General features: G+C 46.1%; 2 protein-coding genes and 1 pseudogene across 9 annotated transcripts; 2 read left to right on the forward strand and 1 right to left on the reverse strand.

Moving 5' to 3' along the window:
* Positions 1-270: 270 nt before the first annotated feature.
* Positions 271-28,393, forward strand: RNF141 (ring finger protein 141). Of its 3 annotated transcripts, none has more exons than XM_037050080.1 (6): positions 271-364; positions 9,287-9,480; positions 12,507-12,615; positions 14,607-14,788; positions 19,375-19,482; positions 25,150-28,393. In XM_037050080.1, exons 2-6 carry the CDS (start codon positions 9,338-9,340, stop codon positions 25,298-25,300), a joined length of 693 nt encoding a protein of 230 aa, XP_036905975.1. In that variant the 5' UTR covers positions 271-364; positions 9,287-9,337; the 3' UTR covers positions 25,301-28,393. The 3 variants fall into 3 exon arrangements, with proteins under 3 accessions (XP_036905975.1, XP_036905976.1, XP_036905977.1); XM_037050081.1 differs by having other exon boundaries at positions 274-369; XM_037050082.1 differs by lacking the exon at positions 271-364 and adding an exon at positions 1,174-1,198.
* Positions 28,394-29,148: 755 nt separating this feature from the next.
* On the reverse strand, positions 29,149-74,820 carry AMPD3 (adenosine monophosphate deaminase 3). 6 transcript variants are annotated; one of them, XM_037050075.1, is made up of 15 exons: positions 74,739-74,820; positions 65,308-65,533; positions 56,474-56,678; positions 52,940-53,102; positions 50,573-50,792; positions 48,653-48,782; positions 44,171-44,365; positions 42,711-42,842; positions 42,007-42,170; positions 41,149-41,275; positions 36,973-37,136; positions 35,754-35,874; positions 34,381-34,554; positions 32,699-32,809; positions 29,149-31,690 (listed from the first exon to the last, which is right to left on the reverse strand). In XM_037050075.1, exons 2-15 carry the CDS (start codon positions 65,526-65,528, stop codon positions 31,514-31,516), a joined length of 2,304 nt encoding a protein of 767 aa, XP_036905970.1. In that variant the 5' UTR covers positions 65,529-65,533; positions 74,739-74,820; the 3' UTR covers positions 29,149-31,513. The 6 variants fall into 6 exon arrangements, with proteins under 6 accessions (XP_036905970.1, XP_036905972.1, XP_036905969.1 ...); XM_037050077.1 differs by lacking the exon at positions 74,739-74,820 and adding an exon at positions 74,483-74,564; XM_037050074.1 differs by lacking the exon at positions 74,739-74,820 and adding an exon at positions 74,066-74,223.
* Positions 74,821-107,669: 32,849 nt separating this feature from the next.
* On the forward strand, positions 107,670-108,708 carry LOC118989815 (26S proteasome non-ATPase regulatory subunit 8-like; annotated as a pseudogene).
* The last annotated feature ends 35,471 nt before the right edge of the window (positions 108,709-144,179 follow it).

Raw genomic sequence — 144,179 nt, forward strand, 5'->3', positions numbered from 1 at the left:
GGCCAGGCCAAACCCACAGCCACACCACGAAAACCCCTACCTCCAAAAGCCTCCTAGGTGGAGCCTCCCCTACCGCCCCTTGGCCATGACCCCCCTCCTTGGCCTTCGCTACCACTTCCTCTCCCAGTTCCCCTGGAGAAGAGTAAGCGCTGAGCTAGAGCACAGCTCTAGGGAACTGACTTCGAACTCAGAGTCCAGGCAAAATGCTGGCGGGAGGGTGGAGGCGGAGTGGGGAGGCAGGGCTTTTGCGTCACTGTGGTGCGACCCGGTCTCCCGCAGAGCCGCCGCCACCGCAGCCTGTGGGCCTGAGTGGCGGGCTTGGGCGGCACCTGTACCGCCGGAAGCGTGATGCCTTGAACCTTGGGTGAGGTCTCCAGCGCAGTCCTTTCTTCGTTTCCCTACCTACCTGCTCCACGACCCTCGGGCTGGAAGTAGGAGCCGGCCGGGCCTCGACAGCCGAGCCGGGGTTCAGTGGGGAGACAGGCCCCGCCCTGCCGCCCTTTCTAGGCCCCGGCTTAGGGTGCGGAGCTGGCTTGGAAGGCCCTGCGGTGGACGCGTCGTCCCCAACCTGGGGGGTTTCAGTGGTCCAGGGTGGGGAGGTGGCTTGTCCTGCTTGGGGGGCGGGGACGGAGCTGGGGGAGCTGGACAGAGTTCTTCCTTCTGGAGTCCGGAACCGCTTTTGAATATTGCCGCCTGCGCAGTCTGTCGGCTAGCTGTTGGTTAGAACTCCAAGTTCAAGTGCGTTTCAGGAGGGGCTGGTGCGGCGAGGGTGGCTGGTGTGTTTAGTAAACACACGAGTGCTGTTAAAAACCCTAGGCGCCCCCGCCACGCTCAGATCAGAAACCCTCTGCCTTGTGACGGTAACTCAGACTCAGAAAAGGTCAAGTCGATCTACTGAGCTTAGCTGGCTCTCCATTTCTAAATTAGTTCGGGGTGCCCTTCTCAAAGGGCTTGCCTTGTTGAACCGAATCTTGTTGAACCGGGTCTTGAGACCCGGCTGAGACGATACGTTACCTTTCTAATCATTGTAATGATTCCTGGAGTGGAAGTCTTCTGTGTTAGCTTTGGGTGATTTCTTGTGTTACTTGTACCGAGTTAGAAAATGCGGACTTACTATTACTCAAATTCATCCCCAGATGTTTCATTTTAGTTGCAGTGTACGGCCGTATTCTGACCCTGTCAAGCTTCTTAGTGCCAAGTCAGTCAGTTCTTTCCTCTGGCATCTTTATAAAGTTGCCTGTGGTTATTAATTCTGAGATTTTCTGCGTAAAGTCACTCTTTTCCACTCCCTCGCCCTCGCGCCCATTAGTCTTGAGCTCCATCCATTCAAAATTTCATCTGGGACCAAGGATCGTGGATTATTCACTGCTATATTGAAGTCACCTCCCTACAAGTGATGCTTTCTGAATTTGTAACTCAAAAACAGTGTGGGTTTTTCTCCTTTTAATGCCACCTGGCTGCCATTTCTAAGTAATTTCCTCTAGCATATGATTGCAGATTTCCAAAATATGTACTTTGTCATTTTGTGTGAGGGAACTGTGTATTTGATGTGTGTAGCCTGCTACGTCTTAGTTCACATCCAAACACCTAACACAGGTACCTTACCCTTCTCTTCTCCAAAAGGCAGGGGAGATTCAGAGAGGGTTCTTACAAGTTTAGTTAATGTATTTTTCCAAATATGTAATGTATTTAGTAAACACACTGGTGCTGCCAGAATTCTGTGTTCTTCATCTCCAGTACTGTCCTTCCTTTTAGTTTTTCTTTCCATAAAAATTGTCTTCTGATTAAGATCTTTGGGCCCAGAACAGGCATTCCAGGCTCCGTAAGTGACTGACTAGTTGGACTTGTTTCACCATGTGTCTAACTGCTGTCTAACTTGCAGAACAGCCTACAGATCTAGAGTTTAAGTAAGCAGTGAGTAATAAAAGTGTATCCTTAGGGACCTAGTTTTTAGTACTTGGTTTTTATCACTGATTTTTTTTTTAAGATTTTAGTTATTTATTTATTTATTTTTAGAGGGGAAGGAGAGAGGGAGAGAAACATCAATGTATGGTTGCCTTTTGTGCGTCCCCTGCTGGTAGTTAGCCTGCAAGGAACCGGCCTGCAACCCAGGTATGTGCCCTGACTGGGAATCGAACCGCGATCGTCTGGTTCGCAGGCCCCCGCTCAATCCACTGAGCTACGCCAGCCAGGGCTATCACTGATTTTTTAAATCACTTACTTCACCATGAAAATAATTGATTATTTCAATTGTAAATGTCTTTTTGTAAGTAAAGCGGGTGAGACAAAATTTCATGGAGAGCAGCTTTTGGAGGGGTGTTCACTACAATACTTGTGAACTAGCCACCTGCTTGCCCTTTCAGACTTAGGGATGGATATGGTTTAAATTTTCATGGAGTTTTTTGGGGGGCGGGGGGAGGTGGTTGATTGGTTTTTGCCAGTTGTCTGTGATGTGATTTTATACATTTAAAGAATATTTGAACCACAACAATTCATTTGTCAGAAAAAGAAATGATCGAGTGAATGTTACCTCCCACTAGACTAGAGAATGTGGCATTTTTAGAATCCTTGATATTCTCATGTTTCAAAATAGTTCTTTATTTTTAAAATCTTTCAAATGTTTTTTGAAAGCACACTATTATTTCGCTAGAAAGGACTAAGTTATAGGTGGCACAATAGTATGAGAGCTGCTAGTTCTTTGAGAAACCTTGACCAGAGATTTGTCTTTTGCTGAATTCTATGCCAGTGGTTTGCAAATTACGTTCCTATGAAATACGGCTCCATGATCTAGAGGGGAGCATTTTGCTGATATCAAATAATGAATACCTCTCAATTTACATAAGCATTAATTGACTGATAAATTTTTACAATTTTATATTTTTCCAAATATATGTTATTGATTGTGCTATTACAGTTGTCCATTTTTCCCCCCTTCACTCCCCTCCGCCTTGCACTCCCCCCCACCCACATTCCCCCCCTTTAGTTCATGTCCATGTGTCATACATATAAGTTCTTTGGCATCTACATTTCCTATACTATTCTTACCCTCCCCCTGTCTATTTTGTACCTACCTTCTATGCTACTTATTCTCTGTACCTTTTCCCCCTCTCTCCCCCTCCTACTCCCCTGTTGATAATCCTCCATGTGATCTCCATTTCTGTGGTTCTGTTCCTGTTCTAGTTGTTGCTTAGTTTGTTTTTCTTTTTTGTTTTAGATGTGGTTGTTAATGATTGTGAGTTTGCTGTCATTTTACTGCTCATATTTTTATCTTTTTCTTAGATAAATCCCTTTAACATTTCATATAATAAGAGCTTGGTGATGATAAACTCCTTTCACTCAACCTTATTGAGAAGTACTTTTTCTGCCCTTCCATTCTAAATGAAAGCTTTGCTAGATAGAGTAATCTTGGATGTAGGTCCTTGCCTTTCATGACTGGGAATACTTCTTTCCAGCTTCTTCTTGCCTGTAAGGTCTCTTTTGAGAAATCAGCTGACAGTCTGATGGGAACTCCTTTGTAGGTAACTGTCTTCTTATCTCTTGCTGCTTCTAAAATTCTCTTCTTCATTTTCATCTTGGGTAATGTAATTATGATGTGCCTTGGTGTGTTCCTCCTTGGGTCCAAATTCTTTGGGACTCTCTGAGCTTCCTGGATTTCCTGGAAGTCTATTTCCTTTGCCAGATTGGGGAAGTTCTCCTTCATTGTTTGTTCAAATAAATTTTCCACTTGTTGCTCTTCCTCTTCCCCTTCTGGTACCCCTATAATTCGGATGTTGGAATGTTTAAAGATGTCCTGGAGGTTCCTAAACCTCTCCTCATTTTTTTGAATTCTTGTTTCTTCATTCTTTTCTGATTGGATGTTTCCTTTTTCCTTCTGGTCTACACTGTTAATTTGAGTCCCAGTTTCCTTCCCATCAGTTTTGGTTCCCTGTATGTATATTTTTCTTTATTTCATTTCGCATGGCGTTCATTTTTTTATCTAATTTGCAACCAAATCCAACCAATTCTGTGAGCATCCTGATCACCAGTGCTTTGAACTGTGCATCCAATAGGCTGGCTATCTCTTCATCACTTAGTTGTATTTTTTCTGGAGCTTTGATCTGTTCTTTCATTTGGGCCATTTTTTTTTGTCTTGATGTACCTGTTATGTAGTGAGGGGCGGAGCCTTAGGTGTTCACCAGGGTGGGGCAACCCATGTTGCTGGGTTGTGACGCAGTATGTGGGGCAGGGGTCCAAGAGGGAACAATGGCACTTGCTCCACTCTCTGCCAGACTTAGTCACTTCCCACAAGCAAATTGGACTCTTCTGGTGCTGATTCCCATGTGGGTGAATCTGTGTATGTTCTAGGACCCTACAGCTCTGGGTCTCTCCATTGAACTCTCCTGTGAGGCTAGGAGTCTCTCCCAGCACCTCAACCCCCACAGGTGTTTTCAATCAGAGCTTTGAGGCTTTATTTCCCTGCTCTGGGGCCCTGGGTTGTGCAGCTCATCTCGCTCCCTAGTTGTCCCTCCTGGTTTATCTGCACACCAGTGTGGGACACCCCAGTCCACAATCCGCAATCTACCACCTCACTGGTCCTCCTGCTGCTGCCTTGCTGGCCAGCTGCAGCCTTGCACACCCCTCTCCACTATCTGCCACCTCACTAAGTCTGCCAGCCACTGCCTTGCCACAAGTCCTCTCTGCCCAGCTGCCTGTCTCCATCCCTCCTACCAGTCTGGATGGATATGTCTTCTTTAACTCCTTGGTTGTTGGATTTCCATACAGTTCGATTTTTCTGTCAGTTCTGGTGGCTTTTTGTTTCTAAAATTTTGTTGTCCTTTTGGTTGTGCGAGGAGGCACAGTGTGTCTACCTACACCTCCATCTTGGCCAGAAGTCTCCATTTATTTTTTTTTAAACTTTGGCTTCTCTCCAAGTTAGTCTTGGTAGATGTCTGAACAGGTGAACAAGAGTCAAAAGAATACTGAGTGAATAATTTTTAAAAGCTGTCAACAATATTTATTGTATCCATTCATAAACATGTATTGTATGCTTATTTATGTGCTGAAAGAGAGAACATAGCTGTTATCCTCAAGAAGCTCACAGAGGGGCGTGGTCAAGTTACCTAGCTGATATGTGCTGTGATAGAAGAATGTGCAGAGCCATTAAAGGGGGACACTGGACAACTCACGTCTGGTGACTAGAGAGAGGATGGCCTCAACAGATGGTTTTTGTGCACATGCACCCTTGAGTGTGGTTTTATATTGCATATGGATCACAGAGTCATGTTTTATGTTAGTGATAGACATTAATACTTTCATTATTTTATAGTGTTCAAAGTGAACCATAAATTCCAGGCTCTCTCCACTGAACCAGGTCAAGAACCATTGTTCCAGGCTCTTGTCTAGGTAGTGTTTCCTTTTAACCAGGGGTTTGCAATAATCAGGGGTTTGCAATAATCAGGTTTGCCAGATACCAGAGCAATTACCAGATAACAAATTAATATGTTGCCTCAAGTTATAAACCTGTCACTCAAAGTTAGGGCACCAAATCAAAACAATGCAGAAACAGAAAGGACCACTTTCTAATTCAACATGTAGCTAAAGCATCTCTGAAGTAAATGTTGGGCACGTTGATTAAATTATCATTGCATGTTTTTACACTGTTCAGGCTGTATTTCAAAAGTTTTATTTTTATTTTTTTGTTAAGTAATGTAAGTGTAATTTAAAGTTTTCAGTCTGGTTGATTAAATCCTTTATTGCTTTTAGATTGGATTGATACAGGAAAAGGTAGAGGGAATTTAAGTCTCACTTTGGGAGTAAACTATTAGGTTACAGGTCACCTACTTCACTTCTCACCAAAGCAGGTTTTCCCTAAAACTCTCATTAGCTGGGGATTTACTAATCTGTATTTAAACACGTTTGCCCTGGCTGGTGTGGCTCAGTGGATTGAGCACTGGACTACAAAGCAAAGGGTTCCTTTGCCTGTTCAATTCCCAGTCAGGTCACGTGCCTGGGTTGCAGGCCAGGTCCCCAGGGGGGGGTGTGCAAGAGGCAACCACACATTGATGTTTCACTGTCTCCCTCCTTTCCCCTCTCTCTAAAAATAAATAAATAAAATCTTTAAAAAAATAAAAAAATAAACACCTCCACACTTTTAATGAAAGAAAGATCACATACATAAATTACACTTCTGGATAATTATGGATGATAAGAAATTTCTTACATTGACCTGAAACCTGCCTAACTCACTCTTACTTGGCTATTATGTCCTCTGTAACTATATAAATAAATCTGACTTTCTCTTCCTCATGAAGCCTCTTCAGATATTTGAACAAACCTATCATGTTGCTCCACGTCATTACGGAACTGTGATTAGCTGGAATAAATTCCTTTGTTTCCTTTTCTAGATCTATAGCATCTTGTGTACTTTACCAAGTATGTTCAAATGATTAGGTGCCCTTTAAAGGTGTGACTGCTAAGAGCTGATCGCAAACTTCACTGTGGTTCAAGCAATACAGAGCACAGTGGGACTGGCTCTTGCCCTCGACATCTGCTTCTGACAAGAGTTTAGGGTTATTTAACATCTTCCTTGCCCCTATTTATTGTTGCCTTGTTTTGACTGGCACCCTCAGACATTTATATTTTAACTGCTTTTAGCACATCTTCCTTATGTGTTTCTGTGCAGTTGGCTTTTCAAGACATGTTCAGGATTAATTTTTAGTCATATTTGATGTGATTTATTTCATTTCAGAAAATCAGTAGCTATTTCGGTCTTGATTCTGGTATTCAGTGTACATTCTTTACTCCAGTTTTAGTCATCCACAGACTGGGCAGGCATGCAGTCTTGTCTCTGGGCCGTCAGTGAAAAATGGCGCACAGCCCCTCTCTTGGCGCCGGTCTTTCGCTCCTGCCTCTCTGCTTTAGTGACTGGCCTTTTCTGTTGCCTCAAAGCCGCCGTGCTCCTTCCTGTGCTGGGCACCCGCTGTGACCTCTGCCTGCAGTGCCTGCCCCTCACCACACCTCTCACCCTGTTCTCTGGCTCACTCTGACTGATCTCAAATCAGATGTTGGCCCAAGGACTTAGTCCTGGACAGAATACTAGGTCAGGTCTCCTGTTTATAGGCTTTTGTAGCACCTGGTCCTTGTTTGGCTTAGCTCTTTCATTTTGTAGTTGCATGTGTATTGGCATAATTGGCTGTCTCTTGCCCATTTTAGCTCTTTCATTTTGTAGTTGCATGTGTATTGGCATAATTGGCTGTCTCTTGTCCATCAAGTCCAATGCTCCATGGTGGCAAGAGCTGTCTTTCTTCCACTCACTCTTGTATCCCCAGAACCCAGCACAGCGCCAAGCACGTGGTGCATGTTGAATTTAACTTTTAAAAAGGCCATTTAACACAGTGGCTCCCAAACACTGGTCTACAAGCATTGGCTCCTGATGACGTTCTCACAAGTTTGGGTTAGAACAAGAAAAATACAGGCAATAGTGTATGTGTATATATGTAGTACATATCAGTGTGAGCTTACTGCCTTCATGGCAAGGACTTTTATTCTAATACATCCTTCCATTTTTCGGGTTATAAATTGTTCATTTAAAATTTTTTTTTAAGTTTTGGGGATTTTTTTATTTTTGAAAACTCTCTTTACATAGAATAAAAATAAATGTGCATCCAGGGTGCTCTGAAATTTTACTAGTCTTTAAAATTCAGAAATCACTAACATTGAGTACCCATTGAATACCCTAAGATTTTTGTCTCTCTTTGGATACAGTTGCTGTCAATCCACTTGGCTATATCTGAAAATATAATTTTTGCATTCAGAGATTTTTTTTTAGTGACTTGGATCTTTCTCAACAACTTCCTGTTATTTATCTCTCTATATAATATTTATTGTTGCCAAGTAGTAGGCTCAGATTCAAAACAGTAACTGTTGAGTCTCTTTTTTTATTACAATTGTGCTTTTCCTGTGTTTAATGTAACTAAAGAAGTAAGTCTCAAATACAGTACCTAAATTTTAATACCCAAAGCAAAATTTGCATATTTATGGCTACTGAGAATTCTTTTTGTAGATGTTTTTGTATTTTAAAGTTACATATTTTATGTTTACAGTTATAATTTAATTTTTTCCTTAAGTAATAAAGCAGGTTTTCTGGCAAAATTTTTTCTATGAAATTGTTACTTTGGGGTTGGCCAAAAAGCCCATATTTTTTTTCCATAAAATAAAAGACACTTTTTATTTTCACCAATAATTTTATTGATTTGGATATTTTTAGTATTGTGGCTGTCTTCCCTGGTGATAACACTGATTGTTCTCAATTAACATCTCAATTTGATTACTAACAGCTTCAACTGGTCTACCTGACTATGGTTATTAAATAAATGTTTTGAGGTTAAATTTTTAAGTCATTTCAATAACTTACGGATCTGTATTGATAGGTTATTCAAGTGTGATCCAGCCTTTTAACTAAAATATCACCTTTATATTTAGAAAACAAGTTTCGTAAATTCTAAGTTAAAAACATCTAGAGTTGAGAGCAAAAGAACTATCTTTTTTTAAGCAGCAAGTGTGAGGTGGTTAAATTATCTAACGTTTTAATTTTCTTAGGCTTTTCAAACCAAACAATGTTTAATTTACATATATTTTACAATTAAAAAGAAGTTGCACATTTATGAAGTCATTGAACAACAAGTGCTTTTAGCTGATATGTTTTGACTGTAGTATATCTTAGTGGTTAAGAATATGAGCACTAAAGTCTGAAAAACCTGAGTTCAAAGTTCACTTCAACCACTTATCAACTGTTTAACTTTAGATAAGTCACTTAGCTCCAGTTCTTTGTCTGTGAAATAGAAATATAACAGTGCCCATCTCTTAGGGCCATTGTAAGAAATAAATGAGATAATATGTGGAAGGCCCTTAGTTTTGAGTCTGACACATTGTAAGCAGTCAGGAAGTGTTCTGAGAAAAATTTCATAAGGTAAACCCACTTCCTGTTAAGTGCAGTCACTTAAATGCCTCTGCGTGTCTGTATCATGGTTTCTACTTGGCAGAATTATAGGAGTTAGAGGTTCATCACCCTCCCAATCATGTGAGTCCTATTTTCTCATTTAGCTGTGTGATTTTAAAAAATAGGAATATATATCTTTACTTCTAAAATATATTTTTAATAAATTCCACCTTAGGCTTTATAAGTTTACTGAACTCTCTCACTTAAATGTATTCCTAGTTGTTGGGTTTTTTTTTTCTTGAAGGGGTGGATATGTTGCTGTTTTTATATTATATATAAAAGTAACATACATATATATATATTTGACAGAAACTATGTGAAGCGACACTCTTTCTGGATTTGAAAAGACATCATTTCATCATGGGACAGCAAATTTCGGATCAGACGCAGTTGGTTCTTAACAAGTTACCAGAAAAAGTAGCAAAACACGTCATATTGGTTCGAGAAAGTGGCTCCTTAACTTACGAAGAATTTCTCGGGAGAGTAGCTGAACTTAACGATGTGTAAGGCTTGCTGGTTTTCATTGTATTTTCCCCCTGACTGTGTGCCCTGCATGTCACAACAGATGTCACCAGGAGAATTGATTGCTAAGATTGAACATTTCGGCAGCAGTGAGCAAATATTTATTGAGTACCTACTATAAGACTTTTTATGTGGCTATTTTAAAATATGTAATAGGAACAAAAGAGATTGAAGGACCGTAAAATTAAATTTTAAACCCAGGCGGATAAATTGGTCCTAGCTGGAAAGCACCAAGGGGTTCTGTAATGAGAACACGCCCATTAGCACCCTGGGAGAAAGGCTCCCAGGGCTGCCCGGGGCACACATAGGTTAGTAAGCAAATAAGTCCTCTGTGGCTGTTCACTGAGCCCTTCTTTTGAGCCCAGAGAAATACACATACAGTATAACTCATTTATCGTTGAAGAACAAGACATTTTAGTTATTAATACTTTCTCATCAGCTAACATCTTTAAGTCTCTACTTAACTCCTGAATAGACTGATGTTTAAAATGGAATATAAATTTCTCTCTTCTTAAGGAGCACATTTAATAGAACTTAGTCTTTTGGGTTTGTGAGTTTATTCTCTATTATGTCAATTTTTATACTGATCTATTCCAGAAGCTGTTAAAATACACTGGGCTCTTTGTCCCTGAATGGCCTCAGATTGTTATGCTTTTAAAATAAGACTTTTCCTATGTGTGTTTTCTCCCCTAGTGACGGGTGAGCAGATGTCATGTCTCTCTATTATCTTTCTCTAGCAGCACCCACACCCCTGCATCCCTGCGTGTGTGTGTATGAAATCTTCTGTCTCCCTTGGGGTGCACAGTACTGGTAATTAGGCCATTGCCTTTTAAATGAGATCTTAAAGGAGATTCTCTCTTCGGTCTATTCAATTTAGCTCACATTCACCGAGCACATGCTATATGCAAGGCCTTGCTGAGGGTTGCGCATTTTAACTGAGGCCTAACATGATTGCTCAGGTATTAATGGCAGATCTAGCTCTCCCTAGGACCGAAGTGTTTTTTACTCTCCTGCCTTAACTATCCCACTTTAACCTCTCTTTAAACCCCAAGAAAAGCCAATCAAAATCACCAGGCAGTCTGGACCCACTTAATATAAATATAAACCTATATTAAAGTTTCTATTAGTAGCTTAGGGTAAGATGCATGAACTTGCTCCATAAGCTTCATGATAGCTATATTGGTTGATAAGAAGCATACTTGGCCATATGGAACACATTAGATAGAGGGAAATATAGTTTTTTATAGACATGACTAGAGCTTATTGTTTTTACCCAGTCATGAAGATTAAAGAATGTCTTAAAAGTTAAAGTTATCCTGGAATATCATTTCTTTTAAGAACACTGAACATAGCCTCTCACAACAATGCCAGCTGGTGCACTGATACAGATGGGTTCCTGGACACTCACCTAGCGGGGGAAGCCTGTACTGCAAGCGGCCTGCCCTCTGGAAGATAATCTTGGGAGGTTATTTTTAGGGTCCCCTCCTGTATAAGTAAGTATATAGAAAATGAACGAGGAGGCTGCATACTGGGTCTCTGGGGAGTTGGTGGAAAGGAGGGCAGCGAGGAAGACTTTACATTTTACTGTATGTGTCTTGTTTAATCTTTTATAATAAAAATGTAGTTACTGATTTTTAAAACTTTAGCATTTTACTCTTTTTTTAAAGATGATCCAAATGGTAGTATTTGAGGCTTTACTTCTGGGACCCTAACATTGGAATGAGGAGTAAAACTGGGTTGAGAATTTAATAGAATCGTAGCAGTGGAATGATTTATGTCTATTGTTTCAACTCACAAAGAGTAGTCAGTGCCATTTGCCATCCCTTTTGAGTCTTAGAACTTACACAAACCTAGTCTATTATACAAAATTTTGCCTTTTTGCCTGAAAATACTGAATAAAATGTGCCCTGTGAAAGCATCCATAAGCTAAGTTCACTGTATAACAGAGCAAGTGGTCAAGAATATCTTCTTCTTATTTACCCAGCCCAGGGATTTTCCGTGTGGATCTGGTTCTTGCCACCACTTTTCATGGTCAGAGTTGGGCATTCCGTAAGTGCAGTGCTATCCGAGAAACAAAGTTAAACCTGTGCAGAAGGCAGCTTGATAGCTAGAGAACAGCTGGGGACGGGCACAGCTGAATTACATTCGATGGCGGGTTTTGTTACCTAGGGCTAGTTGCTTAATTTTCAATGGCCTCAATTCATTTGGTTGCAAGTCCCTTAGTTCTGAGTGTGATATCCCCACTGGTGCTCAGGGAGAAATGTGAGCAATGACAGAAGGGAGCAGGAATATTGAAGTGTGTCTTTGAACTGACTTAAATTGGCGTTGATAGCATGATAATTATCCTCTAAGAGTCATATTTGTATGTAAGAACCCTATGACTCTCTGGATTAAAATTACTCTGCTGGGTGAAGACAGTAAAGCTATATTTAAAGTGTCTCTAAATCATTTTCTTGATACAGTCCAAATTATAAACTTTTTCCAAAGTGATGTGTTAGTGTTGTTGCTTAAATAAGGAGTCAAACAAAAGCAAGATTTTTTCCACAACTTATGTACATCTAAGGCAATAGTTAAAATGTGGGTAACTGAAACCAGCTAAAGCTTTTCTCTTATTAAATTCCTAATTCCTTGGACATGTTTTTCATTGATGTCTATTAAAAATTCAGGCTGGGAATACAAGAAGGAAAACTGTACTTGAACAAGAGTTAAATTTAAAAAAAAATTCAAAGACCATTGAGATTATTAGACATAGCAAAAATATTTAAAAATATCATTCTACTATAAAGCTGTTGACTTTAAAGACCTTGGAAATTAAATAGTATGTTTAATCAAAACTCTGTCCCTGTGTTTTAAAGAATCTAATTATTACAATTATTATTACTAGTCTTTGTGTGTTTTCTTCAACTTACCTTCTCTGTTTTAAAGTGTTTCTTGAATCTGATTTCATGGCTCCATTATTTTATGTGAGTTTTCATAAAATTTTTGAAATGTGCTTGTCTCTTTTCAGAACTGCTAAAGTGGCTTCTGGCCAGCAAAAACATCTTCTCTTTGAGGTACAACCCGGCTCTGACACCTCTGCCTTTTGGAAAGTGGTTGTACGGGTGATCTGCACCAAGGTGAGGGTGATGGAGACTTCCCGTGCAGAGTGTAAACTGTTATGGTGATCAGCCCACACTTAATAGTGTAGTGTAATAGGGTAAAAATAAATGTTTATCATTTGGTTATTACTGACATTTATTCATAAAGCTGTATAAAAGTTTTGATACTGTTATTGCCTTCCAGGTTAACTGTTTGAATCTCACTGGATAGATAATTACCATATAGCGGAAATTTTTATAATCAAGAAAGGCAGTAGTAAGCTCTCATCCTTATACCTTCTCCCTGTCTTTTTGGATTTAGCTGGTTGTGGAATCCTAAGGTAACACCCTACTAACTCTAAGATAACTCCATAAAAATTAAAGTTACCTAAGAGATCATTTCTTTTAAGAACACTGGGATTTATTTATTAAATAATAAAATCTGTTAGAAGGTTTGGTATTTTTGTTTTAATAATTTTTATTTATGGAATGAATTTTTCACCATCAATATGCTGTCTCTTCGTTCATTTTTAAATTTTAGGTCATTGAATATATCAACTGTGCTAAAAGATAGAAGGGCAGCTGTCATAGAGCATTTGGAAGCCTTATCCATCCATGGGTTGATTACAGTAGATGGTTTTTAACCTCTCTGAGCCCGTGGTGAAAATGAAGGAACAAACTTGATTAGGCCTTCTCTTATCCCAACTCCTTCTCTAAAACCAACAGTAGAATCAGCCCAGTAGAATGGACAGTAAACTGGGCATTCATGAGTGCCCTGAGGTCCATTCCTCATAACCCTACCTGGGTAAGGAGACTTTTTTCTTTCCTGTCGTGGTCAGTAGAGTGTCCTATATATCCTGTCCCCACCTCACCCCGTAACCTTATCTTCTCCCACTCCTCCCTCTCGTTCCGTTCCAGCCGCCTGGGCTCCTTGCCTGCCTCCTTGTGCTCCTTGCCAGGTACCCTTCTGCCTACAGCCTGTGCACTTCCTGTTCACTCAGCTTCGAGTGGTCTTTCCCCCAAACATCCATATGCTCATTCTTACACCCTTTTCAGTTCCTTAATGTCACCTTGTCTGTGAGGCCTTCCCTGCAACCCTTTAGCATTTCAACTCTGTACATCTTCTCCATAACACTCATTTCTGTCCAGTGTGTATTTATTGTATGTCTTTTCTACTTACAGTGTAACCTCCATGAGGGCAGGGTCTTTTCCTGTTACACACGCTACATCACCAGTGCCCCAAACAGTGTACCTATTACCTATAGCATTGTAGGCAGTCAGTAAATACTTGTTGCATGAATCCTCTGATTATAATAGTTGCCATTTGATAAACTTTGCCATTAAATACTGTGTCTATATGAATTACTCCCTAATTTCTTCTGAACTGTGCAGTACCAAAGGAAGACTGGCCCAGTTTCTTCAGCTCTGAAAATCTATTTTGTAATCCATAAATTCCTATTACCTTTAATTCTATTTATTCTCAACCCCATGTATAATCTTCTACTACAAAGAATATTACATATTTCATGTCCATATGGGTCTTACCACCCCAAAATTTAATCAGCTGTGATTATTAGCAATGGTTCTGCCATTTTCACAACATGGAATCTTATGGCATTGAACTTGATTTCTGATGGTTCAAATGATGGTTCTGTAGTTTCATTGTAATTTGATATGGTTGTGTGAAGAGGCAAGCCATGTTTGCCTATGCCTCCATCTTGACCAGAAGTAAAAATTAATTTAAGTCTGGGGAAATTGCCTGATCTCATCAACTACAAACAAGATGATGCCTAATCCACTCTACAGGGGTGAGTAACAAACGACAAATTTGTCTACTACTTTAAACCCCATAAATGTAGGGGACATGACATTTATTTGCTCAGATTCTTGCTCTCTTGTTGGGTATTTTTCAGACCTGGAAAACTTGCATTTCCTTAGAGGCTTTACTAAGTCTTTGTTCCTCATCTTGGGGAAAAACTGATCAGAGAAATTATTGAGGTTGGTTTTTTTCTTTTTCTTCTTATATTTAGATTAATAAGGGCAGTGGCATTGTGGAAGCATCACGGATCATGAATTTGTACCAGTTTCTTCAGCTTTATAAAGATATCACAAGTCAGGCAGCAGGAGTATTGGCACAGAGCTCCACCTCTGAGGACCCTGGTGAAAACTCATCATCTGTGACATCGTGTCAGGCTAGTCTTTGGATGGGAAGGTATATAACACACAAGTACCATGTTTCTCGTATTTTCTTACATGCAAGCTACTAAAACCTCATACATATTTTTGCTGGTGCTCTTTGTCACATCTTAAATCACATTACTTTTTGTCTCATTCGATATAATATCCCAGATCAGCTTTTGGCTTAGTCCGTGCATCAGGGCAGTTAGAGCGCCACATTAGAGGGAAGCTAGAGGGGTCCCCATCGGGTGATACTTCCGTCAACCCCGCTCCCATGAACCCGCTGTCCTCCACAGGCTTACACTTGATGACAAGAGATGTGTTGTTAATATGCCTCTTGTAATAGGTACTTAGGTTCTTGGACAATCAAGCCCTGCAGGAAATTAGGTCCAAGAATGGCAAAATCATTCCAGTTTCCTTCAAAGTATGTCATTAGAGCATTCAAGTTGTAAATATTGGCCCCAGCATTTGGCAGCACACCCAGGAACGAACGAGTGGTTGATGTGCATATTGCAGATACCAGAAGGAAGTGAAGTCAGCCAGAGGTTCCTGGTGTGGTGCTTGTTTACCCAGCCCTAGTACATTATTGTTCTCTCTAAACTTGCTTTTCCTTCTCTGGACTGCTTTTGGCATGTGAAAGCTCCCACCTGTTGCCATCTGAGAACCATGACCATAATTTAAATTGGTAAATGCCTCATTGGAAAGCCTTACATGGGCCCAGACATGTTGACATCCTGTCTTATTGTCATATAGGGTAGACAGCAGAAACCTGTATTGCTAGTGTCTTTTACCTTAAAGTTAAAGATATGTTTAATAAGAATTTCTCTTTTATTGCTCCAGTTGCATTTTCTGGTCTATTCTCAACCAATTGGTTTCCAACTACTATGTTTTAGTAAAACTGTATTTTCCATTTACCATTTTCTTTTATCTGTAATAGGAGTGTTTTGTTTTCTGGGTATAGGCTGTACAAATGTTACTGAAATGCCGAATGAATTTCAGAACATTATAGGCAGCATTAAGGCTTATCTTTCCTATATTTTTTAAGGTAATCTTTCAAAGACAAACGTCTGATTTTTCTGCTTTTTTTCTCTCCCTCTTCAAACTGATGATTATTTACACAGTGTTTTGAAAGCCAAGAATAGTATTCACCAGTATATTTAAGCTCTGTGTTAGCAAATGAAATGAAAATAATAATTTTCCCTTGTTGCAATCATCTTAATGAAGGAGATAAGATTTTTCTTCCTTTTATAGTGCCTTCAAGACTAGAAAATTCAGTGTTGGATCAGGGTAGGGCTACTTCTTGACTTTATGTGTTCTTTTAGTTTGGGGTTTTTTTTAAATACCCTGATAATAGAAAACTAGATTTTTCAAGTTGAAGGGCATCTTAAGAGATATTTTTTTTTGGTTCAGCCTTACATTTGGTGCATATTTCTATTAGTGGTTTATATTTATCCAGTACTTATGGGATATTAGGCATTCCGGTGAGCACTTTACATGTATAAACTCATTGAATCACATAGAAATTGGCGTGAGATTCACATTCTGGCCTGTCTGGCAATACAGCCAGGCTGCCATTATTACTCTGGTGCATAAGGATCCTGTACCTCAACGCCTCCTCAACTTTGATAGTGGTTTGGAGGAGGAGCTTGAGATTTACCAAGCCTCCAGGTAGTGTTGCTGCTGCTGTTTCATGAGTAACACTTTGAATAGTGAGACTCTGCTGATGGTAGTCCAACTTGTACTTGAAACGCGCAGTTATGTGGGACTCATAGCCTCAGAGAAGCAAGCCTGTTCTTGTACAGACGGTTCTGATTACTCGGACACCTTCCCTCCGTGCTGTGTTCTTGGGACGGCCAAAACCAGGCTCTCTTGAGGCAGCACAGCACAGACTCTAGAGTCAGGCTGCCTGCGTTCAAATTTTGGCTGTGCTCCTATCTGTGTGACTTTGAACAAGTTACTAAACTCTCTTCCCTTGGTTTTCTCATCTTTTAAAAGAGGGTGATAACAACAGTATCTGCTTCATAGGACCCTTGAGAGAGTTAAGTGAGTTGTATATGCAAAATGCTTAGAACAGTACCTGGCCTATACTAATATGTCTGTAGGAGTTCTCTATCACGATTAGTAAATTTCTACCATAGGCCCTGGCTGGCGTAGCTCAGTGGATTGAGCACAGGCTTTGAACCAAAGGATCAAAGGTTCGATTCCCAGTCAAGGCACATGCCTGGGTTGCAGGCCAGGTCCCCATTGCGGGGCCACACGAGAGGCAACCACACATTGATGTTTCTCTCTCTTTCTCTTTCTCCCTCCTTTTCCCTCTCTAAAAATAAATAAATAAAAATCTTTAAAAATAAAAAAATTTCTACTGTAGTCTACTTATTTCAGTGACAGTGCCTTTTGGAATTCCACTGAAACAATCTTTTCTCTTTTCCAGCCCTTCATATATTTGAAAAGAGTAATCAAATTTCCACTCAGTCTCTGTTCTCCAGGACAAACATCCCTAGCTCCTTCGGCCATTGTTTATATGAGTCTTTTCTGGGTCCGGGAGGCTTTCCTGGATGGTCCCTCAATATGTCTTTCAGGTTAGGGAAAGACTCTTCTACCTCTGTCCAGAGTGCTGTTCTTCCTAGCTCTTTGCTCCTCACTTTTAAACTCAGTCCTTCCGAGAACTCTGTCACTTTTTAGAGATTCAGTTAATTCTCCACTGCCGACACCCAAGTCCGCAGCCTTAGATATAAACGGTAAGCACCTCAAAAGCAGAGACCCCAGTTCATCTGGGTCAGGCACAGTATGTAGCACCTAAATACCTCCTGAGTGGATCCCTGAGATAAGGATGTCATGGGTTTTCCTCCCTCCTCCACATCTTGCCTTGTGCTCACAGCTTTTATCAGAAGTGCATTGATAAATGGTAAGTTATCTGCTATCTTCATGTGTATGCACTTAGACATTGAAATGACTATTATGTAGAAAAAAATGAAATACATTAGATCCACATCTCTCTAGGTTTTCTTTCAGTTTCCCCATTTCAGTTCAGTGGCTACCCAATTTTGCCCTATTAGTGAAGCGTAACATTTAGTCTCTTACCACGTCCTGGTGATTGTCTTTGGTAATGCCCCTTACCAGGCCCCAGATACCTCCTGAGTGGATCCCTGAGGTAAGGATGTCATGGGTTTTCCTCCCTCTAGATTGTCCCTCGTGCTGCACTTCCAGTCAGTCCTCCTCGAGGCTTATTTCAGTGGGGTTTACTTTCCTCTTCATCAGACTCTGATTGTAGTTAGCCTATCGGAACAGTCTTAACCTTTTCAATGTGATATTCAAGGATCACATTATCTCTGCCATATTTAAGCAACCTTTTCTCTCCAATGTCTTCCCGGAGCATCACACCAGGCTCCTTGCTGTGCGCGCACACACACACACACACAGTGTTTTTCCTGCCTCTGTGGCGTTTGTTTATTCACCTGGCATGTTCTTTGTCAAAATGCTGTCGTTTCTCTACCTCATCTTTCCAACAAGTTTGAAATACACTCATTTCCTTCTTTACTTCATGCTTACTACCTGTAATGCATATTTGCTTATATTCTGTTTTATGTTCAAATTGATGTATTTTAACGTGATATCACAGTGTCTTACATACAGTACTATAAACACAGCAGGGAATTAAAAACATGTTAGAGATAGCTTTTACCCTTAAGCTTATAGTCTAGTTGCTATACATTGAAACATTCAATTTTTGTATAATTAAAAGCGTAATACATGCTTGATGAGGAAAACCTAAAAATAACAACAGTGCAAAGGATAAAAGCAGATTAAAATCACTTCAAGAAATATTTATTGAGAACCAAAGACAGACTCCCTTTATTCAAAGAGCTTACACTTTATGTTTTGTGGACCCACCAACAAACAGCCAACTGAAATACAGTATTTTAGTTCTTTAACTGTGGCAGGTGTTGGTGTTTGAGAATAGCAAAATAACCTTTGAGCAGAGTTGCTGAGGTTGGAGGTCCCTAAACTCGCAGAGGTGTCCCAAGAAAGGAGAGCAGCACATGCAAAGGCACTGGGCTCACTTGGAGCGCTCGCAACTGTGGTGGGGGTGGAGGAGTCAACGGCGCTTTTCAAGAACTCTGAGGACAGAGACTTTGCTCTCTTTCTCCTTTGTATTTCCTGTAGCACCCAGTAGTTGAGACGAAGCCGTTTTTTCATGTGTATGCTCGTTACCAGCATCAGCACAGGAAGGCCCTGGTGGCAAGGTCCATATACTAGAGAGCTTTGTGTCCTGCATGGTGAATAAATCGTGTGTTGGTTGAACTCATTTATATAAGTTTAATATGATTTAAATGGGCTAATTTGTTTACAGAAAGACCTGCATATTTCCAGTTTTTGTCCATAGTTTCTTTTAGCCATTGCAGAGTGTATCTTTCATCCAAATTTCTATATGAAATTTGCCCCTTACTACTTCTTCCCTAATATAATTGCCTTCCCTGAAAGGTATGTTTAGTCTGATATTGCATGTCATTTGCTTTATCCAAGGGCACGTAGATATTCGATAATGCTTTTTAAGTCAATGGAAATAAAGTTTAAATTATAATGACAGCAAAGGTTGTTCCAGCTGCATTCTCATTGCAGGGTGAAGCAGCTGACTGATGAGGAGGAGTGCTGTATCTGTATGGATGGTCGAGCCGACCACATCCTGCCTTGTGCTCACAGCTTTTGTCAGAAGTGCATTGATAAATGGTAAGTTACCTGCTATCTTCATGGGATAGACAAAGGTCAAATGGGAGCGTATAAATGAATAAACTCCAAAAAAATACAAAAATATTGTGTTAAATATAAGAGATTTTGTTCTTTAGTCCTTTGAAATTTTTTATTTATTTATTTTGAGAGAGAGGGAGAGAGACATCAATGTGCTGTTTCTTCTTGCAAGCCCCCTACAGGGGAGTCAGGAGAACCTGGCCCACACCCCAGGCATGTGCCCTGACTGGGAATAGAACCAGCAACCCTTTGGTTTGCAGGCCCGTGCTCAATCCCTTGAGCCACACCAGCCAGGACAGTACTTTGAATTTTATCGCATACCTCCAAATGGTTAAAAGTGTAAATGTGAGGATGTATTTTAGTTTTGGCAGTTTACTTTTGCTTAAGGAGATTTGTGCCTGACTTGAGTCTAGAATCGCATGCTTCCATTTTTCCTTTCTGTATGATTAGTGGAAATAATATGAACCCCTGCATAATTGGACCTGGAGGGAACTTGAGAGATCAGCTAGTCAAGCTCATTAATTCACAAAATAAGAATCACGTCTAGGAGAATTTATCATTGGTGTCCAGTAAACTACGTATATTTAAAGTACAGCTGGATACATTTTGACATGTGGACAAAAGCTGTCATGACAGTACAGACCGTGGTCAAGTCCAGCAGGGAACCTCTGCTATGCTCTCAGCCACTCTAAAATAGTTTGGGTTTTCTAGAATTTTTGTAACTGAAATCATACAATATTTACTCTATTTTTGTCTGGCTTTTTCTTTCAATATAATTATTTCGATATTTACCCATGTTGTATCAGTAGTTCCTTCTTATTACAAAATAGTATTCATTGTATGGCTGTATCACAGCTTATTAATCCATTCACCTGTTGATGAATGTTGGGTTGTTTCCAATTTTTGGCTATTACAAATAAAGCCTTTTTTTAACTTTTTATTTTTTTTCAATTTTGGCAATGTTTCTTTTGCCAAAATAAATGGAAATTCAGTCTCCAAATTTAGAAGTTAAAAACACTATTTTTTTCAGAACCTGCCCATCTATCCAAAAGTATAAAATCTAGATCTCTTCAAATATCAAGTGAAAGACAGTTATCCTTATAATGACATAAATAAAAATAAAACAGTATTACAAAAACCACTTTCACTTATAAGAAGGACGAGGTTTTAGCACATATAGTATTGGTAAGCCTGTGGAGAAACTGGCACTTTTATACATTGTAGGTCAGTATATAAATTGGTATAGCTGCTTTGGAGTACATTTTGGCAATATCTATTAAATTTATTTTTATTTTAAAAGCAACATAACAAAGCATAACCTACATGCAATAGATTGCACCCATTTTATGCATATATTTCAATACATTTTGACATTTTTTTACAACCATGTAACCAGCATGACAATCAAGATATAGAACATTTCCCTGTCCCCAAAAAGCTTAGTACCTGGGACGAAGTCAGTAATAGGAATCGGAATTTTTTGTGTATATTATACTTGATAGGAAAGTTGTAGATACTTTTTTATCACATTATGTAGAATAAATGCCATTTATTATCATCATTACTTTGAAATCATGGCAGTTTTCAAACTCACCAGAATACATTTACAAGTAAACCTTTTATGTACATTTGTGGGAAAGTCACTTTATGGACATACATTTTGGGTGGTTTTCTTGGGTAAATACCTAGAAGTGGAATGGCTAGGTCACATGGTAGGTATACTTGTCATACATTTAACTTTTTAAGAAACTGCCAACTGTTTTCCAAAGTAGCTACACCATTTTATACTTCCACCAACCACGAAGAAGAGTTGCAGTTGCTCCACAACCTTGTCAGCACTTGGTTTTGTCAGTCCTTTCAGTTTTAGCCATTCTTTACATGTGTAGTAGTATCTCATTATGATTTTAATTTGCATTTCCCTACTGACTTGTGATGTTGAGTATCTTTTCATGAACTAATTTACCATCTATTTGTCTTTGGTGAAGTGTCATTCAGAGTTTGCAAGTTCTTTGTGTATTATTGATATATATCCTTTATTAGATAAATGATTTGCAGATACTTTCTCCTACTCTGTGATTTGCCTTTTCATTCTCTCAAGAATGCCTTTCAAAGAGTAGAAGTTTTTAATTTTGACAAGGTTCAGTGTATCAGTTTGTGATTTATGGAGAGTGATCTTAGTGTCATATCTAAGAAATCTTTGTCTATCTTCTGAGAGCTTTCTTGTTTTCAGATTTTACATTTGGGCCTATGACTCACTTTGAGTTAATTATTTAATGTAGTGTGAGGTATCGATCAAAATTCTTTTTTTGCATATGGCTCCAATTTCTCCAGCACATTTTGTTGAAAAGACTATCTATCTTCAGCAAATTGCCTCTGCACCTTTGTTGAAAAGCATTTGTTCAAATACATGTGGGTATATTTCTGGGTTCTGTTCTCTTCCATGGATCTATTTGTCTATTTCACACCAACACCTCAGTATCTTGATTACTATCTAGCTTTTAAAATCAGGAAGTATTTATCCTCAAACTTTGTTCTTCTTTTTCAAAGTTGTTTTGGCTATTCCCAGGTCTTTCAAACTTTGATACGAGCTTTAAAATCAACTTGTCAGTTCCTACAAAAAAGCTGTTAGGATTTTGATTGGGATTGGAGATCGTTTGGAGAGTGTTACCTTATTAACAATACCCAGTCTTCCAATCCACAAACACAGTGTATTTCCTCCATTTATTTAAGTCTTGTTTAATTTCTCTTACCAACTTTTGTGGTCTTCAGTGTTGCACTGTCTCTGACAGATTTATCCCTACATACTTCATATTTCTTATGCTATTTTAAATGGTATTTTTAAATTTCAGTGTATGATTATTTGTTGCTAGTATATAAAAATATAATAGGTTTTTGTGTTTCAGTTCTTAGATTCTGCAACCTTATTAAACTCATTTATTAGTTTGATAGCTTTTTTTGTAGGTTGCTTAGGATTTTTTTGAACGTCTGAATGTCATTTTTAAAAAAATATTTATTCTGGATATAGAATTCTGGACTGATAGTATTTTTTTCAGTACTTAAAGATGTTGCTTCGTTCTCATTTTTCGCCCCTTGTCTCCTATCAGAAATTTCTCATCCTATCTTTTTTCCTGTGTGGTTGGTTATTGTACCTTTTTTCCCTCTGGTTGCTTCTAAGATGTTTGTTTGTTGTTGCTTTGATTTTGACTGGCTTTGATCAATTTGATCAGGATGTGCCTCGGAGTAGTTCTCGTCACATTCCTTGGTCTTAGGGTTCATCAGGCTCTTCGGATTTGTAGGTTTATGGTATCATCGGTTTTGGAAGCATTTTCACCATTATTTCTCAAATATTGTTTTCCATTCTCTCCCCTTCCTCCTGGGACTGCAGCTACACGTGTTGGACCGCTCGAAGTTGTCCCGTGGTTCACTGGTGCCGTTGTCCTCTTTTACATTTTTTTAGTCATTTCTCTGTGTTTTATTTTGAATAGTTAATAGTGCTGTGTCTTTTCAAATCACTGATCTTTTTTCTACAATGTCTAACTTGCCATTAATTCCCAGCCAGTGTGTTTTTTACTTCAGATATGGTGTTTTTATCTCTAAAACTTTGATTTGAAATTTTAAATATCTTCTCTGTCTCTACTTATGCATTTGATCTTTCCTCTAGTATTATATTTTTTAATAGAAAATTTATATAAGATTTTATTTGAACCAAATTGATGACAATGCCAGGAAGCAAGGTCTCATGCTCCAGAGAATGAAAGTTTCTCTCCTTTTTTTTATTGTTATTCAGGTACTCCTCTAGTATTTTTAATATGTGGAATATGCGTATCATAACCTTTCATTTTCTTCTCTGCTAATTCTAACATTTGTGTCAGTTTTGGATTGGTTTTCCCTGGTTTCTCTCTTCCTTTTGGGTTGTATTCTTCTGCTTCTTTTTATGGCTGGTAGATCTTGATTGGGTGCCAGGCATTGTGATTTTTACCTTTTTGGGTACTGGGTATTTTTGTATTACTATAAATATCCTTGAGCTTTGTTCTGAAATATAGTTACTTGGAAACGGTTTGATCTTTTTGCGTCTTGCTTTTACGATTTGTTAGGCAGGACCAGAGCAGTGTTTAGTTTGGAGCGAATTATGTCCTACTAATGGGGCGAGGCCCTTCAGAGTACTCCATGCTCTGAGGTACAAGGTTGTCCAGTCTGGCTGGTGGGAACAGGCAGTGTCCCAGCCCCTTCGCAAGCTTTGGGTACTGTCCCCTCAAACCCTTTTGGGTGATTCCTCAGCATCAAGTAACTTCCTCACATGCACACACTGCTGAATATATGAGGGGGACCTTCGGCAGATTCGGGAATTTTCCCTTTGTGCAGCTTTCTCCACACCAGTTCTCCGCCCTGTAAACTTGAATCTCAGCCTCCTGAGATTCTCAGCTCTGTCCCTTCAATGAGGGGAGCCTACCAAGCTCCACCTACGATCCCCCTGCTTCCTCTGGCCAAGAAACTCTCAAGGCAGTGAGCTGGGGCAGTTTCCGGGCTCATCTCCTTTGCTTCCCATCTCTCAGGGATGGTTGTCCTTTGTTGTCTGACATCCATCCAGTCTGTCCCTATTGGCCAGAAGCAGAAGTTGGCTTTTTTTAAATTGTGGCTTTTGTGCCCAGAAGAGCACACACGTTATCTTGTAAAGTATCTCTGAGGAACCAGAAATGCAGCTGGGTAACTGAGTAAATACCACCTCTAGTGTTCACATTTAGTCTTGGGAACAGATTTCTTAATTTTTGCGCAAAAGCCAAAGAGCAATTGGTATAATTTAATTACTCTGGTCTCAGATTTCACTGAGAGATGAAGAGAAAAACATTCTCCCTGCATGACATGTTTCTGGCTCAAATGTGGTATTTTTGAAAGTTCCAAAATAATGTTTGACAAGACAAAAAAAAATCCCTTGGAAAAACATCTCATTTAAGTGATCGTATGTAAGCTCTTCTGTCAGGAAAATCCTTCTGTATGTAAAGTTATCTTTTACTTTAAACCTCAAATACTTCCAGTTTGTTGTCTGTAGTGGCAAAAGACAGGAAAAAACCTAAATGTTCTTCCCTGGGAGACTAGTTAAAAGAATGGTAGCCTATTCACACAGTGTGTGTTTAAAAGAATAGACAGCTCTAACATACTGGTACATAATGGCCTACAAGATATATTGACAAGTTAAAAAAAAAAAGCAGCCCTGGCTAGTGTGGATCAGTGGATTGAGTGCCAGCCTGTGAACCAAAGGGTCACCGGTTCGATTCCCAGCCAGGGCACATGCCTGGGTTGTGGGCCAGGTCCCCAATAGAGGGCACATGAGAGGCAGCCACACATTGATGATTCTCTCCCTCTCTCCGCCCCCCCGCACCTTCTCCTCTCTAAAAATAAGTTAAAATATTTAAAAATTTAAAAAGCAGCTGTGTGTGTGCACACACAAGCTTGACCATGCCTGGTCAGGGGTATTGGCCCTTGTCCCTGGGGGTGAGAATCAAAGATTGGGATGGAGGAGGAGATTTATTTTTCACTGTATACTTTCATGCTATTTACGTTTAAAAAAACCATGCACATGTATTATTTTGGAACAAACCTGTTTTTTAAAAAAAGAAAGAAAAACTGTTCTTTAATTGACTTCTCTAATAGGAGTGACCGACACAGGAATTGCCCTATCTGTCGCCTGCAGATGACTGGAGCAAATGAGTCTTGGGTGGTGTCAGATGCACCCACCGAAGATGACATGGCTAACTATATTCTTAACATGGCTGATGAGGCCGGCCAGCCTCATAGACCATGACCTTGGAGCAAAGTGTTTTGTTGCTAGTGTGGGCTCCAAACACTTTGGTCATGGAGAAAGAATGCAGGGGTGCGTGCTACGGGCACAGGGAGCTCACTTTCCCCCACCCTCTCATTTTTTCTTTTTTCTGACAGTTTGCCCCATTTCTTTTGATAAACTTTTCATGTCTTCCATTTATGGTAAACTAAACTTTGCTACTGTTTTAGACCGTGTTTTCTTAGTGCTTACCTGTTCTAATATATTGTATTAGAACTAATTGCTCTTGAATACTTTGCTGGGGTAACCACAACATTACCAGAGGCTTCTGAAGCACTACTATTTTCCAGGGTAGGAGTATTCTGAAATCTGTTCAGGTAGGTTCAAAATACACCGTGAATGTTAAAAAGGTGTAGCCACTGAGAGAAAATTTTAAATGACTGAAAATGTAGAATACATCGAAGTGCATGTTACTACTTAAATTACTCTTTCTGCTGGGATCTAAGGAGTATGTATGCCCCCTTGTGGTTAATTATTGCTCCTTTAATAATTTTTACTTGAAAAATTCTACAAGTCTTTCATAACTTCAGTCATGTGTTTCAGAATTACATGGTTTTTACTTAAAAAGCCTCCCCCGCGCCCCCCCCCCCCGCCACCATGCTGTGTAATCTGGGTGAAGACTGTAAGGTCAGGTGTAACTTTGCCGTGTGAATGGATTTCTGATGGGAATCTTCTTGACTGGTCTAGAAATGCTTTCCCACAACTGGGGAGCTGTTCTAAATAGCTTTTCTAAGTGCTCATGTGTCTTGGAATTTCCGAAGAAAATTTTCATCCTAGATCCTAAATTTTATATGTCCAAATTATGAAAAATCATTCAATACTGGTTTATGGTGCTTTTATTTTCTTAACTTGAAAGCATCTTTCTGAGGCCAAGACCACAATTTCCTTAGATTAAGAGAGAAAAATATAGGATGTAGCCTTTTAACCATAAGAACGTAAAATCACCTCTGAAAATTACGAGATATTTTGGCTTTCTTACTGTTTCATTCTACTTGTTTTGCAATACTTTGAAAGAGTGTAGTCATAATGGAATTATAATGTTCAGTGTCATTTCAACCATCTTTTAAAAAATGTTTGCTTATAAAATAAAATTTTTGTTTCATGTTACATTATTATTTCAGCATGTAATAAAACTAGGGCCTGATATCTCCTTTTTAAAGGATGTTAATATTCCATGTAACTTATCTGACTTCTTTGTAAATTGCAGATACTTTCTGAAGTACCAAAGTATACAATTAAGGTTGCTGCTTATTGATGACAAAATTCTTGGATACTAGGATTTTAATAGGCACGCAAATTAAATAATTCATTTTTAATGTCTGACCAAAGGTGGCTTGACTTTTAGCCCCAAAATACTGATAACTAATTAGTGGGCATTCACGATGGGGGCAGGTCAGTGCCAAGTTGACACTCACTATGGATATTTATGCCAAGTCCTGAGCTCTGTCATCTTGACCTGGCTGTGTACGTCATGGTTGTGTGACCTTGAGAAAGTCCCTTCCTCTGGTTTGTGGGTTCATACTTTAGAAACTGAGATTTCATTTGTGGTTTTTACTTTATTTCAGCACTAGAATTTTTTCCCCCAAGTACACTTGTGCACACACCATGCACCCCTTTATAAATTCATGTTTTATTAGTATAAATGTCCTTATATAAACTTAATATACTATTATACTAAATATTATAAAGTCAGTCAGTGAAAACATGTATTAATGCATTTGGTGACATCCAGTATATTAGAATTTGGTGAGTAACACAGTTGTATGATGGGACTGGGTTTTTTAATTCTTTTTTTTTTTTTTCAAAAAAATTTTTAAGTTAAATTCAAGTCGTGTTTGCAGTACCCTGACTCTCCTCCATGGAGCATTAGTATTCCATGGAACATATTTTTAAAATCTTGGGAGAGATGATCCCCTGATATCTTTTTTAGCTCTGAGGTTTTAAATTGTCCTTTTGGATTAGACTTGCTAAGTCCAATACAGATTGCCTAACTTGTAGCCAGTGATTTTACCCCTCAGAATCCTTCGCCTTTTAAGGGGTTGTTGAACAGTGTGCACCGCAGCCTGGTGATGCCCAAACCTTTTTATCGGTCATTATGAGCTCCAAGAAACTAACTCACCTCCTGTGAAATGTAAGATGTTATTCTTAGCCTTATCTAATAAATGAGCAGGTTTTTGTTCACTTCATTAAACTGGGTAATAATTCTTAACCTGTGAATATTAGGTGTGTTGTATTATAATAACTAATCGTAAAAGTTGTAAATATGTTTAATGGATAAAATGTATACTTTTTGTATTTGTATAGCTTTGTCTTTTTAATTATGAGGTACTCAAATGCACTCACTACGATAGGAAATATAATGTGCCTTCTGTGATTCGTAAAATGGTTTCATGAACTCGGAGGAATTTGTTTCATGTTACGAAGTTTTCCCTACCCCAACTCAGTAACAAAGGGTTTACTCATTATAATGCTATAGAACTTTAGTTCAAGAAAATGGATTTGACTGTGTACTGAATTTAGAAGTTGAGAATAATAGTATCTGTTTAATTCTTAGGATAAACTGATTAATATTGTGCAATAAATAATCTTTTTCAAGTAAATTTTAGTTAATTGAAGAGATTTTTCTTCTTATGTAGTTTCATAGTCTTAAACACTAAACATTTATATTCCTTAAAGGACTATTTTGTATTGTGCCCTGGGGGTTTGTAATGCAGATTTATTTAAAATTGGACTCAATTTTCTTTTACTTAATGAGGCTTATCTATGTAATGAGGCTTCTTGAAAATATCTTTTGGTTCAGTGATTTTTAACATTGGGCAGTTGGATTTATTAAAAGGCAGTTCAAAGAATTTGTACTTTAACTGCTTTCTTCATTAAGTCAAGCTTAACCTGCTCTATCCAGGAATAAGAAAGTCCATGGGGGTCAGGGAAATCAGCTGATCACCCACATGGACGCTGGGCGACACAATGACAGTACAATATAAACAGTTTACAGTAGACTTTCATTTGTTTTCTTACCTTTTTACCCTACTGGACAATAAAAAAACTGATAAAATATTCCATCCTGTGACAGTTTTGGTGTTTACTTTGTAAAGTCATTTCTAAGGTAAAATTAATGTGATTAGAGAAGCATGTTAGAATCTTAGTGCTGAGAAGGGGAAAGCCATCTGTAAGAAGGAATGCTAATTTATAGTTAAATTTACTGACAATGTCACCATGGAGACGAACACATTTTTGGTATCAAAAGGTATAAAAGCCTCCTCAGATATGTTTTGGTAATCTTGCAGCTGCGACTTACTCTTTTTTCCTTTTAAAGATTGTATTTATTTATTTTTAGAGAGAGGGGAAGGGAAGGAGAAAGAGAGGGAGAGAAATATGGGTGTGTGGTTGCATCTCGCACACCCCCTACTGGGGACCTGGCCTGCAACCCTGGCATGTGCCCTGACTGGGAATCAAACTGGAAACCCTTTGGTTCACAGTCCACCCTCAGTCCACTGAGCTACACCAGCCAAGGCTGACTTATTCTTTATCATCTATTCTCTAGCACCATTTTTCTAATAAAATATTTATTTAGAGGTTGAGGGTATAAAAATTCCCAGGGAACTATATTTGTATGATTAGTATTCCTTTTATTGAAGCTAGTTACACTTGTTCTTTATAATATAGTCATTGTTTGGGTATAGAATACTCGGGTGTATTAGCATTCTATATATACTAATGTCACCTTCAGCTGTATCTACAAATCCAGAAAAAGAGGAATATTCTTTCACCAACACCGCACTCAGGAACAAGTAAAGAGAGACCCAGAGGGATGGTGTGCAGCTCTGCTTTAACGCAGGATATGAGGAAGGAGAGGCCCAGGATAGGCCTTGGTAAATACTAACGCAGGAGCTGTGGTTGGTTTTCACGAGACAAAAGGCAACACGCCAGCAGTGCCGTTTGAAGTACGGAACGCACAACGTGAGGTTGAGCCTTTTAGAATGAGGGATAACACACCTCAAAAACTGCTCTTTTATAAACAGTTACCTTGGATTCCATGAGAGAGAGTAGGAATCACCCCCCAAAATGGCCAGCTGGGGACAGTGATTCAATAAAAACGCAAAGTGCTACAGAAAAAGGCGAGTGTCTGAAAAGTTTGCAGGACAGGCGAAATGCAATAAGTGTTGGCCGAACAGATTAAAGTATTACCCGGGGAATAGGGAATGAACATGTGTGACAGAAGTTAGAGGAGAAGGTAGCAAAGGTTCACCTTCTGGGTCCAGTGAGCTTGAGTTTAAAATCGTTGAGCTTTCCCAGTGAATGTCATCCATGTCTGAGTCTTAATTAAACATCAATTGGTAGTTACTGACAGCTTTTAATGATGCTCAAACCTTTCTTACAGTAGAAATCTTAAACATTTTCTTTCAATAGTATCGAAGTAGTTTTAAATTATTGAGTCATAAAGCCTCCTAACAGACTTTATTTAATAATTAAAAACAAATACTAGATACAGCTAAAACAACAATGAAGAACTGTACGATGCTTGCGATATTAGGACAGATGTATACAAATGGGGGCTTTTCAAAAATAATGAGTCACTAAGATGAATGCTGGGTTTTCATCCCACTTCGTGATTAGCTGTAAGATAGCATACGTTTGTTTAGTTTAAAAAAATACACACTACATTTATTGCTCATATGCTAAGTTGACCAGTGGAGGGGGGACAAGCATTACAAAATAAAGTCACAGGACAAGAAATTCTGATGTTAAATAAGCATTTCTACAGGCAAAAATAGGGTCCTTCCAACCCCACGACTCAGAAGGATGCCCCCGAGTCCGCACCTGCCCACAGTAATGGCCAAGAAGGTCCTTGAGCAGTGCTCTGTGTACTAGGAGCACATACCCTTAAAACATTGCCGAAAGGGAAGTCCCTTTATTCAACATACATTTATTGAGCACCTCCTATGTACCAGGCACTAGTAACACAGATGATGAGTACATTGGTAAAGCTTAGATTCTGATCTGTCTTAAAAAATACTTTCTACCCGGCCCCTGTGACCACTTAATATCTTCTGAAAAAGTCTGTGTACTACGTAAGGGAGAAATTTTGCCTCTAGAAAGAAAGGCACCAGGCTACAGGGATAAAAATTACAACATTTCTGAGGCTTCGTGGAATAGTGGAGAAAGACTGGAGTAGGAGTAGGGAAACCCAGCTCTAGTCCTCTTACTGGCTGGGTGAGCTTCAGTGACCCTCTCTTCTCTGACCTAATTCTTCACAAGCAAAGGGATAACTGGGCCACAATCGTAGAGTGTTGGGGCCAAAAGGAACAGAGATCGGCTGGTGCGGTGCTTTCCAAAGTCCTCAGGTCAAATGAAAATATGTCGAAGTCCCAGTGAAAAACTTGAAAAAAGCAGAGTCCCCTTGAAGAGGCAAAGGCAGCACCCACAACCTCACTCCCCTTGCCCTCCCCGACCCTGAAACTGGGCGGCAGGGGGCTGTTCACCGAACACCATTTGAAAACCTCTCATCTAATCCAAACCCTCACTTTTCGGATAAGGAAACGAAGACAGAATAGGAAGGAGTGAGTGTTTCAATGTGCACATTTGGCTTCCTAGCTAGAAAGGAGGGTGGCGGGCTAAATAAAACAGTTTAAGAAATTCATTAAAAACGCAAAGAAGGAAGCTGTCTATTTTAACCCTCTCAAAGTAGTTCCTTTATGAAAGGGACCTTTGAAATTGATTGTGTTTAAGCCAGCCAGCCAGCCAGCTAGCCAGCTAGCCGGGGGGCTGAAATGAACAACTAGCGGCTACCCACAGGGCCTGTAGCGGACTTGGACTTCAGCAGAAAACCACGGGGACCCCGCATCAGTAGGCACTTGGACCGTGGAAGACCCTGGCCCCAACAATGCAAGCACTAGCGGTTTCAAGAGGGATATCTGGAAAATTAGGAATGAGTACAGACAAGTGTCCATTTCCCAGACCCTCTAGGAGTAGTCGCCATCTATTACTCAGAAATACCAACAAGTGGGTGTGTTAGATCTTCAAGTGAACAGTGCAACCAAAATCGCTGGGTTTTGAAAGTTCTTCAGAGGCATCCTCTCCCTGGAGGACAATGCCGAGCGTGGTATCTGGACCACTGTTAATCATAGCAGACTTGAAGTCAAACCAGAAAGTCAAAACACATGTCCAGTGCTGGACCTACTTAGCCAAGGCCGTGATCTCTTGTGACTTCATGGCATCGGACAGGAAGCTGAGCTCGTTGCATAAGGTTTCGTATCGGAATGCCATCCGGATCTGAGCAACGTTTGTCTTTCGAATATCATTTCCTTCGGGTCCTTCTTTATAATAATGCTGTCCCAGAAACTTTTGCTTTTCCTGTGGACCAAGAGAGATACAAATGAAGCAATACACCTTAGATTCACTTTGTCTCCCACACAGCAGCTCTGGCTTGCAGACACGCCCCTCAGCAGGTCCTCCATCAGGACTCTTTCCCCACAGGGCTCTTAGGAAATTCCTCCTGGCCTCCGTGTCCGCAAGGAGGTCACCCTTCATTCCCCACTATGATGTCCTTGATCAGAAAGGAAAAATGACTGCTGGTGAGGACAAAGGCAAGGTGAAGACTCTAAGAAGTCCCTCCTGAGAGCTGGCAAGGGCAGACAGTCAGGTGTTGGGGAGAGCCAGTCCCAGGCACCAAACACACAGAGTGAGTCCTCAGCCTTTAACTCCTCTGCATTGGCATCAGTAAGAGCAATACAGCTCTCTTCCTGTGCCAGTGACATCACCCAGCAGGGGTACCTGGGGACCTAAGACACCATCTAGAGCAACAGGTCTCAACCCTGCATGTCAGAATCACCTAGGAAGCTGTAAAAAAAAATTGCTGATGTCCAGGTCCCATCCCTAAAGTTTTTTAACCAATCTAACTACTGTTCATCTATTCAACAAATACTAAGTGCCCAGGATGTGCCAGGGACTATTCTAGACTCTAGGGATAGGATGCTGAACAAAACAGTCTCCGCCCCAATGGAAATTCCATTCTAGAAAGAAAGACAGAAAGACACATAACTACATATTACAAGATAAATCATGCTTAACATTATGAAGAAAAGTAGATTAAAGGGATGGAGAATGAAGGCAAATGTGTCTGTTGTAGAATGGGTGGTCAGGGATGGCCTCTGAGGAGGAGACATTTGAGTAGAGGTCTGACAGAGCAGCCAGGAAAACTCACAAGTCTTCTCCTCAATATTTGTCCCTAGAGCATGGGTTTCAGTGTGACAGAGACCCTGCTCGTCCCCTTCCTCCCTGACCCCAGAGCCTGGGAAGTACCAGGCACACAGGCAGGCACTGTGTATGCGAGAGAGAGACAGCGGACTGCCCACCCTGTACCTGATGCGAGAGGCCGCTCTGCAGCACGCTGTTCCTGGCGATTTCACACAGGTCACACGTGCTCAGCTTCCACACCTGGGCCGCAATTGCGTATTCTTCCATAAGCGCTTCCTAGATCCCCCCAAAAGTAAATGTATTAGATGGTAGAATGTCCACTTTGGTGCCTCACAGATTCTCAAGATAGAAACATCAAATGTTGCAGACTTAATTTTTATTTAATAACTAGCACCTGAATAATCAAACAACATCCTCCCCTTTAAATGATAAACCAGAAAGATTTTTTTTATGTGAAACCTCAGGTTACCAAGGAGATACATAGCAGAGAGCCTACATATATGTATTTGTTAAGCACAACATGTTCAAAGCCCTGAGCTGGTCACGGGGCACCAGCCTGGCCTCCTGTGACAGGCTTCTGAGTCATTTAATGCCTGCTCTATGGCTTTGTCTTTTATTTAACAGACCACTTTCTTAAGATTGTCCAAAAATAAAAGTTAATCTGAGTCAAGTACCAAGAGCAGCGATCGAACCCTAATTCAAAGTGAGAATGACCAAGTGTGAGCAGTGAGACAGTGGGTTCGGGCTGTGCTTCTGCTTCATCCCCTGGGATACGACGTGCCTGGTAACTGAGCCCTTGCATCACCTCTTCGCTGCCCCATTTCCTCTGTGTCCCAGAGCAGCAGTTGTTAAAATGTGGACCCAGGACCCCTGGGGATCCCCAAGGCCTTTTAAAAGGTCCTCCCTTTTCCAACTACGTATCTTTGTGAGACAGGGTTTATTTCTCACAACAGAGTGAATGCCACTATGAGACACCGGCTGTCCTCTGTTAAACCGGACATTAAAGAGATTTGCAAAAATGTAAAACAATGCTATTTTCTTATTTTGTTTTAGGAAATACGCTTTTCATAAAAATTTCTATTTAAGTACCATTTAACAGGTTTATTAACATTATTTTTAAGTGAGTTAACATTTTTCAACCTCTCATTCATTTCTAACATAGTTCAATGTCACTAGATATAACTCATGTAGACAGCAGCGCCCTGAGGGCCTCCATTCTTGAGCATCTGAAGGGTCCTGAGTCCAAAAGCTTGGACCGAGAACCTGTCCTCGAAGACTCTGGTGCTTATGTTTTTACTACTCAGTGGCTGTCTTATCAATGCTGTCAGTATGTGCTCGGCACACGGATGGCTGGTCCCCGTGCATGACATCACCTCTCCCTTCCTCTTTCCTTTCCCCAAAGAGGCGAAATGTAATAATAGAACAGTAGGAACGAAAACGGTAGCTAACATTTTGGATACGTGCTATATGCAGACACTGTTTTAGACTGTGGTTCATTATCTTTGTGGAGCCTCGCGATACAGTACAGGCAGCTGTAGAGCCAATTTTATCCCCGTTTTCCACATTAGAAGGAGTAACAGAGAGAGACATCAAGTAACTTCACCAGCATCATGGAGCTAGTAATTCAAAGGCAGGGAAAACAGAACAAGGCAAGGAATTGCAACTGTGCCTTCAAAGATTCAAGGACCCTGAAAGCACGTGCCTGAAAGGGACTCTTCCCTCACCAGGAGCTTCCCTGCTGTCTTCACTGGGCCCCCCACCCACCCTGGGAGCAGAACTGAGCCTTACGCTCAGGTGCCTGCGACAAGCCAGGACCAGGGCCTGCCGGGGACCCCTGAAGTCCTCACCTTCGTGTAGTGGAACTGCATGGGGTCATCGGTGGAGAGAGAGACATGCAGCCCCTTGTGCAGGAATTCCCTCAGAGGGTTTTTGGAATATTCGAGGAACAGACTGTTGTTGCTAAGCGGAGACATGGCAATGGGGATCTGAGCCAGGTAGTAGAGATACTGCAACACCGGACTCTGCAAAGGAACCGCCGAACTCAGGTGACCAGGGCCAGAGAGGGGAGGGAGGGTACAGGGTAGACAGGGAGGAAGCGGGGGAGAAGCACCATCAGTGGAAGCCGGGGGCCTGGGCAGTGTCTGTGCACATCCCCAACCAAGCCCGGGTTCCCCAGAGCCACGTCACCCATCCCCCCTTACCTCCCTTGACATCTCCATTCACCTCATTCTTGTCACATGCCTATCCCTCCCTGGGACTGCCCTCCTGTCCAGTGTTGGAAGTACCCCCTCTTTCCTCCAAAGTGGGGGCCAGCTCAGGGCAGGAAGGGCAGCTACATGGCCCAGCTGACCCCAACCTGCATACGCAGCTCCCCTCCCCTAGGCGCTGACCCCGACTGAAGATGGTCAGTCCAGAAGATGCCCCACTTGGTTCTTTGGTTGCTTTGACTGCAAACATTCAGGCTGAGACTGCAAACACCCCAGCTCCTCAGGGTGGGAAGGGGCAGACCTGGCTGGGCTAGAGGAGCTGTTTGGTGCAGCACCCACCCCACACGGAACTGCGACCGTGGTCAGGCCTCCCCAGGACCAGAGCAGGGGAGCAGTTCGAGCGATGCCTCCCTGCGGGAGTGGTCCAGATGGCGGAGGAGACCCGGCGCAGAGTTCATGGTAGCACTATTTATAGCAGGGAAAAGCTGGGACTCTGTCCAGCAACTAGAGATTGGTTGAATCAATTACAGACCATTCAAATGGCAGGCCATCCTTCCATTGGCCTTCAGATTGAGGAGCATAGATATTACGTTGCAGCACAGAAAAAGTGCTTATTATGCAAAGTTAATGGACAAAAAAAGGAACCAAAAATCTGTGTTTGTCATTATAATAAGCATTTAGGAATGTGCTCTGGGGAAAAAAAGGTTGGAACTGGGAAAACTGAAAAGCTGTACGTGGCTGTTTCTATGAAAGCAACAGCAATATAGGTTTTCCTCCCCCATCTCTCCATGTTCTGGAAATCCAAATTGGGTTATATTTATAATTCTATAATTATATATGAACCCAAGATGACTACAGACAGCCCAGCCCAGAAGAAGGCTCCATTTGCCAGAGGCTCCCCTTGCCAGAAGCTCCCAGAGGGCAAGCAGGAACCCAGGAGACCCCACTCCCCCACCAGGGGAGCCCAGGCAGGACCACCACTGAAGGGCGGTGTCTGTGAACGGCCCGGTCACCTTCTTGAGGAGCAGCCCGTGGGAGATGTTGTCAGCAGTCAGGAAGGCAGACACCAGGTGGGTGATGGAGCCGGCTTCCCCACAGTGAGGCCGAAACAGGAACGTGCTCAGACCCCGTTCCCTGCAGGACAAGTGAGGCAGGCTCTCCGTCAGCAAGAACTCCTGGGCCACACTGCCCAGGACCCCAAAGGTGGGGGTCCTAGCTCAGGGCCTACTCCAGGGGAGATAGTCACCCATAGCGGAGTCAGCACAGCTGACCCAGGACACCCTGGAAATTGTCCCTCCCAAAATGCCGAGGCCAGGCCCAGATTCCTCAGAGCCAAGAGACGCCATCCCTGAGGAACAGAAGGGGGCCCTATGGGAGAAAGACCCTGCCCCACCCTCCACCCACTCCTGCCCTTCCTCTCTTTGCCAGGCCTGCACCCCAGATTCACAGACCTTCAGAGCCAGAGAAGCCATGAGAAATCTGAATCCAACTTCACTGTTATGCAAACTGACAAACCCAGAGAACCCAGATAACCCAGAGAGTGGAGTGAGACATTAGAAGCCACTGAGCAGGTCTGTGGCAGAGCCAGAACCAGAGGCCCCACATCTAAATGCTCTGCCCTTGCCCAACACCAGGCCCAGTGCTTTCAGTGAGTCTCCTACAAAACCTCCACCCCCACAAACGAGCACTGGCTGAGGCTGAGGCTGAGCTAGTGAAGCTCCACGGCCCAGCGGGTATGGGAGCCCCAGGGGAATGGGCGGCTCAGCATCCCGTGCCCTGGGCACCTGACTCCGTCCACATGTGCCTCCCCTGCATGTGTGCACTGGCGGGAGTCTGTGCGTGTGAGACCACTGGCTACCAGCTCTGTGAGGACACAGGTTTAGTCTGCTTTATTCCCTGCATATATGTGTCCAGTGCCCAGGACAGTCACAATAATTTGTTTCATGAATAATTGCATGTGTGAACACTTGGTGTGGTGGTAAGCAAACATGCATGTGTTTGCACATCTATGTATCACATCAGGGGTGGACAGGTACACGAGTAGGTGTTTGTGGATGTATGTGAACATGTGTGTATATGGGCATGGGGTTTGGCTTCCTGGGATGCATGATGGACTGTGTCTGCAGGGGGCGTGACTGCATGTGTGGGTGGTCCTGGGTAGTTGGTGGGGGCATGTCCCTGGGTCTGAGGTGTGAGGGCCCGTGGCCATGAGTGCAGGGCCGGCCCACCCACCTGCGGAGGTTGTTGAGCACCATGATGTTGGCGTACATGTAGTACAGGTAGTAGCTGTAGGGCGGGTTCTGCTCGCTGGTCCAGACGTCCGGGCTGGGGCTCTTGTCTGAGAACATGTGGTCACTGTGCTTGGACTCATCATCCACGCTGTCAAACCCTGTCACCTGGGTGGGACAAGGGGTCCTGCATCAAGCTGAGGCCAGTGAGCTGCCGGAAGCCTTGGAGTCCAGGCCTCTCAAGTTCGCACCTCAGCTGGGAGCCCAGGGTCACTGCCAAGGATGGGGAACCGGCACAAGGCCACCATTTATGTCTCCAGGGCTTCCAAAGGCACCCAGAAGGCCAGACAGGAGAGTGCTGAGCCCCTGTGTCATGGCAAGGGGACACTCGGGCCAGGTGAACAGCGAGGCAGCCACGCCCACTGCCCAGACCCACTGCTGCGCCAAGGAGGAGGCCAGTGCGGCAGGGCAGCCACTGCCATCGACAGCAGGGACCACCCCTCTGAGGGGGAAGGGGACAGGCATTTCCCAGGCACCTACTATATATACTTCAGGCCCTGCCTGAAGTGCTTACCACACATCAACCAATTTAATCCTCAGAGCGACCCTGTGAGAGAGGGCTTGGCTATGAGCAAACCAGAGCCAAAGCGATTAAGCAGCTTGCTCATGGGAGACCACCAGGCTCAGAGCCTAAATGGGCTCAGTGTCTGGACTCTGGGGCTGTAGGTGGAGAATGCCCCGGGGCATGTCCCTGGTGTAGTCATGAAAAAATAGCCTGGAAGCTTCACAAACAGGCCACAGTGGGCCCCATTCAATATGGCCCCTGGGAAGGCGGAGCCATGGTTCTGGGAGGAGGTGGCTCTGCGTACCAGCTCCTCCCTGGGAACTGCTCTCTGAGCCAGGTCAGCTGGGACCCAAACTACGACCCTGCAGACCCCATCCTAGTCTCAGGCTTCCTAGTCACCTCATCCCAGAGGTCAGGCCCCGACCACAAATGTACCTGTGAGGACACAGGCTCTCGGCCAGCAGGTGAGGCAGCTTTGCTAACATGTCCCTCCTTTTGCTCATGCACAGCAGTGCTCTGGGGAGGGGGCTTCTGAAAGACTACCCACTTCACTTCACTGCTGGCCCAGACTGGGGCTCTCAGCCCAAGCCCAGGTCTGCTTCCTCTCCCAAAGGAGCAAGGAACCACAAGAGTCTTGCCAGAGTATTCCCTGTCACAGAGCCATGTGTGTCGAAAGGAGAGTCCCCACTGTAGTCTCAGCATGGCCCTCAGGGGTGTGGGCAGTCAGGGGGAGCCTCGAGTTCCACTCTGTGCTCACTAGCTTCAGGCCTCGCCAGAACTCTCAGGGCCTGGCAGGGGGTAATGTCAGCCCCTCTCCTGGGCTCTGTAACCAACTGATGTAGGGCCTCGGCCTGGACCTTAACTCTTCCTCTTCTTCTGTAAGTCTGCTCTACCCCCACTGTGAGCAACGGCCCCTGCAAGGAGCACTATCCGCTCCCCAACACAACCAGGCACTGGGAGGCCCCCTAGGCTTTTCCCTCTAGCTCACTGAAGGCTCTGCCAGGGTCCCACCAACCTACACCCATGCCCTCCACTCTGCCCGGAGCCCCTGGCCTGCCTCCTGTACACACCGCACGTTTCTTACTGAGGCCACAGTACAGTGTAGGGAAAATGGCACCTGCTCATGAGTCAGGCACCTGGATATGATGAGTTTTAGTTCTGCCACCTGTTAGTTTTAATCTCCTCATGCACACATTGGAGCTCGGAGCTCCACAGGGCTGGTGTGGGGATTAAATGAGACAATCCCCGGAGGGCACCTCACACGGGCTCTGACACACAGCAAACACAAACACTGCATGTTATTAACACTGACCACGGTGTAAAGTAGAGCAGTGAGGAGGCTGAAGCATGATTGTGCCATGGTGTGGGCCACCGGAGGGTGGGGGGGCAGCAAACAATAACCAAGATGTTACGGCGAGTTCAAGTCCCGCCATCTGTCCGATTGCAGGAATGGCCCCTGACTCTTATCTCACCCCCTCCCCCACCTCCAGCCACCTTCCGTTCCGGGCCATTCACCACAACAGCCAGGATGGCGTTTGCCTAAAACATACAGTCCACGTTGTCCCTCAGCTTGTTCAAACCTTTCTGGTAGCTACACACACACACACACACACACACACACACACACACACTCAATCACCCCACCCCAGGACCCCAGCCCCCTAGCACCTTTCCTGCCTCCTTCCTTGTTAGAAATCATCTCCATAACCTCCCCCAGATAATGAACTTGCTTCTCACTGTCTCCAGCTACCTCCATGCCAGGCACACAGAGCAAGCGACCAGCTCCTGTCCCCCTTACGCCCTTTCTCATTGGCCTCTCCTATATCCCTCCTCCCCCTCTCATAACTAACCAGATACAGAAAGTAAGTAATCTTTTGTGGGGCTTGTGTGCTTAAGGTGTGAGGACTGCCTTTTACCTTTCTAGGTAAAAGCAGGAGAGCTGAAATGTCTGCCTTTCTACAAAAGACAAAGGCTGCTGCCCAGTGCTGCTGGGGCAGGATCCAGTCTTTCCAGCCCCACTGGCCAGGAGGCGATTCCTCAGTCCTGCCCCAGCACCCACCCCCTCCAGAGCCGCCCCTGAGGGGATAGGAGGGAGAAAGTGCTGTTTTAGAAATTCAGCCTCTTGGGGCTGGCAGTGCCTTGCCCAAGGCACAGCAGGGACAGGATCTGAGGAGGGAAGCCTGGTCCAACCCACAAGGAATCCTCGCCTGGCTCCACCACTGTGCCCTCCCTCCACTCTTAGCCAGGACACCACCCCTGCTTACATATTTGAGGAAGAGGTGAAGCTCTCGGTGNTCCCAACACAACCAGGCACTGGGAGGCCCCCTAGGCTTTTCCCTCTAGCTCACTGAAGGCTCTGCCGGGGTCCCACCAACCTACACCCATGCCCTCCACTCTGCCCGGAGCCCCTGGCCTGCCTCCTGTACACGCCGCACGTTTCTTACTGAGGCCACAGTACAGTGTAGGGAAAATGGCACCTACTCATGAGTCAGGCACCTGGATATGATGAGTTTCAGTTCTGCCACCTGTTAGTTTTAATCTCCTCATGCACACATTGGAGCTCGGAGCTCCACAGGGCTGGTGTGGGGATTAAATGAGACAATCCCCGGAGGGCACCTCACACGGGCTCTGACACACAGCAAACACAAACACTGCATATTATTAACACTGACCACAGTGTAAAGTAGAGCAGTGAGGAGGCTGAAGCATGATTGTGCCATGGTGTGGGCCACCGGAGGGTGGGGGGGCAGCAAACAATAACCGAGATGTTACGGCGAGTTCAAGTCCCGCCATCTGTCCGATTGCAGGAACGGCCCCTGACTCTTATCTCACCCCCTCCCCCACCTCCAGCCACCTTCCGTTCTGGGCCATTCACCACAACAGCCAGGATGGCGTTTGCCTAAAACGCCCTCGTTGTCCACGTTGTCCCTCAGCTTGTTCAAACCTTTCTGGTAGCTACACACACACACACACACACACACACATACTCAATCACCCCACCCCAGGACCCCAGCCCCCCAGCACCTTTCCTGCCTCCTTCCTTGTTAGAAATCATCTCCATAACCTCCCCCAGATAATGAACTTGCTTCTCACTGTCTCCAGCTACCTCCATGCCAGGCACACAGAGCAAGCGACCAGCTCCTGTCCCCCTTACGCCCTTTCTCATTGGCCTCTCCTATATCCCTCCTCCCCCTCTCTCATAACTAACCAGATACAGAAAGTAAGTAATCTTTTGTGGGGCTTGTGTGCTTGAGGTGTGAGGACTGTCTTTCTAGGTAAAAGCAGGAGAGCTGAAATGTCTGCCTTTCTACAAAAGACAAAGGCTGCTGCCCAGTGCTGCTGGGGCAGGATCCAGTCTTTCCAGCCCCACTGGCCAGGAGGCGATTCCTCAGTCCTGCCCCAGCACCCACCCCCTCCAGAGCCGCCCCTGAGGGGATAGGAGGGAGAAAGTGCTGTTTTAGAAATTCAGCCTCTTGGGGCTGGCAGTGCCTTGCCCAAGGCACAGCAGGGACAGGATCTGAGGAGGGAAGCCTGGTCCAACCCACAAGGAATCCTCGCCTGGCTCCACCACTGTGCCCTCCCTCCACTCTTAGCCAGGACACCACCCCTGCTTACATATTTGAGGAAGAGGTGAAGCTCTCGGTGATCTTGGGGGTTGATTGTGGCCTCAAAAAGGGGCAGGAAGATGTTTTCCAGCATCTTCCCAAAGTTTGGCAGCAGCTTCTTTGACCTAAATATGTCACTGGGGAAAGCGAAGATGATGATCAGGGTGGGCCTGACAGCCCCCTCGGCCTGTTTGAGGCTGACCTCAGTCACTTCCTCAGGCAGCCCATGTCACCATTTAAACACCCAGAGTGAAGGCAGAGGTGTGGCCTGAACACAGACCCTCCCTCTCCTCTCCAATTCCCTGCAACTTCTGCAACACCAGGCACTGGCTGGCGAACGGCACCTACCCAACCCATCAGGGAGCCCTCTCCAGCCAGAGGCCCCCCTGGGAGAGGGCGGAGTGGCTCCGGCTGACCAAGGGTCTGAGAGATGAGTCCTCCTATCGCCTAGTGATCCAAACTCTCCGCCACTCAGCTCAGTTCCCCTAAACTACAAGCCCCAGCCTGTCCAGGGCCAGGAACCCCCATACCAGCCAGACAGGGGAGGGCAGTGGCGGTCTGAGTCAGATCCAGGGAGAGGGCCAGCAATGGAGGCCACTCACCCAAAAGGACATCCGCATCCTGCAGCGAGAAGATGACAGGCAGTCGTTCCCGCCAGGCATTTGCACATGTATGTTCTTTAAAGAGTAAGAACTTGCCACAGAGACTTTCTGCTGACCACCCCTTCCTACAGGAAAAGCCCTGGGGAGAAGAGGCCTCAGTCGGCACTGGAACAGGTCCCACCTGTCAGTAATGCGGACTCAGTGGCCCGTGCAGGACAGGCTGGGGCCCCAGAGAGCTCAGGCAGACAGCAGGCCGCCTCACTTACTAGATCCGGGGCACCTGGATGATCCAGCGCATGTTGGGTGAGTAGACCTTGTGCTGGATGAACCAGCGGGCCAGGCTGGGCCACTCGTCAGGGCTGCGGCCGTAGATGGAGAGCCGTGGCTCTGAGTACTGGTACTTGCTCTCCTCCAGCTCCCGGGCCACCTCCTGGCACCAAGAAGAGCTCCGGTCAGGCCGACAGCACCCCAGCTGCTGGATCCTGCCGCTCCCTCAGCCACCTGCTCCCAGGCTGGAGGGGCCTCATCTACATCACCCTGCTGCTGAGTGCGTACTCACTTGCCTCAGCAGAGGCTCCCTCCGGGAGAGAGAGGCCTGGGGCTGGCACCACCGCATGTACAACCAGGCCAGGCAGCAGACACGGCTCCACATGGAGCTAAGCTGCTCCCAGCCAAGTGCAGGCTGCCAACAGACAGGGCAGCAAGGCTGGACGCTGTGAGTGCTCCCGTGGTGGATACCCTCCCCCTGCCCTTTCCTGCAGTGGACACACGCAGCACCCACCTGCCCAGGCTCGGGAGCTGGCAGCCAGGGCAAGAGCACTGGGCTCTGAGCACCTTGACCTCACTGGAGCTGGACAGTGGATGGACAGGGAGTCGGGAAGGAGACAATGACAAAGAGGCCACACATGCCCCCACCTCCGATGCTGTCAGGTAGCTGAGGAGGGCTTGGAGAGGCTGAGGGCTCACTCACCTTGACCATCCGAGCAAAGTACTCTCCTCCCAAGTAGTTTTCGGTTTTCAAATACAGGTCCCGCAGCTCACTGGCCCCCACAGGGTTGTATTTCGAGTTGAACTTGTCAAAGCGATGGAACGTCTGCCGGCCCTGGAGAGAGGAGGCCACCAGGCAGATTCACCACGCCGTTCTGCGGCCAACACGCACTTTCCCTCTCAGGCCTTTACAAGGTGGTCTTATACACAGCCACCCTGAAAGATGTCTTCTATGTCAGTTCTTGCATAAACTCTTGGAGCGCCCTGGGGCCAGGCCCATGTATCCTCACTCGGTCAGCCTGGCTGTCCTTCTGTGAGGCCCTCTGTGAAAGAGGACCAGGCAGGGGGCCTTGTGCCCTGAGCCACTGTGGCTCAAAGCACCGCCGAGTGAGCAGAGAGGACTAAACCACTGAACAATCAATAACGTGTGTCCTGTTACTGCGTAGACTTCAGAAGGCGCTCTTTCCACCTTATGTCATTCTTCAACACAGACTTTTGTACTGTGGTAAAACATACACAGCACAAAGTTTACTCTCATAACCATTTTAAATGTGCAGCTCAGGAGCGTTAAATACATTCACGTCGTTGTGCATCCAGCATCACCGTCTGTCTCCAGAACTCTCTCCCTCTCGTAAAACTGAAACTCTGTGCCCGTTACACAAGGACTCCCCATTCTCTCCTTCTCTCAGGCCCCGGCGAACTTGCCAGTTCTAGGCACCTCAGACGAGCGGCATGAAACACTGTATCCTTTTGGATGTGGCTCCTTTCACTGAGCATAATGTTCTCCAGGACCATCCCTACTGTGGCTGGTTTCAGACTCTTGTCCTTTGGAAGGCTGAGAAACATTCCACCGCCTGGGCGTGCCACATTTTGTTTTTCCATTCCTCTATTGATGGATATGTGGGCTGCTCCTGCCTGTGGGGCATTGTGAATAATGCTGCTAGAAGCCTTGAGATGAAAGTATCGGTTTTAGTCTCTGCTTTCAATTCTTTGGGGAACATACCTAGGAACGAAACTGCTGGACTCTATGGTAATGCTATATTTAACTTTCTGAGGAAACTCCATACGGTTTCCTATCGTAGCTGCACCATCGTTTAGTATTTTAATAACTTGGAAATGTCGGTAGGCATGTGGCATTCACCATTCTATAGGCAAGGAAATAGGAATGTAAGTGAGTTGCTTAAGGGCACACGACTCCTCAGTGACAGAAGTGGATTAGAACTGGGACCTGCTGACTCCAAGTGGCATGCTCTTGCCCCTGTGTCAGGGCTGCTCCCTGCCTCGCTGGTCTGAGACCAAATGATCCCTCACCGTCTCCATGGCTAGAAGAGAAGGAGCTGCTTACACACCCAGCTTACACACTCAGCACAATTATGGCTCCGTTTCAAGGGGCTGAGTCCCCAGCCAGGACCGCTGGAGGCGCCGGGGCGGAAGCTCACTCACCGCGTGGACGTCCAGCGAATCCACGGTGAGGTCATAAGGGTCCATGTGCAGGCTGTCAAACACCTGCCGCAAGGTGATCTTCCGGCCCTGCTTCTCCGTCACAATTCGGTCAGGCTCCGTCTGGTACGTGTGCTTGATGAAGCGTAGCAAGTGCTTCTGGTTCATGCAGGCAGCCGCGTGGATGTGCGTGTCCACCTGCAACACAGAGCCCGCCGACCCCTGAGCTGGGGCACCTCCGCTGGCAACAGCAGGTGGAACTCCCAACCCTTGAGAGGGAGCACAGAGCCTCAGCACCTTCTGGGCCATGGAGGCGCCTGCCACCAGTGCCTGGATGCCCCCTCCCCATTGCTTCTCTAGACACCGGGACTGGTCTCCTTTCCTCTGGCCTTGCTGCCCAATCCCCCTCCTTCTAGTATCAAGAGATCTTTTTAAATTGCAGGCTGGATCTGGCCACTCTCCTCATAACAAAACATCAATGCCCCTCACGTCTTCAAGATTAAGCTCAAGCTCCTTAGCCTGGGATTCCAGGCTGACATCAAGCCCTATCTCTGCCCTTCCCTGCCCTGTTTCCTGCTCCAGTCACGACTGCATTTCCGGGTGCCCGAGGCAACAGGCTCTCCCACACCACGTCACGTTGCCCACGCATTTCCTTGGCCTGGCATTCCTTCCTTTTTACTCATCGCTCTCATCCACCTGGAAGTTTCCTACAACCTCCACTTGAAAGCCAGTCCCGATTCCCCAAGCACCGCTGATGAGCCTCCCTTCACCCAACCCGGGAACCTGGCACAGGCTCTCCCTGTGCTGTGCATGTCCTCCTGCTCCACTCTATTTTCCTGGCTCCCCTTCATTAGACTGGGAGCTCCCCAAGGACAGGGATCATGTCTGAAGCATTTAAGTCTCCAGCACCTTCCCCAGAGCCCAATACGATATATTAGTTAAACCAATGCATGGATAAATAAAGAAATAAACATGTATAATGGGCCCCAGTACTTTTGATAATATCCACATGCTCATATAACACTGAGAGCCCACAAAATCCCACTCTACCTACCAACCTCTCTTAGAACCCCCAGAGCCTTCCCTTCGGCTATCAGCGTCAAAGAAACAGAGCCCTGGCCAAGCTGAGGACAACCTAAGGTCACAGCAGGCCTTCTGGCTCCCCTTCCAAGTGCCAAAGGGCTTAAGGGAGGTTCCAGCAGGTGGCAGCAGCCTCACAAGCCAGGGTGCTGATGGCTGCCCCACTGCACTCTGCAGTCACTTCTGCGCCTAACCAGGCACTGTGCCAGGCCTGGGAATGCTGTCCACGCCGACCGGGCATCTCCAAGTCATGCCAGGCCAGACATTTGATCTACTGAACCTGTCTCAGCATTATACCAGCCAGCCCACGTCACTCATCAAGGAAGGGCCTTCCTGCCGTTAGTACAGGAAGACAGACCACTAGACATCAGAGAAAAGAAACAATTCCAAGCACCAAAAGCACAGTACAAAGACTCAGGCACCTCAGAGATGGGCTGGGCTCATGTGGCCACAGGGGAAGGTCAGCTTCGCTTAGCGCAGCCAGACACAGCTGGGCTCAACCACCTCAGTGTGACTCAACACATTCTGGGTTTTCCGGTCATGACCTCTTGCTTACCAGTGACACACTGCAGGGGTACAGTACATCTTTGCTCCCCTGAGTCACAAGATGAGGGAGGAAAACAACTGGACAATCCAGGAAGCATCCAACTTCAAAATCTCCAAGATGATTATTTGGAGAACACGTAAAAGACCTCACTGGATGTCAGTGTTTTCACTTCACTGGAAGATCCGAGCGCATTCCTTCTTTCTCCTAACATTCAGGTCTACAAAGAGCAGCAGAATTTCCAGACAGGGAAGGCCGATGTCTGGCCCCAAGGCCAACAGTGACTGTTTCCATACCCATGCAGACATCAGTAATCAATCACAGCACCTTTTCACTACGCTTTGGGAGCAGCCTGAGGTAGTCACTCCTAACTGGTTGTTTGGCACAGAAGATGAAACCTATTTGCTATCCCTGATACAACACAAACCAGAGTGGGCAAGGCCTAATTCCACCCAACTCCCAAGCCGCAAACATACTCAGTTTCTCTTTCTTAGCTCAGAGCAAAACACAGTTGTCTCCATGACACAGTCCTGCCAGTTGGGCCTCATAGTGTCACAGCCCATGACATGCTGCAGTGTCGCAGGTACTATCACAAACACCACCCACATCGTGGCCACGCGCAGCTCCGCCGAGCACGGCCCTGGCATGCCCCCACCACGCTGCCAGCCACCTCGGAACGTGGGGGCCACTCTGGGTTTCAGGAAGTCAGCTCTCCTCCCACAGAAGCAGCCCCCAGGGTAAATAAAATCCTAGGAACTAACTTCAGAAGATACAGACCCCAACCTTCAGGGCATCCTAGCTCCAGGAGATGTGCTGGGATGGAGCTGGGATGACACAAACTCAGGATGACTAAACCAGCATGACGCACACCAGACTATCACTTTCTGTCTCGGAATGGCTGGGCTCATCTGCACGTAGATGACTTTTCAACCCCCTCCCTGGATCTCTTTGTTCTCTTCCCCTCTCCCTCCTTATAAACACCTCTGCCTCCACTGAGAGGTGGAGATGGGCTATGTGACAAGAGTCCCCCATCTTCCAGGTGGCCAGCATCTGCAAATAAATGACTTTCCTTTACATCAGCAACTGCCTCAAGTGTTAGCTTCTGTAGCAGTGGGCAGCCAGACCTGAGTTTGGTTATAGTGTCACAGACAGGGGTCAAGGCCGTCTCAACCCAGACAGCAGATAACCCCAAAGTGACAGAGAACCCTGAGGATCGGCTCTGGGGTGTAACAGAGCCCCACAAGGAACAGCTCGTCAGCCCAGAACACCCACTGGGGCCCCCACTCAGAAGCAAACAGGGTCGGAATTGGTGCTGCCAGCAAGGACCCCTGGTCCCAGGCCCCACTGCTGGCAGCAGTCAGGCCCGGAGCATTCACACACAGGGGGCAGGATGACATGGGGCCTGGGTGCCCATCTGGGCACGTGCTGGACATTCAGGGTGCACTTGGGCAGGGCCAAGAGGAGCTGGTGTGGACACCAAGGCACCCACCTGTCTGAACACCTAAGGCTCACAGAGAAGCTCAAATGGTGCTTGAAGGTGAAAATGCCAGGTAGGTAGTGTCTACACACACCCTTTCACCTCCATCTGGTAATCCCCAAACACTCCCACAAGACTCACAGACCATGAGCTGAAGCCAGGCTCTCACTTCTTAAGGACTCCATCCAAGTGGGAGTCCATGCCAGACGCCAGGATGCTTAACAGACATGATCCCGGGGCCTCCCCAGAGGGAGCCTCCTGCCTACGATTGCTGAGGGCGGCCAGCCAGAGCTGGGCTTGCCCAAGGGAGCCACACCCTCCTCGGCCCTGCACTCCCTTATCAAAGGTGACCCAGGGAGGGGGCAGTCCTCCAGAGGTCCCATCTGGGACAGAGGGCCCTGAGGAGGTGATGACTCTGCTGTGATTCAGATATGATCATTCCTCTTCCAGGCAGGTGGCCTGATCCCATCAGCTTTTCTCCCAGCTAATTACCATATAGCAATCGCTCCCCGCTTCCTCTGAGAAGCCCATGGGCCCTGCAAGATCCAGAGCCCCACACACCTCCGCAGCCTCCCTCACCCCAGCCTCTCCCAATACCTGAGCTCCAGCCACGCGGCACTACTGCAGTTATGCCCACACAGGGCTCCACCCCTCTCCTCTCTAACACCACTCTCCCCCTCCTGGCATTTGCGGTGCCTTCACCTCTGCCTCCTCCACCTGGGATGCCATCACTTCCTTTTCCCAAACCCACCCTCTTCCTGGCTAAATCCTACTCTAAGTCATCTCAGTTCCAGCCACTCCTGTCACTATTGACGTGGAACTTCTTATGGACAGGAAGTGACTCTTGTTCAACATCAAATGCCCCATGCTTAGCACTAATGCCTTGCATTGCCATATATTAGTTAAATGGAAAAAAATGGGAAAGCCAGAGACCAAGGTCACTCACCACATGAGCCCAGGCCAAGCTCTCTCAGAGGGTCTGCAGAGAGGGAGCACATGATTTTAAACACATCTGACCCCAAAGGAAGCAAAAGCACAAACTCCCAAGTCCAAAGAGGTCAACCTTTTTTCTCCATGATGAATTTAATACATCCTCCACCTTCACAGTAACCTGGCCTCAACTCACGACCAATTAAGAGGTCATGCCTATTTTCCAAGCAAGAGGGCACACTCCAACAGATACACAAGGTGGGTACCAAGCACCGTCGGAGGCACGGTGGCCTGATGCACAGAAGGCAGCACACCCATCATCCTTCTGCACATCACATCACACTGCTCTGCCCAAGGAAGGCCACACAGCAGGCCAACCCCAGACGGGCTCAGCACATGCCAGTGGGTTGAGAGGGTCACTGGGAGGGTTCTGCTCACTGGCCCTTGAACGTACCTTTCTCACATTATAGAAGTCTCGGTGAGGGTTACTCTTCAGCTCTTTGAACTCGGACATTTCATTTAACATCTCGTGAAGGCCAAACTTGGATTCCAGAAAGTTCAGGCGTCGGTGACAATACGTTTTCCTGCAGATTGGGATGGGGGAGATACCATAGTGGGAAGTCTCATCAAGCCCTCCAGTTTGGGGACCTTCACTGCATGCTGGGGCTGACCCTCGGGTGGAAGGTCAGGATGGAGAGGAAGGCTGAGGAGGTTCCAGCTCCCCACCAACCCACCTGAGCTGTGTAACCACATCCATGTGCTCTATGACATGAGCGGGCAGCTGGCCCAGGGCAGTGGAGCTAACTTTGCAACCTCATATAAGTTCCTTCACTTCCAGCTCTACGTACTTAAGCAATTGATCTTGAGCCTCTACTTCCCATGAACAAAGACAGAGTGGGCAACGCCCAAGATTAACAGGAAGGTTAAATTGATTTATGCACGTGAAGGGCCCACCTCTGGGCAGAGTGGACACTCAATAAATTTCCCTCCTTCACCCTTTCCTTTTGTTTCCCTCCCATCTACCCTCAGCCACCTGTAATTCTTTGAAAGGAATTTAACTTCTGCCCAGGAGACCAATAACACAGTCGAACTCTCAGGCATGACCTGACCACCTTGGCGAGCAGAGAAATCACCGTCTGACCAAAAGGTCTCTCCCAGACCCCAAGACCCAGGACCTCTAAACTCTGAGGTTTGCATTGTGGACAGAAGGAAAATGCAGAGATGTTTGTTACTAAGACACAAATCTCTGCTAAAAGCGATGCCCCCACCAGCTGGCAAAAAACCCATGGGGGGTGGGGTGCTCTCTGCTTGAGACCAACCGCCACCGCACACCCAGCCCGGATGCCTAGCCACACGCCCGTGTCCACGGCCAAACGGAACCTGCAGCTGCAGTTGTGCCACCTGCTTCCTTGTGCTGCCCCAACAGCAGCCACTCAGACTTTCATAAAGGGCCCCAGAGAGGCGCACAGGAGTGTCTCAGGGTCACAAGGGATTTCAAAGGTCATCTCACCCAGGCTCTATGCCAAACAGGATTCTCTGTAAGAGCCCCACCTTCACTGTCTTCCCCTCCCTCTCAAGGCTTTCCCTCAAAGGTCCTCACACGGCCTGAGGCAAGCCTCTCAGGAACTGCCCCTCCCCCTCCCAGGTCTTATCTGCCCTCAGATCAGCGTGGCCAAGGGCCACCTGCCCATCCCCCTCAGGCCCATTCTCCTCTCTTAGATACTGGCCTCAGGTCCATTCCCAGCCAAACCCAAAAGGCAGGGCAAAGAGAAGTTCCTCAGGGGTAACCAGCACCCTCTCCCTCCCCCAGGCCCCTAGTTCTGCCTGGGCACACACAGCACTGCCACTCGGTGTCCAGTCATGCTGGACATCCATTGCTGACTAGCTTAAATGCTCACCCAAAAGTGAGGGACCAGATTCAAGAAAACAACCTCTTGCCAGGTTAGTACAAGCCAAGCCCACAAGCATCACAGGGGTGTCATGGCACAAAGCTCCCAGACTCCCTGCACTCTCCCCTCCAGAAACAGAAAACCCAATAATGGAAGCAACAGTCTTCATCGCTCCCCCACCATCTATAGAAATGGCCTGGGCTCGTAACTGCAAGGCTGTCACCATGCCTGGGAGGAAGCTCCACCTCCACACATGCAGGACAGGTGAGACCAGCTCTAAGAATATGCCAGCCTGTGAAGGAGAATTGTTGCAGAAACCCACAGGGCACTGGGTAAAGGGGAAACCACTCTTTCTGGGATGGTTTCAGGGCAGGAACACCCAGAGCAAAGGGGTGACCTAGATGGCTTCTCCCAGCCCCTTACCTACAGAAGAGCACCCATACAAGGAGAACAAGGAGAGGCAGACTGGGGGAAAGCGGGCTTACGTGGGGCCATCAGTGATGAGGGCCAGGATGTGGCTCATGTCCACCGTGTAGGTCTCCAGGTCGGGATAGGGCAGGCTGTGGGGCTCCTGGCACTCCAGCATCTCCGGGTTATCGTACACAAAGAGGATGCCCCCCTGCATGCGGACCAGGTAGCCCAGGTTGGGGGGAGCATCATCTAGACAGTAAGGGTCTTCCTGGGGCAGTGGGAGAGGGTGGAAGTCTGCAAAACAGGATTGAGTGATGGCCAAGTGCCCTTGACCTCCTGAGCTCACGTGAGCTCCAAAGTCACATTCTCAGTGAGGCTTGTCCTGGTCAACCTATATAAAACCCAACGACCCCCACCCACCCCCACCCACCCTGGCATTTCACACCCCCTTCCCTGCTTTATTTTGTTTCCCTAGCACCTACTACTATGTAAAATAATTTCACTTAGCTATCTTGGGTAGTATATGTTTGTTTTGTTTCCCATTTCCTAGGGCAGTCCCTGGAACACAGCTGGCAAACTTTTTAAATTTAACTGGAATGAGCTGAAGCCTGCTGGGCACTTCAGGGCCACCAGACATTCTAACACGGTAGCTGTGTCTTCTAATAAGACAACAGACAGCAGCTGGGAACCCAGGAAGCATAACTGCCCCAGTCGCCCCACATCTTCCTGAGCCCAGGGCGGCCAAGGGGCTAGGTAAGGAAGCCCCCTGCTCCTTCCCCAGATGAGCACGGCCTAGGGCTTGTGTCCCAGACTGCAGGGCATGCCCACGGCAGAGCTCTCTGTCCCCACCACTACGGGTTGAATTAGCCCACAGGAGGTAAGAGTACTTTTACTCTTGGCTATTTCCCAGCTATGAGACATTGAGCAAACCACTTTACCTCTGATCCTTTCTGCTCATCTGAGGATTACACCCCCCTGCCTTAACAGCCTGTTGTGAGGGCTGCAATAGAGGGTATAGGAAGATGCTTTGTAAATAGCAATGCCAAACACATAAATTATAGGGCATTCTTATGATGACTTTTCCTAGCTCTTCATAGGCTTTCTCTCTCTGACCAAGGAACAGGTTCTGCTTAATAGCAGTGGACCTGGAGGCTTCCCCTCTGTACATCAGCCAACCCCACATACAGTCCAGCTGCCCAGACGCCAGCCCAGGCAGGAGGAAACCCTGGAGTCTTCATCAAAGGAAGCAACCCATGTGGGGTGCCCTGCGTGGGAGTCCCCCGTCAGTGCTCAGAGTGGACTGCGCCTGGAGCGGATGTGAGGCACCATGGGCTGAAGAGCTGGGAACTGATGTGCCCCCACCAGGCATGGCCACAGGATGCTCAGGAGTCCCTAAGAGGTGCCAGTGGCCTGCGGGACAAAGACAGTATAACCGCCTCCATCCCACCACACTCCTGCCCAGGACCCCCGGGTACTCTGGTTTGTATAAAGTGCACGTTTGACAGCCAGTCCTGTCTGCCTTTGCCCAAAATGTGGCAGGTGTTACCAACTTCCCTCAGCCAGACAGGGAAGTGAGTGCAGAAGGGCCGGGACGTACCCAGGGCCCCTGGGGGTGATAGATGCTCCCAGACCAGGTCTCAGAGCTTCAGAGAAGCCAGAGATGGCACCAACTACACTCAGGGGGCAGCCCATTCACAGGCCCTGGCACAGACCACTAGGCCCTGATTGGGTCCCCCCACCAAATCTCAGTATCCATGTTTCCTATTGTCCTCATTCGCATCGCTTACCTACAGTCTCTGCTGCTCCTGAGCCCTTCGCAGGCCAAAAGGATCCCTCCAGAGACCGTCCTGCTCTCGCTGGCCTCCCCTCCCCCAAACTCCGCAGCATAAACAAAGCTGCCAGTCATCCAACACTCACTAGATGCCAGAACTGCGCTGAGTACTTCACCTGCACTCCTTCACGTGATCCTCTTAGGAGGCCCAGAGGGTAGGCATTGTTAGTATTCCCATTTTACAGCTTGAGAAACCGAGGTTTGGGGAAATCCTTGCCCAAGAAAGTGGCGGAGCTTAGATCAGAATATAAGAAAGTAGGTTTGACTCCAGAACCTACTTCTCCTGCCCCAGAACACGCCCGCTGTACTTACCCCCACCCCACCAGCAGTGAGGCATTTAATGGTTGAACGTGTTGTTTCAAATACCCAACATGAGACTGCCTGTCCCCCTGGAAAACTTCCCAAATCTGGACTGCCTTTCCTCTCTCTCCTACCTTCCACAGCTCAGCCCTATGCTGGGTGCAGCACAGAGACTCATTCTTGGGGAAGCCAGCAAACTCGGTAGGAGAAACCAGGATCAGGTCCCTGCCCTCACAGCACCACCCGGGGGAAATGCATCCAGCTGGTGAAACGTCCCACTTGAAACCCCACCTGCAGCCCAGCGGCATACCTGGGAGGGCCTCTGTCGGGGGTGCTGTGTCCACCTGTGAATGACCCAGGTACTTGGCTGTGGTCCTCGGGAAGCGGTGATAGGCGAGTCGGGTGTACTTCTCCCGGATCATCAGGGCCTTGGCCAGGCTCTTGGCCGCCTGCTCGTAGTCCTCCACAGTGATCTGCAGAGGGAGGTGCGCAGAACAGCGTTCCCGCAGCCAGCCTGAGGCCGCTGTCCTTAGCAAGGTCTGCTGCAGGGCTGGCCCTTGGCTGGTAGCTGGCAACTTGGGTTTCGGAAGCATTCCCACCGTTCCCTGACTAATCAGAGCGGTTCACTGTTTACACAAACATTCTGTGTACACGAACACTCTGGTTCAGGCTGAACATTTCCTTCTGGGAGCCTGGAATGTGGGGTGTGCTATGCAGATGTGTGACCAGCTGCAAGATCTTTGGGCGCTGAGCCTCTAATGAGCCTCTATGGTAGATGACACTTCACACATATTGTCACAATGTGATGCTGAGGAATTAAGCATGTTCCAGTGACCTCACTGGGAGAGGGTCTCCTCCTGACTCCACCTCAGGGGCCTGTGCCCTGGGCTGATTTTGCTCTGTGTCCTTTCACTGTAAGAAATCCTAATGAGAGTTCAGCTACGTGCAGCATCCTGGGAGTCCTCCTAGCAGATCACTGGCCCCGGGGGTGGTCTCAGGGACCCCCAACACAGGAGGAGAGTTAGGGCTGCTGGGAGGGAAGCAGGTACTCCAGTCTGCATGCCCCGAGGCTGTTGACTAAACCACAAACCTGCTGCACCTAGCAGGAGAAGAGGGAAAGCCTGGACCATATGCCTCATGAGGGTGAGTATCATCATTTTCAGCTGAGAAAATACATGGGCCCTTTGGAGGTAAAAATAAAAACTTCTGCACGGTCAGTGTGCCGCTCTGCCATCCCCGGGCTTCAGGTTCATCAGTCATCACCCCAGGTCACTCCGTCAACGAGCACTAATTGACAGCGTCACGTGCCAGACTCTTTCTGTAGATCTCATCTGGTCCTCACGGAAACCCATCTCACACACAGGGGACCAAGACCCAGAGAGGATAAATCCCTCGCCAGGAAGTCCCAGGATCAGAGTCCGATCTGCGCGAACCCCAGGGACCGAGGAAGTCTGCTTTCCCAGGGCTGCTGGCCGTCCAGAGACGAATGAGATGAAGCCCCACCTTTCGGTGGCTCACCTATCTTAGACTGTCTGGGAAGGACGTGGGGCAGAGTCCAAGGGTGCCCGGGAGACAAGCAGCCAAACTGTCACACAGCGGATAGGTGGTGCGGCAGAGGAGGGGCAGAGGCAAGTGGGGAGAAGCGTTGGGGGCTGGGGGGCTGACAGTGTCCTTCCTCCTCTGCTCTAGTTAAAAAGTCACTTTAGTTTGGGAATATTTTAAACACACGGACAAGCCCTGAAGATACTATGTCAAACACCCATGTATCTTCCTTCCAGAGCGAACAATTTTAATATTTTTCATCATCGTTTCAATCTCTTAGATGTATGAATGAATAAATCACCACAAACACAGCTAAAAGTTTGCCCTCCTCCCTCCCCCACACCACTCCATCCTCAGAAGAAGGCAGTTGGCATATATTTTCCATATATGTTTTTATACTTTTACTAATTCCTTGTTTTTTGCTAAGTGGGTGGCTTCTCTGTTCCTGACCCTAGTGTCCCCATTAATGTGTGTTAATTCCATTTTAGTCCTTCCCGTGGGTAGCTTCTGAGAGCAGCGGGAATAGGTGAGCAGATACAAACACCTTAGACAAAAATATAGCCCTGGCGACACAAAGCCAAACACGCTGTCTGCAGAGCCGATGGACCTGGCACGGCCAGGCTCAGGCCACAGCTGAAGATACCCCAGAGGGTGCTCAGGGCCACACAGGACCAGCAGCCACCAACCAACCTCTAGCCTGACAGCAGACCCCCTGGAGGCCAAGGAGATCTGCAAGGTGAGCCTGCCTGTCATAGACTTGTAGCTCTCTGGGACCAGCGGCCCGGTTCAGGGGCCCCACCCCCTAGGACATGCCCCATGTCAGTGTCCTTCCACTCAGCTAGCTGTCAGCCCACCTTGACTCTCCGGAGGCTGGGCGAACACCAACGCTCCTTGTTGGGACGATGCATCTTCAGACAAGGCCTGCAGTGTTCCCAGTCCAACCCAACGTCCCATCCCTGGGCACTGAAGTAAGATATTGTGCATCCACAGAGTGCAATACCATGTGTTTGTGAAAAAGAACAAGGAGGTTCTTTATCCATTGATAAGGCATTATCTCCAAGATGTACTGTTAAGTGAAAAAAAAGCTAGGCTCATTTGTGTAATGTGTATAGTAAACTACCGTTTGTATACAAATAAATAAACTGTGTGTACATTATTAATTGTCAAGTACACAGGCCATCTGTGAGAACACCAAAAACCCAAAAACCAAGGGCTGCCTCTGAGAAAGGGAATTGGGTAGCTGGTAAACTGATATAATTCTTGTACCTTTTAAGTCTTATACCATATGCAAAGATTCTCTATTACTGGAAAAACAATATAAATATTTTTATAGCTGGGGTAAATGTGTAAGAAAAGCAGTGAGCTGCTCTGCTTTCTCAGGTGTACTACGTACTCTAAACCTGTAGTTAAAAAGGAAAGAAAGAGAGAATAACAAGGCCAACTGAGTCACGCGCAGTAGGCTGAGGGCCAGGCAGATAAAACCAAACTTCACCCCAGCACCAACTTTAACAACACTTCTCTTCCCAAATAAGCAGTAAAAATGCCTCTCCCTACTGGGTGAAATCAGCACATCTTCAGTGACCTGGTGTGTAAATCAGCATGTTCACTTTCTCCTGAAGACCCTCTCTTCCTGTCCAGTGGGTTAGGCTATATTTAAGGGTACGGAGCCTAAGCATGTGGGAAGAGCTGAATCGGCAAATCAATCAACACAAGGACTCTGGCTGCATTCAAGGACTGGGAATACTAAAGGGCCCAAGCTGGCACCTTCCTTGATGGGCTAGCAGGGGTGTCCGATCTTTTGGTGTCTCTGCACCACCCTGGAAGAAGAGGAGTTGTCTTGGGCCACATATTAAATACACTGCAACACGTAATCACAAAACTATCTCATAGTGTTTTAGGTAAATTTACGATTTTGTGTTGGGTCGCATTCACAGTCTCTCTGGGCTGTGTGTGGCCTGTGGCCACACTGGTTGGACACCCATGGCACTCTAGGGTCAGAGAAGATATGGAACTGAGGGGACGATTGCCGTGGTGTGCCAGCCCACAGCCCTATGGCCTCCTTACAGGGATGGACGGCACCCTAGACACACCTATACCCCACATCCTCAGCCAGGGCCCTCCTTCTTCTCTGATTCCTGTGCCTCCTGCCTACCACCTCCCAGACACCCACAAACAGGGCCAGGCTTCACAGCTGGGCATAACCCAATGGCCCAAGGGGCCCTGGCCTCAGCACAAGGCATGTTCAACCCTCACACAGCCCCCAGGGGAGTCCACGGAGAGCAGAGAGGGGGAGACACCTTACCCCAGCACAGTAATCTCCACTGATGGTTACCCGCTGGTACTCGGGCATGGCATAGGGCGCTGGCATGGCCTGGGAAGGTGCTCCAGGGAGCACAGGGGTTGAGGGAGACATGACCGGAGTGGCTGTCGGGGGGCCCTTCCAATCTTGCTGCGTTGGCATTTGCAGAGACAGGGACTGGGACCGAATCATCTTGAAACTTTTCTTTCTAAAAGCCAAGGACAAGGAGAAGTGGGAGACATCAGTAGCTAATTGGGGCAAGTGATAAAGAGTCTTGTTATGCACATGGCAGGAGAATTTTGCTCTAACTAGTCGCTGATGCTGGTCCTGCCATTAAGAAGACCTAATTATCTGTGCCTTGCTCTTACACACATCTCTTTGCATAAGATACAGAACAGCCATCCAGACACCCATCCCTGTGGTCACTGGCAATGGCCGTGGGCTGTCTGCACTGCACACAGAGCATTAGAGTAGGCAGTGTCTCAGGACACAGGGGGCAGACTGCCCAGGACAGGGGAGGTGAGGACAACGTCAAACAAACCGACGTGCTAACTTCAGGTAACCCAAGCTCTAGTCCCAGCATACAAACAGTCAGGAAGGACCATGAGCAGGCTCACAGAGAGAAGTTGCACCGTTCTTCAGAGCGTTAGAAGTTCAGGGCACTGGAGCCAGAAGACATCATGACAATGGACCAGTCCCACCGGCTTGTTTCATCAAAAGAGTCAGGGGCCCAGAGATGGGAGACGGCTTACTCAGAATCGGGAGGCGAGGTGGCAGCTAGCCCTCAGCCTGCCCACTCCCTGACACTTGCTCTGCCCCATCACCCCACCTTCCTCCAGTCTGACACATGTGCCCTCCCAGCTGCTTCTGCTGGCCAGGCACAGACATGTGTCTGTTATGATTCAGCATCAACTTCAGGTCCCTTTGGACCTGTCACCTTGGCACCAAAATAAGACTTCACATACTCCTGAAGAAGTGGGCACAAGGTTGGTTTAAAATGCTATAAGCTCGTGCTTATTTGCGATGCTGATCTGTGAAATACTCACCTTCCTCATTAACTAAGTGGTCATGTTTCAAATGACACCACTCCAAGTCCTAGGATCCGAGGACAGGAATTAACAGCAGGGAGCTAAGACCCTGAACACTCCCCTCTCCTGTGTCCCCTTCTGCTTCCAATGGAACAGTCCCCTAGCATTGCCACAAAGTGGTGCGCATGCTAGAAACAAGACCAGTTGCCCTACCTTGTGCCAGAGGGCCCAGCAGCCTCGTGGATATTTATCCCACCACAACTAGGGCCAACAGCCACCAGCAAAGGACTTGGTGACAATCGTGCCCCACCAGAGTCCATGAGACCCCTCCCTTTCTCTAGGCACCTGTGGCATCTATAGGGTGTGGAGAAACTGGTTAATGTCTAAAAGAGCCTCATCGCTCACGGGAAGCAGCTGTCCTCTTCCTGGCTCTTGGCCAGGTCTCCTCACAGACCCAGCGACTGTTTTGCAGGAACCACAGTTCCTTCCCCTGTTCATACACCCTCTGCTTGCCATGGCTCACTTCTCTGGGGACAAGACTGTTTACACCTGGAGTAGATGCGGCCACTTCCCAGGAGTCTGTTTTGCCCTGCCGCTGGCCCTGCATGACAGGTGCACTGGGTTGTTTGGGAAACAGCCTGAATGAACTCCAGGAGCCTCAGCCCCAGGCTCCTCGCTGCCTGCCACCCATTCATCACACAGCACTGAGCCGAGGGAGATGCCAACTCCCATCAGTCCATCATCACCTCGACTAACGAGGTTCTCACTTTGTCATTGTTTGGACACTCACACTTAGAGGAAGAGCCATTACTCTGGACTCCCTGTCACATTCTGACAGGCTCCCTTGGGTCCCCTGAGACTGGCTTCTGTGTCACTCACACCCCTGCTAAGTCACTGCTCTTAATCTCTACGCCAACTTCTGCACATGCCTCAGCCAGGGCAGCCTGATAGCTGGTCCTGCCAAGGAGAAGCAATGTAAAGTGAGCAACAAGTAAAAATGGCATTAAAAAAAAAGCCTTCAACGATCAGAAGGCTGACTAAGCCAACACCCCACACAGATTATCTTAGGAATGTACATATTCTTCCGCCCAGTGAGGAAGCCAGTATCCACCTACTAATGTCCAAAGAATTCTCCTTCTTGAAGACATCCATGACTCCAGCCATGGTCTTCAGGCGAGCCTCGGTTGTCACATGTGAACTTCATTGGGCCAGACCTCAGACTTTGCAGGCTCAAGGCTTAACAACAAATGAGCCAACTCCTCCTCAGGGCCCACTCACCTTAAACAAGGACTTGGAATAACCAGAGCTAACCCTAAGCTTATATCTCAGAATGTTGGGAAAGCTAAATGGAGCCCAAGGAGAGGGCCCTGTGTTCATTTTCTCTTGCTGCACGACAAACTGCTGCAGCCACATGGCTTTAGGCAACACCCGTTTGCTGGCTCACAGCTCTGCAGGTGAGAAGTCTGGGAGGGCATGGCTGGGCTCTATGCTCAGGGCATCGGAGGCCAGAATCAAGATGTTGGCCACACTGAGCTACTGAGCTCTTACCTGGAGATTCTGTGAGGAAATCCATTCCCAAGCTCATTTAGGGTGTTGGCAGAATTCAGTCCCATGTGGCCATAGACTGAGGTCCCTGGTTCCTTGCTGGCCCTGGGCAGGGGTCACTCCATGCCTACACACAGACCTCTCCATCTTCAAAGGCAGGCATGGCTCATGGTGCTGATGCTCCGAATCTCTCTGACCTCCCCTTCTATAACCAGCCTGGGAAAGCTCCCTGCTCCGAGGCTCATGTGATTAGGTGAGGCCCGCCTGGGAACTTCCCTCTCTGGAGGTCCACTGTGCCCAACAGCACAGCATAACCCCGGGAGTCTGTGATGTTCAGTCTGGAGGTTACCGAGGGACACCTCTCCGGGCCGTTTCAGACATGCTGCCTACCATAACCCCGTACTCGTGTGCTTCCTACTCAACCGAGGCTCAGCCAACAAAGGCAAGAAGAGCAGCTGGGTGTGTATAAGTGTGTGTGCACACATGTGCTTCTGTCCCTCTCCAGGCCACCTGAAGCCCCACCTGTGTCACAACACAATAGAGGCTTACCATAACCGTCACCCGAGTCAGAGACCCACGGGGTCCCCTGGCTGCAAAGGGCTGTGAAGATGACACACTCCAACCCTCTCATGAAGGCAGCTGTTGCTCAAATACCTCCAGTAACAGAGAGCTCACTACATTTCTCAATAAGACATCAGCATTCAATCATTATTCAAAAAACATTTACCAAGCACCTACTCTGGGCCAGGCCAGGGCTAGGCACATAAACACAAGGTAAACAAAATATGATCTGATGCCACTGTTAGAAAGCACTTCCTCAGGATGGGCCAAGATCTGCCTGTTTACAGTCCCACCTGTTGCACCTCGCACTCGCCCCGGGCACCAGAGGAAGCCAGCTCACTCTGTCCCAGCTGGCACGCCCCCTCCTTTCCCACCCACACGCTCACCTGGCAAAAACACACTCCTGCCAAAAAAGCTGGCAGGGTGTGGGACTGTGAGGACACCAGCTCCAGGCGAAGCCAGGGAGCCTGAAGGGCCAGGGAGCAGCTTCTCCTCCTGGGCCACAGAGGCCTTCTTGCCCAACCAGGTTGTCAACATGAGATGATGAACAGCTCATCTCAGCTGCTCGGACGCCCCCACCTGCTCTATGGCCCTTCGCTGCCCCTGCCAGTCACCATGTCCTCACCCCTACTCTGCCCCACTCCTCAGCCCTCCTCAGCTTCTCAGAACCAGGCATCCCAGAGCCTTTGATCATGACATTTGATTAACATGCTAAACCCAAATTAAGACCCAGGGTGCTCCTTGCTCTTCTAGAGAACAGCCAGCGTCTTCCCAGGGACCTCTGCAGCCCACTGCCCTGTGTACGCCGCCTAGAGGGCTTCCAGGCAGGGAGGGGCACCAGAGCAAACCTTTCCCCAAAGGCTCTCGACCACCTACTGTGAGTCAGGGGGCCACCCGAGGACCTGACTCCATTCAATAAATGACTGTGTGCCAGGCCCTGGGGTAGGTGGACAGAGAAAATAGAACCCCGACTCCAGGGGCCGACCTGTGCCATACAAGCCCAGCATAATCCAGGAGAGCTGTCTCCTGATGTTTGAAGGGTCTGGAGATTACAGAGGGACACTTCTGGGGCCCCGTTTCAGACATGCTGCCTACCATAAGCCCATACCTCGTGTGCTTCCTACACACACCCAGCAACAATGGTGAGAACAGCAGCTGGGTGTGTATGTGTGTGTGTGTGTGCACACGTGCTTCTGTCCCTCTCCAGGCCACCTGAAGCCCCAAGTGTGTCACAACAATAGAGGCTCACCATGACTGTCATCTGAGTCACAGACCCACCGATGGCTGGACAGTTCCACAGACTGTCTCACTGCCTCACACAACGGGGTCGGTGCAGTGAGAAGCCCTGGCTGTTTCGGGGTCCCAGAGGAGACACCGAATCCAGACTGGGGGTGGGCCTGGTGGAGCAGCAGGGTCAGAGAAGGCTCCCTGCATCATTCCCGAGGGAGAGAGGGACATTCCAGAATTGGGAGGGCTTGTTCAAACCCCTCCCACCCACACACTCACGTCATTCGGGCAGTGCCTACCCCTCCAGGTGAGGGACTCAAAAGGTTCAAGGCAGGAGTCACACAAGCCAGCACTGGTTTCACTAACAATCTGAACGCCGTTAGGTGGGGCAGGCATTCCCCACTTCCTTGGGCTCATCCGCTCCTGTTGCCTCCACTGTCATTGCACTGACCCTTCTGGAAGGCAGCACCCCAGGTTTGAGGAGCACAGCTGAAGAACTGATACCTTCTCTGTGATTGAGACCAGAGGTCCCAGCCTATCCAAAACGGAGAAGGTAGGAAGAGCTGACCATGACATACACTGCATGAGGGCCCTATGGGTGGGGTATGCAGAGGGCCCCCCATGCAACACTGACTGCTCCATCTGCACCTGCAGGCCAAGTGACCTGCCGCCTGACTGGGTGGGTGTTCCTTTGATTCACTTACCTGAAGCCCACCAGGTGTAAAGACTCACAGCCTCAAGCCCAGCCTCTCCCTTCACTTTCCTCTGACAGATAACCAACCCTCACCTATAGCTGCCCTTCATGGCTCCCTCCAGACCAAGGGTAGGTCTCCATTCACCTGCCTCCTCCCATCTCCTTTGCCCCAGTCCTTCCCAGCTGCCCTTCCTCCCAAAAGATCCCAGAGGTCAAAATGCTCCATTCTCAATGTGGAAAGCAGATAAACTATTTCAAACGGAGCTTCTTTGTCAATGGCCCTGAATCAACAAGTTACCTACCCAAATGAAGAAGTTTCATAAGATAAAATGATGGGCTATGCTCAATTCATAACAAATATCTATTTATCTACTTTACTCCATACATTCTCAAGGAAGCAGCTGTTCTGGAGAGCTAAATTTTTCAGATAACATCTGTCCCCTTTATACCCTAATTTTTAAAAATTCCAACTTCAGTGTGGCTTTTTAAAATACAAATCGTAATTCCTGTATCTTAATCTGACCAGGCTGAACGCAACCTAAAGTTCTCTTGGTGACTGACTTGGGGTCATCACTGTACGATCAATCTTCGATGCATTTTGCTCTGAGACGCTGTGCTTCGAATTCTTCAGAACCAGGGGTGTCCAACCCTCAGCCCAGGACAGCTATGAATTCGACCCATCACAAAGTTGCAAATGTACTTAAAACCTTTTTTTGCTCATCAGTTTTCATTAGCGTTTGTGTATTTAATGTGTGGCCCAAGACAACTCTTCTTCTTCCAGTGTGGCCCAGAGATGCCAAAAGGTTGGACACCACGTATTAGCTCCTCTAATTCTCACAAGAAAGACCCTTTCATTTTCCTCCTTGTGCAGATTGGAAAAGGGGTCCTGCAGTTAGTTAGGAGCCTGGCTCAAGGCCACTCCACAATGAAGGATGGGGCTGTCTTTGCAAAGGTGAACCCCATGGACTGGGTCCTCAGCCCAGGCTCCTTACCCCACACATCACTTCTGTGACCCCAGCTCTAGAAGTCCTTTTCTCGCTTCTAATTTGCTTCCCTAAATTTGTCACAGGGTCAGATAACTGAGCTTGTTGAATCTCTGTAAAGTAATAATAAGTAGGAAATAGAAAGAGAGTACTGGGGGATGCCCGCTGAAAGATATGGGGTTTCTTTCGGTGATGAAAAAGATGTTCCAAAATTGGTTGCACAATTCTGCAAATATAATAAAAACCATTGAATGGTACACTTTATTCGGGTGGAGAGCATGCTATACAGACTATGTGGAGGAAGTAGGAGAGGCGAGGGAGCAGTAATGTGCATTCGGTTGCTCAGAGATTCTTCCTGTTGTCAGTGCTGGCTAAGTTCCAACTCCGTACTTTGTGGCTTGGGCAAACACGGGGGAGCTAATACGATGGGATTCAAAGTGGACAGGAGATAGCTCCTGGGTACCACCAGCTGTTCCTGCCTTCTTGTCTTTGCCTCCTGACTCTGACTCCATAGAGAGTCCACCCTCCCCCTCACCTTGAGCCAACTCCGCATCCCAGGAGAGACCTGGACAATGTCATCTCCTCAGGAGGCAGGACTCTGCAGCAAGCCCTCCCTGCTGGTCTCCCAGTGGGAGCCTGGCCTGTAAAAACAAGTGCTTCCCTGAGCTGCCTGGAGCTCTGGCTCTCTGGGCTCGGCCCCCAGTTCCGGAGGGGCGATGTTGGAGCCCCACTCAGTTCTTACAGCCACTGGAATCCTCCACGGCGAGCACCATGTTTTACGTGCTCATCTTTCTTACTCACAGATCACAGTTTTTCTTTTTTGCAAGAAGCTGTTTTACTTCCTGGTTCTAGCTTGTGTTTTTACAACACACCTAGAATTGCTTTTGTTTTGTTTTGTTTTTTTAGTGAGAGGAAAAAAAATGTTTGTAAAAATGAAAATACCTTTAAAAGCCTTCTCCAAACACCAGGAATATTCAGGTGTATCAGAGGAGCCAGGGTCGGGAGGGCTTTTCCAAAACTGGAAGCCCCACCTCACGTCACAATTTAAAACACAAATCTACCGACTCTGCATATCTGGAGACCTGCTGCTGGCCTCAGGCCCGTGGGCTCCTGGCAGGAGGGTGCCATATCACCATGTATATTTCAGAATGTCAGGGAGGAGCAAGAGATGAAGAGGAAGCCGCGGAGAAAGTTCCTCCAGAAAAGTGTCCACACCGGAATATTTGCACAACCGTACCCCTACTGAGCAGGGAAGCTAAAAGACCAATGGAGGGGGATGCACAGCCCCAGAGGACACTGTTAGATTGGACAGGGAGTCCAGGGACCAGGCTGTCACTGGGCAGGACAAAAAAAAGCCAGTGGGTAGGGTGGAGCTTTGGCTCAGCTTCCCCCCATTTCACTCAGGAGCTGGCAATTCCATTCTGGGGACCAACACCCAGGGTCACTCCAGTGGCATGATTCCAGATGGCACCGCAGACCCCGCCCCTGCCTAACAAGGGGAGAGCCCCAGGGTCAAAGTGGGGGGTTCTGCGTTCAACAGACGTGAAGTTCAGTTTCTGCTCTGTCACTTATTTGCTATGTGTCCTTGTGCAAATTAATTTCTCTGAGCCTTATTTTCCTAATCTGCGAAACTGAGGGCATAAGAATATCCACTTGATAAGCCTGAGGTGGGGATTAGGGAAGGAAAATAAATCGCACAGCCCAGCACTTCACCCACAGCAAGAGGTGGCCGTATTGCTGCCCACCTCCATCTGGGCAGCAGGAAGTCGGAGCGTGAGCATGCACGGGGGGCTCACTGTGACCCAGGCACTGTCCCCAGCCAGGTGCTAATTCCCTCACTCCTCACAACACCTCAGGAAAGCAACTACTATCACCATCCTCATTTTGTACAGGAGGAAGAAACTGGGGCACAGAGAGGTTTCCTAATTTGCCCAAGGTCACAGAGCATACTAGTGAGTGGCAGAACACCACGGTCCAGGGAGCAGTGGCCACCCCGATGTAGTGTCTGTGGTGGCCACAGGGAAACAGGATATATTTCCTCCACTACACATCTGCTCACCACCGCAGGCTGAGTCCTGGGCGTGCAGTGGGAGCCAGACCCCATCCTCAACGCCTTCCGGTCCAAAGGGGCAGACAGGGGCAAACCAAGACCAATGCCACCCATTAAGTAGGGATAGAACAATGTTTCTGGAGAGGAGTTTGCGAGGAATTTCTGGAAACCACGGAGCAGCATTTGGACTTAGAGGAAGAAGGCTTCCATTCTATCGTTAGCCTGAACATTGATAAGAGAAGAATCTCTTTTTAAAGGCGTCAGGCCCACGTAGCACATAACGGAAACTGGAGTCAGAAACGTCTTATTCCTGGTGATAGAAAAATGCCAGGACTCCTCATTATTACAGTTCCAAAGTGATCAGTTTATAAGGAAGTAGTGAACTGAGTTCATTAATAATGCAAAGCACTTGTCAAGTGATAAAAAGAAGTAAAATTTATATTTCCTAAGAAGTCCTCAAATTTCCAAAAAGAAAATGGACATTTCATTTGGAAATGGTGTGTATTTATGCACCTGATCCATTATAAAAACAACAGCAAAGAGAGAGCGGTTTCTTTCATCTTTTCAACTGAACAGGGGCACCGAAATGTCCTTCAAGAAATTGGTGATGAAGTGGTTTTGGTTAAGAAATAAACTCAGCACCCAGGGACAGACTGGTTCCCATGAGCCACCTCATCTCAGGACTAACACCCACAGTCTGCCTGGGTCTACACAACTGGAAACATGACAGCTGAGTCGTGGGGACAAACCTTTTCACGCTCTCCACAGACTCCTGCTCCGCCAGCTCCTTCTGCAGCTCTCTCTCCTTAGCCTCCTTCTGGCCGATGGGGCAGTCCTCGGGGACGGTGAAGAGGGACAGGGCATCTTTGCTGTCCTCTTCTCGGAGCACTTTAGCAAACACCTTCTCGGCCAGGAGCCGGACTTGCTCATCCACCTCAGAGATGTTCAGCTTGGGGAACTGGCGCGGCATCTCGGCTAGGAAGAAAAGAACAAGCGTTAACCTTCCTGAATTACCGGATGGCCTGAGTCACAGCACGGGCCGGGGGCGGGAAGGGAGAAGAGCCAGCCCCCTAGTCCTCGGGGCCAGCTGTGGACTTGGGATGTCCCCTGACCAAACCCAGCGTGCCAATTTTTAAAACTAGCTCAACAAGTAATTGGATGTGAAGAGTGTAGGGCCACTTACATTTCATGAGAAAGCAAGTATTCAGAAGTCAAAGAATGAACTGTCCCACTAAGTGTGCCTCCCTTGGCCTGACCTCAGGGAATCCAAAGCACACGGCAGCCCTGCCCCTCCTGGCTTTGTTTCCATGATGGAGAAGGGAAAGGAGAGGTCGGCACCTTCCTCCTGCAGATTATGAATCGGCCATTCCAGTTGCAACATTGACCAGACCTCACTCCCACTGTGCAGAGGGTTTAATGATCAGCTTAAGGTCCCGTGAGATGACAGCAGAGCCCTCGGGAACCCAAGACTGAAATTCTTCATCACATGAAACAAGGCGTTTTGCTGAAAAGAAAGAATTTGCGATCACGGTCCCACTGTCTTCTAAGCTCTCTGGCACTTGTACCAAGACACAGAAAATAAAATACAGTAGCCCCCTAGATCCAGGTGGAATACGTTGCAAGACCCCCCCAGTGGATGCCTAAAACCCCAGATAACACTGAACCCTACATATATGATTTTTTCCTATACACACGTATCTATCATAGAGTTTAATTGATAAATGAGCACAGTGGGAGATGAACAACAATAACTAATAAAAATAGAACAACTATCATTAATATAGTGTAATAAAAGTTATGTGAATGGCTTTGCGGCCATTATTAAGTAAAACAGGGGTTCCTTGAACACTCTTACTGCAAGACAGTCGATCCAATGACCAAAAAGGTGAAGTGACTAAGGTGCGGGAAGCATCTACAGCGTGGAGACGCTGGACCAAGGGATGGTTCCCACCCCCGTGGGACAGGGCAGCCGGGCTACGCAGAGTGGCGTGCAATCTGAAATGTGTGAATTGTTTATTTCTGGAATTTTCTACTTACTATTTCCATACCACAGTCAACCTCAGGTAATTGAAACCGCAGAAAGTGAAACTGTGCGTAAGAGGGGACTACCATAAAGGTTTAGAGACAGGGTGACTCTTTACCTTGCACGGCCCAGCTGAAAAGTCACTTCCTCAAAGAAGCTTACCCTTATCCATCTCTCTGCATGCTGGGTGGAACCCAGCACCTGGTTCCACCTGTACTCCTGACCACTCTGCGGCCCTGCTTCTCTCTGTCCATCTGGGTGTCAAGGTAGGTGTCCCCACTGTCCCCAACATGTATGGCATCATTGCATACTGCATCCTCTCAACAACCAGCTCCGGAAGAAGAGTTCCCTGTCCACTTTTTACCACAGTTTCTTTAGGGAAGGTTTAAAGAGAGAAGTGGTTTTGTCAGCCCAACAGATAAGGATGAAGGCTGGATAGTGCCCAGTTGCTGTCTGGCAGGAAGAGGAAGCAATTACCGAGGAGGAGGGGCTCGCCGAGCCACCCCGGGAGAGCCATTCTCTGCCTCCCTCCACTTTCTCAGCTGCGAGATAAAGGGACCAGGCTAAGCAGTCCCCAAGGCCTCTCAGTTCTAAGTGCCATAATTCTAGGTACCAGAGAGGCTTCCAGCGCCCGGGGGGCTTGCTGCTCAGGTCCTCTCTGCAGCTCGTGGGTCTAATTCATGACACAGACAGGAAGGAAGAAAGAGGCTAGCAACAGGCAAAGAACATCTTTGGGCCCATCAACTGTGAAACCAATTTCTCCCTTTCCTCTCCACCAGGACCCTGCCTTTCCTAGGCCTCTCTCACTCTCAGGGGCTCGAGGGGGAGGGAGCTGGTTCAGACAGAGGCACCTCAACATGCAACTGTGCTAGTCTGTGGTGGCAGAGACCACGACAACAGCCAAGGCCTGGTCTGCAAAAAGGAGGAGGAACAGGGCTGCCTGGAGATCCCCACGTCCTGATAGCAGAGAGAAGGGGAAGCTGGAACCCAGCAGCAGAGGCTAAGAGAAGAAGGTGACAGGGGAGAGAAATGGAGAGAAAGGCAGAGAACTAGATCCAGGAGGAGCTGTTCGGCTGGAACAAATCTGGACCCTCACCTGCCAACTCTAAAGCCACAGGTCAAGGGCAACATCCCAAAACCTCTGGACCCTCGCCTGCCAACTCTAAAGCCACAGGTCAAGGGCAACATCCCAAAACCTCCCATCGTATCTCAGAAACAAACACCCCGTAGGCCCCAGGCAAGGAAGGAGCCGCCAATGCCAGGAAGCAGCCGCACCATTGAACATTTTCTAGAAGTTGCCTCTAAGAAAAGAAACTGGAGGAAGGAAAAGGCACGATGATATCTACACGCATAGCTTTAAAATGTCCAAACTAGAGCACACTCACTTGAAAAAAACTGTTAAGCAGCCAAAATCATCATTATAGGGACAGTGCAACCACATAAAATTTCTTAGGAAATAACGGTAAGTAAAAATGAGTAAATAAAACTGTACCCATGCTTCAATTACAATGATATGAAAATGTGTCCCCTTGTGGACAAGGGCTGTAAGAGGGCCTCTTCCTCAAATGGCAGGACTGCCCGCGTGGGAGGCAGTATCTGACTTGGATCATTACTGCTGTCATGATGTCATTTCAACAAACACAGACGAGGTAGAAAGAACGTGAAGAGACTGAAGTGTTTATAAAAAGGGAGAAACACAGAAAAACAACTCAAACTTCAACATCCCAGGTTTGGGTGGTTACCCTCACCTAGCCCACACCACAGAGAGACAGCCCGAAGGGAATCACGCCACTGAGCCCACCTCCGCATTAGCTCCTGCCCTGGGCAGAAGCTGCCTCCCGCCACCTTCCTACCCCCTACCCCACAACACACATAAGCCATTCCCCCAGGCCCCTCAGAAACGGGCATTGGAGGAGTCCTTTGTGTCTGAGGACACAAGGTCATGTGTCTCATGCCAGACCTTGCCATATTCTTCCATGAAGTATTTTCAGCTTGCTCAGGGCAACTAAACATACTTTTCAGAATGCAACTTTCTACAAAAGATCTCTTTTTTTTCTTCACTTAAATAGCTTCAATCAGCCTTTGTCAAACTGGGTCCCCTAAGAAGTCGATACCTATTGCTGGTAAAACAGGTCCCATGGTAAATTATTAGGGAGATGCTGCATTCCATAGCCCCCCAACCCAGATTCACAGGGCACATCAAAAACTCAAGGGTCATAGAATAGCATTTCCCCACAGAGCCACCCCCTGCCCCATTTTTTTAACTGAACCCCTATGAATCTCCTGCAGCGCTACTACCAATATCTTAAGTAATTCGTGGAGGCTTAATTCCATGCCTTACTATGAACCAGGCAGCCCAGAAGGGTTACTTGGGCTAAGCCCATTTACCATTCAACTGGGCTAAGTCAGTGGGTCTCAGGAACCTCCTGTAGCCCGGCCGTCTTCTAGACAGCCTGGGCAGACAGTTCCCACCTGCCAACCTCTCCCTCCACTTCTTGTCTCTCTTCTCAGACCTACAGACACGGGCCAGGCCACAGGCAGAGGAAAGCCCACTCTGCAGATGCAAAGCAGGGCTTCTGCTCCAGCTGCCTGTTCAAGCCTCATTTTCAACTTTGTTGGCTAGAGCCAGCAGGCTTCCCTGGGAGGCTTAACTGAATTCACCAGCACGGGCTGGTGATACAGCTTATCTCACCACTACATACAACAACCTCTAGGGAGCCTGGAAAAGCGCCCCAAAGTCAGAAAGCTGTCAAATGCCACCCATTTCAACAAACAATAACTGTGGCACCACAGCCCCTTCAGAAAGGAAGCACGGGGCCACTTAAATCCCCTCCTTACATAAATGAAGCTGTTCCCTGCTCTTGCCAGACTCCGATCATCAGAACCCACAACACAGACCTGATCCTAGCCGTGGAGTCTCCATGGCTGCTCCTGAGGATGCCACACAGGTGACGCACCAGGCCACACTGAGGCCGGGCTGCAAGCTGCCGGAGAGGCTGAGCTGAGTCAATGCAAGCACAGCTAGCTGGGTCCTATTTGCTGCTGCCGTTGCCGGGGTGGGAGGTCTCTGCTTTGCATATCTGTGAGCAGCCTTGAGCAAGAGCAGAAAAAGTCTGGGCTGGAAGTTCTCCCATGAATATGAAACAGAAGTGGAAAATTTCCAAGAGTCCTAAAGGGCTCAGGCCATGCCAATTATCCACAGCTGCTATATCCTGAATGCGGTGTCCTCGCCCTGTCCGCAGCCCTCTCCAAAGCAAGAAGCTGAAACCACTGCTGCCCCAACACAACAGCACGTCCAGCCTCCCGATTGACCCCAGAAGAAGCACAGTCTCCATCTAATGCCCAGACTCTCCCTGAAAGGTAAGCAGTGACATGCAGTACCATCCTTTGGTGCCCCCACCCCAAACAACCCATCCAAGCGCATGCCAGGGCTGGCAGGAGAGCTCTGAGCTCAGCTCCCCCTCCTCTTCTAAAAGATGGAAGGTCTATGAATTGTTCCCTCCTTTCCCAGAACGGACAGAGACTCAGAAAGAGGGGAAACTGAGGCAGGAGCCAGCCAGGATGAAGAGCTGGCATGCCTTGTTCCACTCCTTCCATTCTCCCCCCAAGGAACCTGGGCACCACTGGTAACTGGGCAGCCTGACAAGCTTTCCGGAGTGTGGTGGCGTGCACATACATACTCACACACCCACCCCCACACACACAAAGTATGTCCTACCTCACCCACCTGAGCCCATCTCCCCCGCCCTCTCCTTACAGCCGCTCTCAGCGTCCACGTGGGCCTCCAGCTCTGAGAAGCCTCCTGAGCCCTGGCTGGACTCAGTCACCCCTGCCACCAGCAGCTGCAGCTCCCACTGGGGAAGGTGGGGCTGCCTCCAGTGACCCACAGAAGCAGTCCTCTCAAAGCAAGCAGGGTGGATTAAAGCAGAACCACAGGGCACGAGGCTCTACTCTTCATCCACCCTTTGGGAGAAGGACAGTCCTGTGTGGGAAGGCTCAGAACAGACACACAGCCTCCCGGTGACTGGGGTAAGTGGCATGGATCTGGGAAATAACCGTGAGCAAAATGGCTATTTCTGTGGTGCTGTTGAAATCCTGGGGAGAAGAGCCCAGAAAAGACGGGTCAGTTGTTTACTGGGAGGCTGGCTCTAGCCCTCATTTGGGCCTGAGTGACCTTCTCATGTCCAATCCTGAGGTTGTGCCTTCCTGCGCCCACATAATAACTTCTGTGTGCACAGAGCAGGATTACATGGTTGACACACGATCCCTGGGCTGTGGCTGGGCTTTAGCTACCCAGAGATTATGACCCACCTGTTCTCACAGCTGTTTCATAAACAGTGCAACCAGCAGGTTATAAGCAACCCAGAGGGAGGGTAGTATTTACTCATTAAATAATTAAACGTACTTAAATCATAGAGGAAAAAATTCAAGCCCCTATGACTGTTCTGCCAGATGGGAGAAGAGGCATATGATTCCTTCTGCTGGTGTGTTTGGGGGAGAGGGGAGGTTTGAGGGGGGGCTGCAATGGGAGCATCCTAGCCCAAGCACCTGAGAAACTGCTCGGACTCAACACATTCAGGGAATTTCATCCTGCACCTTGAACCAGACAATGGATGATAGCCTTAGTCTAAATACACATTTTCCAAAATGTAGTCTGTAGAACATAAGGCTTGAAAAACACTGGACACTAGAGTCTCTTGGGAAATTCATGCACAATTCCTACCACCAGGTTCTAAATACGCGAGGAGTCCTACAGTGAAGAATAAGTCTTGAGTTAACTTTAATTCAACAGATTTATTTGACCCCCTACCACTGCCAACAAAAGGGAAAAAACACCTATTAATGTTCCCCATGGCCTGGGCTTTGGAAATGCCTTCCACTATGTGCCTTTGTTTTCCAACTTAGAGAAAGCTGCCTTAGAGAGTTTTCCAACTTAGAGACCCACTCCACCAGGTCCAGACAGAGAGAAGCCGCGCCCCTGCTAACATGACACAGGCTGGAGCCAGAGGGATTCCAGGCCCTCCCCAACAGTGGTCCTTTAAGAGGAAATTGTGACTCTGTCTCAGGAGGGCAAGCCTTGCTTAGGATCTCACACTTTCCTCTTGAGCCTAACACGCCCAGGCCTTGAGCCTCAGGGCCTAGAGGACTCCTGGGACTGAGAAGCACTGGTCCCACGCTCAAAGCCCTATTTCCTTCTGAGAAAATGTTAAAATACCCCTATAATAACCAGGCCCAGGACTTGTATCTCCTGCCCAGGACACCGGACTACAGTCTCTTTTATCATTTATGTGCCCAACACTCCAAAACAGAAAAGGCTGGAATCATTACAAAGACCCCAAAACAGAAAAGGCTGGAATCAAATTATGTCCTATAAAGAAAAGTTATGTCCCCTGCCAAAAGGATGCTGTTTCATGCACTGAGGTGTGCATGACTCAGTGGGAATTGGGCAAAGGGGCTTCACCTGCTAAACCTTAGCTCCACTATGTCCCCATGCCTGGAATATAGTAGGCATCAGTAAAAATTGGATGAATGCGGACATAAAATAATGAATGTGTGAATGAGCTAATGATTAACCTATTTAGACCATGCTCAGAGTCAGTACTACGTATGGTTAAAAATATGGACTCTAGCCAGACTACTTAGGTTTGAATCCTGTTCCACCGCCTAGTTGCATGACCTTGGGCAAGTGACTCAACTTCTCTGGCTCTGTTCTGTGCCTTATAAAGTGTGATTAATAATAGTACTGACCTCATAAGTTGCCATGACAATCAAATTAGTTAGCGTATGTAAAGTGCTTAGAATAGTGCTTGGCCAACGTATGGGCTTTATGGGTATTCTCCTGCAACGTCGGTGTCATCATGACATCCGGTGCCAGACAGTCCAACTGAGGAAATAAACATGAATTTGTATCTAGACCCTGAATCCTTTTATTCAACAATATTTATGGAGTACTATTGTGCGCCAGGCTCTCTCTTAAATTCCTACTTGGGTGCAAGGAAAAGGAAACCACGTTTAAATGTGAAACCAGATCAAGAGAAATAGCCTTCTTCTCGATGAATGATACTTCTTGCTGAGTTTGCATGGCTGGCACTCCAGCCATGAGCCCATCCTCCTATGCCCTAGCCTCTCATAGATCATGGCCCGAAGCCATGGTCTCCTGTCTAGATATGCAGCAAGCATACAGAAGAACTAAGAACTTGATGCATTTGGTGGCAGAACCAGAAGGCCAATGAGTAGCTTTAGGGAAGAAAAGGTGTCTTTCTGCTTTTCTCTAAGGCTACTTTTTATCTTCCCATATTTTCAAGATATGGGATTGATTTTGAGGCCAGTTGAAGATTAGTTCACCTAGTGTGAAGACAAAAGAAAGTAGGCCTCATCTCTCGCCATTTCTTGACTTGGTTGAGAGCCATTCACCCCTTATCCGGGATCTCAGAAGGACTGAGACGGGACCGAGGGTGGGGCTGAGAGGCCCAGGGATCTTCTAGCAATCCACCTATGCAAGCCCCATGATTCTTAGACTGGGCAGCCTCCTACCATCATCTTCAGAGCAAGCCAGCCCCTCAGAGTCACAGCCAGGCAGGCCTCACCACCCCAAACCTGCTGTCAGGACTCAGAGAGATGAAAGCTGACAGGCTCTGTCTGCCTGGCTCCAAGGCTTGAAAACCCCTCAGCATTAATGCTTCACAGCCAGGGGAGGACTTTCTCCCATGAGGGCTCCAGCTGCAGCCAGCTTGTCCCGGAATATGGTCAAATGTTGGTCACTGCATCCAGGGGGTAGCCAACAAGGTCTCAGGACGGTGCTGAAATTCCTCCTAGTGCCTCTCCCTAGCTCCTTTGCTAATTTGTTATTACCAAGCTTCCAGGCACATACAAGGACCTAACAGTCCAGGAAAATGACACTAGTTATCACAAGCCTCTCCTACTCCAGGGCCTCTCAAAACTCACCCCAGAGCCTTTTGCTAGCCAAGACAAGCCATTAGCAGCTCCCCTGGCAAAGCAGTTACCAGGAAGCTCAAGGTCAGAAAGCAGACTGCCAGAGCTCAACACACCTTCTTTGCCAGGAAGAGCCAAAGAGGTAAGGGTGAAGGCTTCAACCGACCCCATCACCGTGTCATCCTGTCCTTCCCCCGGCCTCCAGGTGGAAGTCCACCTCAGCAGTAAGCATCGGGCCAGTCCTCACGCACCGGTCCCCAGCGCTTAAGAGGGCGCAAATGCAGTTTAGGCCACCAGAGAGCCAAGATGCCGCTGGCTCACCCGAGGCCTCGGAAGCCCAGGCCAACGCAGAAACCAGGGCAGGAGCACAAGCAAGAGCCCGGGCAGGGGAGGGGCCCAAGGTCCCCGACCGCACCCGCGCCTCCGCCACAGTGAGCTGGGAAGTCGGGAGCCAACGTCTTGACCCTATGGCACCCTGACTCCCGCCCCGGGCGGCGGGGGCGGCCCGGCGCAGGACCCAAGGTCAGCAGCGCAGCATCCTGCGCACTCACCGGGTTCAGAGCACAGGGCCCTGCGGTGGACCGAGAGGGGGCGGCCCGCAGGGCAGGAGAGCGGGTGGCAGTGGTAGGCAGAGCGCTAAGCGCCTAGTAAGCGCCTAGTAAGGGGCTGCCGGACACTGCAGCCAGCCCGGCGTGATCTCGGCGGGAGCCGGCGGCGCAGTCCACGCCAGGGGCGAGGGCCGGGCGTTCCCAGGTTACAGCGACACGGATCCTCGGCCCCAGAGCCCCGGGCCCACCCGGAGGAAGGAGGAGAGCCGCCTCCGCAGGGAAGAAGCCTCCTCGGTCGGTGCTTTACCTGGGCAAGGAGCGAAGGAGGGTCGAGGCACCCGCAGCAAGAGGGCGCGGGCCGCCACCAACACGCAGGTCAGTCCTGTTCGCCGCCCGCCAACCGGGCCTGCCCGCAGCTACCTGAGCACTCCGGCCGCGCTGCCTCCGGGAAACTTGAGACGGCAGGGGCTGCTCTGTCTTTCGGCCAGCCGGCCGCAGCGCGCCGGTTTCAGCCGGGGTCAGACTCCAGCCAGGCTCCCCGGACCGCGCCTCCGCCGCCACCCACCTGCCCCGAGGACGCTCCCCACCGGGTGCGGATTTGCCCGAACCTCCCCTCCCGCCCGGACTTTTCCCAAGGTGAAGTTCTGGGGTCACGGCCCTCAAACAGGTGACTTACTTCCTGTAGCTGAACGCAAGCGTAGGTTTTTCTCCCGGTCTCCCGACTGGCCTCCTAGTAGCCGAAGCCAGTGAGTGCTCTGTAGCTCCCTTACTCGCCTCTTCCCAGTATTTGAACCTGCTGACCACGCCTTCCTTGAATGCTTGGAGTACAGTTTTCAGAGTTGGCGCCACCTCTCCTCTCTTGAAATTTTGCTCGTACCTCCCCACTAGAAGGTTTTGATTGTGGCTGTCCCCCCACAGCCACCTGTCTCCTCTCACCTGCTGGCCCACTCTGGGGATCTCACCCACTTCTATGGTTTTAACAACCTTCCACCTGCTAATGATTCTTGAACCTCATCTCCAGCCCAGAATGCTCCAGAGCTCCAGAGAGTGTATCCACCTTCCTGGGACACATCTCCGTTGTACCGGTTCTTAGGCGCATGAAAACGTAACCAAACTCAGACTCCTAATTTCCTCCCAGGAGCGCGCCAGCGCGCCAGTCTTAGTGAAAGACAGCATCAGCACCTCTCCCCCCGCCCTCCCCCCAACCCTTGGGAGACATTTTGACTTTCTCCTTTTCATCTCTCCCATCAAAATTTGTCACCAAGGGAGAAATAAAACTATTCAGTGAGTACCCACTTTGTGTCCTCAGTGTGCCAACTGCTTTCATAGTTGTCTCATTTAAGCACCAGTTGTATTCTTTTTACCTGTAGACTGATATTTACAACTTGTTTATAAGTGGTTCGCACGTGCAACTGTATTAATATATTATACAGCACACTAAAAAACATTTAAAGGATGTGGTAAAGATGAAACTATTTTAAATTATGTATTTCATTTTTTAATCCTCAACTGAGGATATGATTATTCATGTTAGAGGAAGAAAGAGAGAAGCATCCATGTGTTGCTTCTTCTGCCGTGGGGGTGGTGGGGTAAGGGGACTGCAACCCAGGTGTGTGCCTTGATGGGTAATCAGTCGGTAATCCAACCCACAGCCCTGTGGTGCCCAGGAAGGTCAGCCAACTAACTGAGCCACCTGGCCAGGACTGAATTATTTCATGTTTAACGAATGGTACAATATAACTTTTTCTTTTCACCTCAAAGTTATTAGCAAAAATATGTTTGGTGAGAGCACCATGATTAAAAATGGGTTTAATAAATCAGTTTAATATTTTATGAGACTACAAAGTATGCTTTTAAGTTCAGTTAACGTCAATACTTGGTCCTAATGGCTATGAATGAAAAAAAAAACCCTCAGAAACAAATAGACCCAAATAGAAGAATTCTATCTTTGACTACACTTATTGTCATAGTTCTCACTCTTTCAATCCCATCTATGAATGTGGAAGTCCACCAGAAAACTCTGCTTTGTCCAAGAAGCCGACATCTCCAGTGATGTTTTCATCAGTTGATCTTGCAAATATTGTTGACAATGGGATTTTTTTTAATTCTTGAAACTTTTCATTTGAAAGATTGTAAAATAGGTTTAAAAGTCTACTTCTTAATTTTCAAAACCACAGCTATGACAGTCTTATAGGTGACACTGACCCACTTCATTCTGGCATTAAATTTACGTGATATTGGTAACAATTCCAAACATCAATTTCAAAGTGTTTTCCCCCAAACAGTAATCTTTTAAAGCAGAGCTATATTCATTGCTAAAATATTAACTTTGCCTGACAGGTATTGTATGTGTGTACATGTGTGCACGTGTGACAGTCACAAGAGCCAGCACACCAGAGGTGAGCAAATTTGGAATATTTGTTCTTTTGTTAAAGAAACACATCTGTTACTCAAATATGGAACAGGCTGACAAGGTCCAGAGGGGAGAGGGGAGAGAATTATAGGGGGAAAGGGAATGGACTCACATGAACAAGTATAAAGGACACATGGACAATAACTAAGGGTGGGGAGGGGGAAGGGGGAGGGAGGCGGGGAGCATGGGGCGGGGGGGCGGGCAGGGTTGGGAATATAAGACAGAAACCTGTACGTGAACAAGAATTAAATAAAAATTATATTTAAAAAAAAAAGAAACACATCTGTTGATTTTACAACTTTTAAGTTTTTTGCCTTGAGATCATCAGTAAACCTTTGAGTAATATAAAACTTTTTATTTTATTTTATTTTATATTTTATTGTATTTTTCCATTACTATTTAACTCCCTTGAACCACCCTCCCCCCTGCAGTCACCACACTGTTGTCCATCAGTCCTTTTCAGCCAGTCCCTCCACCCCCTTACCCACCCACCCCCTATAGCGGTCAGCCTGCTCTGTCTATGAGTCTGTCTCTATTTTGCTTGTTAGTTCAGTTTGTTCTTTATATTCCACATATGAGTGAAATCATATGGTATTTGTCTTTCTCTGATTGTCTGATTGGCTTATTTCACTTGGCCTAATATTCTCCACGTCACAGATGCTAACACAAAGGGTAAAATTTTCTTCTTTTTTATAGACTAGTAGTATTCCATTGTGTAAATGTCCCATAGTTGTTTTATCCACTCATCTACTGATGGACATGTGGGCTGCTTCCATATCTTGGTGATTGTAAATAATGCTGCAATGAACATAGGGGTGTTTATGTTCTCTCCGGTTAGTGTTTTGGGTTTCTTTGGGTATATTCCCAGAAATGGGATTGCTGGGTCAAAAGGCATGTCCATTTTTAATGTTTTGAGGTATCTCCATGCTGCTTTCTACAGTGGTTGCACCAGTCTGCGAAAGGGTTCCCTTTTCTCCACATCCTCACCAGCACTTGTTGTTTGTTGGTTTATTGATGATAGCTGTTCTGACAGGAATGAGGTGATGTGTCGTTTTGGTTTTAATTTGCATTTCTCTGATGATTAGTGACATTGAGCATCTTTTCATATGTCCATTGGCCATCTGTACGTCCTCTTTGGAGAAGTGTCTATTCAGGTTGTTTGCCCAGGTTTTTAATTGGATTGTTTGGTTTCTAGGTGTTGATTTTTGTAAGTTCTTCATAAATTTGGATATTAACCCCTCATCAGATGTATCGGCAAATATGTTCCCCATTCCGTAGTTTGCCTTTTTATTTTATTGGTAGTCTTTGCTATGTGAAAACTTTTTAGTTTGATGTAGTCCCATTTTTTTTTCTTTTGTTTCCCTTGCCTGGAGAGATATATCAGGTAAAACATTGCTATGAACAATGTCCACATCTTACTGCCTATCTTTTCTTCTAGGATTTTTATGGTTTTGGTCTAATATTTAAGTCTTCAATCCATTTTAAATATATTCTTGTTCATGGCATAAGAAGATAGTGTAGTGTCATTTTTCTGCACATATCTGTCCAGTTTTCCCAATAGGCAAATATTAATTGACTGTATAGGTGTGGGTTTATTTCTGGGCTCTCTATTCTATTCCGTGGGTCTCTGTGTCTGTTTTTATGCCAGTACCAGGGTGTTTGGATTACTATGAACTCATAGTACAGTGTGATATTAGGTGGAGTGACTCCTCCAACTTTGGTCTTTCTCAGCATCACTGTTTCTATGCCGTGCCTTTGTGTGTCCATATGAGTTTTTAAAATATTTGTTCCAGTTTTGTGAAATATGACATTGGAATCCTGATAGAAATTGTATTGAATCTATAGATTGTTTTGGGTAGTATGGTCCTTTTAATGATGTTAATTCTTCCTCTCCATGAACACGGTATATGCTTATTTATATTTTCTTTGGTTTCTTTCTTCAGTGTCTTAGAATTTTCCACATACAGATCTTTGACAGCCTTCGTTAGATTTATTCCTGGGTGTTTTATTATTTTTGAAGCAATTGTCAGTGGGTTTTTTTAAATTTCCTTTTCTGTTAGTTCATTATTAGCATATAAAAATGTACCTGATTTCTGGATGTTAATTTTGTATCCTGCTACTTCACTGGGTTCATTTATGTTATAGGAGTTTCTTGGTGGAATCTGTGGGGTTCTCTGTGTACAGTATCATACCATCTACAAATAAACACAGTTTTACTTCTGTCTTTCCAATTTAGATGCCTTTTATTTCTTCTTCTTGTTAGATTGCTATGGCTAGGATTTCCAGTACTATACTGAGTAAGAAAGGTGAAAGTGGACATACCAGTCTTGTTCCCAATATTAAGGAGAACTACCAGCATCATGGCCATTGAGTATGATGCTGGTAGTAGGTTTGTCATATATGGTCTTTATTACGTTTAGGTATGTTCCCTCTATTCCCACTTTGCTGACAGTTTTTATCATAAATGGGTGTGGGATTTTATCAAGTGCTTTTTCTGCATCTGTTGATATGATTGTGTTGTTTTTATCCTTCACTCTTTTTTAATGTGGTGAATCACATTTATTGATTTGTTAATGTTGTATTGAACTTGCATTCCCGGAATAAATCCCACTTGATCGTGGTGTATGATCTTTTAAATGTATTGCTGTATTTGGTTTGCTAATGTTTTGTTGAGGATTTTAGCATCTATGTTCATCAGGGGTATTGGCCTGTAACTTTTTTTGTGTGTGGTGTCTTTATCCGGTTTTGGAATTAGGATAATGCTGGCCTCATCAAATGAGCTTGAGAGCTTTCCCGCTTCTTGAATTTTTTGAAATAGTCTGAGGAGGAGAGGTGTTAGTTCTTCCCAGAATATTTGGAAAAGTTTACCTGTGAAGCCATCCAATCCAGAGCTTTTGTTTGTTGGAAGTTTTTTGATTACTGCTTCAATTTCACTATGTGTGATCTCTTTATTCAGATTCTCTGATTCTTCCTGATTTAGTTCTGGAAGATTGTATATTTCTAGGACTTTACCCAGTTTACCCAGGTTGTCCAATTTGTTGGTAGATAGTTGTTCGTAATATCTTCTTACAATCCTTTGTATTTTGAGTGTCAGTTGTTATTTCTCCTCTTTCATTTCTGATGTTATTCGAGTCCTCTCTTTTTTTTTCTTGATGACTCTTTTTAAAGGTTTATCAATCTTGTTTATCTTTTCAAAGGACCAGTTCTTGGTTCATTGATCTTTTGTATTTTTTTAGACTCTGTTTCATTTATTTCTGCTCTGATCTTTATTATTTACTTCCTTCTATTCACTTTAGCCTTTCTTTTTAGGCTATTCACTTTAGTTGTTCTTTTTTCAAGTTTCTTTAAGTGTAAAGTCAGCTTTTTTAAATTTAAAAAGCAGTTTATTATTGTTATTCATTACTTTCTAGTCCATTGTCACTTTTATATGTAATTTTATTTTATTTTTTTATTTGTACTTTATGGATTATGGTATTACAGTTGTCCTGATATTTCCCCCCATTGCCCCTACACACCTAGCATCCCACACTCTCTCCGACAATTCTTTCCACCATTGTTCATGTCCATGGGTCATGCATATAAGTTCTTTGGCTACTCCATTTCCTACACTGTACTTTACATCCCAATGGCTATTCTGTAACTACCTATTTGTACTTCTTAATCCCCTCACCTCTTTACCCCTTCCCCCACAGCCCCCTCCCATCTGACAACCATAAAAACATTCTCTGTATCCATGATTCTGTCTGTTCTTCTTGTTTGCTAAGTTTGTTTTTTAGATTCATTTGTTGATAGATTTGTATTTTTTGCCATTTTATTGTTCATAATGCTGATCTTTTTCTTGTATAAGTCCTTTTAACATTTCATATACTAATTTTTGGTGGTGATGAACCCTTTCAGTTTTTTTTCTTGTCTGGGAAGCTCTTTATCTGCCTTTTGATTCTAAATGATATTTTCTGGGTAGAGTAATCTTGGCTGTAGGCCCCTGCTTTTCATGACTTTGAATATTTCTTGCCACTCCCTCCTGGCCTGCAAAGTTTCTTTTGAGAAATCAGCTGACAGTGTTATGGGAACTCCCATATAGGTAATTAACTTCTTTTCTCTTGCTGCTTTTAAGATTCCCTCTTTACGTTTAACCTTTGGCATTTTAATTATGTTGTGTCTTGGAGTGGGCCTCTTGCATCCATTTTGTTTAGGACTCTCTCTGCTTCCTGGACTTGCATGTCTATGTTCTTCACCAAAGTAAGGAAGTTTTCTTTCATTATTTTTGCAAAAAGATTTCCAATTTCTCGCTCTTCCTCTTCACCTTATGGCAACATTATGAGGCAAATGTTGGACCTTTTGAAGTTGTTCCAGAGGCTACTTATGCTATCCTTATTTTATTGGATTCTTTTTTCTTCTAGTTCCCCATGGTTGTTTTTTGCTTCCTTGTGTTCCAAATCATTGATCTGATTCTCAGCTTCATCCACTCTACTGTAAATTGTCCTTTATTTTAATTAGTGCATCCTTCATTTCTGACTGGATTTTTTTTGTACTGTTAAGGTCCTCACTAAATTCCTTGAGCATCCTTATAACCAGTATTTTGAACTCTGCCTCGGATAGATTGCTTATCTTCATTTAGTTTAGCTCTTTTTCTAGCATTTTGATCTGATCTTTCCTTTGGGCCGGTTTCCTTTCCCGCTGGTTTCTTTGTCTCTTCATTTTGGCAGTCTGGCAATCTCCCTGTGTTTGTTTCTATGTATTAAGTAAAGCTGCTTTGACTCCATGTCTTGGTAGTGTGGCCTAATATAGTAGATGTTTTGTCAGGGTCCAGTGGCACAGCTTCCCTGTTATCCAAACTGGGTACTCAAGGTGCACCCTTCATGTGGGCTGAGTATACCCTCCTCTTGTAGTTGAGGCTTGGTTGCTGTTGGCAGATCAATAGGAGGGATTTACCCAGGCCAGTCAGCTGCAAGGACTGGCTGTGACCACTGGCCACCAACCTCCTCCCTCCAAGGAGGATCAGCTGTGCAGGGGAAGGGTGGTGGTTCTTCTACGTGTTCTGTAGCAGTCCACTGGGTGCACGGGTCCTGGGCGTTTCTGGATGGTGCAGGCCAAAATCAGCTCCCACCCGTGTTTTTGCCTGGGGCCACCCTGCCTGAGCTATAAAGCAGTCTGAAATGGTTACGACTTGTGCTGAGCTTTAGATTCCCAGACAAAGCCAAGCTGTGAATCTAGGCTGGCTGCTGGTAGTGAACCTGGGGCTCACTGAGGCCAGCTGTTCGTTGTTTGAGAGGATTTAGGAAGTTGTGAAGCATGAGCCAAGACCAGCCATGCATATGGAAAAGCAGTTTGGGTGGGCCCATAAATTGGGTTGGGCGGAGTCTCTGAGAACCTGCAAGGCAGGGCCAACTGTGTTAGCCAGGTTGATGGAGTCTCAGATACAGCACCAGCTTGCTGGCTCTGTGGGGGGAGGTTTTAGAAAAGGAACAATGGCCTCTGCTTGCCTCGATTCCAGACATTTCAGTTTCTTCCTGTATACCACTGGTGCCTTTCAACCTGCTAGCCTGATGCTGGAGCTCAGAAGAAGCAAGTCTGAGTAGGTGAGTCCATGAGTGAGTTCTTTAAGAGGAGCTGCTTGGGACTCCACCAGTTTCTTCCACCGACTTAATGCCCACTGGTTTTTTGCAGCCAGAAGTTGTAGGGACTTATCTTCCTGACACTGGGACCCTGGGCTGGGGGAACTAGTGTGGGGCTGGGACTACTCACTCCCAACATATCCCTCCTGAATTTTTATCCACCTCACATGTGCAAGAGACCAGCCCCATTCTATGTCTGCCCCCCTCCCACCAGTCTGGATGAATGTGGTTTCTTTAATTCCGTAGTGGTCAAACTTCCATTCAACTTGATTTCTGAAGGTTCTGAGTGATGGTTGTTCTATATTTGAGTTGTAATTTTGATGTGGTTATGTGAAGAGGTGGGCTATGTCTGCACATGCCACCATCTTGACCAGAAGTCTAGATTGTTTATTTGATCTTTTTCTTGTATTTTTTACATAAACTTGTGATGCTGTGAATTTCCTTCTAAGGATTTCTTCACATGTGCCCCACAGATTTTGATATTGTGTAGTCTCATTTTCATTTGTGCCAAGGTATCTTGATTTCCTCCTTGATCTTGTTGTTGACCCATTGTTTAATAACACGTTATTTAGCTTCCATGTCTTTATGTATTTTTCAGTGTTCTTTTTGTGATTGATTTCTAGTTTCATAGAATTGTGGTAAAAAAAATGCATGGTATGATTTCAATCTTCTTAAATTTATTGAGACTTGTTTTGTGTCCTAACATGTGGTCTATCCTAGAAAATGTTCCACATGCACTTGAAAAGTATGTATATTCTATTGTTTGGGGATAAACATGCTCTGAAGATATCAATTAAATCCTTTTGATCTAGTGTGTCATTTAAGGCTGTTGTCACCTTGTGGATTTTCTGCCTGAAAGATCAATCCACTGAAGTCAATGGGGGTGTTAAAATCATAAGACTGTATTTATGTCAGTCTTTCCCTTTATGTCCATCAATATTTTCTTTGCTTATTTAGGTGCTCCTGTGTTGAGTGCATAAATGTTTACTAGGTTTACATCCTCTTGTTGGATTGTTCCCTTTACCATTATGTAGTGTCCTGTGTCTCTTACTATAGCCTTGTACTTTAAAAGGCTAAAGTCTTTTTAGCCTTCTAATAGACTTTTAAAGTCTATTTTTTCAGATATAAGTATTGCTACCCCAGCTTTTTTTTCCTTTCCATTTGCATGAAATATCTTTTCCCATCCCTTTACTTTTAGTCTGTGTGTATTTTTCAGTTTGCATCTTGTTTTCTTACCCATTCAGCCACTTTATGTCTTTTTGTTGTAGCATTTAAGCCATTTTCATTTAGGTGATTACTGATGGATACATATTTAGTGCCATTTTATTTCTAAACTATTTTTCTCTGTTGTTGTTGTTGTTGTTGTTCTTCTCCTCCTCCTCCTCCTCCTCCTCCTCCTCCTCCTTCTCCTCCTCCTCCTCCTTCTCCTCGTCCTCCTCCTCCAGCAAGCCCTTTAGCATTTGGTGCAGTATTCATTTGGTATTAACAAACTCCTTTAGCATTTTCTTGTCTGGGAAGCTCTTTTTTTTAAGATTTTTAATTTATTTATCTTTAGAGGGGAAGGGAAGGAGAGAGGGAGAGAAATATCAATGTATGGTTGCCTCTCATATGTCCCCTGCTGGGAACTGGCCTGCAACCCAGGTATGTGCCCTGACTGGGAATTGAATCACGATCCTCTGGTTCGCAGGCCCATGCTCAATCCACTGAGCTACACCAGCCAGGGCTGGGAAGCTCTTTATATCTTCAGTTTTATTTCTTATTTTTAATTATTTTATTGTTGTTAAATTACAGTTGTCTGCATTTACCCCCATCAATCCCCCCAACCCCAGCCATACCCATCTCCCTCCCTTGCTTCCATCCCTCCCCTTCGTTTTCTCCATGTGTCCTTTATAGTTGTTCCCGAAAAGCCTTCCCAACCTTATCCCCTCCTACCTCCCCTCTGGTTACTGTAGATTGTTCTTAATTTCAATGTCTCTGGTTATATTTTGCTTGCTTTTTTCTTTTGTTGATTACATTCTAGTTAAAGGTGAGATCATATGGTATTTGTCCCTCACCACCTAGTGAAGGACAAATTTCACTTAGCATAATGCTATCCAGTTCCATCCATGCTGTTGCAAAGGGTAGGAGCTCCCTCTTTCTCTCCACTGCATAGTAGTCCATCATGTAAATGTACCATAGTTTTTTGATCCACTCATTTACTGATGGGCACTTAGGTTGTTTCCAGCACTTGGGTATTGTAAATAGCACCGCTATGAACATAGGAGTGCACAACTTTTTTTTGAATTGGTAATTCAGGATTCTTAGGATATAATCCCAGCAGTGCAATTGCTGGGTCAAAAGGCAGTTCAACTTTTAGTTTTCTGAGGAAATTCCATACTGTTTTCCACAGTGGCTGCACCACTGTGCATTCCCACCAACAGTGGTAGTGCATTCCCACCAACAGTGCACTAGGGTTCCTTTTTCTCCACATCCTCTCCAGCACTTGTTTGGTGCTTTGTTTATGATGGCCACTCTCAACAGTGTGAAGTGGTATCTCATTGTGGTTTTAATTTGCATCTCTCTGATGTCTAGTGATGCTGACCATCTTTTCACATGTCTCTGGGCCCTCTGTATGTCCTCCTTGGAGAAGTGTCTGTTCAAGTCTTTTGCCATTTTTTAATTGGGTTTTTTGCCTTCCTGGAGTGGAATTGTGTGACTTCTTTATATATTTTGGAGATCAAACCCTTGTCTGAGGTATCATTGGCAAATATGTTTCCCCATATAGTTGGTTCTCTTTTCATTTTAATGCTGTTTTCTTTAGCCATGTAGAAGTTTTTTAATTTGATGAGGTCCCATTTGTTTATCCTTTCCTTTATGTCCCTTGCTTTAGGGGAAATATCAGTGAGGATATTGTTGTGTGGAATGTCTGAGATTTTCCTGCCTATGTTTTCTTCTAGGACTTTCATGGTGTCATGACTTATATTTAAGTCTTTTATCCATCTTGAATCTATTTTTGTGTATGGTGTAAGTTGGTGATTAAGTTTCATTTTTTTGCATGTAGCTGTCCAGATCTCCCAACACCATTTGTTGAAGAGGCTATTTTTACTCCATTTTATGCTTCTTCCCCCTTTGTCAAATATTAATTGACCATAGAGACTTGGGTTTATTTCTGGGTTCTCTATTCTGTTCCATTGGTCTATATGTCTGTTCTCATGCCAGTACCAGGCTGTTCTGATTACAGTGGCCTTACAATAGAGTTTGATATCAGGTATTGTGATCCCTCCTACTTTGTTCTTCTTTCTCAAAAGAAGCTATTGCTTCAGCTATTCAGGATAATTTATGATTCCATATAAATTTCTGAAATGTTTGTTCTGTATCTGTGAAATATGTCATTGGTACTTTAATAGTGATTGCATTGAATATATAAATTGCTTTGGGTAGTATGGCCGTTTGATGATATTAATTCTTCCAATCCATGAGCGTGGTACATGCTTCCATTTGTTTGTGTCTTCCTTAATTTCTTTCTTCAGTGTTGTATAGTTTTTCTGAGTACAGGTCTTTCACATCCTTGGTTAGGTTTATTCCTAGGTACTTTATTTTTCTCATTGCTATATCAAATGGGATTTTTTTCCTGATTTGTGTTTCTGATATATTATTGTTGGTGTACAAAAATGCCTTTGATTTCTGAATATTGACTTTGTATTTTGCTGTTTTGCCAAATTCACTTATTAGGTCAAATAGTTTTTTGGTGGAGTCTATAGGATTTTCTATGTAGACTACCATGTCACCTCCAAACAATGACAGTTTTGCTTCCTCTTTTCCAATTTGAATGCCTTTTTTTCTTTCTGCTGTCTGATTGCTGTGGCTAGGACTTCCAACATTATGTTGAATAGGAGTAGTGAAAGCAGACATCCTTGTCTTGTTCCTGATCTTAGGATTTTAGTTTTTGCCCATTGAGTATGATGTTGGCTGTAGGTCTGTCATATATGACCTTTATTATGTCAAGAAATGCTCCCTCTAGTCCCACTTTGCTGAATGTTTTTATCATGAACTGGTGCTGTACATTATCAAATGCTTTCTCTGCATCTGTTGATATGACTGTGTGATTTTTGTCTTTTGTTTTGTTTTCATGATGTCTTTTGTTTTGTTTTCATGTTTATTGACATGTGAATATCGTACCATTCTTGCATCCCTGGGATGAATCCCACTTGGTCATGGTGTATGATCTTTTTAACATATTGCTGGATGCAGTTTGCCAATATTTTTTTTGAGGATTTTCGCATCTATGTTCATCAGTGACATTGACCTTAAGTTTTCTTTCTTTATTATTTCTTCCATTTTAAATGATAGGCTTTCTGGGTAAAGTAGCCTTGGTTGCAGGTCCTTGCATTTCATCACCTTGAATGTTTCATGCCAATCCCTTCTGGCCCAAAATGTTTCTGTTGAGAAATCAGATGACAGTCTAATTGGTCCTCCCTTGTAATTAGCTACCTGCTTTTCTTCATGGCTTTTAGGATTCTCTCCTTGTCTTTAAGCTTTGCCTTTTAATTATGATGTCTCTTGATGTAGGTCTCTTTAGGACGATCTTGTTTGGGACTCTTTGCACTTCCTGGACTTATATGTCTTTTTCTTTCACCAGACTAAGGAAGTTTTCAGTCATTATCCCTTCAAATAGGTTCTCAGTCCCTTGCTCATTCTCTTCTCCTTCTGGTAGTCCCATGATACAGGTGTTATTATGCTTCACGTTTTCCCAAATACGTCTTAAACTCTCCTCATTCTTTTTAATTCTCTTTTCTTTTTGCTGCTTTGCTTGAGTGTTTTTTCTACTTTGTCTTCTAAATTGCTGATTTGATACTCTGCTTCATCTAACCTACTGTTTATTCCTTCCAGTGTATTATTTATTTCAGATATTGCATTCTTTATTTCTGACTGGTCTTTATGGTTTGTATGTCTTTTTTTCATGCTGTTGAGTATCCTTTTAATCCTTATTCTAAACTCCCTATCTGATAAGTTGCTTCTTTCCCTGTCATTTATTTCTTCTTCTGGAGGATTCTCTTGTTCTTTCATTTAGGACCTGTTTCTTTGTCTCCCAATTTTGTTTCCTTCTCTGTGTGTTTCTATGTATTAGGTAGATTTGCAAAGACTCTGGTTCGGACCTAGGTTAGTGACTGCCCATGACCAGCCCTGGACAACCTGTTTGGAGCTATCAGCAATACATAGCTTATGGCTCCTTCTTATGAGCCTGTTTGTGTGTAGAAAGATCCAAGCTGTGCACCGAGGGTCACTTTTACCAGCACCAAACCTAGGAGAAGGTCAGCTAAAGTCTCAGAGCTCCCAGAGATCATCCTTAGTTGTTAAACTTATTCACTAAGATAACCACCAGCTTTATCCCTCAACAGCCTAGCTTAAACTCTACAGGGTGGGGCACAGTAATTCCTGCAGGTGTGGCTATTGCTTTCCCTCAGGCTGATGCCACTTGAGGGTGAATGCTCTGCCTAAGAAAAATGGCTCTGCACAATGTGGGGAATGACTCAACACAGAAATCCCGGTGGCTGTTCCTTCCATTCTCTCCCAGAGCCACCAGCCCCAGACTTTTCTCATGGATTTCTAGTCCACTCTACTCTCCCTCTGCCAGAGCCCAGGGTAAGTGGCTGCAGATGGAACTTTGTGTGTTGGCCCTTTAAGAGGCTCTCTGCATCCCTAGCCATTTCTCCTTGGCAGACAGAAACCCTGCTGCTTTTCACGGCTCCTTGTCATCTGGGTTCCTTTCCTGGCTCGGGTGCTATAGGCTGGGGAGCCCAGTGTGGGATTTAGACCCCATACTTCTCAGGAGGACTCCCAGCCACTGAAATATCCCTCTGGAATTTTAGCTGCCGCCCGTGGGAGCCCAGCCAACCCTCTTACACCTCCTCCACACTGCCAACCAGTCTAGTTGTGATGAAGTAGTTTGTCTGTCCTTGGTCACAGGGCTTCTCTCCAGCTAGTGTTTGGTTGGTTAGTCGAGATGACTTCTCTACAGTTTAGCTGTAATTCCATTTTGGTCCTGGGAGGAGGTTTGTGTAGTTTCCACTTACTCCTCTACCATTTTAGATCCAAAAACCAGAAGATTTTCATAGTCTCATTCCACATCTCATCACCAGGCATTGTAAAGATTCTATTGTATTTTGACTTTTTTTTTAATTAACCATATTATTGACATCCTATAATGCTCTTCTAACTTCCATTTCTTTAGTGCTGTAATTCGTAAATGAGTAATGCAGTAGATGAGTTTTATACATATGTAACCCCTCCCTGGCTCCGGCCCCCTGTTGTCTATTCCAGTGAGTAACACACCATCAGTGGTTACTCTCACATAAAACCACAGCATGTTATGCTATGTAAGTCTTTCATATTATAAACATCACTTAGTAAATCATGAAAAAGTATGATCATCAAAAAGTATAGCAAAGGCTTCAGGTGAAACATGTTAGTGACTTTCTTTCAACCTTGGAGCTAACCCTCCACAATACTCATACACCGTGTGGTCTAAAATCTTTTCTTCAAATCAACAATATTTTCTGTGTGTCTTCCTACAGAACACATTTGTAGGTGTTGTCACCTCTCTGTGTACTAATCTAGTCACTTTAACCACAGCATAGAGAACGATGGTTTTTTCCAGTAATAACTGACTGGCATTTTGCCTTTTACTATTATAAGTAAAAGAGATTTTGCTCAAAGAAGATTTCTGAGTATGTTCATTCCATTTAATAATAGCTCACAAAAAGCACACAACCAAGTATTGCATAACTTGGAAAATCCTTCTCCCTAAATTGTAGAGGTTTTTTGTTATGCTCTGGGTATACAGAATTTATGTGTCTTGATGATCATGACGGCATATTTATATTATTATCAATTAATACCTCCAGGCATTAGTTAACATGCCCTTAGGTTGCTTGTTAACTGTAGTGATATAAATCTGCATTTCTAGTAGTCTTTTTTAAAAATTTAAACTTTTTTCTGATCAGCCCCCTTGTCAGAGACATCATGATGGATCTCACGATTAGTAGAAAATTGTTAGCTCTGCCACTTTCTGAGTTTGCTTTTTCTTGCACTATTCATATTATTTGCAATCTATGGGTTTCTTTGCAGGAATCTTTTCAAACTACTTGTCTGTTTTCTGAGAATTCATTTAGTTCAATAATAGTCAGATAATATTGTGGGGGTCCAGTATCAGTCACCCCAAGATGTGTCTCTGTGGTGTGCAGATTGTTTTGAGCTAAAGGTAGCTTTAGCCACCAGCTCAGAACAACCTTCTGCCCCTCATCCTAATGACCTGGAACTTGAATTAGAGGCCTTGCCCATAAGAGATTATCAGAAGTAACTTCTTTTGCAAACTTCTATTTACTAAAGATTTGCTCTTCTTATCAGTCTGCAATGGCCTTTTAAAGTCCCCAAGGTACCTTACCTTATCCCTACACGTCAGGGTGTCTTATATACCCACGTTCCCTTTCTGTCTCTGAACCTCTCAGGTGTGTGGGGTCTCTGACTCTTTCATGTATGTGGGGTTCCATACATATGCATGTTTGAATTGGTTATTTTCTCTTGCTAATTTGTCTCATTGTATTTGATTATTACATCAACCAGAAGAATCTTGAGGACAGAGGAAAGTCTGTTCCCCCCACACAATGTACTCTGTCTATCTACCACCTGAGGTACAAATAATTTATAATACATCTCAATTCACTTGAAAGCATCTGGATCAATGAGGGTGCCACTCCCTCCTTCCCTGAAGACACCTCTACTATGACACATGACATGAACACTTGCAAGGGCTGAATAAGGGTGCCTATATCAGGCCATATAGTGAATCTTAATTTCTTTATTTTTACACTAAAACATAGATACAAATGAAAGTTTTCATTTCTCTTTCACATCCAAATGGATCATCCTACACACCCCCTTAGAAGACCACTGATTTAATCCATCCCTCCTGTTGCCTCTGTTCAATGTGAACATCACCTAACTAGTTTCTGCCAACACAGCCACCTCCCCCACCCTACCTTCACTCCCCAGCAGCACGGCCAGTCTCTTCCCCATGCTTCTGCCTGGGGCAGACACCCTGTATCCCCTCCGCCTCCCCATCTTTTTGTCCGATGCTCCAATCATTTCAGTTGGAATGCCAGGACCAGAGCTGTGAACCCCTCCAACAAAACTCCAACTCCTAATGTCACCGAGGGGTTAGGGTTATTCAAGCATTTTTGGGAACCCAGAGGGGTTCGGGATCTGTGCTCCACACTCCCTGCACTAATGCTGTCCTCTGTTGTTCCATAATGTACACACACCTCCAAGGTGAGCATGGCAGCCTCTAAATGCCCAATTTCTCTGTCTCCTTTTATAATCTCCCCAGCTACAAAAGCCAAAATTCCCTCCCCTCACCCAAGGAGATGTTAGGATAGGGAGGGGCTCTGCTTCTGAGAGTGCTTTGGCAGAAACTCATTTAATCCATCCAGTTTTCAAACCAAAGTACACTGGGGCCTCTACTAATTGAGTGCACTGAAATCAGGGCATATGGTCTGACGATGGGGCAGAAATGTGTACATCAGGAGTGATGGTGGCTGGAGAAAGAGTGCTCAGGGCAGCATTCCTGACTCTGGCATGGAAGGGCATTGTGGCCTCTGCAGAGACTGTGGCGCCTTGGGAGTACGGCCTTCCCCGACCTGCCTATTCACACCAGTTTGGAATTCAATTCCCTCCCCACAAATTTAACTCCTGTGTAGTCAGCTAATCCTGAGCAAGCTAGACTCTGACAGTCCCTTTACAGTTAACTACTGGTTCTGTTTTTCTGAAATGGATTTCTAGAAAGAAGAGAGTGGAACCTAAGCACTTTGAAAATTAGCGTGAATGAGAGCTAGGCTCTAGACCCAGAGCACATGCACCCAGGATTGGAAATGGAGCTGTTGTGACAGGAAGCCAAGGTGGGGCATCCTGAGCACCATGTCCAGTCCAGAAGAGGGAAAGGGAGAACATTCAGGACCTGTGATGAGTCTTTAGAGTGACTGGGAACATCAGGCTTAGAGTCCCTCAGTCACTCCTCTGTGGGTGGGAGTGAAGGAGGGTCAGTGAGTGGGTATTTGAGGCCTAGGGCCCACCTCACATGCATACAGAATACTCACTCAGTAGTCAAGGGGTTGACACTTCCCAGGACATGCCTGTCTATTGATCCACATGTGGACTCTGTAATTAAATTGAAGTCTGGGAATTGGCCTGTTGTCTCTGCCTTCCCTCCAGGACTCTGTGCATCATCCTAGCAGTTGCCCAGTTCAGCACTAGCTTGTTTTCCTGTTCATGTCTTCTACTCTCTAAAACGCCACCATCAGTTCAATCATACATGTGGTGAGACTTTGCAGTTGGACTTCTATAGATGGGAAGCATAGCCACAAACAGCTTTGCACCTTTAACTCATTGTGACCTTCCCAAATCATCTGCTCCCACCTCCCTTCCTCTTTTACCATGTAATCTGAAATTCTAACATGATTGTAGCCTTCTAGAATTATGGGGAGGGGAGGGAGGGAGGTGGGCAGAGGAGAGACTCAAATGAGGCTGTGACCTCTGTCTCCCAGGATGCGGTCTGCCCGCCTGCCTCCTACACACACATACACACACAGAGGCCATGCACATTCCTAAGACCTTCCCCGGCTGCAGCTTCTAGCGTTCCCAATCCCAGGCTGCCTTCTTCCTGATTCCTAATTTAGAACTGCCCATCCAATCATTCAGTGTGCAATGGGGCCCAAGACTAAACCAGGAGCAAGAGTATGGAACTATCCTGTCCCACAGCATCTGTTTCCCAATTGAGTATCAGACTCCAGAAGGCTGGCCACCACCAGTCCTCGACGGCACCGTTGATGCCAGTCCAACCTCAGCTCTGTGGATTCTACCAGGAGATCTGGAGGAATCAGAGCTGCTTAAATTGGATTATAGGGATTTTTTCCAGTGCTTGAAATTCTGTTGCTTAAGAATAAGCGTCACTGTGATTTCACTGAGGAAAATAACACATCTGGGTGAGGGAGGAGGACTCTGTATAAGAATGTGGTTTGGGAAATCAAAAATCAAAAACTTGTGGTGATTGCATAACATAATGAATGCCACTGAAGTGTACGTGTAAAATTGTACACATGACAAAGGCAACTTTATGTTCTTAATGTTTTACTACGGTTACAAAACTGTTGAAAGAACAAAGAGTCAAAAAATGAATTTTTGAAACAACTTTCATTTCATAGCTGCACTATTTCCTTGCATCATAAGTGTGAACAGGCCCAGGACAAATGGCTCTTTATCAACTATCCAGCTACCCCCAAACCTTCAGGAGAAGTGGTTTAAGAGGGTCTCGGATGGAACAAGGAAGGAAGGGTATGTTTGTTTTGGAGAGACCCAAGATGTGAAGAGCAGCTACGGGAAGAAAGAGGATCAACATGCAACAAGGAACAAGAACCCAAAGATCACTCTAACTTACAAAATCCACCCAGGAATCTGCGGAAGTCTTGGAGAAATCACTGGGTAAGCCCCAGACACCTCAGGGTGGGCAAAAATTCCCATAGCTCATGATTTGTCCAAAGGACAAATCACTGAGAAAAAGAAAGAAATCAGTTGGATCACTAGTATCTATCACCTGTTAGTGGTTCCCAAAAGGCAAGCTCCAATCACTGGCCCATCTGTATGTTTCATATCTACCTCGAATTCCAGGTAATCCCCTCTTGAGCCAGACCAATTTCTAGTGACCCACAGCGAAGTTCATATCCTTTCTAAATAAGCATGATGAAGGCTTGTTGTTTGCCAATAATTTAGTATTCCCAAATGTATTAGTTGGAATTAGGTTCAACTGAGGATAATAGAGAACCAAAACAGCAGTGGAATAAATGTTTCTTTCTTTTCTTTTTTCTCTTTCTTCCTTTCCTTTCCTTTCCTTTCCTTTCCTTTCCTTTCCTCTCCTTTCCTTTTTTCTTTCTTTCTTTCTTTCTTTCTTTCTTTCTTTCTTTCTTTCTTTCTTTCTTTCTTTCACTAAATAGTCTAGAGTTGGGAATTATGGACACTTCACAAACCCTCACACTCCTTCCAGCCCCCACACTACCATCCTTTGAGTTTGGCCCTCATCCTTGTCGGGATTATCAGTGCCCCTTCCTTTGCTAAGAAGAGCATACAGCTAGAGCTTTAGCCATTACATCCACATTTTATGGAGCGAGGAAGAGGAAAGACTATATGAGTTCTACTTCGAGGTTTTTGGGGGTTTTTTTGAGGAACCTCCATAGAACTTTTCCTAGCAGCTGCACCATTTTGCATTCCTACCAACAGTGTACAGTGTTCTCATTTTTCACATCCTTGCCAATACTTACTGTCTTTTGTTTTCTTGATGATAACCATCCTAATGGGTTTGAGGTGACAGCTCATTGAGGTTTTGATTTGCATTTCCTTGATGATTAGTGATGTTGAGCATCTTTTCATATACCTGTTGGGCTTTTGTATACCTTCTTTAGATAAGTGTCTATTCAAGTTTTTAGCCCATTTTTAAATTGGGTTATTAGTTAGTTTGTTTTTTTTACTGTTGAGTTGTATTACCATATGATCCATCAGTCTCACTTCTGGATGTTTATTTACCCAAAGAGTTGAAATAAGGATCTCAATAAGATAGCACCCTATGTCACTGCAGGGCTATTCACAACAGCCAAGATGTGGGTGCAACGTAGATGTCCGTCGATGGATGAATGGATAAGGAGATTGTGGACTATTATTCAGCCTTAAAGAAGGAATGGATCTTAAAGACATTATGCTAAGTGAAGTAAGCCAATCACAGAGACAAATGCCACGTGATTCCACTTATATATTATATAAAACACTGGACCCATAGAAGCAAAGAAGAGAAAGATGGTTGCTAGGGGTTGGAGGCAGGGAGGGAAAATGGAAAGTTGCTAGTTAATATACATGAAGTTTCAGTTATGCAAAAATGAGTAAATTCTGGAGATCTTCTGTTCAATATTTTGTCTTAAAAACCTGTAAAGAGGGTAGATCTCATGTTAAATGTTCTTACCACACACACACACACACACACACACACACACACACAAAAGAATGACAAAAGAAGGAAGGAATGAAGAAAAATGGCAGAGGGCACAGGCCAGATGTTTTTTGATGAAGCCACTGTGTCAGACCTCCACTTCTCTCCCCTTGGCACACTGACCAAGGACATTGTTATTTCTTCTCTCACATACAACTTCACCAAGGCATGGCCTTCCTTTCCAAATATAATTGCCAACTTTCATGTAGACCCAAGGTGACCAGAATTACAGATTATGTTTTACCTTCTCGTATTATACTTGGGAAGCCAGTCCTAACATGTTAACAGCCCCCAAGCCACCACCCATAAGATATCTAAGCATCTGGCAGGCATCAGGCACTGGGTCCCAGAGCATCAGTGGCGGTCAGAACACAGTCCTTGCCTCCATAGAGGTTTTCAGCTAAGGAGCATTGTTCAAATGACCACCACATGACTTCTAACAGTGATAGTGTTGTAAAGAGGAAGTACAGAGTTGTATCAGAGCACAACAAGAAAACCTTACCTCCTTCCAGGCATGAGCAGGGAGAAGGTTCTAGAGTCAACACTGGCAGACATTGAGAATAGCATGTGCAAAGGCCCTGAGAGAATTTAGGGGAACAATACCTGAGTTATCCACCCCCCACCACACACACACACACACACACACACACACTCTTTATTTCTGTCATGTGTTCTTGGATGCACATTCTGTTAAATTTACACAATAAAAGCTCAATTTCCAATGTGTACAAATTCCTTGTGTTAGCTAAGGGAAGTACCACATGCCCTGGGTAAATAAAACCAGATTAAGTGCTCCAGGGTAGTACTGTTTTTAAATTAATTTTTCCAAATCCTCTTCCTTTTCCAGCTCTTATTAAATTCATAACAAACCTGTTTTACAATTTCTCATGCCTGCCCTCCCCAACCCCTCATGTTTTCTGGATATTTCCAGTCCCATCTTTGTCAAACATTCCTTCCACGTGAGTACATTCTGAAAGTCAGTGGAGAAGAATGTCCTCCCCACCATGCTGTCTTGTAAGCACCTTCATTCCTTCTGCCAAAATCATAGAGGGGCACACTGTTGCCAGACCCTGTGTGGATACTCTAGGGCCAGGGACCAGCCCTCCCACCCAGCTCCTCCTTCAGTGGACTCTGACTTGAACCGTTCATCCTCCTCCACAGTCTGGCCTTCTCTTCAGTTCTTCTCCAGAGAGTGAGTCGAGTAAGATCTGAGTGGTGCCAACGGTCCTGGGCTATGGAGCCTTCCTGCCTCCACCCCTACTTCAGATCAGATGTATCTAATCACTGTCTACTCCAATGTGTCAGGCCTAAGTGCATTGCCAAATTTCATTCCTACCTGGGATCTGTTAACATATTTCCTACCTGAAATAGGTTAGTGAGATCACAATCTCTATCCCTACCTTTTGTGGTTTCCTCATACACCTTCCCTGCAGGAGTCCACCATTTAAACCTCTGTCTCCGACCTTCAGCTCCAGAAGTGATTGCTGAGCGCCAGAGTCTCAGGGGGCCTCCCCAGAGCCATCAACAGGATGGCCTCTGTATCAGTAGGGTACCAGCAGCAAACAGATGGTACATGCATATTAGGATAATTGATGTAATATATAATTTAATAGAGAGACTATTAGGATAATTTGTTTCATAGATAATTTAATAGAGGAACTACAAAGGTGTGGGAAGGTTGTAGGAAACCATGGGGATTTGTGCAATACTCAGGGCTAGTAAATCAGGGTATTACCTGCCTGGCACTGGAGGGGCAAGGTGAAAGAGCACCGATCACATGGCAGCCTTCCAGTAGAGCCAGATGCCAAGTCACCTTACATGTCTCATGTTATCTGGCCAACTGTTCTGGTCCCGGCAGGCCCTCTTCCTCACGGCCCAGCCTTCTCTCTCCAGACCCCTCACAAGATCGCACGCAGTCCTCCTTCTGCAGGAGTTACTCTTCAGCATGGGGTTTTCCAGCCTCTAACCTGGCCTGCAGACCTTCCCATGCACCTGATGACTGCAGGCACCTGGCTGAGCCCACCTGCCCCTCCAGCTTCTCCCTCCTTCTCAGTTGACGGACTGGGAATAGCCCCAGTGGTAAGAGTCACCACCTTGGCCCTCTCACCTTCTTTTCCTTTTGTTTGCCAGTGATTGGTGCCCAGTCAGGCTGAGCACTGGAGTCATGACCAGGTCTATGGCAGCCTGATGTCTGGAGGTCTCTGACCCTCCTTTTCAGACAAGCATAGTGTGTGTGGTCCAGCTGTGCCCACTCTGCTTCCCAGGGTCAACCCCCAGTCCCATCCCTGTCCTCCAGGGGTCACTGTTACAGAGAACACAAAACAGCTGGCCTAATTCGCCCGCCCGCAGAAATGTCAGAGAAACAGCCCTCTTTGTTTACTTTCTATTTTAGCTCTTCCTTTGGAGGCTGGGCCAGGGCAGCATGAGCAACATGCCCAGGCTGGAGCCCTTCCGAAGAGGTTTCTAGATCTTTCTGAGAACAGATTGCTGCCTGCCCTTTGTCCCCACAACTGCTCCAGACATACCCAGATGCATCTGAAGCTGACAGTTCTGATTCTCAAGACACCAGGCTGTCCCAGCAGGGCCATGGCTCTGTCACAGCAGTTGAGGGACAGCTCTGTCCAAGCAGTCATTGCATAGACTTTCTGAGTATTCCTCCGTCTGTCCAGGTGTCAGCAGATAAAACATGCAGCCCAGATTATCAGATGGTCTCTGATAGAGGGTGGGGTTTCAGGGAGGGGAGTTGGATGACCTTCTTATACACTTTAGGATTGTTAATTGTGTTTTTAACAAGAAAAAATTTTAAACGTAACAGCATGTTTACCAAGATCACATAGTAAATTCTCATGATAGAACATTATGTTATAAAAGTAGGACACAGAGCAGGATTTCAACTATGTAAAAAAAAATAATACAAATGAAATAAAATAAACTAAAAACTGGACATAAAAAAGGGGCAGAAAAAAATTTTAATCTCTTTTAGGTTCTAGGGGGGAAAAAACTCTCAGGTTGGAGGGCATGCCCTAATTCTCCAACAGGCTGCTCACCACCTTTTTCCGCCCCAGACCCCTGGGAGTACTGTGGTCAGTAGGAAAGACACCATGACTAGGAATTGACTTTATCCAAGGTAAGGGAAAGCTGTATGTCAAAGCCAGGGCATTTTGGGTGCTCTGGAACAGGAGGGATGGAAAGAAGAGAGAATGTGAACTGTGAGGGAAGATTCTCAATAGAGAAGGGAACCCAACGACTTGGCAATTGGACAGGACCAAACGCAAAGACAATGAAACATTCCCTATGAGACTCAAGGGAATGCACATCAGATTTCAAGTTGTTTCCTATTGCGTGTTGTGCTGTAATATCCCTCCATAACCCCCCCCACACACACACACACACACATCTTCAGTATAAATCTCTTATAACACAGATCTCATGATGTTGATATTTAGGAGAATCAAAGAGATCATGGCAAACTGCAATGTGAAACAATACAGGAGCTGGGGTAAGACAAGTCCTTTTGCATTAGCAAAGACAGGCTAGGTGATAGCAAACACATGCAAAATAAACAAATAAAACTCAGCAGTTTAACGCATCAGAGTTATGTTTCCTACGTTGCTTGTTTCACAAGCCAGTGAGGGTCAGGCAGCTCTGCTGCAAGGCTTCCCTCCGGGGACTCAGAGACTCACGCGGCCCCATCCTGCATTTCCACTATCGATGTGTCTTTCACTACTTGATATGCATCTTGATTCATTTCCTCATACGTGACCATTAAAGTGTGCTTAGAAGACAACTTACACATTAAATCCGTATCTTAAAAATCAGAAAGGCCGAACACCAGTGATCTAAGTTTCCATCTCAAAAGCTAGAAAAAGAACAGCAGATCCAAAACGTGGAAGGGAGGAATAAAGATAAGAGCAGAAATTAATGAAATTAAAAAAACATGCAATAGAGAAAATCAACAAAGTCAAAAGCTTATTCTTTGACTAGATTATTATAATTAATAGAACCCTAGCAAAACCAATCTCGGAAAAGAGAAAGAGAAAACACAAATACCAAAGTCAGTTGTAAAAATGGAATAGCACTGCAGACCTACACCCTTAAAAGGATAATGAGGAGACAACCAACTTAGAGCAAATAAATTGACATTTTGTATGCCAACACGTATACCATTAAATTGGAAATCTTAGGTAAAATATGTAAGTTTTTAAAAATACGATTTATAAAAATTTCCACAAAAAGAAATGGAAACTACCAATAGTCTTATATGTATCAAAAAAAATTGAGTTTGAAATTAAAACTCTTCTCACAAAGAAAACTGCAACCTCAAATATATTCACAGAAATGTAAGGAATAAGTAATACTGATCTGAACAAACACATTTAGAAGAACAGGAAGAACAAGAAAAACATCCAAACTCATTTTATAAGGCTTGCAAAACCTTGATATGGAAAGCTCAGAAAGACATTGCGAGATGGGAACATTACTGGCCAACGATTTAGGCTGGGGAATTTGGAGGAGCGCACGGTGAGCCCGCTGGGTGAACAGGAACCGTGCCCTCCACAGCATCCCCTTCAGGCTATTAAACATCCTCTGCTCCTTTCTTCCCACAGGCAGAGCACCTCAAACTGCTCCTCCCTGACAGCCAATCTGTCACTGTATTTCATGCCATTGCATATCCCTCAGGAACAGATGTGACTTCTCATAGACGGAAGACCTGAGAACTAAAAAGGCAAGTAGTCTGCCTAATACTCAGGCCAACACACAAATATTCAATGATGGAACAGGAGTAGGATAACTTGAACAAACTCTCCACTCAGAAGGGGAAAGACTGAGAGACCTGCAGTAGTCACTGGTCTACAGACACCCTGGTATTGCAGTGCTGAAACACCAATGGGCAGATATTACAAAGGATGCCTATCCTGGGGCAGGAACTCTCTCATCCATTGTTCCTTGGGATCCTGGGCCCCGCCCTCTGACATGCTTCCCCCTGGACCCCTATTCTCCTTGGCCACCTCTGAAGAGGGAAGTGAGGAGAATGCTCTCCTTAGGGGTTGAGCAACTTCCTGCCAGAGGTTGTTTTAAAACTTAACAGACTTGTGCCTTTTACCCAGGCTTGTGGTTTTTTGATAACATGATTTCCTCAAACCTTTGGGAAGCCCCTGATCTATTGCAGCTAGGCCGTTTTGTTTGCCAGTGTCCACATTCAATGTAATTTTTGTAAGACAGAATTTTCAGATTTGCTTTATTCTTTTACCTTCTTAGCCATGTGACAGTGATTGCTGGCTAGAACAGAGGAATAAAACATCTTCATTAGCTTTTAATCCACTGAAACATTTTATTGGGCTTTTGTCACTCCAAGTCTTTGAAAAAACCCCATTTCTGATTATTTGGGAACTAGAAGCAGTCAGCTTTTCTAATTCTTCAGGACTCAATATTCTGGTCTTTGTCTATCCCATTTCATGTCTACTGACAAAACATCCAACTTTATTTTTGTTCGTTTGTTCTGAAAAGCTAGAATAATTTCTTAGATGGCCCCTCTGTGTATATCCTTATGTAAATCCAAAGATGGGGTGTGCTTCCTGCTGAGTCTGTGCAAAGCACTCACTTTCAGATATGTGAGCTCCTCAAATGAAGCAAGTGTAAGTTACTGGAATTCAGTGACCCTTGCCTTCCAGAGTAAACCTGACATTTGACTATTACATCGGGCTGTTGTGCACCTGTAGTGGAAGCTGTAAATGGCCCCTCTGCTTACCTCTTTGGTCGTAGCAGGGTCCCTTTCTGGGTATGAGATGTTACTCAGTTAAAGGAACACAGAGAAGACCAGAAGCAGGGGAACCAGTGACCCAGGGATGCCCCTCAAGCAGTGACATAAATTCTCTAGCTACCTCACGTCCTTGAAAAAAATGTTGAGATATTTAATAAATAGTCTCATAGAAGGGCTCCAGTATAATGGAGCCCCAGATGCCCAAAGCAGTGGCTCACTTAATTCACCCCTTATTAAATCTTTCCCTTTCCCTGTAGTACTCCTCCAATCCCCAGATAAACTAGTTGCACCCAAATCCTTATCTTAAGACCCACTTTTAGTAAACGTGTCCAAATGGATGGAAAACAGCCAAAGCTTTGCTGTTAGAGAAAGGAATAAAATGTATTATGACTCAATTCTTTTTTTATTTTTAAATTCAGATGTAGTTTGCATACCATAATATTCACCCTTAAGATGTATACTCACAAAGTTGTGCAACATGTTGCCAGAAGAAATGTCCAAACCTGTAAGAATTTTTAAATTTATTTGAGCCAAACTGGCAACAATTATCAAGAAGCAAACTCTCAATGGACTGAGGAAATTCTCTGGAAAGTGGCAGCTTTGCAGTTTATTTTAAGCATTAGAATAAGAAGAGGAAATATAAGGAGGGTTACATGAAATCCATTGATGGTAGATTGAGATGGGGGAAAGCAAAGCAAGGAAATCTCTTAAGACTGGATAAAAAGTAAAACAGAGAGATATATACTTTTAATTGGTGCACACAGGATAATTAATGATCAACACTTAGAGGACATAGAGAGGGTATGTGGTGATCAAGATAACCATGTGGCCTTGTGCTCTGGTGGGTGCATGGGTTGTGCCCTGAAGGGTCTGGAAAGATGAGATTACACTGACATCTAAAGCTATGTTATCTTATTTTTTAAGATTTTATTTATTCATTTATTTTTAGAGAGAGGAGAAGTGAGGCAGAAAGAAAGGGAGAGAAACACTGATGCATGAGAGAAACATTGTTCAGTTGCCTCTCGCACGCCGCCACTGGGGACCTGGCCCACAACCCAAGCATGTGCCTTGACCAGGAATCGAACTGGCAACCTTTCAGTTTGTGGGATGACACCCAACCCACTGAGCCACACCAGTCAGGGCTACAGGTACATTATCTTAGATGTAAAACGACAATAGACAGGTTCACTTAAGGTAAAGATTGACCTTTGTCAGGGAAACTACAGGCCTTGAATGTGACTACTAGTCACAACCCACTTTTAGTTAGGAATTTTTATGTTCAGACCATCCGTTGTGAAGTGTGAGTTTGTAAGGTTTAGCATGCAGCCCCGTTTCGTCCACAAACAGAAGGAGGCATCACAGTTAAGTGGGTTCTGGAGCCAGACTGCCTGGGCTCAATTCTTCAATCTACTACTTACTAATTATATCACCTAAGATACCATACTTAACCCCTATAAGCTTCTCTACCTGTAAAGTGGGGATTAAGTAGTACCAATTTGCTGGGTTTATTGTCAAGATGAAATGAGACAATTCATGTAAAAACAGTGCAGTGCCTAGCATCCGGTAAGTGTATAATAGATGTTACCTAATATTAATTAAAGAGCTGGAAAATAATGGGACAGGAAATAGAACCATACGGTGGTTATTATTGCTGTTAGTGATATCACTTCTGCATGTCTGACTGGAAATGTACTTGTCTGGGAGCTCTAAGCAGTGGCAGGGAAGTGCGTGTAGTCAGATGAGGTGCTAATGGACCTATTTATGTGAGATGAACAGGCAGCTGATAATGGTATTAGCTCTCACAGTGTATGGTCCAAGTCTGAGAATGTTCCCCTGAGGACTTAGAGAAGAAAGGCTTAATTGGAGTGCAATGCAAATCTCAATCATAATCCTGCCCACAGGAGAGTAGGGCCTGCCTGCATCATGGCAGGAAGCTTGGACTACACTTTGACTGCCTCTGATATGCCAAACTACATGTCTTTGCAAGGCCCAAGAAAGGGGACTGGAGAGAAACCAGTAAGTGTGAGTATATCAGTATAAGTCTGAGCAGGCTGGACTGTGGGCTCTTGTCGCTGCTGTAGCTAAGAGGTAATGTTGGAAGAGGATCAGAGAGTTTACATTCTCACCTGAGCTATGTCAATCCAGTGTTTGAATTCAGGTCTCCATCTTCGAGGTAACAGAGCACAGTTGTTAAAAGCACAGGATCTAGAGTTAGACTGAGTTCAAACCCCAGCCCTTCCCCTGAATTAACTCTGCAAATCTAAACCAGTTACTAACTCTTCTAAACCTAAGAGTCTTCGGCCATAAGCTGAATTTGCATTATTGTGTTGGCTGTCTTCATTTTACCCCTTCATATCTATTCTCTACCCTTCTCTACAGACCTGTTGCTCTCTGGCTTGTATCCAAGAAATGGGCAGGTAGGAGGAGAGTAAAATCTTGGTATTTCCCTGGATCCCACACTACTGGCATCTTGCTTAGGATGGTTTTTTACCCTCTCCCGAAGACCACAGCTACTTTTCAGGCAGCCTTCTCCTTGCAGCTTTCTCCACAGATTCCAGAAACCACTACTTCTTTTTTCCTCTTCAGGCCTCAGATGGTAACAGCTCCCCATTGTCATTAGCACCAAGACATTGTAACATACCTTATTTCTTTCTCTAAACTCTTCCCACTTAATCCCCTTATTTAATGCTTTTCAATTACCCACTTTTAAGTGTGTGCCAGGACCCTGATACAACTTCATGCTTGTAATAGTTATCCCTTGGGGGGCCAAACAGCTGTCAGTGATTCCCGTCTTTCTGAGAACAGCTCTTATACAAAAGTAAGGGCCCTCAGTTGCTATCTGTGCTATTGGGCATGATTCTTCAACCTGATTGGCCCAGGGATGGATACCTGACCCAAGGTGAGCCAATCGGATTCCCCTGAAAGGAATGTGATATTTGAAACAGAGCCAGCACGCCCAGTGGGCAGCTTCAGGCCACATAGAAGCACCATGACCCCAACCACCTCCACAAGCAACACAGTCAAGGGGTGGACTCAGCAGGCACTAGAGCCCAGATGAAGTAAGTCCTGCTCTGTGGAGTGGGTCCTTCACAGCTGATCCTCCAAGGTGGGCAGTGGTCACAGCCAATCCTTGCAGCTGATTAGCCTGTAGGTAAATCCCTCCAACTGACATGCTAACAGCAATCAAGGCTCAATACAAGAGGAGGGTGTGCCCAGCCCACACGGGGAGCACACCTGGAGGACCCAGCTGAGGTGAATGGGGAGGCTGTACTACTGGACCCTACAAACCACTTACTACATTAGGCCACTCTACCAAGACTGGGAGATGTTGAAACTCTACCTAATACACACAAACAAACACGGGGGGGGCTGCCAAAACAAGGAGATGAAGAAACATGACCCAGATGAAAAAACAACAAAATTCCAGAAAAGGAACTAAATAAAATGGCAACAAGCAATGTACTAGATCACAGGTGGCAAACACAAGGCCTGTGGGCTGAATCCGGCCCTCCACCTTATTTCTATACAGTGGCAGTGCTGAGCTCCTTACCCCTAGTTAAGGAGTAGTTCCATTTCTACAGTCCTAGAATTACATTTGGCCCTTTGAAGGGAACTGCGAGGCTGATCCGGCCCCTGGTGAAAATGAGTTTGACACCTCTGTACTAGATGCAGCATTCAAAACACTGGTTATAAAGATGCCCAAGGAACTTAATGAGAACTTCTTTAGCATGAAAAAAATACCAGTCAGAAATGAATAACACACTAACTGAAATGAAGAATAATTTATAGGGAATCAGGAGTAGATGAAGCTGAGAATCAAATCAGCAATTCAGAATATAAGTAAGCAAAAACACCAAATCAGAACACCAAAAAGAAAAAAGAATCCCCCCTCAAAAGTAAGACAATGTAAAGAGCTTCTGGGACCACTTTAGGTATACTAACATTCAGATCATGGGGGTGCTGATAAAAAGAAGAGCAAGAACAAGAAATTGAAAATCTACTTGAAAAAATAATGACAGAAAACTTCCCTAACTTGGAAAAGGAAAAAGACATACAAGTCCAGGAGGCACAGAGAGTCTCAAACAAGATGAACCAAAAGAGGCCCACAGCAAGACACATCATAATTAAAATGCCAAAGGTCAAAGCAATAGAGAGAATCTTAAAAGCAGCAAGAGAAGAACAGTTATCCAAAAGGGAGCTCCCATAAGACTGTCAGCTGATTTTTCAATAGAAACTTTGTAGGCCAGGAAGGATTGGCAAGAAATATTCAAAGTGATGAAAAGCAAGGACCTACAACCAAGATTACTCTACCCAGCAAAGCTATCATTTACAATTGAAGAAGAGATGAAGAGTTTGTCAGACAAGAAAAAGGGAAAGAAGTTCAATAACACCAAACTCGTATTATGTGAAAAGTTAAAGGGTCTTTATTAAAAAGAAGAATAAAAAATATGAGCAATAAAATGGCAGTAAATACGTATCTATCAACAATTGAATCTAAAAAAACAAACAAATGAACAAGCAGAATAGAAACAGACTCATAGATACAGGGAACATTTTGTTGGTTACCTGTTGGGAGGGGGGTTGGGGCTTAGCGAAGAAGGTGAAGGGATTAAGTACAAATTGGTTGTTACAGAATAGCCATGGGGACATAAAGTAGAGCAAAGGGAATATAGTCAATAATATTCTAATAGCTATATATGGTATCAGATGTATACATAGTTATTAACATTCTAATAACCATGTATGGTAACCATGTATGGGTGAGAGATTTATCAGGATGACCACTTAGTAAGTCATGTAATGTCTAATCACTGGAGAGTACACCTGAAACTAATATAATAACGTATGTCAACTGTAATTAAAAAATTAAAAATAAGAATGGGTCCTTGTCTTTCCAAATTTTGATTGTTCAGCTCTTCATTCTATTCCCTAAGACACCCTATTGTCCTTTCAATACATTTCTTTCTTACTTACCTAGACAGAGTTGGTTTCTGCTGCTTACAGTCTAAATAACTTCAGTAAACACAGCACCTCACAAAATTTTTATGCAATAATATATGTAGCATGTTTAGCATATCTGTGAGGTTATGATTAGCTCTCAATAACTTGTAGCATTTATTATCTGTAAAAATGAAGCCAATAAAGGAATGAGAAGACAAGCCACAGGTTGGGAGAAAATATTTGCAAAAGACATATCTCATAAAAGACTGTTATCCAAAATATATGAAGAATTCTTCAAGCTCAAGAGTAAGTAAATGATCCTGATTTAAATAAAAGATTTTAACAGACATCTCACCAAAGAAGATACGCAGCTCTCAAATGAGTATGTAAACAGGTATTCAATATCATACAAGTGTATGTCTTCAGGGAATTGCAAACTAAAACAATGAAATACTACAACGCATCTATTGGAATTGCCATGATCCAAAACAATGACAACAGTAAATGTCTTTGAGAATGTAGAGTGAGGGTTACTCTCATTCATTGCCATGAAAATGCAAAAATGGCACAGCCACTTTGGAAGACAGTATGTTTCTTACGAAATGTACTCTTGTCATAAAGTCCAGCGATCATATTCCTTAGTATCTTCCCATGTGAGTTGAAAACTTATGTCCACGCAAAAACCTGCATATGAATGTCCACAGTAGCTTTATTTATAATCTCAAAAACTTGGAAACAGCCAAGATGTTCTTCAGTAGGTAAGTCGATAAATAAGCTGTGGTATGTCTAGATAGTGGAAAATTATTCAGTGCCAATAAGAAATGAACTACCAAGCCATAAAATGACATGGAGGAAACAAGTCCATGTTACTTTTGTTTAATGTGTATTACAAAGTGAAAGAAGCCCATCTGGAAAAGGCAAAGCTGTAGAGAAGGATTAGTGATTGCCAGGGTTTGAGGGGAGACAGGGATGAATGGTCAGAGCAGAGAAGATTTAGGGCAATTAGTTTATTCTGTATTACACTACAGTGGTGGATACATGTCGTTGTACATCATGAAAAGCCATAGACAACGCCAAGGATGACCGCTAAGGCAAACTGTGAACTGCGGTGATTACTATGTGTCCGTGTAGGTTCATCGAGTATAACAAATATATCACTGTGGCGCAGGACGTTGACAGTGGGGGAGTGTGGGAGGGCAGGAGGTATGTGGGAACTTTCTGTACTTTTCACTGGGCTTTGCTGTGAACCTAAAACCGCTCTGAAAAATGAAGTTAACTAATTTTTTTAATGGGGAAAAAAGTCTACCTAATAATTTCCTCACACAGTTTGTAAAAATTAAATGAGTCCGTGTGGTCTCTATGAAACTCTGATGGGTTACCACAGGACTCAGGTTGGAAAGTGAAGTGAAGGGTCTGGGCAAATCTCAAGTGAGTCTAACGTCCTCCAACAGAGATACTATCAACAAATGCTCAGACTACAGTCTGGGAGTTAACATGTAATTTGGTCTGTTTGTGTTTCCTCATTTGGAAACTGACCTGCCCTCTTCTAAGGGAGTCTTCTAAGACTGTCAATCAAGTCGTGGGGAAGAGGTGGGGCAAATGATCAAGCTGGCAGACAGAGCATTCCGTTCCCTGGACACAGGGAAACACAAGGCGTTTATGCAAGGACCAGTTGGAGTCCTCTGAGGAATTGTTTGAGTTACTAGAAGTCTCATCTCCTAAAGTCACTAGGTTAAGGATCCTAAAAAACCTGAAGTTTAGGGCCCTGGCTGGTGTAGCTCAGTGGATTGAGCGCGGGCCTGCGAACTACATGATCGAGGTTCGATTCCCAGTCAGGGCACATGCCTGGGTTGCAGGCCAGTCCCCAGCAGGGGACGCACAAGAAGCAACCATACATTGATATTTCTCTCCTCTCCTTCCCTTCCTCTCTAAAAGATAAATAAATAAAGTATTTTTAAAAAACCCTGAAGTTTCTGGGATTTTCTCAACTATGTGGAGAAAATGTGCTAGAAAAGAGTCCATCATAAAGAAAAGCCATCCCAGAGACAGAAAATAGAGAAACAGGTTCCTGGCAAATTTCGGGGGTTTCTTGGTTCAGTTTTTAGTTATGAGATCCAATATATTTTTTTCTCTCTGCCAATTTGAAATGGATATGTATTATTTGCAACAGAAATATCCTACTCTTTATACTCTTCATGTAAGCCTTTTTTTCTGAGAAGTTCAGGTACTTGCAGTTATTTCCTTTGTCTTAATAAAAGTGCTGGAAAATGTACAGGTGCTGAAATTTTTCTTTCTATTTTTCTGGTTAAAAAAACTAGTACAGGGTCTGGCACAAATAATGCCGTTTTTATTACAAAACCTTTCATTACAAAATCATAACCATGTAATTCTGTAACATAACAATATGTCAAGCACACTATATGACATTTTAGGTGACATACTCAAATTAAAACTATAAATTATTGCACCCATATTATTACCCCACCCACACACTGAAGCAGGTGCTGCTTCTGCCAGGCCCACTATGTTAAAAAAAACTTACCCAATTTACACAGCAAGTGAATGGTGGTGCCTAATGGAGAGTACCAGACCTGTCAAAGACACTTTATGGTTTTCTGAGTCCCAGACACTTTCGTTTTCATGAGCTCCTTTTTCTATAAAATGATCTTTTAAATTGCATTTTGTAATGCACTGGTATAAAGACAAATATAATCCTAACCAGGTTCGTTGTTATTTACTAATCATTTCTAACTTCTGTTTCTGTTCTGTTTCGTAAGACATTGAAACACTTTTCATGGGTTGCCCACTTCCACCAGACAAACGTTGGTAGGCGTCACTGTCGTAAACTGGGCTGGTGGTTTGAGACCTCAAGGAAAATGGTAGGTGCAACCTCGAACAGGCCGTGGGATGCTTCAACTCAGGGTCTTCGGCAGCCTTTGGTGCACTCCTGCAAGCCAGCATGGGCGAGCAGCTCAAGGGCCAGCGCAAATGTAAAAGCCCCAACCTCACAACTACTGGGAAGAGCTGGGCCATCTCCAGCTGGTTCTGCTAGAGCTCAACTTCCTGCCAACTACAGGAACCAAACTGACCAAACAGCAGCTCATGCTGGCCCATGACATACTGGAAATTTGGGCCCAGTGCAGTATCCAATGCAAGGATATGCCCTCCTTTGAGGACTATATGGCCCAGCTCAAATGCTACTACTTCGATGACAAGGAGCAGCTCCCCGAGTCAGCATACATGCACCAGCTCTTGGGCCTTAACCTCCCACACCGTTGCATGTCGAGCTGGAGAAGCTGCCTACCAGGGACATCCAGACCAATGTATACATCAAGCTTCCTGTGCCTCTTGAGCAATACCTAATGGAGGGCAGCAAAACAAGGTGTTTCTGGCCACAGGCAACATCTAGGCTGACAGCTATACTTTTCTTCATTGATATCCTGCTTGAGCTATCAGAGATGAGATTGTTGGATGCACGGAGAAGGCCTGTAAGAAAATCCTCTTCACTGAGATGACCCCAATTCTCTTCTTCAACACACCCCAAAAGATGAAAGACTATGCCAAGAAGTGAGGGTGGGTCCTGGGCCTCAGCAACTACTAAAACTTTGCCAGCCAGCAGAAGCCAGAAGATACCACCCCCTCCACAGATCGGGCCAAACAGGTCATCAAGTATGCCGGGCAGCTGGAGATGATCATCTGTGCCCAGCACGCTCTGGGGTGGGGCAGAGCTTGCATTATTGGAAGCAGTTGTAGTGCAGGGTTTCCTCCAATAAGGCTGAATGGACATTCTGTGTCCTAAAAAAATTGTGGGTCCTTGGCCCTAATGAATCTAATAAACGAGTTGACCCTGAATCTTGTTTGCAAAAGAAAGTAGAAAGAAGCATGGAAATGAGATGATATATGTGATTATACTAAGTATGCTGTTGACCCTAAGTCACTGCAACAAATGCAAGGACTATTCATTACTAGGAAGTTGCTCTCATGAAGGTAAATGTACAGTCCCCATATGTGGTCATGAAAAGGTTAAATGTCAAAACCCTAAGTGGCTACAGAGTAGAATGCCTAATAGTCGGAGATTAGCCCTGGCCGGTGTGACTCAGTGGATTGAGCGTAGGCTGTGCACCAAAAGTTCACCAGTCCCATTCCAGTCCGGCCACATGCCTGGGTTGCAGGCCAGGTCCCCAGTATGGGGCACATGAGAGGCAGCCACACATTGATGTTTCTCTCCTTCTCTTCTCTTCCCCTCTCTCTAAAAATAAATAAATAAAATCTTTTTTAAAAAAAAGTAGGAGACCTGAGGATGGGGGATCAATGGCTTTGGCAGTACAGAGCCTTTTACAAGTCAGCATCCACCCTTGTCAACCAGCCCCGTGCCCCTGGCATGGCCCAACAGCAGGCACAGCCAAGGGGATGCCAGTCTTGGGCACAGCTGAGGCTGGCAGAGATCGTCAGATGTGTCTACGTCCTGCTCTTCAACTGGACAAGGCTGGCAAAAGCCACCAGGAGCAATCTGGGCCGGGGGGAGCTTTGGAAGCAAGAGTACAAGGAGAGTTTTTACATAGGTGGCCACAGGCAAAGTGGAACCAGAAGTATGGACCAAATGTCAGATGCAAAATATAAAGTGAATTCAAAGATGAAAAAGTGACAGGTCAGGAACAGGAGGGATCAGGAGCAAGCCAGAACATAATGTAGGGAGCTTTCAGAGAAGTTCTGGGCCATAGCAATGAATCAGAGAGCATATGGGGCCTGTTTAACGTCATGCTGACTCTGTGGACCAAGGGCAGTCTCTGGAACCTTAAGGAGCCCCTGTCCAGCCAGACATGCTGGATGAAAATAGACCTCCTAAAAAAACATAGCCCCTAAAGATTTTCTCTTTTGTTGTGAACTTTGAGCTACTGCTATTGGACAGATTAAGAATTGTCCACTCTTGATAGTAAACCCCATTTCAAGGAAGCAAATCATTTCATTGCAGACAATTTGCTATGTAGACCCCTTGAGACACAGAACAGGATTAAGAAATAAAACTAGACAAAGACAACAAAAGAAGAGGATGCTGACAAAGCCAAGACAGAGATGCTTTCCTCGGCCACATCTGGCTGTAGTGGTCATTGTCCCCTAGGGAAGAGGGGTAACAGCAATGACTGAACAACACTTCTTTGTGGTCACTTGTGTTTACACACCTACTAAAATCCACTCGTACAGTTCTCATCTCCTAGGGTCAGCTTGGTCATTCTAGATGAACCTTCACATTGTCGTTGTAGAGTTCCAAGAGAAAGCCCTTCTCTAGATACGGTGATAAGAAATACCTGTTATTATAGAACAACACCTTCCCAGGTGGATTCCGATAGGCAGTCACTGCTTAGATTCTGGTGCCCAGATTGAGCCAACCACTCTCCCCACCCACATCCTTAGAAGCTACAGAACCAGCCAAAATGTTAGAGAATGAGGCCTGAACAAGCCTCAGTACTATGCGGGTGTGCCACACATTATATAAGCACATGGGTTAATTAAGAAGTAAGGTCTGGACCAAGAACTAGGTCAAACAAGACAGGGCCCAAGAAACAACAAGTTCTTGTATCACTGAGAATGTGCGGCAGAAACTTGCCAACCGACTGCTGGTAACACACACAAAAAACATGTTGCTGGGACGTACCCAGTCTCTGCAACACAGCTGAGCATTTTGCTCACACTGCCTCTTCCCCAGTCGCTAAAGGAGTGCCAATCACAGCCCGAGGACTGCAGGCATGGTGGAAGGGAGGCGGGAGCCTCTGCCGCAGCCTCCGTGGCTGGAGTGGGAGAGGGGTGCAAGGGTGGTGTGATCTCACTGCAGGGAGAGCCTGCCCTGGGTGGGGGGCGGTGGAGGCAGACGCAGAGGTTCCCCACTCCCTTGGTTCTGTAAGATTCTGTAGGATCACTCTGGAGCCTCGGGTCTCTCGTAAAGGAAATGTGCTCAGGCACCTGACTTCCCTCTTTGCCTTCTTCAAAGGGCTCAAATTTTATCTCACCCTCTCTTTTTACATAAAAATGTTTGTTCCTATTTTTATTTTTGTTACTTCCCCAAAACCAAAATCTTCATCAAGCCCAGAGAAGCGCAAAGGAAAGGAAAGGGCAAGAGACAGCCCAAACCCCTGCAGAGAATTTGGGTCCTAACAACTGCTCTGAGCAGCAGGCCACAGATTTCAGTTCTGACTTGGAGATAAAATGGGCTTCCTTTAACCATTCTCTGTAAAAAGAGCCGCAAAGGAATACCCTGTGTGTCACACTCCTGGCACCTCCTGCACACAGGAGGGCTGGGAATTAGTGTGTGTGCAAACAATACGCCCTCTCCTCCCTGGCCCGCCCCACCACTGCTAGTCTCAGGTTGCACTTGATGGAGCTGATTGACCACGTGGAAAATTACCCAAAGAAAGCTGTGAAAGAAAGTTGTACAGAAAGTTATGCAAGGTTACGATGGAAAAGTGTGCTGCTTGAATGCAGAGCAGAGTGCAAAATCTTTGCAGAGCCATGCCCCCCCCTCACCCTTACCGTTCCATTTCTGCTCCCTGACCCTTTATTAAAATTGCCAGACTTTGTGTAATACTCCAGCCTACAGTGATGAAAGGAAGTAAGAGTTCAAGAGGCACATTTTGAGGTGCCTGGTCTGCCTGCATCCTGTTCTCTGAGAACTGTCCCTGCTCCTCCTAGTCCCCTCAGCCTAGCTGGTTATTCATGCACTTATCTATTGCACAGATATTTATTGAGCATATAGTGTATTCTAAGCACTGTGGTAGGTGAAGGCATGAAATATGAACAAGACAGATAAGGGTCCTTCCTTACAGAATTTTTTAATTGGAAGAGTTTAATGATATGCAAGTGAGTAAATGAAAGATAATTTTGGATAATGCTATAAATTTTCTAAAACACAAACAAAACAATGTTTTAGAGCTCTAGGTCAGTGATTTTCAACCTTTTTCCTCTCATGGCACACATAAACTAATCACTAAAATTCTCTGGCACACAGAAAAATATATTTTTTGCTAATCTGATAAAAAATAGGTATAATTTTGATGCATGCGCACCAAATGGCTGTTGCTGTGCTGGCTGTTGTTATTTTTTTACTTGACAGCCTAAGGGAAAACATGTCAGTGCCCCTGACTAAACGGTCAGGTATTACATGTTTTAAAAATTCTTGCAGCACGCTGGTTGAAAATCGCTGTTCCAGAGAATGATTTCGGGGGAGGGCTGCCCCATCTAGATAAAATAGACTAGGAAACCCTCTCTGGAGAGGCAAATATGAGCTTACACCTGAACAGTGAGAAGTTGTGGCTGAGATGGACATTCTGGGCAGAAGGAAAAGCAAGCGTAAAGGTCCTGGGGTAGGAGAGCAACGGAAAAGCCTGTAAAACAATGGAGAGCATTGAAGGGGTCTGCAGAAGAGCAGAGGCCTTGATAAAGGGCTTGGGTTCTATTTTAAAGACATCAAGAGGTCACTGGGGAGACTTAAACAAGGAAATGGCATACTCTGGCATACTGTTCTTTAAATACAAACTCTCTTGTGTGTTTTATTTTGCTAATGTACAGCTAATTTATAAACTAAGGACATGCTTACAAGAAAAATTAGGCAGTTATTCACTGCAATCCATACCTAAGTCTGGTTTTGACTAAACTTTTAAGTAACATTTGGTAATCATTGCATCTTGGCACTTGGATTTCCTATGAGGTGAAAGAATCTGTTTTCTTTTCTATTTAGAATTGCAGTAGATGTATCTTAGTCCAAAGGGTTTCTCCCAGTGAGACACTTCGGAGAATTCCTTAATTCTCACAAGGAAAACACATGCTGAGCATACACTTCCATCACCAAATTTTAAATGATCAAAGTTTAAACTGCATTTGTGATTAGGCCAGAGGTCAGTAAATGTGTTCTATGAAAACCCAGACAGTAAAGAGTTTAGGCTTTGAGGCCGGGCAGCCTCGGTCGCAGCGCCGCCGCCGCCGTGCGGAAGCAGCCCCCGCCAACACAGAGACGGCTGTGAGCAGCGGCGCTCCAAGCGTGGCTTTACTTCTGAATGCTAAAATTTGAATTTTACATAATTTTCATGGGACATAAAATATTACTCTTCTTTTTATTTTTTATCAAAATGGAACACCATTCTGGGCTTATGGTTAATATAAAAACAGGTGACAGGCCAGATTTAGCCAAGAAAGCCACAGTTTACTGACTGCTGCTTTAGGTGAATTGACGCCTGATGGACATTTTTAGTGGGATCGTTTTTGGCCACAATGTGGAAGGTGGATCATGGGGGTCAATGGTGGGAGCTGGGAAATCAGTGGGGCCCTAACTGTGACCCAAGCAAGACCTGAGGGCAGGCGGCTTTGGCAGGCAGGCAGAATGGTGCTGGGAAGGAGGGGACGCAGTAGTGCCCTGTGGGGGCACGGGCGGGGCCTGATGACATCGTACAGGGGAGCAGAGAAGGAAAGAGCAGAGTGAAGCCTGGTCTTGGGTTTTGGTCTTGGGCAACTGGATACATGGGCATGCGATTTACTTAAATGAAGAAAACTAGCAAGGAGTGAGCTCAGGGGAAAAGCAAGGGTTCTGGTGTACCAGAGTTACATCTGAGATGCCTGTTAGGTCTCCGAATGTAGATGGTAGCAAGCAGTTGGAATTCAGAGAAGATATCTGGGCCAGAAACAGCTGTGTGGAGGCCTTGTTACACAGGAGGTGTGTAAAGCCCAGGGAATAGATCAGGTCAACTAGGGACCGTGTATAGACAGAGAAAAGGATGGGGTAAGGATCCACAGGACTTTCTAAAAGAAGAAGAATTAGCAAAATAGACTGAAGGTAGCTAGTAGACAGACAAATCAGAATGTTTATCATGAAGGCCAAAAGAAGCACGTTTCAAGAAGCAAGTGGTCACGCATGAGAAATGCTGTTGGGAGACTGTGTTGTGAGGACAGGGTGGTGACCATTAGAGTTGGCAACATGAAAGTAACGTGTGTCCTTGACTGGAACAGTTCCAAAGGACTGATGGAGACGAAAGAATGATGACAGGGACTTCCACTTAAGCGTGTAATTTGAACACACACGCACCTCCGTTCCCTCAGAACACTCACTGAAGGAAAGTGATGAAATGAAAAAAGAACAAGCCCCCAAGAACAAAAAGAGTGGCATGAAGGTGACAGAGGACAAAAGTAGTTAACATGATCAAGCAAGAGGTAAGAGACCATGCCTGGACCACGATAACTGACTGAGCGAGGCAGAGAAAGCTAAAACCAAAACGCTGCGGTGCGAGTGGGGTGCCAATGAGAAGCAGACCCGTTCCAATCAATCCCAGAAAGGCTCATGAATTTGAGCCAAGGTGAGAAATGGGGCCTGCACACAGGCGGATAGGGAGAAAGTCTTTCTAAGAAAGCGCTGACTCCCCAGAGCCCCCCAACCCTGCACTGCCAGGAAGCTGTGCTGGTGGGAAATGAATGCCAGGTCCAACCCTGGCTGTGAGGTTGCCCGGGGTGTTCTCACAACACACACCCTCACGGGAGCGGCTTGAGTGGCTCTGCCCTCAGCTTCCTGGCCAGCTGGTCCCCAACAAAGGCGGGGGGGGCCGGGGCGGGGGGCATCCTGGAGAAGGCTGACTTTCCAGACCTTGTCCAAGCCCCATCTACAGTCTTCCTGGGGAATTGTCACACAGAAGCAGCCAACTGAGCTGCGGGCTGCCCCTTCCTCTGAGACTCTAGAATGGCCGGGAAGAGCCTGACGGCAGGTCTGGAGGTTCTGGGAAGGCACGCAGCGGCCTCAGCTCACAGCAGGCCTGGCTGTTAGACAGTGTCTTCCGTAGCCACCACATTTCACAGGTAGGGACGGTGAAGCCAGGGGGAGTCAGGCTATTTGAAGTCATTGAGCTTTCTTATTGCAAGAACTGCTGGGGATAAAATCCAGTCTTTTGATTTTCAGTCTCTCTGTCCACCGCCCCCCATTTCCTCCCATCATGGTCAGAGACCACTTTGACAGGAAGGGATTTGATTATTTTTATGGCACTACTGAAACCACAACACTAACACATAAAACTTTACATTCGCCATTGTCATAGACAACACGCTAGAAGCCATCCTGCGGTGCAGGTTCTAGTCCCACCCCACCTCTTACTCTGCAGTGTCATGGACCCACCACCCTGGACCTCAGTTCCCTCGTTTGTAGAATGTGGAGGGAGGGTGACAGCGTTAAGAGCAGAGGAAAGCACGCAGCCCCCACGGCCCGCACAGGATAGGACAGCCCGACTACCCCTCTGACTCTCCAGATGCGGCAGGGCTCCCCATCCCTTGAACATCTGTGCAAATTTTGCATCCTACTCCTATGTGTATATTTGTTTCAATACAAACATGGGTGGGGGGTGTTCCCCCCACATAATTCACATCAAACTGATGCCCCAAGAAGATGGCCCATACAGGGGAGGGCAAAAGTAGCTTTACGGTTGTGAGCGCACAAAACACAGAGTTAATGCTTGTATTTTTATTTTTCATTATTGTATTGTTTTTCCATAGGAACAACTGTAAATCAGTTTCTCCCACCCTGTATTCATCCTAACTTTGCCTATCCTTGACATGACATTGTGTATCCCAATTTGAGAAGTCCAGGACAAGAGTGCTAAGAGAATTGTCATCTTTCAACATTCTTTAAAACATTCTTTAAAACGCCTCAAACTTCAACAAGCCCAACCTTCATTCTGCCAACATGGAAGCCAACATTCCTAAACTATGCCTGGAATAGAAGTCAAGTCTTGATTGAACTCCTTCAACATGTGACCCGGGCCAGGATTCCCAGGGGCTATCCTGGGGTGTCCGCTGCTGTGTTAGAAGCTGTGGGACTAGAGAAGACAGAGGGGTGAATAGGAGCTGGGCCCCACATTCCTGAGGGCTGGTCTACACCCACCAGTGGCCGCAGTTTAGCCCAGGTGGCAGCCGTTACCTCTGCAGTCACACCAAGAGCCTCGTTTTGAGCCTCTCTCACATAGGCTTTCCCAAAGTGCTGCAGCTGGAGCTGAGGGGACGTGGGGGAAGGGGTGGGGACCATGCAGAGCCCCCTAGACTGGAAGGCTAGAATGCATGCCTGATAGGGCAGCCAGCAGTCTCCTCTCCTGGGGGCTTTAGTGGAGGCCCATGGCATTTAACCCTTTCAGACACCCTTCTCGAATGCTAACTGTACCCCACATAGTGGGTCCCTTGGGAGTTTTTAAACAGGGGTGTGCGTGTGTGTGTGTGTGTGTGTTGGGAGGGCCTCATTCAGGGTTACCCTCCCAAGCCCTGGTGTCAAACCTTCCTGACTGACCAAAGAGATGGTGCAAATCTCTCTCTCTTACCTCCATGCCTTTGCAAATGCTCTTCCCTTTGCTTGGAATCACCATCTTCCTACCTCCTCACTCTCCAGCTGCAAAAGTGCCATTTGCTCTAGGAAGGTGTCCTGAGAGCCTTGCCTCCAGGCAGAGTGGGACAGCCCCTCCGGAGCCCCTCCTCATCACTTTGTCTAGCTCCGAATCAAAGCATCTGTCACCTGACAAGTCATCACCTGCTTTCTCACCCATTTCTTCCTCCACACCCTAGGCTTCGAGCTTCCTATCAAACTCATCAGCCTGACACAGAATCTGATGCTAGAAGGACTCCTTTTAATGTCCTTTGTGGAACTGAAAACAAACGTGGTAAGGAAGAAAGCAGCAGCAACAACTCCAGCCACTGTCACGGAGGGCTAAGCTGTTTGGTCCCACCCACCAATTTTCTAAGCTTCCCTGGTGCCTCACTCAATCCACAAAATACTGGGTCCCAGAGAAATCCCTTCCTGCCACTCCAAAATTGCCCTTTCCCATAGCAGTTATCCTCTGGAGCCCTCCACAGAGGAAACCAGAGAGTTAAAACTCCCTCTTATAAAGCCCCGAAGAGTAAGACCTCTCCCAGCCTCCATCATTAGAGCCAGGATGCTGAAGGAGCTCTCATGTGCCTGCCCCTGGCTGCTGTGCAGGGTGCTTCTGGGAGAGCCGGGGCCCAGCAGGAAGCCCAAGGCCAAGGCTGGGCACCCTCCCCCTGCACTCTGCTTCCTGCCATTCCTGCCAAACTCTATTCCTATAGCCCCGGCTGTCTCCATCCCTATCTGCCCTGTGGTGTTGTAGGGCTCCCTCCTCGGTCCCCATCCCTCCCCGCTCCCGGATGTTGTGTTAGTAAAGGTGACAGTGCTCTGGGGTACTGTGACTAGCAGGCATCTTCGGTGGCTGAGGGCCCTTGAACATGGCAGCAGTTTCCAGCCAGACAGGGAAGATCCTTCTAATGAACTGCTGATTCAGTTCTGGCCGACACACCCAATCAAGGCCTTCCTTGGGCCCCGCCCTGTTCTAGATCACACACAGCCCTGGCCCGCCCAGCCCAGCTCAGCTCAGCCCAGCCCAGCCCCAAAGGGGAGGCCCACCTAAGAACCACAGTGACCATTTGTTGACTACACAGAGATGCTACCTAGTGAAAGGGAAAGGAGGCTGAGGGGGAGGGAGGGGGGCTCACCAGGGATGTCAACCAGCTTCACTGCTCCTGAGTCAAATGCCATTTTTCTCTCATGCAGTTCACAAAGAGTGGGTTCGTTACAGCTCCCCAAGTGACCAGGGTGAGAGGCCCAAGGGCTGTGCAACAGCACCCCCCTGAGGTACCAATTCCTGATTTCAGCAAAACCAAAGACGTCGTGGTGTGACAAGGAGGAGGAGAAGGAATGAAGAAAGGAAGTTTTCATGGGTGCAGAGTGAGAGTGAGATGTGGGGCAAGGCAGGAGCACACAGGCCGGGAAAAGCCCAGTTGGCTGTGGACCTCTGTGGACAGTCTGAGCCGTTCCAGCCCCTCCCACAGGGGGGCACTGCTCACCTGGCCTGCAAGCTCTACAGCCCCGGGAATGACTGCCACGGACCACATAGGTCCAGTGTTGAAATGGCTCCCCATAATGGTGCCTGGGCTCCCACCTGGACTTATTCAGGAAGGCACCTCACACACCTGTGTCTAGACCTCAAAAACACAGAATTTGATTACTCCTAACCTTTGGTTCCTAACACATGTCAATTTATGGCCCTCTTTTATTATTCTATATACATCATGCCCTACCGTTACTGAAAACTTATTTGAAAGTCAAATTCAGGTGACGGAGTGTCAAATAATACATTTGTATATTAGGGATGGGGGTTGTATTCAGAAGGTTAAAATACATTTGCTCCTTCAGGAGCTGAGAGAACTAGATCCCATGCAAAACAAAAAGGAAGGAACACCCCAATAAAGCTAAAGGTCATGACCTCTTTAACTGTGTCAAAACCCAGGAATCCGAGGGCCATCCTTTTCCATGTGGTTCACAGGCCCGTGCTCAATCCACTGAGCTACACCAGTCAGGGCCCATCCCTTTCCAGAAGCCCCTCCCTCCACCCACCAATCAAGAAGAGCAGTTGGCAAGCTCCGCCGGGCCAGCCAAATCCAGTCTACCAACTGGTTTGTAAGGCCTACGAACTGAAAACATTTTTTACATTTTTTTAATGTTGAGGAAAAAACATGAAAATTGCATTAGTTCAAATTTCATTTCCATAAAAAAATAATTTGAACACAAACACATTCGTTCACATCAGTATTGTCCATAGCTGGTTTTGCACTACCACGTGGAATTAAGTAGTTGTAACAGAGACCAGAAGACCCTAAAGCCTAAAAGATTTACTATCTAGCCCTTTGCAGAAAAAAAGTGCCAGCACCTGATCTAGACCAAAGTCCAGAAAAAGAATTTAAGACTCAAGTGTCCAACTCCTCTCACTTCCCCTCTCCTGCTTCCTTCCACCATTGGCTGGACCCAAGAAGTAGGTGTTTATTTATTTCCTTTGCATAAGATCTTCCCCTTTCTGATTTCAGCCTCATGAATAAGGCTTACAGCAGGCATGGGTATCCTCCCTAAGGGAAGCCAGAGCTTTCTAGTGGAAGCATTTGCCACAAAGCGGTTTGGTGATGACCACGGCTCAGCCCCTGGGTGAGTGGGCAGCTGGAGCACTTGGGCTGGTTACTCCCAGGGAGAGCCTCGCCTACAGCTTCTGAAAGGACCACACCCTCAGGCAGGTCCCCTCAAGCAACAGGGATAATGATCATTCCCCCAGGCAGTAAGGGAGGCCTTGGCCAGCTGGACACGTCCTTTGGCAGCTGGCTGCGGAGTGGACTGCTGCCCACTGGGGACAAGGAGGAGTGCGTGGCTCAAGGAGAGCAGGAGGGAGGTCTGGGTTGACACGGAATCAGATGGCAGCCCTGAGTGTCTCTCTTCATGCCTAAGTACAGAACCATATTATGTATCATATTATATTGATTACATTTCTTCTTTTGAAATCAACTTTAATGAGGTATAATTTATATACAATAAAATGCATTCCAGTTAAATATATGATAGTGTGAGTTTTGGTGAATGCATGGATGGGTGATGTACCAGGGTAACCACTGCCACGACCAAGATCGAAAACCTTGCCTTTACCCCCAGAAGTCCTTGCGTACCCTTTACAGCCCTCCCTCACTGTCCCCAGCTGCAGCCCAGACAACTGCTCTCTGCTTCCCACCACTACAGATTAGCTGAGGCTGTTACAGAATTTCAAAGAAACGAAATCGGTCCCACAGCATGTACTTTTTTGTGTCTGGCTTCTTTCACTCAGGATAATGTTTTTGAGATTCATTCATGTTACATTAGCAACACTAAACTGATGCATTTTTTTTTTCTTTTCGAGGGAAAGGAGGTGCTATGAATAGTCATATGAGATCAGAGGCATAAATCAGAATCTCTCAGGACAAATCCGGACAAAATGTTTACTCTTTGTATACGGGCCGTTTCTAGCTTTTGCAGCATGTGAGCTTTGTGGTCACATCCCAGCTGGCTGCAATACGACTGCTCTAAAACTACATGTGTGTTCTGCCCATTAGTGCTCCATCATTATTTCAGTACACTCACATAGAAAGATCTGATAGGTTCTAAATCCAGTGCCCTGTCATGAGAAATTTCGACACCGCATTTGTCAATGGGAGAAAAGAAAAGGCTTATATTCCTTAAATATAGTTTCGACTGTTAAAATTTCTTGAGTGGTGATAAAGTTGTTTGTAATTTTTTATCACCAATTTGTATAAACATTTCCTGCCAATGAAGATCATCAAGAATTTGAATAAAACATTTAAAAACTTGAACAGAAATTTCACATTGCCATTTCAGCCTGAAATGAGATATAAAAAGATATGTTCATGGAAACAACAGCATGTTTAACCATAGAATGTCTGGAATGATTTTGTCTAGAATTTTACACAAATTCAATATTAACATTTTCCTTTACTTTGTATCTTGCTATAATTACATAATATTAAAAAAAGCTCTCCGAATCCCCTTTGGCTTACCCCAGTGTGCCACTCGCACATTCTCATTTCCTGTGTGCGCTGTAATCCGGAAAGATCAGGAAGCACAGCCCAGACTGCAGAGAAGGCCTGGCTCCACGGGGTGCCTGTTCTCTTCTAGAGAAGTCTCTCCTGCCCTCTAGTGGTCATCTTTGTCGTTAGGGCTCTGAAGGAAAACAGTGACGCAAGTGGCAATTCAGTACATGGGTTTTGTATTTGTGAAAATATCATTGTTACCCAGCCATCGTGCCTGTCTTGGGTCCAGCAGGAGAAAGCCTTTTCAGGCACCCCCATTTTGGTTCTTGGACCTGGGGTGGTCAAGGCTATGGCTTCTATTCTGTGATTCTAACAGCCCTCTCTGCCTTCAGCCATTCCACTACTGCAGCGTGAGTAAAATCTCCACCATCCCCAGCCAGAAGACCACCCTTGCCATCACCTAGATCCACCAGTCACCAAACCCCTTCCTCATCCCCACCAGCAGCACAGAAGGCGGGGGGAGAGGGGAGAAGGAAGCACTCCCCCTGTTCAGCAATCTCGTGTTAACAGGCAAGCTCCGGGCCCCAGGCGTCCAAGGGATTTGGGGGTCCCCTTAGCACACCAAGGGAAAAGGGGTCAGTGCTATCAGAAACACTTCCTACACTGCCCCCACCCCCGCCCCACAGAGACCCAGCCCTTGTCCCCTAGCAGCAGCAGGTAAAAGTGGCCAAGAGAGGACACAAAATCATCGTCCCTCCGCTGATAGGTGAAGTACCAGTTTCCAGGTGTCAATGGGTAGGTACAGAAGGGAAAGTTTTATGACAGTTGGAGCATGCAAAAGTTGGGGATCACTTATGCAGGCAGCAAAATATTTGCTGAGGAAAACAGAGTTCTTATCTAAAATGAGGACTGTAGACCATTTATCACTGCGATCAGTTCTGCTCTGAGAACAAATTCAGAAAACTATAAATTCTATACAGTATGTTCTAGTGTTTACTTCTATCCCCTCTTTATCCTTGCCACCCACATCATTTGGGGACCTCTGAGGCCAGAGGCCCTGACTCTCTGTCGAACCCCCACTTTTCCCGGTCGAGACCCAAAATCCATTTTGGAAAGAGCTGTCAGAAGGTGAAGTCACTACAAGGGAATGGCGACTTCCTGGCTGCTGTGATGAAGGACATCTGAGGGACACAGAATCTCTCTTCTAGCCTTTGTTTCTTTTTAAAAAATTAACTTAAAAGAGAGAGAGGAAGAATGGGGGAAAGACAGAGAGACATCGATTTGTTGCTCCACTTAGCCATGCATTCACTGGTTGATTCTTGTAGGGGCCCTGACCCACGATCAAACCCGCAACCTTGGCATATAAGGACGATGCTAACCGACAGAGCTACCTAGCCAGGGCTTAGCCTTTGTTTCTAAGTGAGAACTTCAGAAGCACACATTCCCCTCCCCAAGTGTGCTTGCCAGGAGATTAAGTCCCAGTCTTGGTGTCTAATTGATTCCTTTTCCCTGGACTATGTGAGTGGACTTATCTGGGGCTGCACAGGTTGACACTAATCAGCTCGACCTCTCCCTGGTCACGGATACGTGCAGCCCAATGGGGCAGGTACAGTGGTGTTCAGGTGTCTCGGCTCTGGGCATGCCTCACTTGCAGCCATAAAGCAACTCTCCTAACCCCACCCCAGGCTGCCATCTCTGGACCAGGGGCAGGGGCCCCACTAGGCCCTGCCCAAGACAGCAGTCATCAGTAGACGAGTTCTACTGAGTCATCATAGGACTGAGTTCTGTTGGTTTCTTGAGGAGTCTTCCCCCATCACCCTGGTCTTTCTGAAGAGCGATTTTATCAGGGGCTCTATGTTGGGTAGGAGTTTTATGGTTGCAAGTGATTGAACACAAACACACAATTCTAGCTGTATCAAGAGGGAAAAAAAGTCCATGAAACTAGAAAGTCCCAGGGACAGCTAGCCTCAGGTGAAGTGCCGTGTGGGGCTCAAACGGTGGCGTGAGTCAGGGTGGCTCTGCCTCTGCCCTGCCCTCCTCCGTGTTCAGTCTCAGCTTTCACACCTGAGGGAGAAAGACTGCCAGCTGGTCATTCATCTTCCCAGGGTCAAGTCCAGTGGGAAAAGGCTAAGTCTCTTCCCCAAAGCTCTTGCTTCAGTCCTGGAGTTCGCACGGGCAGACAGCTCTCGAGCCACATGTGAACCCTGAACGAAGCACTGTAGTCCAGTGATAGGACAGGGCACACGCTCAGTATGTCTAGCCTGTGTTCTCCCCTAAGGTCTGGCCACCAAGGTAGCGAACAAACCACCCCACCCATAACCATTCCCAGGTCTCGCCTGGCTTTCGTTTCTGCAGAACTGCTTGTCCTCCCATCTTTCCTTCTCTTCCCTGGGCTGTCCACCCCTTGAGCCTCTCCAGGTCGGCTGACTCTCCCCGGTTCTCATTATAACCCGCATCTCCCTGCCCCTCCCCTACCCCAAGTTTAGGCCTGAATTCAGGGACTGGGAGGGTTTCTTTCAAAACCCTCGGGTCTTTTAGCACCAAGATTCCCAGGAAATTCTGAGAAAAGCAGAGCTTCTCTGCACTGAGGTGCCCTGAGTGTGCCCCGCCATCCTGCCTGGCACAGAGGATCAGCTGCAACTCCGGTGGCATGTCAAGGGCTGGGGAGCCAGGCAGGGCAGATTAAAATCAGTTCAACAGCAAAACTTCTCATCCTGCGCCCTCCCAAATGGCTCAGACTGGGGAGGGCCTTCAAAGTTGTGCTGAGGAGCTAAGCCTTCATCCATTAGCCCCAGGAGATGGAGAGTAACCAAAAGGCCTGTTGGGTCATTGAATGGATGGATAGATGAACAACCATCTGCTCCCAGAGACAGAAAGTGACTTGCCGTACATCACACCATAAATAAGCAGGAGCCTGAGTACCAGACTCCAGGCCTCCTATGCCCTGGGGCCCGGGTTGCTTCCATCTCAGAGGGCTGTTTGGGAATCCTGAAGATTATCAGCCATGGTTTCACTTCTCAGGGGCTCTCGACCTGCGGCCTGAGCTCCAGGAAAAAGCAGGAACCTGGGCATTAGAAACTTGAGACAGTCAGAGAGAACCAGCACCTGGGAAATTTCAGGGAGGCTGAAGCGGGCGCCTAAAGTTGAGGCTGCAGAATCAGAGTGAGAATGAGTTCTCTGAGAGCCAGGTGCAGGAGACGCAGAAGGAGCCAGCCCCAAGCTCAGCTATACTTTGCCCTGGGTAAGTGGACTCCGAGGACAGCCCAAGCCTGACAAAGCCCAGAGATGATCACCTCTTATGGGAGTGGCGCTTCTGAGGAAACTGGAAAGATGGGGGTGGAGAGATGTCACCTCTGGCCTCCAGAGGCCTTGGCATTGCTCCTGCTGAGCCTGGCCATTTGCCCCAGACACAGAGATCCTCCAAGGCTACTAACAGAGGCTAAGGGACTGTGCCTGAGGGTGGAGGAGAAGAGCCTCTGGCCCCTGGTTTAGGGGAGCCTGAAACGAACCTAGGGCAGTGAAGTCAGGGCTTCAATGGTGAAGACACGTCCGGAATTGCCATGAGAGCTCACCACTGTGTCTCCAGTGTTTGGATCACGTAATATGTGCTCAATAAATATTTGTCAAATAAATAATGAACTCACGATAAGGGGTAGGAGGAAGAAACAATTTTCTACTCCATTTTGCTGTGACAATTCCCTCTCCACTGCACCCCCACCAGGTAGTAAATAGTTTGGGCAGAAGCCAAGTCAATGGCCTTGACAGTGGTTGGTTGAGAACTCGCCATTCTCTGAGTGGTGGTCCATCCCAGATAGGACATTTCACCCCTAGCTTTGCTAAACATGTTTAATGTGTGCAAAAGGTACTGAGCCAGAAATCAGGAAATTTAAATGCTGCAGACAGCCCAGCGTCTGTCAGTGTCAGCGAAAAAACTACTTTCAGAACATTTTTACATTTAATGGTCCCATTATTATACCCATTTCATAGACGTGACAACTAAGGTTGTGGCTGCCACTAGATCACACAGCGGGGGAGTGGCAGGCTGGTCCAGTGCCAGGCATCTGGGGAGTCCTTGAGCCCGTGCATGTCTGAGGCCACTGTTTGGACTGGGTCCTTCTGTCACCTCTCCTTAGACCAGAGAACAGAAGAGCCCAGTTAGGAAGGTTGAAAAGAAAGAAGAGGGGAAGCAAAGAGCAAAGGGGACACCCAGCCTCCCACCACAGCCCCACCCCTTACTCTCAGGTGGGGTCCTGGTAGCCCCAGTCCTTGACAAGACTCCTTGGTAAACCCACAGTCAGGATAGCCCCATTTCAGGACATGGTTATTCAACACCCACAGGGAACTGTTGACCACTGTACCAGGCTGGAGAGACCCACAGGTGAGCAAGACACAACCTGTCCCTGAAGGAGTCACAGTCTCGTGGCTGGGGGTGTAGGGAGTGGGAAAAGAGGATGGGCACAGTCACCTTTAACTCAGCCTGAAAAGTCCCAAAGGGAGGTGACTCCAGGCGGCCAGCATCAGAGAAGGTGACTGCGCTTGAGAGGTCAAGGTGGGGCTAAGCCCGGGGCTGCCACTGCCAGGGTGTGTCTTAGACAGGGGTGTTCTTGACCCAGGGAAGAGCATATATGAGGACAGAGGGACTTAGTCACCATGAGGAACTGCCTGCCACTTCCACTGGCTCTGGAATCTGCCTTTGAAAGCACAGCCTCCAGTCTTATTTCTTATGTCCCTGTTCCGCCTACCATGTCCTTGACCTTCAGATGACCTCCAGGCTCTTAATCTCTCAGTTTTCCCAGTGCTGATCAGTCACACACCCTCTGGCCTCCTTGACTTCAACTCCCCTCTTCCCTGATCCACAAACCTTTTGCCAGTGACAACGGACAGTGTGTCACTTATAGGAGAAACTTGGCCCCGCAGCAGAATCGTGCTCTCCCTCTATAGGGAGCCCTCCTGTAGGCCTTCATTCAGCCCAGGCATCTCCCCACTTCTCTGGCCAACAAGCCTCTTTTCTCCCTTTAAGCCCCCAAAGCCTCTTTACCAGCCTCAGGGGTTTCAGAATAGCCTCTTCATCTTCTCTACTGAGGTAGTGGTCATTCGGCTGACACTCTCTCAACCTCTCCTCCTTAAAATTTGTACCTCTCTCATCTCCTATTCTTTCCTCCTGACCCCCCTCCGCAACCTTACCCATCTCCTATCCATGCTCCACCCAGCTTTCTGATACCAGATAGATGGTAGATAAATAGAAGATAGATGTGTGTGTGTGTGTGTGTGTGTGTGTCCTTTTGGTTCTGTTTCTCCAGAGAACCCCAACTAATAATATGCCCCTTCCCTCCACTTCATCCACCAAGAGGGACGTAACCCAGGCTTCCATCTGGGGAAATTCAAGTAAGTGTGGGATGATTGTGGAAGTCCCGAGAGCGCCAAGGCTGCCTTTCAGGCACCCAGGGCCCAGCATGAGCACCGCCCTGCCTGCCTGTGCTGCCCCTTGCATCCTTCCAGTAATGGCCTGGCTCTTGGCTCTGGAGCTGAGGCGTCCCTTGCATTGATGAGACAAGATCATTAGAAAACGAGTTTAATGAAAAGGAAATGTTGATAAGTGTGACAAACACTCAGTCTGCAGATTACATATCAACTTTAAAGAGTCACCAAAATTCCTACTCTCATCAGATTCGGTCATTCATTCAGTCACTCAACAAGTATTTATTGAATCCCTACATGTGCCAGACATTGTCAGAGGCTTTGGGAATGCAGTCGTGAACAAAACAGTTACATCCCAAGGAAAGGCAGACAAGGAACAAACAGATAGTTATATAATATGTTATGAAGAAAAGATGAGCATGGGAAGGGGACAGACAGTGGAGAGTCTGACGAAGCAGGTGTCTAATCTCTGTAGCTGCCTGGAGAAAGCCTTTGGTTAAGGTAGCATTCAACCAAGGCTGGAAGAAGAGAGGGAGTAAGCCAGGCAGGTCTTGTCTAAGAGAAGAGATTTCCAAGCACAGGGAACACCAAATGCTAAGGCCCTAAAGTGTGACGTGTTGGCATGTTCCAGGAACAGCAAGGCGGCTGGTGTGGCTGGAATGGAAAGAACAAAGGAGAGTGTGGTAGGAAAACGTCATGGGGGCTCTAGAGTCCATAATAAGAACTCTGAATTTTACTCTGAGAAAGGTGAGAGGCCATCAGACTCTTTGTCCAGGCTTGGTGCGTTAGCTCCATGAAGCTCAGAAGAGGTGGGGAGAAAAGAGGGAAGGAGCGACTTTACCACCCAGAGCTTCTGTGCTGGCCACGCCGAGCCCCCACATGCCCCAGAGAGACCTCTGCGGCTCCATTTTCAAGTCATTGCCTTGCCTCCGGATTACATTGTCTCATCCCCACAGGAGGCACAGGTTTTAACTTTAGGGAGAAGTACCTGGAAATGAGAGAAGGGTGGTAAGGGACAAGGACCATCAGGGGCCACACTTTAACTTCCATCCCCACAATTTTATTCTTGTGCTTTCAACATTGCCTGCTCTGATCTTTATTCATTATACTATGAACAAGTGTTGGGTGCAGACATCACTTTGAAAATTGCCTTCTAGCAAATGTGCCCACAGAATAAGCTGCTCCCCTTCCCCTTACCTGCCAAGTGTCCATCTCCACCCTATAGCTCCTTCTGGATCACTGAGTATCTCAGCCTTGTGGCTTGAAGTAGTACCTTCTAGGGTCAATGCATGCAGGAGCTTCAGTGTTCCTTCCTCACAAACTTTTTGCTCCCACCACCAATGTTCGACATCTGTTGCCAATGTGATCACCCCCTACCCACTACGTCATTCCATTGTGAGAGGGAGAGTCAGGAAATAAAGCTATGAGAAAGGATGAGCAGAGAGAAAGAGGGGGAGAAATATATCAAAGAAATGAGGGGCAGAAGCAAGGGGGAGGAGTTACCGCTCTCCATCCCTGAAGACACAGCTCAGGAACCTCTGCATGTGGGGAGCAAAGAGAGGACTCTACTTCTCCAAACGTATCTTCTAAAGTCCAGATGATGACAAGAGAAAACTCCAGCGGAGGGTCCCTGGGGTCAAGTAACAGTTTTCTAACCCAGATAGCTTGGCCACAGGGAGATACCAGAGCCCCAGGCAGGAAACATTCCTCCTGGAAGCACACTGTGTTCTCTCACCCCACCGAGATGATGTTTTCTCCTCTTTTTCCAGTTTTCACTTCCTGCCTTGAGTAACAGACACCGAGTGTCCACCCTGTGCTGAGTGCCCCCTCTGCCCTCCCTCCACCTCGAATGAAGCTATGCATGGGTTTATCAGGAGTGAGGAGCTGCAATGACTCAGCCTAGCCACCTGTATCCATTTTCCAGCCCTTGTGCCTGCAGCGTGACCTCGAGGCTGACCTCCACACCACAGCGCAAGATGTGCCCTCTCTGCCTTTGCTGAATCCAATTCCAAGAGAATTTTTCCATGATTTGTCACTTTCTGAGAGGGCTTGCATAAAAAGTAGTTGTTTCCAGGGCAAATCGAAAAATAATCAGTGGGATTTAGAACAATCCTAGGAAAGTCTGGTCCCAGAAGAGGACATTTTCCTGCCCCAATTGAGTCACTACTTACGCTCAGTCCTGGCCCTGCAGGGACCCAAGAGCCCTCACTCTTACTGGAAGGGTGTCCCAGGACTCTCACCCTTGACCATTTTCTTCAAGATGGCTCTGCTCCTTTGTTCAGGAGCAGAGCTCCCTGGGAAGCAAATAAGGATGTGTCCCTGCGGCCTTATGTATGCTCCCTGCGCTCCATACTCTGATCTACTTAACTCCAGCCCAGACCTCTTCTCTGAGTTCCGCTCTCATCTCCCCAACTGCCTCCCTGACCCATCTGGATGTCTAATGGAAAATTAACATGCCCAACCCTGAACCCTGGATTTCCTCCCTCAGACTCCGAAGCTCCTTTGCTTGCAATCTCCGCATCTCTCAGTTAATGGCTCCACTACTCCCCTCGTTTTTCACACCAGAAACATGGGAGTCACACGTGGGGTCTCCCTTGCCCACCACACCTAATCTTTCTGTTCTAGATCCCAAACGTGTCTCCAGGGCCATGGCATCAGGGCCAAACCACCATCGCCTCTCAGCCGAAAGACTGCAGTAGCTCCTACTGGGTCTCCCTGCTTCCATGTGGCCCCTCTCCAGTCTACATTCCACACAGCAGCTCGTGCAACCTTTAAAAACGTAAATCAGATCACATCAGTCCTTGCTCCCTCACCATGGCCAAAAATCTGTGCATTCGTGCCTCCTGCTTACCTCCCCAGTCTCGCTGCCTGTCCCTTTCTCATTTGCTGTATTTCGGCCACGCTGCCTCTCTACTCCTGAAACACACTTTTGTTCCCACCTCGGAACCTTAGCATTTTTTATTTCCTGCTGCTTGTACATTTTGTCCCTCCACTGTATCCTCCAGATCTCCGCTGAAAGGTCACTTCCTCAGAAAGCCTTCTGCCAACATCCTTTCTAAGTAACTCCCCCCAGTTTCTTGTTATTCTCTGTGATTTCCTATATAACAATCAGCCAGTTAGCAGTTAGTTATATGATTACACGTTTATCATCAGTCCCCCTCCTCTTGTCTGTCATCCCCACAAGAATGAGCCCGGGCCTGGGGGTGGACACATCAGTGACTCCAGCGGAGAAGTGAGGGGGGAACAGAGGCAGGGCACAGATTTCTCTGAGGGAAGAACTCATGTCAGATTTGTTACTGATGCACTTTTTAATTGCCTGACGCAGAATCTGGGAGAAGTATTTGTGGACTGACTGGGTGGATGGGTCGGTAGGTGGGTGGGTGGGCAGGTAGGCAGAAGAGGGAATTTGTGCTTGGACAAAAGCTGTAGAAACCATGTCCAGGGAAGGGGAGGTAATTAGAGAGAACAAGCCCTGCACCTGCAGGTATCTCACAGACCTGAGTTCAGAAATGTAAACTATGGCATTTGGTATCTGGATTAAGAAGGAGACCAGGAAAGGTCAGCCTTGAGTGCACCAGGTGACACCTGCCTGCATCCTAGGAGAGAGAATTAAAATGAAAGGAATGAGGAACATAGTCTGCATTCTCCTTCTTCACGTGGGGCAGTGCTCTTTGGGCTTGGGTTGGTGAGATGATGTAGGGTGATCCAGAATACTCCAGGGCATGTCTACACATGGGGGCTGTTTCTAACATGTCAGAATCCCTCCTTGGTATGTGAGGGGATCTGTTTCCAACCCAGCTGCACAACAGTCAGGTGGGCTGTTCAAAGTGTATTTCTGGTTGGCAATAGTATTACAGACAGCCAGGCCAGCAAGCGGAGATGACAGAGATGAGAAGTGACATAGAACCAGGTAAAGCTGCTCATGGTGGTCAGGGTTTCCTCCATCAGTGGCTGGAGGAATGGCCAGCAGGTTCAAAGGTTGTAAGTAAATACAGAGCATTGACAGTGTGGGTTCAGGGAAATGTAACCAAGTACGCTAGGTAGAAGCCCAGTCTGTGGATGAACCAACATAACAAGACAGAAAGAGCCCAACCAAGAGCCCAGCCTAGGGGTCCACACGCCAGGCCTTGGGGTAGGAAGATGATTTCACACCCCATAGAATGGAAACGGAGGCTACTGTCAGTATTGGCTCAGGCCCTGGGATGGCCTCGGGCCTAGAAGTGGGAAAAGCAATGCCTGCAGTCATGAGGCGCTGGAGACAGAAGCAGAAACAGCAAGCTGCACACAAAACTGGCAGCATCCTGGGCAGCCTTAGCATACACTTCCCGCATCAAGATGGTGGAGAAAGAAAAACATCATTGTCAGGAGATTTGAAGGATAACCAGGAGACAGCAGATTTCCTTCCCTCGGGGTCCTTCAGGAGCTAGCTCTGGCCTGGCTTGGGGACTCTCCCCTCAAGCCTCAGGGAAAAGCCTCTCCATCAAAGGCCATTTTCTGACTCTCTGATTCCCTAGTCCGAGCAGGGACTCAAGAGAAAGAGGCATCCCCGCCCTGCCCTGAGCTGGCCTTTCCTGCATTCCATCTTGAAGCAGCCTCCAGGTAAAGAAGATGAGAAGAGTAAGGGGCCATCGTTCCCCCAAGATCCTCACACCCTGGAGAGAAGTTGCCCCATCAGGAACCTACAACACACACCTTCTGATAGCTTCCCCAAGGCGTCCAACCTTCCACAGCACCGGTGTCGGCTCCCAGCTCACTCCAAGGCCCAACAACAAATTCCGTATAATCAATATTGCTCATTCTGCAGCTGCTCCCAAAGCAGAACTGCATAGGCAGAGTCTATTTCACAACTGTTGGCTTAACATCAGGACCAAAGGAACAGGGTGTATTGGAAAGAGCTCTGGGCTGGGAGTTAGGAGCTCTGGGCCCATCCCTGCTCTAACACTAACAGAGGAGCTGCCATTTCCTTGCCCTGTCTCCCTGCAAAGGTAGGGTCGGGGATCAGAGGGATGTGTGTCATAGTATAAGCACTTCACGTGAAGAACAGCCCCCAGGCATAGGGTCTCAGGACGGCTCCTCTTAGCCACACTTACACGTGCCACTCTGATCCCTAGCCATACCTAACTTTACCAGGAGTGAGCCTGTCACCTTCCAAGGCCAATTAAGACGTTGTCCCAAGGAATTTGGAACTGGAGCAAGAAGGGGGAGAAAAAGAAGCTCACACGAACCCAGGAGCAGTGGGGCAATCATGTTTCCCTGCCATGCAGTCTGGGAAGTAGAGGAACCCAGTCTGCAGGGAGAGGGAGGCGGAACCAAACATGCAGCTATGAGGGGCACAGAGAGCCTGTGGACGTTTCATCCTGGCTTCCAGGGCTCCTTGAAGTCCAGCTGCATCTTTTGTTAAGCTGGCTTTTAAAAATGGGTCCCTCGTGCCCTGGCCAGGTAGCTCAGTTGGCTGCAGTGTTGTCCCCATACACCAAAAGGCTGCAAGTTCAACCCCTGGCCAGGGCACATACCTAGGTTGTAGGTTCCATCCCCAGTCAGGATGCATATGGGAGGCAACAATCTGTTTCCCTCTCACACTGATGTTTCTTCTCCCTCTCTCCCTGTCTCCCTTCTCCACCCCCACCCCCCCGCCCCGCTCTCTTTCTCTCTCTCTCTCTCAATAAACGTAATTGCTGGGCAAGGAATTTTTTAAAATATTTTTTAAATGGGTCCCTCTTTGATCCCAAGTTTCCCGATTGCTTCAAAGTGGTGAGCACTGATGGGCTGTCGTGCAGCCTGCTCATCAGGGAGCTATCTGGTGGGGCCCTTCTGCCAGTGCTCTGTGTCCTGACAGGCCAGGGACAAGCCCTGGTTCATATCTGCATCTCACCCTCAAGGCACGACCCAGCCCAGGGCTTTGGCCCGAGTAGGCGTTTGGTCAACTTTTTTGTCAGATTGAGACTAAATCCCAAGACATCCATTCCTCCGTGAGGCGTGTTCCCCGGAGCCATCAGGACAGTTTTCCCTCCCTAGGCAAGGCTGCCATTGGTATCAGCCTCACGGCCTGTCCAGAGTGAAGTGATGACCTACCCAAGCCCTTCCGGCCCTGCAATCTGTGACCCTGCATGAGCCCAGGACTCAACCCCTGATGCAGCCAGCCCACAACTTCCCAAGTTTTATTTTTATTAACCCAACTGGAAAATTGGACTTCACTCAAGACTGTGCTGAAAACCAGATGCTGAGTTCTGGTTTCCTAGATAAACACATTGCAATATTATGCATCTACCCATGAAATGCTCTCAGTGGCGGCACGTGGCAGCTCTCCAGAAGAAAGAAAAACAGTGTCAAAGCTACATTTGAGGCTTCTCACTACCCCTCCTGGCCAGAGGGTGGTGACCATGGCCAAGTTTTTTGTTGGCCTCACCGCAGGCCAACTCCCTTTCTGCTGGCTCTCCTAGCCTTCTCTGCATCTCTGGCCAGGAACTTAACAGCTTCTAGAAAGAACTCAAGCCTTCCCCAATTCCCTTGCCTGGGTAAGGGCCCTTCCTCGGAGATCCCACTGCACCCTGTGTTGACCCCAGTTCTAGCAGTGATAAGATAGCCCTGTGATTGTTTGGCTCGTCTGGCTCCTCCGGAACAGCCCAGAAGCTCCTGGAGGTGAGGAACGGGGCCCTGTTCTCTCTGGCCCCAAGCAGGCGAAGACAGTTGTTAATGACACTGAATGAATAGACAACATGGAGTATGTGGACGAGAGGTGAACCTGTGGAGGAGGCGCAAGCTTCAGGAATGTTGCTGAGGTCTGCTTCCCTCCAGCCTGAGTGTTCTCACTGATTGACTTGTCAGTTCATTGAGCTTTTACTTTGTGCTTGGTGTGGGGTCAGGGAGGACCAGGGTGCATCTCTGCCCTCGGGGAGCCCACCACCTGGTAGAAGAGACAGACCCAAAAGCAGTGCGAGGATTTCTTTCCCCCTTGCAGACTTCTTTCCACACGTAAGTCCACCACTAGCCTTCAAGGCTAGTCTCTGGACAGTGATAACTTAGGACAGAAACCTTAACCTGGGCAGAAATTGGAAGGGCTTATGGAAGGAGTCGGCACACCTCTGTCATTGCGAGACCCCTGCAAGAAGACCTCTGTGTTTACAGAGGAGTCTGGGGGCTGTGACAGCCCGACCCCTGTAAAAGGGGTCTCCTGCTTCTTTCTCTTTCTCTCCCTCCACATGACTTGTCATGGCTGCCTGTACTGGATGGTGATCTTGTCTTTTTCAAAAATTAATCCTTTTTGGTGACAGAATACCTAGTCCAACAATAGTCACAGTCGAGTGACAGAAACTCTGTTAGCCTAAAAACCCTAGACTACGGAGGGCAATCGGTATTAAAAAAAGGATGGCTTTTTTTATGGAGGCTTCTCTCTGATGATTTTGAAAGACATTAAAACCTGAATATTTGAGGATATGATGCCACACCCTCGGAATGGCGTTGGGACCCTGGGGAAGGCCACAGAGTGGAAAAAGAAGCAGTGGACTCTCAGAAAGGGGAGAAGAGCAAAGGGGTCTCCCAGTTGTCTCTCTAAGGCTACCTCTGCATGAACCGACGAATGATCTGATGAGAAAATTAAATAAATGTTTTGCTCCATCCTCTGGACTCCACAGGTATATATGAATCCGTGACAGTCAGAGATGTTTCTGGTGGTGGACTGTATCCACTCCACACCCCACCCAGGTGTTGTAAGAACAGGCCAAGATGTACAGAGACACTTCCAGTCTGGCACCATTGGGAATGTACAAGGAGCATAGAGGAAGGGAGGGCTTCTTGGGGGAGCCATGCCTTCACCGAGGAATAGATGCAGTCTGGCGACGGGTCCGAGCCCTGCCGTGGTCCCCCTTGCCTATCTCCTGGGCCTTTCTGCAGCTCAGCGGCTCAAGATGGGCAGTGAACATCCTATTACATTGCACACGTGGGAGAGATGGGGGAGGATGAGCACATGGATTCAGGGAACTGCCAGGGAAATAACCATCACAACCCCAGCTGTTGTTGTCAGGGACATTTTTCTTCGACCAAGTCACATAACTGCAGGTCTGCTCCAGTCCACGTGGTGTTTCTGGGCTCTGAGGACAGTCAGCGTTCAGCTGCTGCCCCCCTCTCTCTCTCCTGGATGTGGGGGCTGATCTGGGGATCATCAGGGCAGCCGGGACAGAGGTCAGATCTTCTTCCAGGAGGATAGGGAGGGTGGAGCAGATTTCTCGGTGACCTCAAAAAGAGACATAAAAGTCAGCAAATACCAAAAGGCTCTATCTGTACAATAAAGTATAATTGATGTAACTGCAAATTAGATCATTCACTTTTTCGTATGAGAAGAGAGCTGTGTTCTGATTAAAAGGACTGAAGTTACACTTAGCAAATCAACACTATTGTTATGGTTGGTAGCTAGGAGGACCATTTTTCTTTATAAAGGACAGCCCGCAACACCATTTTTAGTGTAGTTCAGACTTCTGTATGACTGCCTCCTAGGAATAGCACAATTAATCTCCTTTTAATCTAAGTGAATGGCAATTACTGTAGAGGGACTCAATTGAGAGCCGTGGGATTCTCAGACCCCAGAACCCGGGCCTGGGGGCCCTGCTCTGAAAGAGGGAATCTGAGGGGTGCTTCAGAGCACCCACTAAGCCACATTACAACATCTTCAAATGTCCTGTGCATAGCCTTGATCCAATTTTCTAATGCCACTTTTGCCTTTTCATAGCTTTATAGTTGCTATATACTTTTCGTGAATCTTAATATTATTTATATATATATTATAAGTCTTTCCCCCAACTCTGCCCTTTATTTTTCTCATCATCACCTCAGTCTATGTATAAGTTCACCATTTGTCTGTTAGGACCGAAAGCTTTTCTCAAGGAAATAAACTGGAAGAGAAACTCAGAGAGAACAGGGTGGAGCTCAAAGAGAGAGGAGCAGAGACTCAGAGAGGGGGACGGGGACCGGAGACGAGGAGAGGCGTACAGGGATACACCAGAACTGGGAACAGAGAGACAGAGCCCCCTTTGTGTTCGTAACTTGTTTATGTTGTTTTAGCTCACATTTAACTCATTTAACTCAAAATTATGAGTTAAAACTGATGGCCCCTTCCAGGCTTCTAAATTTTGGGGGTCTTACTTAAAATGGTCTTCACCATCCCCAAACCTAAAAAATACTTTTATATATTTTGTTCTAAAATGTTTTACTTTTGTTCTTTAGTATTACTTCTTCATTTGAATTTTACTTTTGTATATATGTAGGATAGGAATCTAACTTAATTCTTTTCCAAGTGGCTATCTAATAACACCTTAGGTTACATAACTCACCCTTACTCGCCCTCCTTTTATCCTCTCACTCAAAATACCATACCTATCATATACCAAACGCCCACGTATAGATGGGTCTATTTGTGAACACTCTGCTCTCTTCTGTTGGATTATTGGTCTCTTCTTGTGCCCAAACCACAGTGTTTTAGTCACTGTAGCTTTATAGTATATTTTAATATTTGATAGGACACATTCTTCACTATTGTTTCTTTTTTATTTTCAAAATGTTCTTGGCTTAGCGTATGTCTTTTCTCTTCCAAATGAACTCAAGAATCAGCAGTCAAGTTTCATAAGATGTTCAGAACAGATCGAATGCTCTGTTTTTAAATGTTCCTCCTTATCTAATTACTGATGTGTTTCTCCTTCTCCCCAACTCCATCTCCTAGAAGCGGTACATGTGGTCATCAACAAGGCACTCCCAAAATTCTAAGAATTGAACTATTAAAAGCCCCACGTTCTAAATAAAGCTAAAAACAAGTGAAAAGCAATACTCCTGGGGTCAGGAGTAGGAAGAGCACTATCTAATTGATTAGGTTTAACAAGACTATTTTTAAAATAAAATGAATGGACCAAGCATAGAGGGTAGTGCTCAGTCATACAAGTACAGTGAAAAAGTATGAACATGAAAGGAAGCAGAGACAGCACCCACTTCATGACTGGCCACATGCAGGGTTGGCGGTCAAGTGTAATATTTTCTACCTGTACCCTCACTTACATGCCCTCAGTACTACATATTTCAGTTGCCCGGCCAAACTGTCTCCTGACTTCCACATCTTCACCTGAGGATTTACCTGGCCACCAGAGCCCATTCAATCCACCTATGCAGTAGGCTGGATAAGTCAGCAAACTAACCACCCAACCCTACCCCATGTCAGGAGCACCACTCTGCCAATGACTTGTGAGAGTTGATGGATAAAGAGGCCAGGTGTCTTGTCCCTAGAGTGCTTTGACACTGAACTGCATATTGTGGGCTCTCTCTCAGAGTCCCCAGTGAGATTAAGTTCCAGTTGCTCATGAAGGTACCTTGTTAGGTAACATACCTGTGTTGGCTTCCTTCCCTTCTGTGTTCCACTTCCCCACGCTGCCAGCACTGTTTCCTGGGACCACCTCCCAAATAAACTCCTTGCACTCAGATCCTTATTTCAGGGTTGCTTTTGGGAAGACCTGAACAGTGGTCAGTCCTTGCCCCACGGCCTTAACTGACCAGCTTCAGTAGCAGGTCTTCCTGCATCCAGGATACCAGGGGAACAATGACTGATCACGGTCTGTTGCCCTCACAACCCACCAGCATAAAACTCTCTCCCCTTACTCTATTCCATGCTCACCAGGCAACCTCCTGATTATGATGTGGCTTCCCTTATGGTTTTTCTATAGAAAAAAAAAGGAGTAGTGACTACAAGCAGAAGTGTCTAGTCCCCGAATTCTATATTCTCATTGGCAATAAACACCTGCCAAGTAATCTACAGAACAAGCTCTTGTGAGCTTGGGCAGTGAAGCCCTGTTCTGAGTGAGAAGGAACCCCTTTCAGTGCTGGTGAAACTACATTTCCTAGTCTGCTAAGCTGTGAACCAGACTCTGGGCCAAGATGACTTCTCCAGGTAACGGCTGCTTTCTACGGAGCCCAATGGAAGCCAGCCAGCCTCTTCTGCCAGCACTGGCCTAGCCACACATCTTTCTACAAGCTTCCATGGCAGTGTTCCACTTACATTCACAAATAGATGGAGTCATGATTTTTCCAAACCCTTCTTCTCATTCTTAGCAGGAAAACTTCTGTGGACCCTCAAGTATTTTAATGCCCAGGATGTTCTTAATCCCAGGAGTTCATTTCCAGTTAGACTTTTCTACCAGAGCCGTCCTGGCTAGACTCTTCTACCAGACCACTGATTATGGGCATGATCATTATAATTCTGGATCTTTATGGGACATACCAGATCTCAAATATTCTCAGCTTTAAACATAAAACATTAAAATATCCTTGAAATTCTAAGCTTTCAATGTTCAACTAACCTCTCCCATATTGCAATAACACTGGGAAGTAACCCAAAACAATTTTTGTAAGATGATGTATACTTGATGTTGGATTGGAACTGAAAATCCTGCTAGAGAAGATTCTTGAGCTATGACTCACGTATCCCTGAGCTGTTTTTAACTCAATTGCTCAGGTTCCTAAATTTACCCTAAGGAATTCTTTATTTAGACCAATGTGATGGTCCTTTTGTACATTGTCTTGTATAGCTCAAAGAATAAAACCTCTTAAGTTGAAACTCCCTTACGATAAAGTGAATTTTTAAGAAAGAAGAAAAGAAGAGAGAGAGAAGAAGAAGAGAAAGACAAGCCCTTCTTTACAGAACTCGTGCCCCATTGGCCTAGTGGCCCCATCTCGAAGAAGATTCTGGTGGTTGCTGTGGAGCTGTCCACCATAGAGGTGCTGACAACCTCCTGGAGTGGGAAAGGGGCTGCCTCCTCAGGGTGACAAGCTCCTCAAGCTGTGACAAGAACCCCTCTGCACCCTACCACCACCCCACTGCCAAAGAAATGTAAAATTCTGTGAAAAGTTAGGAAAACATAAGCTATGTCCCCTGGCTGGAGTAGGAAGGCAATAATTTGCTGTAAAATCTTGTGCATCTTCTCCATTTTGCTCATACACATGCTATCTGCCCAGAACTCCTTTTCTATGATTCTGAATATTCAGTAGAATGGCTGCTATAGTGCCTCCAGGGGGTCTTGCAGTCCACACAGGTGCTAATTCAGGCCAACTGCTGGAGAAGGAGAAGTTGTGGCCCCCATTCCTTTCCCACACGATGACATGTGCCTTCCTTCTCCATTTCCACACTGAGAATAAGAACCACTTCTTACTCCTAGTGCTTGGAGAAAATAATAAATGCCTTTGAAGGGGCAACTGATTGCTTTGGATTAATGTCACAGGCTGGTGACTCTGAACAAGTCATTCTTCTCCTCTAGTTGGTCTCCTCATATGTAAGACAAGGAAATAGCAGGGACTCAGAGCCCTTTTCCTGTCTCCCTGTCCTCTGGCCATCTTGCCTCAGCCATATGTCTCCCTGTCAGGCTAGTCACAGTCTCTTTGCAAAGAATTTCTGCCACTCAAGTTCTCCAGCATTAAGAATCCCTGATGCTAGTTCTGGGAGCAGGGACCTAGGGTAGGACTAACATGGGCATTGGATGAGCTTGAAAACCTTGGCTCTGGAGTAGAGGGGGGTGGGGGGGTTGGAAGAGCAAGCAGACCAGAAATGTTAAAGGAAATCTAGAAGCATTGTCTGCCTCTCTTTTTAAGATAATATTTTATTTTTATAAAAATGTTATACTCATAAAGTATTCAAACTATGTAAAAGAGTACAAAGAAGATATTTTAAAATCTTCAAAATCCCAACACCCCAAAATAATCATGGCCCAGTGGCCTAGCAGTCCTGTTGCTAAAGCAAGTGACCATCACAGTACTATTTCTCTCTGTATATGTATGGGGAGAAGAAGAAGTAGGTGGGTAACCAAAAAGGGAGAGTGGTTGATGGATGGATAGATGGATAGGTTAGATAGATGGATGGATGAATAGATGGATGGTTAGATGGATGGATGGATGAATAGATGGATGGTTAGATAGATGGATGGATGGGTGGATAAATGGATGGATGGATGAATAAGTGGATGGGTGGATATTAAGAAATAGTTCATTAGAAAGGGATCATACTTCACTTACTATTTAATAAAAGCTAAAAAATTTAATTTTTCTTGAGTTGAAAAAACAAAGACACTAGCATTGGCTGGGGTGGCTCACTAGATTGAGTGCCACTGGCCTGTGAACCTAAGGGTTGCTTGTTCAATTCCCAATAAGGGCACACGCCCCCCCAGTTAGGGGCATGCATCAATGTTTCTCTCCTTCTCTTATTCCCTCCCTTCCCTTCTGTCTAAAAATAAATAAAATCTTAAAAAGACAAAGACACTAAATTAAAGCTAATGGTATTACTTCATTTTATTCTCCACAAGAGATATTATTTCTCAAAAATATCTCTAAGGTTAAGAAAATAGTTTTGAAAAACATTAAGAGACTGGAGTCATTATTTTTTTAACATGCTACAATTTTAGGCAGTATCAATTGACCGGCTGCTATGAAAGATAAGGAAATTAACACTCTTACACTTCCTCCCATTTCCCCTCCCCCACTTCCCGAATATTATGAGTAATACTGGTTTTTCTATTTCTGTCTCTTAATGTGAGTCATTGTCAGTGCAAATGAGGCACGTCGTGTGATGGAGAAATGTGATGACATGGATATCTATCATAAACACCGAAGACCAACAAAAAAAAAGAGGAAAATTAACATTTTCATTTGTCTACATAAATATCATAAGAATTTGTAAGCATTTTTGTGAACTACTGACCTCGTGTGCCACTGACCTTACCATGCATCACAAATTAGCTTCAAATGTCATACTTTTAAATAATAATAATAAAGTTCAATGAGTGGCCAGACTGGATCATCTCTGAGGCGTCTGCAGCTCTGTGACTTTTGCTTGGAGGGACCCCCCCTCTGAGCTCAGAGGAGACTTGTCTTGTTTCATAGCCAGACTTGACAGTAATAACAACAATTTCTAATATTACTCAGCACTTAGTGGCTGCCAGGTACAGGTTAAACTCTATATAGATTGGTTCCTTTAATCTCCAATGTTCCAGTGAGGAACATGGTGCAGCCTTAATTTTAAAAGTGAGGAAATTGGGACAGGGTGGTTAAGTAATGCTTATGGTTCCACGAGGAGTGGGTAGGGGCCCCAAGGTTCAAAGGATACTCACAGTAAATAGCGGGGCTAGAATCTGAACACTGTTTTCCCTGATCTCACTAGTTGTGTGGTCCCAGGTTAATCACCCATCCTCTCTGAGAAAGTATCGTCTACAAACATGGGGCAAGTAAGAGCCCCCTGACCGTCACCCATGGCTTCTCTGGGGATCGAGGGAGCAGTGCCTGGAAAAGAGCTTTGTGAAGCAGGGCAGCCATCTCCTGCCCCTCCAGAACTCAGCGCAACACGTAGCTGGTGGCCTTGGTGGGGACTGAGACAGGAATCGGCCTCTGCTGATAAGAAAAACATTACTGCAAGGCCACAAAAACAAAACAATGCTTCTGCCAGAAGACAATGAGATGAGGTAGGCAGGGAGCTCTGGTGGCTGTGAGTGCCTCCCCAAGTTTGTGTTTAGGGTGAATTCCAGCAAGGCGCTGTTTGTTTATTCGGTTCACTGTCAAACTGCGACTTGACAAGAGAAGTCGCTGCATAAAGAGAGTGTCCAGGGCCACTGCATATTGTGTTCACTCCCTCGGGCCAGCTCTTTTTACTTGGGCCCTGGGCACTTGTTCCCCCTTCAGCAGCTACTCTTGGCCTGGCCAAACTACCAACCTGCCTCTCCAGACGTGATGCCTAAAAGGTGAGGGCCAGAGAAACACCCTTTCTAAATCTCAGGCAACATAAAGAAAAAGGTCACCAAGCTGGCATTCTGAACTCTGGAGGCCTGGGGAGGCCAGAGAACTGACTTCTGGCCCTGACTCAAAACTGTGACCTTGGGTAAGTCCCTTCTCCTCTCAGGAGTTTTGTTTTCCCATCTGCAATACAAGGGCTTCCTGCATGCTCTCCCAAGGCCCTTCTAACTCTGCCTTCATGCTGGCTATTCTGGGGAGAGGTGTAGCACAGCTACAACTGGCTGTGATTTATCTGGTATGTTTCCAGAGAGCGAGAAATCAAGCCGGAATCTGGAGCCCACAGACTAAGACAAACTGCAGTTTAAGAATTCTGGTTGACAGTGTGGAGTCATAAAGCCATAGCAATTGGTTTGGAGGGCAAAGAGATGACAGTACTGCCGAGAGGAACAACTAGAAACAGGATTTTTAACCAACAGTCACTGGGATCCTCTATCATGCGCAAGGCACATGGAGAGACAGGGAGAAAGAAGCTATGAAAGCTCTCAAGATAAATCAGACATGGTGTCTGCCCTTAGACAGACTGCAATCTAGGGTCAGAGACAGTTGTGTACTGAGCCAAGAGAGGAACGAAGGCACTGTGGAGCCACTCCGAAATCCCATGCCAGGTGTGGCGTGGTCAAAACCAGAAGGTCCTCCCCGGTCTGGAGATAGGAAAGCTGGATGGACAGAAGGGATGGTCTTAAACACCATTCCAGAGCTTTGCAAAAGAGCAGAGAATTCAAAAGATCCGGAAATGAGATGTCACTCCAGGTCCGCCCCTCTCAGTCAAGCCCTGTTTCCCCGAAGAACTTCTGATTCTCAGTGAACAAAAAGCAGGAGTCACAGCGCCTCTCCCAGCTGTGCCACCCCCAGCACCCGAGACCTCGCACCTTTAGAAGAAGCCAAGATTTCCAACTTGTTCCCAGGCTTGTCACTACCTTGTCCCTGACAGGACCTCTCTCCTAGAGCCAGGTCAGAGTCCACCCTCGCAGGGAGCCTGAAGGAGCAGAAGGGTCTGGATTTTCTCACTAGATCGTCAGGAACACAGGCTGTTTCTCCCTTCTGGCTTTCTGTGCTCTCCTGCGGGTCTAACATGTAACCCAGACAGACAGGAACAGGGCAGCTCATCTGGGACTTCCACTTGGCCTTGCAATGACCACAGTGCTACGGGCCCAACCAGCAGCCCTCTCTCCTACACAAACACACAAGGCCTCTGTGACTCAGGGCTTTGTACAGGTGACAGAGGATCATTTAAAAGACCTGAACCATCCTATGTTATTGACCATATATTATTGTTTATTAATTATGTACACCTACATGTGTATATATAATTTACATATATAACTTACATGATGTGATATATATACATTATTACATTTTACACATACAGTGTGGCTGTGACTACAGTTCCGTCGTGACCACACTGGAGGCCTAGGATAACTGCCCATCCCCCTCACCAGCACCGGTTCCAGGTAGTTTCTGTGATGGTTTTACCTGGTCCTCCTTGCCGTGAGCTGGCAGTGTGTCACCCACTCACTCACTTCTCTGACTTGCTGGTCTTCATTAGATCCATCGCTCCCTTCTATCACATCCTATTTACTAAATGCTGGTGATTCCCCCTATCTCCTTGTCTCTCAACCGCGGTGAGAAAACAGCACGGAATCTGCCATGTCCACCGTCTTTGAGCATACAGTGTGCAGCAGTCTTAAGCACATTCACACTGTGGTTCCCCATCTCTCCTTCTGCAATTGCCTGAGACTCAGCCTTGGATTCTTTGTTCATGGGAACTAGAGTGCTTCCGGGGAGAACGCCTCTGGTCCCCCACACAGGCCTGCGTAGAGCGAAAGTCCGGGAGGGTCATACTGCACCTCAAACACACTCTGACGGTGCCTTTTCTGTTACCTGCACATTCTGCTGACTCTGTAGATAAAAGCAGGTCAATTCCCTGCAGCCAAGAGCCTTGGGCTGGGCATGGCATGGGCTCCCTCCCACAAGGCCAGTCTCACAAAGGGGCCAGATCTACGCGTGCTCAGTACACACCCAGAGTTGGGTCCTCCACGCTGCGGAGCGGGGACAGAAGAAGACTGTGCCTGCTCAAGTGGCCCCTGCTTTGACTTGTGGGGAAAGCACTTGGAGGAAGGAAGTTTAGAATGTCAGCTTCTTCATCTGAAATAGGAATCCACTTATAGACTGACTATACCAAAGCTTGAGAAATGAGATGTACGGGAACTATTTATTTTAAAGTCAGACATGGCAAGTGTTTAATAAGCAGAACAGTGTTTGTTTTTATCACTGAACCCCGAGTTTGCCCATGCCCCGCAAGGCTATAAGCATGAGTGAAGATGCTTTAACAGCGATAGTTCTGATTTCGCCAGCTGACTGCCCCCTCACTCCTGGGGACTTTTCCCCAGAGGGGCCTCTTCGCTCACCTATCTGTGAGGCATCCGCCGTCCTACAAGCTCGGGTTGCTGAGGCTGCTCCTCGCACCCAGCCCCACCTCAGGCATCCTGGAATTCTTGCACCGTCACACTGTCTCTCTCTGTCCCCATGTCACGCTCAGCAGAGATGTTCTAAAGGAATGTGGCTAGTATGTCACTATGTTACATTCTTTCTGAAGTGGTTTCAATGTTTATTTAGAATTCCCTGCTCATCCCATGACAGGCCTAAGTACGTCTTTGGAACTCGGTCAAGAGACATTCCTCAGGGATAGATACCAAGCTCTGTTTGTATTGCTTGCCACCTCCTCCCCTGGGCTGAGTCCTGTCCTGAAAGGTCCTTCAACAATCATGCATAAAAGCCAAATCTGTCCCAGAGCAAGAGACGCAGCCTAGGCCAGGGGAGCTCAGTTATGACCATACTAGACTTTCACATACCAAGCCCAATCTCCCCAGCACCTGCCCTGTATTCATTATTTGTTGCTGTATAATGAGTTATTCCACACTTAGCAGCTTAAAACAACAAACATGTATTATGGGGTCAGGAATTTGAGAGTGGCTGAGCAAGGAAGGTGGTTCTAGCTCAGGGTCCCCTGCGAGACTGCGGTCAAGGTGTCAGCCAGGGCTGCAGCCCGCTGAGGCCTCACTGGGTCTGGAGCCTTTACTTTCAGTCTCGCTCACAGGGCTCTTGGCAAGAGGCTTCATTTAGCTCCTTGTGGCACGGGCCTCTCCGTAGCATCTCATGACAGGACATCCCCGTAACTGGATTATCGAAAGAGAGAGACCAGGACATGAACTGCAGTCTTTATAACCTAATCGCCAGCCCTGCCACATTCTGCTGATCACACAGACCCACACTAGTACCAGGTGGGAGGGGACTACACAGCAGTGTGAACACCAGGAGGGGGGCGTCACAGCAGAGCCATCTCTGCCCTCTGCCCTCTCCTGCTCCACCCTCCTACAATCTCGCCTGATGGGTGCCACCTGTCTTTATGGTCAATAGGGGACTTTAGGGGCCCCTGGAATGGAATTTAGGAATGACAAGGCAGCACATGTGTGTGAAAGACAGGAACCAGGGAAAGAAAGAGCAGGACAGAGGAAGACAGAAATAAATCAGAGGACAGAGTCTTAGGAGATAAAAAGCAGATCTCTGATATTGTGGGACGGTAAAACCTGGGAACTGGCGGGAGACCTGCATCTTCGGTGAGGCAGGGTCGATAGAAGTAAGTGGTTCACAACAACGGGGGTCTATTTCCCTCGTCACCTCTGCGTGGCTACAGGCACTGCTCTGCACCTCTTCACTTGGGAGCCCAGGCTGATGGGTTAGCC

The sequence above is a fragment of the Sturnira hondurensis genome, unplaced genomic scaffold (assembly GCF_014824575.4).
Source record: "Sturnira hondurensis isolate 20B ecotype Veracruz unplaced genomic scaffold, ASM1482457v3 Scaffold0006505, whole genome shotgun sequence".
Taxonomy (NCBI): Eukaryota; Metazoa; Chordata; class Mammalia; order Chiroptera; family Phyllostomidae; genus Sturnira; species Sturnira hondurensis.

Bases quoted from the DNA above. Each gene is read 5' to 3' on its own strand.
- AMPD3 (XM_037050078.1), bottom strand. From the start codon at position 69,504: ATGGAGACTCCACGGCTAGGATCAG. The intron at 35,875-36,972 runs GTGGGTGGGCCG...CTTGTCCTGCAG, and splicing joins GTGCTCAACAACCTCCGCAG to GGAACGGGGTCTGAGCACGT. The intron at 32,810-34,380 runs GTGAGGACTTCA...GGGGGGATCTAG, and splicing joins TGCAGTTCCACTACACGAAG to GAAGCGCTTATGGAAGAATA.
- RNF141 (XM_037050080.1), top strand. From the start codon at position 9,338: ATGGGACAGCAAATTTCGGATCAGACGCAGTTGGTTCTTAACAAGTTA. The intron at 12,616-14,606 runs GTGAGGGTGATG...TCTTATATTTAG, and splicing joins TACGGGTGATCTGCACCAAG to ATTAATAAGGGCAGTGGCAT. The intron at 19,483-25,149 runs GTAAGTTACCTG...CTTCTCTAATAG, and splicing joins CAGAAGTGCATTGATAAATG to GAGTGACCGACACAGGAATT.